At 40.6% G+C, this 144,179-nt stretch overlaps 5 protein-coding genes and 3 long non-coding RNA genes across 14 annotated transcripts; 4 read left to right on the top strand and 4 right to left on the bottom strand.

Annotated features, from left to right (window-relative positions):
* The first annotated feature begins 10,668 nt into the window (after window positions 1-10,668).
* LOC128318937 (uncharacterized) lies at window positions 10,669-12,350 on the top strand. Of its 5 annotated transcripts, XR_008302359.1 has the most exons (4): window positions 10,723-11,398; window positions 11,472-11,580; window positions 11,664-11,730; window positions 11,816-12,350. It is a non-coding gene; the product is annotated as an uncharacterized LOC128318937 (long non-coding RNA). The 5 variants fall into 5 exon arrangements; XR_008302357.1 differs by having other exon boundaries at window positions 10,728-11,398; window positions 11,472-11,730; XR_008302358.1 differs by having other exon boundaries at window positions 10,997-11,398; window positions 11,472-11,730; window positions 12,006-12,350.
* A 3,128-nt stretch (window positions 12,351-15,478) lies between these two features.
* LOC113545475 (uncharacterized) lies at window positions 15,479-17,802 on the bottom strand. Its single transcript, XR_004578770.2, has 3 exons — window positions 17,572-17,802; window positions 16,238-16,288; window positions 15,479-16,093 (listed from the first exon to the last, which is right to left on the bottom strand). It is a non-coding gene; the product is annotated as an uncharacterized LOC113545475 (long non-coding RNA).
* Window positions 17,803-24,694: 6,892 nt separating this feature from the next.
* On the top strand, window positions 24,695-25,546 carry LOC117598016 (uncharacterized). Its single transcript, XR_004578767.1, has 3 exons — window positions 24,695-24,756; window positions 24,873-25,007; window positions 25,216-25,546. It is a non-coding gene; the product is annotated as an uncharacterized LOC117598016 (long non-coding RNA).
* Window positions 25,547-37,079: 11,533 nt separating this feature from the next.
* LOC117598089 (cytolytic toxin-alpha-like) lies at window positions 37,080-77,430 on the bottom strand. The gene is made up of 7 exons (XM_053236958.1): window positions 77,284-77,430; window positions 76,655-76,767; window positions 76,476-76,572; window positions 40,296-40,388; window positions 38,407-40,122; window positions 37,843-37,946; window positions 37,080-37,668 (listed from the first exon to the last, which is right to left on the bottom strand). The coding sequence occupies exons 1-7, from the start codon at window positions 77,303-77,305 to the stop codon at window positions 37,339-37,341; spliced, it is 2,475 nt and encodes an 824-aa protein (XP_053092933.1). The 5' UTR covers window positions 77,306-77,430; the 3' UTR covers window positions 37,080-37,338.
* LOC117598090 (uncharacterized) lies at window positions 58,528-75,718 on the top strand. Of its 3 annotated transcripts, XM_053236959.1 has the most exons (8): window positions 58,528-72,716; window positions 72,816-72,952; window positions 73,058-73,151; window positions 73,279-73,602; window positions 73,922-74,090; window positions 74,190-74,311; window positions 74,624-74,646; window positions 74,919-75,718. In XM_053236959.1, exons 2-8 carry the CDS (start codon window positions 72,936-72,938, stop codon window positions 74,944-74,946), a joined length of 777 nt encoding a protein of 258 aa, XP_053092934.1. In that variant the 5' UTR covers window positions 58,528-72,716; window positions 72,816-72,935; the 3' UTR covers window positions 74,947-75,718. The 3 variants fall into 3 exon arrangements, 1 of the variants encoding a protein (XP_053092934.1); XR_008302305.1 differs by lacking the exons at window positions 73,279-73,602; window positions 73,922-74,090; window positions 74,190-74,311; window positions 74,624-74,646; window positions 74,919-75,718 and having other exon boundaries at window positions 72,826-72,952; window positions 73,058-73,071; XR_008302304.1 differs by lacking the exons at window positions 73,058-73,151; window positions 73,279-73,602; window positions 73,922-74,090; ... (1 more) ...; window positions 74,624-74,646; window positions 74,919-75,718 and having other exon boundaries at window positions 72,826-73,051.
* Window positions 77,431-79,271: 1,841 nt separating the features above from the next.
* On the bottom strand, window positions 79,272-80,985 carry LOC117597908 (uncharacterized). The gene is made up of 4 exons (XM_034307107.2): window positions 80,578-80,985; window positions 80,223-80,378; window positions 80,006-80,098; window positions 79,272-79,547 (listed from the first exon to the last, which is right to left on the bottom strand). Exons 1-4 carry the CDS (start codon window positions 80,902-80,904, stop codon window positions 79,272-79,274), a joined length of 852 nt encoding a protein of 283 aa, XP_034162998.1. The 5' UTR covers window positions 80,905-80,985.
* Window positions 80,986-86,734: 5,749 nt separating this feature from the next.
* On the top strand, window positions 86,735-129,222 carry LOC117598171 (cytolytic toxin-alpha-like). The gene is made up of 7 exons (XM_053236956.1): window positions 86,735-86,881; window positions 87,398-87,510; window positions 87,595-87,691; window positions 125,980-126,072; window positions 126,246-127,961; window positions 128,420-128,523; window positions 128,634-129,222. The coding sequence occupies exons 1-7, from the start codon at window positions 86,860-86,862 to the stop codon at window positions 128,961-128,963; spliced, it is 2,475 nt and encodes an 824-aa protein (XP_053092931.1). The 5' UTR covers window positions 86,735-86,859; the 3' UTR covers window positions 128,964-129,222.
* On the bottom strand, window positions 88,448-91,108 carry LOC117597934 (uncharacterized). The gene is made up of 4 exons (XM_053236957.1): window positions 90,564-91,108; window positions 89,855-90,244; window positions 89,520-89,542; window positions 88,448-89,247 (listed from the first exon to the last, which is right to left on the bottom strand). The coding sequence occupies exons 1-4, from the start codon at window positions 90,792-90,794 to the stop codon at window positions 89,220-89,222; spliced, it is 672 nt and encodes a 223-aa protein (XP_053092932.1). The 5' UTR covers window positions 90,795-91,108; the 3' UTR covers window positions 88,448-89,219.
* Window positions 129,223-144,179: the final 14,957 nt, after the last annotated feature.

The raw sequence follows: 144,179 nt of genomic DNA, 5'->3' as shown, positions 1-144,179 counted from the left end.
CATTAACTTAACATGATGGGGCGAAGCTTGAATAAATACATAAGTTTTAACTTTTGGGGTTAAATATTTTTTTTTGAGTGCATCAGATTTTTCCCCAACCATTAACTAAACGTTCATGCAAGACTTAACAGATTATGTTCTTGTGAATCTCGCCAAGACATATTTTGCAATACTTTATAGGGAGAGTCTCGCGGAAATGCGTGTCTGTGCATGCACTTTGCAAATGTCAGTCAGCGCAATCGTTTTGATTTCATCATGGGCGGATTGCTGCACTTTGCAACAACAGACCTACAACTTGCAGCAGTCGTCCAGTGAGCAGAGAAAAAGGTTCTCCTCTCAGAAAACGTACAAATAAAGATCATTTTAGATGTTTAATTAATATTTGGAGCATTGGGATCGCCAGAAGAGGGCCTAATGAACTCATTTTTGTGAAAACCTCAAATGACATTTTTCACTTCTTTTGCCTGTAGCTCAAAATTAGACCGTGAGCATTCCGACTCATTTTGCCAGCACGAGTCACATATAGCTAAAACTGTAAATTCAACTCCTTGTTACAAGTAGAACCATCACTTCTACCACAAAAGACTGCTTTGTAAGTAGTCTTCCTGATTTATCTCAATAGTTATCTTAACAGCTCAGAAAAACTTGATGATGTAACAGAAACTATGGACTCTCTCTTTTCTAGCACTTTAGATATGGTTGCTCCTTTATGCTTAGGGAAGATTAAGGAAAACAGTGGTATAATGAGAACACTGGCGCCCTAAAGAGAGAAGCCCGGAAAATGGAGAGCAGCTGGAGGAAAACAAAACTAGAGGTATTTGGTATTGCATGGCGGGAAAGTACCCTATCCTACAGAAAAGCATTAAAAACTGCTAGATCTGATTACTTTTCGTCTCTTTTAGAAGAAAATAAACATAATCTCAGGTATTTATTCAATACAGTGGCTAAATTAACGAAAAATACAGCATCAACAGGCGTTGACATTTCCCAACAGCACAGCAGTAATGACTTTATGAACTACTTTACTTCCAAGATCGATACTAGTAGAGATAAAGTTGTAACCATGCAGCCATCAGCTACGGTATCGCATCAGATAGTGCACTGTAGTTCCCCGAGGAACAATTCCACTCATTTTCTTCTATAGGAAAGGAAGAATTGTATAAACTTGTTAAATCATCTAAACCAACAACATGTATGTTAGACCCTATTCCATCTAAGCTACTTAAAGTGGTGCTTCCAGAAGTCATAGATCCTCTTCTGAATATTATTAATTCGTCATTGTCATTAGGATATGTCCCTAAAACCTTCAAACTGGCTCTTATTAAGCCTCGCATTAAAAAACCACAACTTGACCCCAAAGAACTAGTTAATTACAGACCTATCTCGAATCTCCCTTTTCTGTCAAAGATATTAGAAAAGGTAGTATCTGTGAGGATTTCCAGTCAGGATTTAGACAGTATCATAGTACTGAGACTGCTCTCATTAGAGTTACAAATGACCTGCTCTTATCATCTGATCGTGGTTGTATCTCTCTATTAGTGCTACTGGATCTTCGTGCCGCATTTGACACTATTGACCACAACATTCTTTTGAACAGACTAGAAAATTTTGTTGGCATTAGAGGAAGTGCATTGGCATGGTTCAAATCGTAATTATCTGACCGCCATCAATTCGTAGCCGTGAATGAAGAGGTATCATATCGATCACAAGTGCAGTATGGAGTACCTCAAGGCTCAGTACTAGGGCCGTTACTTTTCACGCTCTACATGTTACCCTTGGGAGATATCATCAGGAAACATGGTGTTAGCTTTCACTGTTATGCTGATGATACTCAGCTCTATATTTCTTCGTGGCCTGGCGAAAAATACCAATTTGAAAAACTAACGGAATGCATAGTCGCTTTAAAAAACTGGATGACGAGTAATTTCTTACTGTTAAATTCTGAAAAAACAGAGCTGTTAATTATAGGACCAAAAACCTCTGCATGTAATAACCTAGAACACTGTCTAATACTTGATGGCTCCTCTGTCAATTCTTCATCGTCAGTTAGGAACCTAGGTGTGCTATTTGGTAGCAATCTTTCCTTCCAAAGCCACGTTTCTAGCATTTGCAAAACCACATTTTTCCATCTCAAAAATATATCTAAATTATGACCTATGCTCTCAATGGCAAATGCAGAAATGTTAATTCATGCATTCATGACCTCAAGGTTAGATTACTGTAATGCTTTATTGGGTGGTTCCTCTGCGTGCTTAAAAAACAAACTCCAGCTGGTCCAAAATGCAGCAGCTAGATTTCTTACTAGAACCAGGAAGTATGACCATATTAGCCCGGTTCTGTCAACACTGCACTGGCTCCCTATTAAGCATCGTATACATTTTAAAATCTTGCTAATTACCTGTAAAGCCCTGAATGGTTTAGCACCTCAGTACTTGAGCGAGCTCTTATTGCATTATAGTCCTTCACGTCCGCTACAATCTCAAAACTCTGGCCATTTGATAATACCTAGAATATCAAAATCAACTGTGGGCGGCAGATCCTTTTCCTATTTAGCTCCCAGCTCTGGAATAATCTACCTAACGCTGTTCGGGAGGCAGACACACTCTATCAGTTTAAATCTAGATTAAAGACCCATCTCTTTAACCTGGCTTACACATAACACACTAACACATTTCTAATATTCAAATCTGTTACAGGATTGTTAGGCTGCAGTAATTAGGTCAACTGGAACCGGAAACACTTTCCATAACACCCGATGTACTTGTTACATCGTAAGAAGAATGGCATCCACGCTAATGTTACCCATACAGAACGGTAATATATTCACATATATGTGAAACACTGTTAAATTTTTGAAATATATTTTGAAAATATATTTTAAAAATGCATAGAACATAAAGCTCATGTTGCGTGATTAATTTACATTTACATTTTACATTTAGTGATTTAGCAGATGCTTTTATCCAAAGCGACTTACAAATGAGGACAATGGAAGCAATCAAAATCAACAAAAGAGCAATGACATGCAAGTGCTATGACAAGTCTCAGTTAGCCTAATGCAGTACACGTAGCAAGGGTTTTTTTAATATAAAATAAATAAAAAGAAAACAGATGGAATAGAAAAAGAATAGAGAATGATTGAGTCTCATTTATTTATTATTTGTGTTTCAAAATTATTTATATATATATATATATATATATATATATATATATATATATATATATATATATATATATATATATATATATATATATATATATATATATATATATATCAGTGGTGTGCTGTGGTGTTTTAAAATGAGGAGGCATCGTCATAAAAGCTCCGTAAACACAAACACAGACACGAAGATATATCTTTCATTTCATCAAGCTGAATGCTCACTAAAAACTAACAGTCATCAAGTTTTCAGGCCATTTCAACTTTTCATTTCTGACGTGACACAAAGCAGTGATATCTAAGCGGGTGAGTTGTTTACTTACTTTATAATTAGTCAGTAACGCCATCATTTTGTCCATTCAGCCCAAGAGCTCGCACGAAGACAAGAGGCGGGATTTATCGAATGAGCCTATCACATCCAATCATAACCGATCACATCCAATCATAACCGATCACATCCAATCATAACCGATCACATCCGATCATTACCGATTACATCCAATCATAACCTATCACATCCAATCATAACCTATCACATCCAATCATAACCTATCATATCCAATCATAACCTATTACATCCAATCATAACCTATCATATCCAATCATAACCGATCATATCCAATCATAACCGATCACATCCAATCATAACCGATCACATCCAATCATAACCGATCACATCCAATCATAACCGATCATATCCAATCATAACCTATCACATCCAATCATAACCTATCATATCCAATCATAACCTATTACATCCAATCATAACCGATCATATCCATTCATAACCGATCACATCCAATCATAACCGATCATATCCGATCACATCCGATCATTACCAATTACATCCAATCATACCCTATCACATTCAATCATAACCTATCATATCGAATCACATCCAATCATAACCTATCATATCCAATCACATCCAATCATAACCGATCATATCCAATCACATCCAATCATAACCGATCATATCCAATCATAACCAATCATAACCGATCACATCCAATCATAACCGATCATATCCAATCATAACCGATCACATCCAATCACATCCAATCATAACCGATCATATCCAATCACATCCAATCATAACCGATCACATCCAATTATAACCGATCATATCCAATCATAACCGATCACATCCAATCATAACCGATCATATCCAATCATATCCAATCATAACCGATCACATCCAATCATAACCGTTCACATCCAATCATATCCAATCATAACCGATCACATCCGATCATATCCAATCATAACCGATCACATCCAATCATAACTGATCACATCCAATCACATCCAATTATAGCGCTATGGAGGCATTGCCTCCTCTCACATGACTTTCCCCCATTCATTCTCAATTACCCCCACTCAACCCACGGCACGTTATGGGGTCTCTGTTATAAGTCAGTGGGCTGAGGGGAGGCGTGCCTCCGCTGTAACTGTACCTGCGGGTGTCGCTGTTAGACAGTGTTACTTTATAAAAACGACTTTTTATAAAAGTCTTTTATACTTTTAATGTCATTTTTAGTAATATTTGTGTCGTTTTATTTTTGCAATATCGATTATTTTCTCATCCAATTTTTTGAGGAGACACTGCCTCCCTTGCAAAAAACGCCCCTGAAATTATATATATATATACTGATGCATCGCAATGAAATGAATTGTGACATATGCTTTGTGGTGTGTATTCTAGCGTGGGGTAGTTTGCGATACCCAGCCTTATTTTGTTAAATATGATTTGCGAAAAAAAAAAAAAAACTTATCCACACACCACAAGTCCCTAATGGAGCAGCCTTTTATCAGTGAACGGAGAAAGACAGTACTTTAATTTACATAAACATTAATTAATTTATAAATCAAACTCAGACGGGACGCTTAACAAAAGTCATTTTCATTCTTTGTATGGTGAAATTGCATCACCACTGAAGCTCAACAACTGAAATATCACCCATGAGTGAATTCATAGAAATGTTAATGAGGAGGACTGTATCTTTGCATATGTTAGATTACATCCATAAAGAGTGGGGAAAGTTGTTTTCATTTTGAATTATTGCAAATTTGCATTTCCTTTGTGTTTTAATAAAGTTTGAGAAATACAGAATCAATGATACTGAAATACTGAATACAAATTCATAGGCTAAGATATTTCAGAAATGTTTCAGAAATATAATTTATTGTAACAGGAATTACAACTATAATAATAAAATCTTGATTTTATATGTATGTAATTTAGATTGGAATTTGATGATTGGAATATGCTTATGTTTATTTATAATAATTTATAATATCTATAATAACTTATTAATTTAAAAATAATAATGTGTGATTACTTAAATACTTAAATAAGTAATCCTGCGGATAAAGCTAATAAGCATAATAAGCATAAAAAGGGGTAATTGTGTAAGTGTAAAATAAGAAACACTTTTTTATTGTTATATTATTTAATTTTAATTATTATAATTATCATTTTAAATGTAAAAATTATTTAAACCTTCAAATACCAAAATATATTACAAAATGTACTTCAAGGGCCAGTGCATTTCTAATCTTAAAATATTTTTTGGGTAAATGCAAAATTTATTTTGTAAAATTAGGCCTGTTTAAATACATTTAGGTTGAAAAAAAAAGTTAAAGACTTGAATTAATTGCCGGTTTTATTTTATTTATTTATTTATTTTAACTAAATACAGAGCTGCATAGCTTTCACACACATGCACACAGCACAGAGACAGATGTGACCTTAACTGAGAATATGTGGAGTGACGTATCTATAGTGAGAATGAGCTGCAACCATGGAAACGGAAGAAGAGCAGGGCTCTGAGGACGGAAAAGTCTAGAACATTATAGCGGCTCACTATCTCATATGATGCGTCCGTTAGCGGCACCGTCAACGTTCACCGCTGGAATGAAGACTAGCTGAACCAAATACAACGCCGTCTCTGTCTGGCCGTCCTGAAGGGGGTGGACAGTATTTGGTAATTAGTATCTATCTCAGGAGAAAGGATTGTCTGGGTGCTTGTGAGAAAGTTGGGTTGAGCGCGGGAAGACAGGCGGAGAGTCAGGGGAAATGAGAATCTCAGGGCTGGATTGCCACGGACTTTTCTGTGCCGCTTCAGTCGAATTTCTGTGGAGGCATTGGTTTAAAGGCTTAGGATTCCACCTTTCACTGGAACAGTTCAGGGAAGTGTCAACAAAGACACACACACACACACACACACACACAGCATACACACACAGCATACACACACAGCATACACATGCTGAGGGAAGGAAAAGAGAAAAGGAATGAAAATATTTTCGAGACAAAAAATATCAAGCAGAACTGAATACTTTCTGTCAGAATTCACATTTCCCTGTCCTCACTAGACCTTGACAGTTTACCCAAAAATAAAAATTCTCTCATCGTTTACTCACTCACATGTCGTTCCAAACCCCAAATGGCCTTCTTTCTTATGCTGAACACAAAAGAGATTTTGAAGAACATTTCAACTGCATTGGTCAACTGGACCGACAGTTCCTGATGATTAATGTCCTGTTTCACATTTTTCTCAGTGAAGATTCTGTTTAACTTGGAAATAAGTTACAGAAGAAAAAAAATCAATCCTATACTATTTTATGTGAATGAATGAAGCATTAAAAGCCAAAATGCAACCCAGGTTTATTGGAAAAACGTGCCTTTGGCAACATGCCTGCAAAATGATATTGTGTTGCTTCTTTTGCTTTTCACGACACTTTGAAAGCGAAATTTCCAGCGATTGTTCAGTTTTAACTGAAACAGATGAAAGTGAATCTGGTTTTTTTTTGTTTGTTTTTTTTTAATCTGTTTGTGATTTTTTTTATTACACTGGTTGCTGTACGTAACGCTGCAATTCGGAAATTAAATGTCTGGTGAGTGGTGCAAAAAGGTTAATGCTCTATCGCACTTGAAAATAACATAGCATCTACACTAAACCCTACAGTAAACCGAACATATAGTGTTAAGAAACGCTAAATACAAATTTGCTAAAAAAACAAAATGTATTGTGAAAGGAACTACAAAGTCTTTTAATCAATAATCTGCCCCTGTAATCATAATTTGTGTAAAAAGGAACAACATTTGTTGTCGATTTACTGTCCATAGTGTTCATTTCAGTTGGGAAAGTGTATTGTTTGTATAGGTACGTTTTGCACAAATGTAGGTAGAGGCACGTTTTTCCACTGAGGCTATATTGCTTAAATCAGTTGTTATACAGTAAATGCTAAAAGTTAATTTAGTATCACAACATTATAATGTACAGTACGAAAAATAGATATTCATTTTGAGATTTGATAGAGATTACATTTAACAGCGTTATTAAATATTAAGTGTTTTTGAAGAACTTTAATTGAGCATTAAATGATCGCAAACGTAACCTAAAAATGAAAAAAGGAACTGCACTCCATGCCCCCCAAAAACATGTTTGTAGCTTACAAGGTACATTTTTGCTAGTGACTGTAAATGTGTTTCTTGTTCATTTACACACACTGGGAGATTCATAGATATTCTTGACTGCAGTAATCGTGCCATAGATGACATCTGTAGACATGAGGTTGAAAATAACCCTGAAAATTCATACAAGTTACACTTGTAAGCAGTATATCATTACCCAGCATGCCTTTTACACCTCCTGTCATAGCACACTCTAATAATCACACCCAGTTTACTATGTCCATAATTCTGCTCCTCAGTGTCAAGCTACAGTACTCAAACAATCCTTGAGTTCAGATGAATTTTACATGAAATGACGTGCTCTGATAAAATTCTTAAAGTATAAAGCTCCGTTGACTGGATTTTTTTATTTTTATTTTTAAATAACGCCTTTCTTGCTCAAATATATGCACTCACTTATGTCTTACTTTGCATTAATGCAACAAAAAGCAGCCTGTAAATTATACTGTCACATATGTTGCCAAAGCAGACTCTGAAAAATTGCTTTTATAACAGCTAGCTAACGGTATTCTGACAGATTACTGCACAAAACCCTTGCTCATTACAGGTCCATTATGTATGTTTATATTCACAAATTAGGTAAATTGTTAAGTCTTCAGATAGACTTCAGATAGATATGTATAGATTAAACTGTCATTTTTTTCAAAACATCTGCAGTAATGGTTAAGATAGTACAGCAGAATGAGTTTTTTTTTTTTTATCATAATCATAAATGCTTTTTAATTAGGACAGCTGTGTATAGAGTTACTCATTCTGCACACTCGCTCACTTTTTTTTTCTAAGTTTGGTTGCATACCCTAAACCAGTGGTGCCCAAACTTTTTAATACGAAGGAAATCAAAATTAATATGGAAATAACCCTAACCCTAACCCATATCAAACGTCATCACGGGCCAACTTTGGCCCACAGGTTTGGTTTGGGCTTCTCTGCCCTAAACCTTTTGAACTTTAGAATTGTACTTCTCTCTTGACAATTAGCCTAAAGCCTAGTACAATTTGAAGCTTAATTTAGCTAAAAACAAGAAATTGTCTGACTGAAATGTAAAGCAACCAAGCACAGTTCGTTTTATTTGTATGTGATATTTAGGGACGAGGTTATCTGAAATAGAAGATACCACAATAATAGACTGTATATTGTCTTATTGTTACTGAATTTCATTTAAGTTACATATCACATTATATTACTGAAGCCAAAATAGTCAAATTAAAAAGAGTTTTCAGTTAGCCATTGGTTAGCAAGCTATAGCAGCCCAAAGTATAGTTCAATTTGGTCGCAAACACTTACATATGCATAGTATACTCCTATTGATATGGCTGACAAAATGCTATAGGTCTGTGCTATTTCTCTTCAAAAGTCATCGTGATAAAATTTCTCTGTATTCTTTCAAACGTGAGCGTCCATTGTTGTCTTCAGTGGTTTGTTGTTGTTTGGTCTCTTCTGTTTCCTTTTCAATTGTGAAACAACGAAACCGAAGCACTGTTGCCACCTTGTGGATCAATGAAATAGGTCAAAAATCTTCAAGGCACATATGCAAGTGGAGTATGAAGAGTTTGTGTGGTTCTACTAGCTACTAGCCTACTAGCTTAGCATAGCACTAACTGATTAATATACAGTAGCAGTTTGTGACCAAGCATTGATGAAGGGGAATAGGATCCTGTAGGAGGTTAAGATCTTTCACAACAAAGCAAAAAAAACAAATCTGTGCCAAAAGTAGCGAAAAATGTGTGCAACCTGTTTTTGCTGACAGAAAACAAAGCCGAGTTTCTAGTCACTAAGTGCCTCAGAGAAAACCCTCAATATGTTGTAATGTTGTGAAGCTACAGACTTGGGTTTTCATACCACTGCTATGCAGATGTCACTCAACTCATCCTCTCCTTCCCTCCCTCAGACTCTCATGTTTCTGCTCGGATATCAGCTTGTCTGACTGACATCTCATCATGGATGATAGCTCATCAGCTGAAACTTAATCCCAGCAAAACTGAACTGTTGTTCATCCCAGGTGCTTCTTCCCCATCTCAGGATCTTGCAATCTCGCCTTCAGTTACCGCACGCAACCTTGGGGTAACCATGGACAATCAACTGTCCTTCTCCTCTCACATTGCTAATCTGACACGCTCATGTCGATTTCTCCTTTATAACATCAGAAGAATTCGTCCATTTCTTTCCTCACAGGCCACACAGGTGCTTGTTCAGTCCCTTGTCATTTCAAGACTGGACTACTGCAACTCACTCCTGGCAGCTCTGCCTCTGAGCGCCATTCGTCCTCTGCAACTGATCCAGAATGCAGCTGCACGATTGGTTTTCAACCTTCCTAAGTTCTCCCACACCACCCCATTGCTGTGCTCCCTCCACTGGCTTCCTGTAGCTGCCCGCATCAGATTTAAAACACTGATGCTTGCCTACAAAGCCAGAAACAGACCAGCACCCACTTATCTCAAAGCACTTATCACACCCCGCACTGCACCACGCTCCCTCCGGTCCTCTAGCACTGCTCGACTGATCCCTCCATCTCTCAGGGTACAAGGAAGACCTGCATCAAGACTCTTCTCTGTTCTGGCACCAAGGTGGTGGAATGAACTTCCCCTAGATGTCCGAACAGCTGAGTCACTGGCAGTCTTCAAATGATGTCTAAAGACTTACCTCTTCATAAAATACTTAAATTAGCACTTTCACAAAAAAAAAAAAATCACCTCCCCAACAGAGTTTTGGACTGATGGTATTCCTAGTTTGTGACCTAGTGAGTCAGTATCAGAATGTATTTTTGATAGACTTCAAAGCACTATTGTAAGTCGCTCTGGATAAGGGCGTCTGCCAAATGCCATAAATATAAATGTAAATGTACAGACCTGGGCAAACCAGTGATTATTTCATCCCCAAAAGTGCTCACAATATCATCCTGATACCTTATAAACACAATTTAGTTTCCCGTAGGACTGATAAAACCCTGAGCACCCTGACTTCCTGCAAGCTGCAGTCTGATTTTATCAAACTTTAATGGGTTTCCAACATATTCAGCCTTCCTTGTTTTAGCCCACAGGTTTTTGACCTATTGTGACTAACTGTTGTGATAGGCATAGTTTTGGTGAATGTCTTTTTTTTCTACCTTACTTTTAGCCTCAAAGCAACAGTGTCTTGTTTGGAATGTACACATGTGAGTAATTCTGGAGATGATCTCTTGTGATATTTTGATGTAATTTTAATCTCCTCAGAGCAGATGTGCACAAACAAAACTCTGTTGTATAAGACAGGCCTCGAGGAGCGGGGAAAGAGAGGGCTTGGAGAATTTGCCACAGAGAAAACCTTCCTCTTCTACCTCCCCTCCTCTCTCTCTCTCTCTCTCTCTCTCTCTCTCTCTCTCTTCAAGACAGGATAGCAGCAACAAAAAGATGTGCCAGGCTGCAGAGCTCCCATAATCTGCATGGATGGCTTTGCTGCATTTCCGCAGAGTCTGAGCAAGCTCTTGGCCAAGCCTCACATCGCCGCCCAGGTCTGAATGCCTGAGGTTCCCTCTGTAGAGCCCATAATCTTCTGTGTTCTCTCTTTCTTTTTGTTGCTGTGGGGATCTGTGTTTTCTTGTTGGTGGTTACCTGCACTGATAATCAGTGTGGGGATCATGTGATCTGCATTGTGTGGCTGCTTGTCTTGGGTCACATGAGGCATGTCACATGACACATTAGGAGATTATAAAGTTTGGCTTGTGGCGTTCACACTCTCTTGCTGCTGCCATTTGCCACTGCAACTAGACTCCCGTCATACAGGTAATGGAGTGACTAGACTGTGTTTTAATTGATATATGAACTGAATTCTCATGTTCTGTTTTAACTTTATCAGGGTGACTGCTAGAACAATGTGTTCCACTCTTCATGAAGGACACAGGTGACTGCGTGGCATTTGAAGGACTTGTGGCCTCCTATTGAGTTGCTGGGCTGCAGACACTCTGGTAGTTTGTCTTATGTGATTTCGTTTTTTAAATTGTTTTATATTGGTATTTAAAATGTGTTGATTATGTACTTGTATTTGTAGCACTGGAGTGCCCCATTTTATCTTCCTGGGTTATTGTGCTGCGGGGAGTATTGAACACTCTTGCAAAGTAGGCCAATACTTCTTGTATATGTTGGTTTTATGTGTGCTGGTGAATGAAATGGGGGATTAATGTGCATTATTTCTTTTTAAAGGGACCAGGCCAGCCACTGTTTTATTGTCAGTGTACAAGTCTTTTTTTAGTTTGTTTGTTGGTTGTTTTGTTTGCCTTTGGCTTTGTCCTTTTTTTTTGTCCTTGGTCTAGTGTAACCCTGCCTTGACCAAGCCAGCGCGGTGGTCATTGTGTTGGGAGCTGGCTGTTCTCCTCTTTTTGTCTCTGTATAGGTTCTCTGTACAAGGCTGGATCTGCACCTCACTACTGCTCCATTCAGTTGGGGGCTGCACTGAGGGGACACTATTTTGGTGTGTACTGGTAACATGCAACACGGTGTGGTATTTTGTAGTGGTAATTACTGACCTTGTGTGTGCAGTGTTTGCTATGTTGCATGCTTGTATGGTGTTGGGTTTGTTGTGTCTGTCTCTCTCACCAGGGCCTCCTAGGAGAGGAGCTGTGGGTGCCGTGCCGACCCGACCTTATTAGTTTGAGAAGCTCCAGCCAGTTTCCCTTCGTCTCTTTTTCACATTAGCAATTGTACCTATTCAAAATTGTAATAAATTCGAGCTTGTGTACATGCCTTGTGTAAACTGTTTCTTTGCGGGCAGGGTCTAGAATCAGCCACACTACAGAGAGAAAAGGGGTTTCCCCCGCCCATTTTAGGGGGTGGCGTAGTCAGACAGTAAAGTACATGTAGGTATTCTGCGCGTCAGGTACCACATTGCTTTTGTTATTTCTTATCTAGGAAGGTAAGAGAATAGCTCAGCCGTTCAGAGAGTTATTTGCTCACTCACACGTTGTTCCAAACCTGTATGACTTACTTTAAAAAGGTATTTTTGGTAAGAAAATCTTGGCTGCTCTTTTCAATATAATGAAAGTCAATGGGGACTGGGACTGTCAAGCCTAAAAATGACAATAAGTATTATAAAAGTGGTCCATATTATGTATACACTATATTCAAAGACTTCTGAAGGCTTTGTGAGAGAAACAGATTGAAACTTCCCTTCCAGTCTGCTGTTAACTGCTGCAACCGAATCATTGAGACAGTGAGTTGAACTCAACAATTGTATCAGTCTGATTTGTAAACGAATCACTCAGTCTGAACAACAGAAAAGATTCAACTGAAAGCCACCAATGAGAATTAGTATAGACATTAGGATTTTGTGAATTATGACTTAAATTTCAGTCTGTTTGTCACACAATGCTATCAGATGGACTTGAAATAGAATGCATGAATCATATGGACAGATTGTGATAGGATGGATTCTGATTGGCTCTCAAAGTTTTGATCATTCATCAGCTGTAATGAGTCATTCTGAAAGTGATTCCAATGATATTGTTCCTCTGTATCGTTTTTCTACTAGTTTTGATGTGGACTCTGCTATTCTTTTAAATTTAGAAGGATTTTTAGAACTCTATTGTTACCGTTATAGTTATTTAGCTCTATATAGTTAGTTCTATTTTTGTTCTAATCTTTGTTGTATTTACAACTTTGCAAAATCATTTTTACATTGTAGCTTTGTGTGAGAAACAGACTGAAATTTCCCTTCCAGTCTGCTGCAAGCGAATCATTGACTCAGTAAGCTGAACTCAAGAACTGAATCAGTCTGCTTTGTAAATGAATCACTCTGTCTGAACTGGATCAACAGAAAAGATTCATCCAATAACAACTGATGTAAACGTCAAGATTTTGTGAATTATGACATAAATTTCAGTCTGTTTCTCACACGAAGCTATTGTGTGAACTTGAAATATAGCGCTTGAATCATATGGACAAATTTTATGATACTTTTATGATGCTTATTTGTCATTTTGAGGCTTGACAGCTCCTGTTCACTTTCATTACTTTTGTGTCCACAGAAGAACGAAATCAAACGGGTTTGGAACGACATGAGGCTGACTAAATAATTTTTTGGGTGATCTCTCTCTCTGTAATAAACTAACAAACGTCAGTTGATTTCACATTCATTTAAAGTGTTAGATCATTTCAGATGATTTTCAGCAGTGCATTGTCCTACAGTGAGCAACCTACTGCAGCGTCACTCTTAAGAGACATTAAAGCGCTTCCATATATCTCATGGTTATAAACTTGCACATAAATAATAATGACTTTAGGCAAAGATGATTAAAAAGATTTTTGAGAGTGTGCTAGGGTGTAATCCGCATCCCTCTGGGAGTCATTATGCGCTTTTTATTACCTTTCCTTCTTAAGCTGTTGGAAAAGAATTAGACCATGTATTGGTTTCGACACTGATTAGTTAGATGTTCTCCATGCAGAATAAAGTCATCAAGCCATTAATGAAGGGAGAATTAAAAGCTTCTCTTGGCCACTTGTTTTTCATTCCCCATTGCTCAGGGCAAAATGGTTCTTATGGAGTGCTTTAGTGAGGAGCCTGTAAGCAAGCTCATGATGGCAATGCCAGCGGAGAACAGATGGAAGGAGGACTCCTAAAGAGAAACCCCCCTAAAGCATCTGTTAACCGCCTTTGATCAGCCATACATTTTTAATGGCTAAGGGGAAAGATCTCCATTTGATGGATCAATCGCTCGATTGTTTCTAATCAATGGTCAGTGGGTGGTTTTGTGTAGTCTTGTGTGACCTTTTTAAGATGAGCAATTGTGTAAAAAAGTCAATGACATTTAATGATTTATTTAATGACTCGTTAAATTTATTCTGAATCATTATTTTTGAAACATTTTTATCAAGTTTTTATTTATTTATTTATTTTTTTTTTTTTTTGTTTACAAATATGGTTACGAAAAGTTTTGAGATGTTTTTGGAAATGTTGCACCACATGTTAGTTTCATATGTTTTTAAAAACCCTCAATACCATTTCAAGAATAGTTGAATAATTAATGTGGTTTAAGTGGAAAGCAGTAAACAGGTATACACAGTACCACAGTATAACTGGTTTAGATTTAGGCATTTCCGTAACATCCTAATAGCTGTGAAATCTTCTTTGGAATGCGTTCCTGTGTTCAGGAGGCATGTATCATCGGATTTGCATGCAAACTGCTACAGGACTGTTTCGTTACGCCACATCTGCCGCTATAATTCCATAGACAGTTTGGAAGGCAAAGGTTTCTACACTGAATAAAAGTTCTCTTTTGTGTGAGCTTTTTACATGTTAACCTGTTGGCTTATGCATAGCACAGAGTACAGGCAGCAACATGCTCAATGTTTTCCTTATGATAGGTGGAGACCTCAATGCTTATTTATTCTTAAGAAGCCGAAAGCACAGAGATTTGTTTGAAATATATAGGCGAGAATGCATTGAAAGTCCAATACAGCCAGTGTATTAGCTACAGTGCATCACCTTCACACTGAATAGAAGCTTATAGACAGCAGGCACACTGCACTCTGCATCACCAGGAAGAATGAAATGTCAAACTCAATATTTATCAATGTAAAGCCAAGACCTCAGTGCTAAATGAGAAGCGGTGCTTAAACATTCATACAAGTAAAACCAATGTCGGATTCCTTGAAGACACTTGTATTCAATCTGTTCCCAAAGGAATTGGATATGCAGATATCTGTTTCTCAGAGCAAAACAACTTATGACTCCTGCATTTATTCATAAATCTCAGGTTGGTCAGAGCTGATAATACCTGCAGAAAAAGGAAAAGGAATATTTTTCATAAATAATTTTTTATTTTTTTTTGCCATGCGCCAGTTAAGAACATTATATGAAGCGTGTATGAAGCGTGCGTGCAAACTATGTGGGACTTTCACAGGAAATAAATTGTCAGAAGTCAGGATTTATCCGAGTTAACTTTCTGTGAGGCTTAACATTTAAAAAGTTCGGGGTCAGTAACATTTTTTAAAACAAATTAATACTTCTATTCAGCAGAAGGATGCATTAAATTTATCAAAAGTGACAGTAAAGACATTTATAATGTTAAAAAAGACTTTGGATTCAAATAAATGCTGTTCATTTGAGCTTTCTATTCATCAAACAATCTAGAAAAATATGTTCCATGGTTTCTACAAAAATATTAAGTAGCACAATTGTTTTCAATATTGATAATAAAAAGAAGTGAGCAGCAAATCAGCGTATTAGACTGATTTCTGAAGGATCATGTGACTGAAAACTGGCTACTGAATCTTTTGTTGTTGACATCAAATAAAATGTTGACATTGTTGCCATCTAATCAGACTCTAATACAATTAATGCTAAAATATTATTTAGCCGACTGTTTTCTGTTGAGGTTTCTGTTAAACCAGGTCCTAACACCGAGTAGCGCTACGTTTTGTCTGTTGCTTGTTTTCTGTTCCTGCAGCATTATGTTGAGTATCCCCGCCCACACAGAAATTTCACTGGAACGAAAGTATCTCATGTATATTAACCATCAAACATGGATGAGAAGACAATGTTTAGGACACCAGACTAAACATAGACTAGACATCAAGATGTAGATGAGAAGAGATTTGGAGAAATTTAGCATTACATCACTTGCTCACCAGTGGATCCTCTGCAGTGAATGGGTGCCATCAGAATGAGAGTCCAAACAGCTGATAAAAACATCACAATAATCCATAAGTAATCCACATGACTCCAGTCCATCAGTTAATGTCTTGTGAAGTGAAAAGCTGCATGTTTGCAAGAAGGAAATGCAATATAGAGGCATTTTAACTTTAACCCTAAAAATGGCAAAGCCATAAGGAGACATCAGAAAATTAATTTATTGCTATTTTCCATCTTATTGGGACTCCAATAATACAATTTCATGATTTTTTTCAAAACCTGACTATTATTTTTGATTTTAATGTTTGTATCCCCCAGGATACATCACCCCTTTGGGGGTATAAATTCACTGAAAACAGAACACTTGTTTGTCAATGCTTGTAACAATATGGTTGTATCTCCCGAATGCTTTGGAATACAAACCTAAGGTTGGTCTCTTTTTAAAGAAGACACATAGCCGATTATTGCTGAAGTGAAAGCATTTCAAAAAAAGAAAAGTTATAACACTTTAAGTTTACAGTAAAGATAATGTAGTATACAAATTGTTTTTTATTTTATATAAAACAAATATTTTATAAAATATGTTGCACTCTAAAATTGCTATAAAATCAAAGCCATATGTCTAATCAAGTTACGATCCAAATTTGAAGTTGATATCACCAAAATTGTGGTTTCTGTCAGATTTTGTTTGGGCATTATACCAAAAATAACCACTGGGTTACATCCAAATTCTATTGAATTTTTTTAATGCAGTTTTCTGTCACAAATCAATCATTTTCTGTCACAGTATCACTTCTATTACAAAACAGTTACCAAATATGGAACCCTGACTGCCAGACCTTTCCAAAGATATGTGTTTTGTCAAGATTACAAAAAGATTTGATTTTCTAAAAAACAAGCCACAAAATCACAGTCTATATATATGTTTTTATATCTTGATTTATACCCCTAAAAGGGCGACGTATCCCCTGACATACAAACATTTAGAAAAAGATTACAAAAAATGTAAGCATTTAATTCATAAAATTTCAATGTAAACCTAATAAGCTAATGCTGAAAACACAACTTAATACAAATCTTTGATACTCAGAGATGATGATCAGACTGTGGCTCGATATACACATGGCCATATATTCCCCACTGCCATTATTCATATCACTTTTTCATACATAGAAAAGTAATGCATATATGTTAGCCATCCATAGCAGTGGGTGTGTAGACTGAAGTGTTAAAGGGGGAAACTCTTTTTGAATAAACATTTAAATCAGACGGCCAACCGGACAGCTCTTATAGCTGGCATTGATGGTTATGAAGAATTTAGGCCTCATACCTTCAGCAGAACAGCTTCAGAGGATCCGAACAGCAGTTGTGTTTCAATAGCTTGATTTCTGATCAGACGCTCCAGCTTTGGGAATCCTCCCAGACTCAGGAAAGTCAGGCGATAAAGGAGAGCCGTTCGCTCCGCAGATGGAAGAAGCTGCTGAATGAAATCGGCTCTCACTATAGAGTTGTCGTCGACAATCTCTGAAATATTTCAAACATTAGTGATGGACTACTGACCAAGATGGCGGCGCAGACAGACACAGCGGCTACTCCGGGTCCTAAAGACAGTGCTTTTATGTCTTTTAATCTAGTCTCTTCGTCTCCAAATAATCTCACTTTACCCCAAATTCATAAGGAAAAAACTTCAAAACACATCTATGATCGCCAAAGCCTTTTGGAAATCGGCAGTGCATACAAACACCAACTCTCGCCGGCAGCTACTGAGAAGCTATGAGGCCTTTGTCTACTGCTGAAGCCTGACCTCGAAACCAGGGCCTCGTCCACTGTCGCCACCTGCACAAGGCGGCGTCGCAAGTGGTGCGAGAGAGGACGGAAACGCGGTAAGCGCGAAGGTATACGAGCTAGGCTAAGGGCTAACCCCACAAGACTGGCTCTTCCAACACTTATGCTCTCAAATGTTCGCTCGCTGGAAAATAAACTGGACTTAATTCAACTCAGTCGGTCTACACAGCAAGAGACAAGGGATTGCTGTGTTTTTATCTTCACTGAAACATGGCTAAACGACAACATCCCGGACTCTGCCATTCAGCTGCATGGGCTAACCTGCTACAGAGCAGACAGAGATTCATCACTGTCCGGTAAGGCTCGCGGAGGAGGCTTGTGTGTGTATATCAACAAAGAATGGTGTAACAATGCTGCGGTAGTATCAAATCACTGTTTGTCGCTGGTGGACTTTATGTTTGTGAAGTGTCGACCGTTCTATCTGCCGAGGGAGTTCATGGCTATCGTCATTGTTGCTGTGTACATTCCCCTGTGTGCAAACGCTAAGGACGCGCTTCGCGAACTGTACAGCGCTATCAGCGAGCAACAAACAAACAACCCTGACGGCTTTTTCATTATAGCTGGTGACTTCAACCACGCTAAGACAGTTTTGCCGAAGTTCTACCAACATGTGAACTTTGCAACAAGGGGAAACAACACACTGGACTTTGTCTATACAACAGTCAAAAACGCATACAAGGCTGCACCCCGCTCCCACCTCGGATACTCAGACCACATCTCTGTTATGCTAATTCCAGCATACAGACCACGTCTCAAACTTGTCGAACCGGTTAAAAAGCAGATCACAGTATGGCCAGACAATGCTACCTCAGTACTGCAGGACTGCTTCGAGGACACGGCCTGGAACATGTTCAGAGAGGCAGCCACCTACAACAATCACACAGACTTACAAGAGTACACCGAAACAGTGACTGCTTACAGCAAAAACTGCATAGATGATGTGACGGTCACCAAGACCATCACCACATGGGCCAACCAGAAGCCATGGATGACAGCTGAGGTTCGTGGGCTGCTAAAATTCTGAGATGAGGCATTCAGATTAGGAGATAAGCCAGCTCTCAAAACAGCAAGAGCCAATCTGTCTCAAGGCATCAAGAAGGCAAAACATCAATATGCTCAAAAAATCAACAATAACTTCAGTGACAGTAAAGACACCCGGACGCTGTGGCAAGCCGTTCAGACCATCACTGGCTACAAGCCCCTGCCACAGGCCAGTGACGATGACACATCCCTACCGGATGCACTCGACCACTTCTACTCACGATTTGAGATACAGAACGACAAACCTGCACAAAAACTACAGACATCTCCAAATGACCAGGTGCTCTGTCTCTCTCCAGCTGACGTACGAAAGACCTTGTCCAGGATCAACCCACGTAAGGCTGCGTGCCCTGACGACATACCTGGCCGTGTACTAAGAGATTGTGCTGCACAGCTGACGGATGTCCTAACAGATATCTTCAACACCTCGCTGAGCCAGGCAGTCGTCCCCACATGTCTCAAATCCACCACCATAATTCCGGTACCAAAGGAGTCACCTGTGTCCTGCCTGAATGACTATCGTCCCATAGCACTGACCCCAGTCATGATGAAGTGTTTTGAGAGGTTAGTCATGTACCACATCAAGTCCAGTCTCCCAAACACGCTGGACCCATTTCAGCTTGCATACCATCCAAACAATTCCACGGATGATACAATATCCTCCACTCTCCACCTAGCTCTTACTTACCTGGAACAGAAAGACTCTTATGTTAGAATGCTGTTCATCGATTTCAGCTCAGCATTCAACACAATAATCCCTCAGCAGCTTATCAACAAACTAAACTTGCTGGGCCTCAACTTACCCCTCTGTAACTGGATCCTGGACATTTTAACTGAAAGACCTCAGTCAGTCCGTGTCGGCCGCAACACCTGCAGCACTACCACACTGAGCACAGGTGCCCCACAGGGCTGTGTACTCAGCCCGCTGCTCTTCACGCTGCTGACTCACGACTGCACTGCCAAGTTCAGCTCCAACCACATCATCAAGTTTGCTGATGACACAACTGTGGTAGGCCTCATCAGAAACAAAGATGAAACACACTACAGAGAGGAAGTGGCACAGCTGGCTGAATGGTGCGGTGTTAACAACCTGTTCCTCAATGTGAGTAAGACAAAGGAGGTTGTGATGGACTTCAGGAGAAACTCTGTTGACCACCCCCCACTGACCATCGACGGCTCAGCCGTGGAGAGAGTCAGCAGCACTAAATTCCTGGGAGTGCACATTACAGAGGATCTCACCTGGACCACCAAGATCACATCACTCAACAAGAAGGCCCAACAGTGCCTCCACTTTCTCCGCCGGCTGAAAAGAGCGAGTCTCCCTCCACCCATCCTCACCACTTTCTACAGGGGCACCACTGAGAGTGTGCTGACCAGCTGCATCACTATCTGGTATGGAAGTTGCAGTGCTGCTGACCGCAAGACCCTACAGCGGACACTGAACACAGCTGCAAAGATTACCGGTGCCCCTCTCCCCTTCATCCTGGACATTATCCTTGCACGATGCTCCAGCAAGGCTACCAGCATCGTGAAGGACCCTATCTATCCCTCCCACAATCTCTTCCAGCTCCTGCCATCAGGTAGAAGGTACCAGAGTATCAAAGCTCGCGCTATCAGATTGCTCAACAGCTTTTTCCCCCAGGCTGTGAGAGCCCTCAACTCCAATCTCCCTGTCCCCCTCTGAAACCTCATCCACAACCCTACCTCCTGAAACCATGTACACCTCACCCCCTCCCCCCAACTCATGAAAAACTGACAATCTGTTTAAGTGCAATTCTGAGTGTGCTACACACAGGTGAGTGGGCTATACAAACCACATGTAGTAACACACTCTTTTCTCTGAATGTACACTGAACACTTTTTATAGACACTCTCTCACACAAAGACTCAATTTGATAATATATGTTTACTTGTGCATTGCACTACAAATCATCTTGCACTATGCACTTCTTCCCCCAAAATACCTCTTTTGCACAATTCCATTTACAAAATACCTCTTATGCACAATTTCATGTACAAAATACCTCTTTTGCACAATTTCATTTCCAGTATCTATGTAAAGTACCTATGTAAAGTCTTTGTATAGTTTTTGTAAAGTTTTTGTAAAGTATGTATAGTCAACTTAATTGTTTTTCTTATACTTCTATGTTCATATTTATGTTTAACTTGTATGTAGCACCGTGGTCCTGCGAGACACGACATTTCGTTTCACTAATATGTCCACACATGTAGCAGAATGACAGTAAAGCTCGACTTGACTTGACTTGAACTCTGCATTAAAAGAATGCATGATCAACTTAATGTACATGATTTGTTTTAAATGGAAATCCTATAAACTTTTACATATACTCACATAACTAAAAGTCAAAAAAGAGAGAAAAGATCAACACTTTTACAAAGAAATGAAACGATTAAAGTTTAGTTATATTAAAAAAAAAAACTATACACACTGTAAGTGAGTGATTGACGTTAATCAGATTCAGTGTGGAATGATGTCACAACGATGTCTCTGGAATATTAAAGACGACATAGAATTAGATTTTTGTAATGAAATTACAACTCAGCATGAAAAGAATGCCTGTTCCACTTCATGGACATGATTTGTTTTAACAGGACATCCTACAAACTTTTACATGCAACTATACTGTCGAACGTGTTTGTACAACGCTTCAGCATAGTTGCAAAGCATATTTATACAAAAGCAAAATGTACATCGAGATGGCTAATCTATTATTTTAAAAAAGTCATACACACGTATTCTGCCTAAAAAAGTTAAAAAAAAATTAAAATGATCCAAGTTGCATTTGATAACAGATTTGTTTTTACGTGAAATCCTAACGTCTAACGTTACATGTTCTAGCATATTTGCAAAGTGAAATGTACGTCGAGATGACAAAAAAAAATCATACATGGGTAATCTGCCTAAATGCAAAAATGATGCACAAACTCAAACGATAGTAAATTTTAAAATGATCAAGATAACGTTAGCAAGGAAGGCGGAAAATATCTAACGTTAGTTCATTCGCCAAAAAGTGCAGTTACGGCAAAACTAAGATATTTATTAAATCAAGATCGATCAAATCATAAAAATAGTTTGTGTTCAGTCTACATCAATTATAAATGAAGAAAATATCTTACCTTGTATAATCTCCTCCTCTGTTCATTAATCTTCCTTGCTACCGTTGGGTCACCGTCGCGCCCTCGTCGACTTGCCGCCTTCAGTGGTTTTCAATATGCGCATGCGCAACATCTACATTCGCGCTTTACTGCAACAAATGAGGTATGAGGTATAGTTTGTGTACATTGATCAGGTGGGTGTTCATGCTGAGAAAGCCTAATTCGGAATAATAATAGTTATTTTATACTTTTTAAATATACTTTATTTAAATTGTTTGCTCCAAGAGTCATTTTTTGAGTGTCGGTGTCCCCAACTTAGCAAGCCAGAGGCGACAGTGGCAAGGAACCCAAACTCCATCGGTGACAGAACGGAGAAAAACACCTTGGAGAAACCAGGCTCAGTCGGGGGGCAAGTTCTCCTCTGGCCAACAGCGAACGCAGTCCAAATATTTAATTTTGGGATCGCAATAGCCGTGAAGGAATGTAATGTGTTAAGAGCTTGTTCAAGTATTGGGGAGCTAAACTATTTAGCGCTTTATAAGTAATTAGCAAGATTTTAAAACGTAAACAATGCTTAATAGGGAGCCAGTGCAGTGCTGACAGAACCGGGCTAATATGTTTGTTCTTCCTGGTTCTAGTAAGAACTCTAGCTGCTGCATTTTGGACCAGCTGGAGTTTGTTTATTAATCCTGACCTTTTATTGTACAGTACAGTGTGATTATTGCAACAGTAGCAGTTTTTTATGGATTTGTTTAATCGTTATAATGAAAAATTAAATTAAAATAATGTTTTGTTATTATTTTTAAGTACTCACATTTTATTTTACAGTACAATTGTATTATTTCAATGGTGATATTTATTTATTGATTTGTTATAATTTACATATTAATAAAACAGATTTTTACTATTTATTACTATTATTATTATTACATTACATACTGATTTTTATTTTACAGTACAGTAGGATTATTGCAATCGTAATACATTTATTTCTTAATTTCTGATAATTATAAAATAAAATTCTTATTTTTGTTATTATTATTATGAAATGCTCTTTTTTATTTTACAATACAATGATTGCAATAATCACTTTTTATGGATTTGGTGAATTTTTCAGATTTAAATATAAAAATAAAATTGATATTTTTATTATTATTATTGTTGTTGTTATTATTATTATTATTATTATTATTATTATTATTACTATTATTATTAAATACTCGTTTTTTATTTCACAATAAAATATAATTATTGCAAATGTAACATTTATTTGTTATAATTTAAATAATATAAAATTCATATTTACGTTATTATTTTTATTATTATTATTATTATTATTATTATTATTAAAACATGCAGATTTTTATTGATTAGTTCTCTTTTATATAATAATAAAATAAAAATAATTTTGTTATTATTATTAATAAATACTGACTTTTTATTTTCCAGTGCAATAGGATTATTGCAGTAGTACTAGTTTTTTTTTTCATGGTTTTGTTTAATTGTTATAATTTTTAAAAATTAAATAAAAATAAAATATTCGTTATTGTTATTTTTAAATACTTTTTATTTTATAATAAAATAGAATTATTGCAAATGTAACATTTCTTTTTATTTTTATTTTTTTTTATCTATTTATTTGTGATCGTTTAAAAAATAAAATTCATATTTAGGTTATTATTATTATTATTATTATTATTATTATTATTAAATACTTAAATAAAATAGGATTATTGCAATTGTAAGCTATTTCTTTATTGATTTGTTAATAATTAAATAAAATTAAAAAGGAGCCCAGTATTGATACAAATATTTCAGCTAAAGTAATATTTGTATTATATCTAAATGTTAAATGTTGTGATGTTCTTTCCATCAAGAGGTGCATCAGTTTTTGGTCAGGATCTTGTACTGACAGTGAAAGAGGTGAGCACTGTTTAAAGTCTCCTCCAGCACATCCCAGAGACTTTCCCTGAGGTTAAGATCAGGACTCAGAGGTGCCAATTCATGTGTGAAATGATTCTTCATGCTCTCTGAACCATTCTTTCACAGTTTTAACCCTGATGAATCTTGGCAGTGTCATTGTCAGTACAAGATCTTGACCAAAAATTGATGCACCTCTTGATGGAAATAACATCACAACATTTAAAACATACATACATATATATATTTTCTTATATATCTTATATGTATTTAATATTTAATATTTTAATCTCACTACACACCGGCTAAATGGGGAGGATTGATCTGGTCTCCTAGCAACAGTGACACAGCAGCTGTTGCCGAGCAACAGTAACGACTGTACTGCACTGTTTAAAACTGATGTTCAGCAGTGTGAATCCAGTCTGAAGCTATAGAAATAGAAATATAAACTATCTGTAAAATCACATTATAGAACGACATGTCAACATTTAAACCGCTTTAAAGTTTAAAACTGTTGTGCGCGGTGAATCATGGGATAGTGTGATCTGCAGAGGTGCAACCAGAAGACATCGATGTGATGAACTTTTAAAAGGTAAGACGTTTATAGAATAAATAAATAAATAAATAAATATATACCGCTACTGTATTATGAAAGTAATCACTGTAAATCTGTACTTTATTACTGTATTTTATATTTAAACTTCTTAGCTACTGAAGCACTGTGTGGTGGAGGAGCAGTGATAAATAATGTATCATAATCCATATGGTCTAATCAGAAGTGTCGTGAGAGTGACGGACATCTCCTGTTTGGACCGGAAGTGAGCTCTGCGCCTGGAAGAGAAGGTGAGTTATCCTGCTGTTGAATCTCTTCTCCGAGAGTTTGTGGCTCAGTTTGTCTTGTTTGTGTGTGTGTGATAAGCTTTTCACAGCTCGTTTTACAGACAGAGAGCAGCTAGCGTGTGATGCTAACAGCACTAGTGGACTTACTGACTGTCAATCTGTTCACAGAAGATCAAAAAAATTCTTTAAAAAAATTGTTCTGTGATTTCAGGAGGGCAGAAAATCTCCACAGCAGATGGCAAGCTCCAAGATTTCAACATTTCTGAAAGGAGCTGCTGACTGTCACACCCTTGGACTGTTTTGTGTTTCATTCCCCATGTGCTCAGTGTGACCCAGTTTTTCCCCATGTTTGATTGTTAGTCAGTTCACCTGTGTTCTCATGAGTTGATCCTCCTCACCTGTCTGTCACTCATTAGCACCCTATTTAAGCTGTAGTGTGTCCTCTGCTCCCTCTCCGGTCTACTATGTCTCTACGTGTGCTCCTGTCTGCCTGTTATGTGATTTACCCTTGTGTGGATTTATTAAAAGACTATTTGCGTTGATCTTCAATGTATTTTATTATTTGGCTGCAAATAATATGATCCCTGTGTGAGCCTATATGCAATTTAAGTAAAATAACTGAGCACAGTGAAGAAATGTCAGCTTTAATACTTGTATTTATTAATTCAAATTAACACATTTAATTGCTGACAAGAAATGTTGTATTTCTTGTGAAAAGTATGTTTATATACATTAAACTATATTTGATACATTGAATTAATCATAAAAGACAGTAAGACTGTTAGATTGTTACATTAAAATTCTTTTAAAATAGAATTTTCAATTTCTATTCAAAAAATCATGGAAGTCAAATGTATCATGGTTTCCACAAAAATACTGAGCAGCACAGCTGTTTTCAACATTGATAATCAGAAATGTTTCTTGAGCAGCAAATCAGCATATTAGAATGATTTCTGAAGGATCATGTGACACAGAAGATGAGTAATGATGCTGAGCATTCAGCTTTGATCACAACGTGTTACATTAGAAATACATTAAAATATAAAATATTCTTTTGTATTGTAATGATATTTAGCAATATTTAATATTTGTAAATATCTGTTCATCAAATCAAGGCAGCTTTGGCGACCATAAGAGACTTCTCCCTTTGAAGCTTAAGTCACAATCTTCTTGTCAAACACACTTCACAGACAGAAATGTCTCCTGTATCTGGCAGTATAATTCTGGCAGGTGAATTAATACTGCTGAAATAATACTGCCCCACTGGAAATCTCTGGTCTTTGTATCCTCTCAGCAAACACTCTCCATAGCAAGAAATCACCAGCATGAATGTAATGTTCTTGTGAAGCTGTACAGTGGAGCTGTGCAGAATTTCTCTCTATCCAAAATTACATGCACACACGCGTGCGCACACATTAATACACACATACAGACCACTCTCTGACAGCCATGCCAACACACCCATACCATGTTCTACGTGCAGTCCACATAACAGCCTACAGTGGAGGGCTACAGCTTATAAAGACCATACACTGCAGAAGCCTCTGATCAGCTTGCTTAACGCTCATTTCAACGTTCTACGTGTAACTTGGGTGGAAAATATCGCGTACAAAAAGCTTGGGATTTTTAAATTTTCCGATTACTCGATTAATCATCACAATAATCGACTGATTCCTCAATTACGAAAATAATTGTTAGCATTATACAGAAATTTAATAAAGTTATCAAGCACTAAATTCTAAATTAAATATAGATGAATCCTTAAAGCTACAGAAGTTGTTGATTTGTTGTTGTTGTTGTTGTTGTTGTTGTTTTGTTCTTTGATTAACAGACATCACAGCAGCTGGTTAAGTTATTTCGGCTGCTGTTACTTTAAGAGCTGCGCTGCTGGACGTGACGCTCGTAGTTTCTTTTGCGCTTTAATATGAAATGATATACAGCGCGCGCCGCCGTATTTTTGCATGCAATTGAAAAGCACACACTACGAGCACAGTATAACGGCTGACAGACAGGAAGATTCGTTTTTACTGACATATGGCCTGACATCATCTCATCGGACCGCAGTTCACTGTTGTTCCGCTGAAGCTCCTCGTCACCGGTACGTGAAGACAAGTCGAGATATAGTGCTGATGCATGAACACTGTAACAAGACATCAGTGTTCAGTAATTCATTTTAATAACTAGAATAAGCAGTTCTTCTGTTAAGTAATGTAACTTAGTGTATCAGCAGCTGTTTAGGGTTGACAGACATACAATTACGGCATGAAAATTAGAATTTGTAGAATCTGAAGTGATCTATTTTGTAAAATGATAATGCAATATATGACACCAACACAGCATCGTTTTTTATGCTATACTCTAGAAACGGGATCTTTGTGTAGCACTCGGCAGCAAAAGTTCTGGACTTGCTGTTTTTTGTTGTGTGTGGAAACTCGCGGAAAAGGGGCTGAGCAGGTGGTTCATTAAGTGCGGATACATCAGCCGGTGTGTTGCTTCTCTGGAGGATGGACCCCGGGTGAGAGGAGGTGCTGGTGGACGGGACACATGACGTTGCTGGCTGCATGTCATCAGTTGACGACGTGTCTGTATTTTCAGCATCATCGAGTGCAGTTTCAGACTCCATTCTTGTTTTTTTTATATTTAATCAAAGATATCTGTTTCGACATGCTCGCCTCGTGCGTGTAGATATTAGTTTCTATTTCTCTAGCATAAGTAAACTCACCTTCCCATCCCCCAACATTCCGTGATTGGCTGAAGCAGTAATAACAGTTTATCGATTGGCTGTTGTTAGGCTATTTATTAAAAAAAAAACGTTTTCACACTAAAGTAATTATTTATTTCTGAGACTTGATATGCATATTTGAGCGTGTGTTTGAGCGATTATTATTGTACTGTATGTGTGATTTTTTTTCTCCTTTCCCACAAAAAATATTTTCCTCATTTGATTGGGTGGACCATCCGTCAATCTGAGTGGGCCAGTGCCACCCTGGCCCTTATGGAACCTCGTCACTGGAACAGGTTTAAACACCTCACACAAATAATGTTTGAAATGATTCACTGAATAGTAATTGAATTAAATATGAACATTTAAATATGGAAAAAATTGTTTCTGCAAAACAGAAATATTGTTATGCTGACTATAATTTGTAAGGGGGAAAAAAATCAAACTATAGGGGGAAAAAGGTTAAATTTTCTTCCCGAAGTAAGAGATGCTCTTTGAAAAATATTTTCAAATCATGTTGGAGACCATGCTAATCAGGTTTTGTACAAATTCTAGTTTCAGTTTCTTCTTTCAATGATTAAATTATTTTTAAAAAATGCACAATAGAGTTTTAGCCCCACTGTATGTTTTTCAAATCCTGCATACATTGCTAATAAAGTTAAAGTTAATAATGAAGTTAACATTATCGTTGCCCCTTTAGTCCATTCCAAACATATTGAATGCTTATCTGTAATCGTCCTCTCCTGCAGCATGTCTGGAAGTTAGTGTAAAATGAATGGGTTTTGCTCAAGTCTCCTGATACTGTAGAGAGATGCCTCTCTTCATTAGTCTGAGTGTTTTCCACACCTACAGCTTTACTAAACATGCCATTATACACCCCCAACGTCATATCCGTTTTGTATCAACCTGCTGACGACTGACCCATAATGAGCTATTTAATGCTGTGATCATGTAGACAAACTCAATAAGATCAGACGTGAGGGATGTGAAGAAAGTGATTATTAACCATTAACAGCTCAATTCAGCCTCAACACAAACCTCAAACTTCACAACTTTAGCCTCACTGTGCTGCAATAACAAGCGCACAAAAAGGGTTTCTCACAAACACTGAGTTTAGTTCAATTCTAAAAACTGCAGTAAAACAGAAATTAAATAAGTTAATACAACGTGGCCAATTAGTTTGATTTGAAATTATAAGGGCTCAAATCTAGTGATTATAAGTTTTCTAAAAAGGTTGATAGGTCTTGTCCCAAATGGTCCACAGCACATGACTGTCCACAATGCTGTCCCATTTGTCATTTTATGACAACCAAACATATTTATTCAGCGAATCCTCTTTCACATTTACAGTGTCTGTATTAGTGTCAGAAGAGCTGTAATAGTGCAATGTCTTGGTTTCTCCTGGCCAATTAAAGCTGAATGACTGTCTTGGTCTACTGTCAAATGAACACAAGAGGGCGGCAGCAGCCCATCACCAGAAAAAGATAAAGGCTGTGTTCATACTGAATTTAACTAAAGGAGACTGAGGAATTGACTTACAATGGCACACACTGTATAAAGGTTCTACATCATGTAATTTTCACAAATCACAACTTTAAAAACTGTTTTATGGAGTTTTGTTTGTACAGACAGTTTTTTTTTTTCAGAAAGACCTTTTGTTTGCTGAACAATTGGAACAGTACAATCCATTGAACACACTGTACTTCAGTCCCTCACAGCCCCGACAACTGAGATCCCCATATAACACAAACAGATATGATGTCAGCTGTATTTCGGCACGTCTGAATTTGACATTATTACATTGCGAATGTAGCACAAATACATAATTTTATATATCTTATTTATAGATTTTAATTATATAAATTAGTTAAAATAAACGTATGGATGGTCAAGAGATATGAGTCTCTCGGAATATTATTATAAAACCCAGAGTTTAGTTTTAATTTCATTTACAAACATTTCAAACTACTTGTGATTTTATTGACTGGATTAACTTGAACTTGACCATTTCCCTCACTATGTTTGGCTTCTACCAAGGAAACTACTCATGTAGGGTGCGTAAAGCACAGTGGCGTACAATAGGTAGTTTTCAAACTGGTGTCCGGGGACCCCAAAGGGGCCACAAGGGAGTGCTAGGGGATCCACAGAGTAGTTTAGAAAAAACAGGGTAAAAATAAATGATACAAATAAATATTAAAATAGTGTGAAATTAAAGTAAGATTAAACTGAATAAATACATTTAAGTAGTAGGCCTATAATAAAAAAAATTAATAAAACATAAAAATGTATTAAAAAAATACATAAATACATCTTACAGTACAATACTATAGTGAGTAGGAAAAAATTAAATAATGTGATGTAATAGAAATGAAATGTTTTTCAAATAATATTTTGCACATATTTATAATATACATTTTTCACAGTATAAATTAGGACTTTATACATGAAAATATAAAATGGCCTTTTAGGGTGAGGGTCCCTCGCACGAGGTTGGTCCATCATCTATTTTATTTATTTTATTTATTTTATTTATTTATTCACTTTTTAACGCCGTGCCAGCATCAAGGCTATTTTCATGGCTATCTCTGAATAAATTACACAAGGTATACAATTAACAAAATGTTATAAAAGACATTTCAGATCTACACTAGACAAAAATTCTAAAATACATTCAGGTGATACATTTCTAAATAAATCAGTTAAACACACCTCTGAATAAAACCGTTGTCTATTTACATTAAAAACAGTACAATCCAATAAAATATGCTTCACAGTCAGTTTAGTTTGGCAAGTAAGGCATGATGGTAGCTGGTCCATCATCTAAAAGACTGAAAACCCCTGCAGCAGGCCACGCTCACACTGCAGCAGAATACGGTTGTCAGTTCTTTATTTGAGTTGTTATAAATAGGGTTTCGGTTAATATTTGCACTGAAAAACTAGCTGTCTGTCACGTCATATGCGTGTGTGTTTGTGTGTGTGCTGGGTGTTTTCATGTATGGTTCGGTTTCGTTAACTCAGAGACAAAGAGTTGTGTCATCTGAAAGTAGATCCGATCCAGTCACTGTCTCCAACACTGAAGTTGCTCCCCTCAGTTTTGTGGTCTGCTCGTGACTCAAACGCTCCAGTTTTTCACTCAGGTGTAAACGCTTTTGTTGGTTGAGATTTAAGGATGAATTTGTGAATCAACTGGACTTGTGCGTCGTGACAGCTGTGACAACTGTTCATGAAACGCTCCAGCATTACAACCGCCACTATATTTAACTGACATTTACTTTAGTTACCATTACTATGGTTAAGCCTACAGGTGATATTCACAGCTCTCGTGAGAACAGAAAAGGGGAATTGGTTGGTTATTCATTCATAAAGTAGCGACTCGAATACTGTTCAGTATTCTGAGCTGTTGTGCGAACAGGACAGATGGAAAATGAGACCTATATTGTCCCTAGCAATAATTGTGATCAAACAATTAAACATATGTGTATGTAACCATTGTTGCTGTAATTTCAGCTGCATCTGAAATAGGTCACACCACTGCTATTACCTGAGAAGTTAAAATAATATGCTAGAAAACCGCTCACTATCAAAGCCGCACATTTAATACTTGGGCAGGCGGAGTACAAACCGATAAGGTAGCCGCAGTGTTTAAAACATATGTGCGCAGTTCAGCTGAATGATGAAGTTTAGGCCTATCCTCTTTAGCTTTAAATTATTATCCTGTTTTGTGTTCATCTGCTTCTCCCATTTGCACTTTTTACATTGACTATCACTCTATATAGACTAATCCCAGATAGCACACGTACGTCTGCAAGATGTCTGTTAAAGATCGCTTGATGTAGAAAGCATCTGCTGTGTTCAGACATCTGACAGACATCTGTAAGATGTCAGTTTTACATACATTCTAAATCATAAACATCTTAAAGACATCTAATAAACGTCTATTTGACATCTGATAGGAAACATAGACGTATTGCAGATGAGCAAACACTCCAATGTAAATGCAGACGTCATATAGATGTCTCCGTGATGTACATGTGCTATCAGGGATACAATCAGATACAACAATAATTTCTCAAATATTTATTACAAAATATACTGATAAATTTAACAGTCACTTCAATGGTATGAGATGACTGGATGCTTTCAACTGATTTCCTATTGAACTGTCACCAAATGAATTGCAGTGGTCAAACTATTTAAAATATAGTGAATTAAGCTACAAACTCGATCATAATGCACAATCGTTCCATCCAGCATGCATTCTGAGGTGCAGCTCGTCACTGTGACGGAGTATTCACAAGAGTTAGCAGTAAAACCGGTTCTCTCACCTGAACATGTTTCCTAGATTTGTATTAGATGACTTCGACGTGGAAAGCAGTCTTCGGAATGGAAATGTAGATATTTCATTTCTAAACATACTTTTCTTTTCGCTTATTTCACTTAATGTCGTAAAACTAGCGAGCTAAGCCAGTGGTAGAGGGCTGCATTGGGAGCGGGCGGTTTTCCCTTTACTGCAGATGGTCAAAAAGATTTAGCGCGAGTCCCGCAGTCCCGCGATCTGGCGCGTAACAAGAATGATGGAGTTACATAGGCTCGCTTATAGTCGGTGTTACATGGTGCTCGAACGTACACCGATTACATTACTTGCCCACAGCGGCACCTCCCCCACTGTTATTTTGCTTTTTATAGAAATAAAAATCATTTAGTTCAGCTGGAAAACGTATGCTCTATTCTAAATATTCTGATGTTCATATTCTAAACTGAAAGCGTCTGCTCTGCTCCGTACAGACAGGGATGCCAGGCCTGCGTGACAAAATTAGCCCATGCCTGTTAAAAACAGCCCAAAGCAGCGCAATGACCATATCCCAAATATCAAAAAAAAAAAATAAAAAATTGACAGCCCCATAAGCTTAACCAATGCAGCCTGAGCCGGAAAGAGAATTGATTAGTTCATCTCTCGAGTCTTTCGAGTCGTTCGTTCTTTTGTCACGTGACGTGACAGCATTGGATAGAGAAATTAGTTAATTTACAACCTTCCTTACAAACGGGTGCATAGTAATTATTATTATTATTATTATTATTATTATTATTATTATTATTATTATTATTATTATTTACTCTTACAGTTACGTGATGCGTTTCTGGTCTCAAATTGTTGCTTTTAATTTCTGTCATGATGGTTCTTTCCCATAACACTGAACGTGGTAAAGGTAATAAAGAGTTGGTTACGCTTTAAACATTTTGTCCATATGATGGCGAAATCACTTTGATAAAGAAGAGATACTTGTTTTTTTGTTTGTTTGTTTTTTTTTTTTTTTACAGTGGATTCTAATTTTCATAAAATACAATACCTTGTTGTATGATTTATGTCTTTTGAGTTAACCCTTCAGATTAGACTATAGAACTGTAGTGTTACTTATTTAGGATTCATTTTGAGTCACTCACTATATGTTTAGTCCATAATAAATTACCTTCAATGTTTACAAGTTGTTTTTTATCTGAAAAGTCACATGTACTTACCAATGAAACTTAATAACTTGTAACTAAATAACCTTTATACTTGATAACCTAATTGTGCAGTTATTTAATAAATCAGACTGTCTCTGCCCCTCACCTAGTGCAAAACAAAGGGGGATGGGTGTGGAATGGTCACCGTTCCCTTGGTGACAGTCTTGAGTGACAGTTGTCCTTCAGCTGAACCATTGGTTAAACCTTTGTGTGACCCAAGCACATTATATTTCTAAGTAATTCACTTTAACTCTCCAGTTTTATTTCAATTTGGGTTACAACTGTTGAGGCTGATGTTATCATAACCTTAATATTTTAAACTAACATTAATCATTCAAATTCAGAATGTTATTTGCTTTTACTTTATGTCATTATGTCCTTTTTGACCAATCTTCTAATAGAAATATTATACCAATATGTCAATTCTGCCTAAGAGAAACAATTATTATACCAGCAAACTCAAAATTGGAGTAAAAATGAACAAACTATAAGTACTTTGTAATTGTAGGCTTGGATTATTTTATTATACAGCCTAGTGTTTGTTTACTGAAAGACAGACAGTGAAAGGACAAATTAATCAATATTTTATTTATAACAGGGTTTTATTTATCTATAAAATAACACCACAGATCCTCAAGAAACAGTAACAAAAACATAGTGACAGAAATGGACAGACCTATTTTTATTTCTAGGAAAATGCTTATTACACATCTTTTGATAATTTTATGATAATTCCTAAATATGATCCAACATACAAAAAAATACAGTTTTACGTTATAGTATTACTGACTGAGGTACTGATCCGGGAAGTGGTCACGTGACAAAAGAACGAACGACTCGAGAGATGAACTAATCAATTCTCTTTCCGGCTCAGGCTGCACTGGGTAAGTTCATGGCGCTGTCACTGTCACGTGATCGAACGAACGAACGAATGAACGAACGACTCAGACCCGAAGACTCGTCAGGTAAGAGGTGAGGTGAGCTAATCATAGACTAAAGATCCAGGTAAACAATGAATTAATGTTTTCTGTTTCTTAGATGTGTTAGGGAAGTAACACGTAACATTTTAATTATATTTTGCTAAAATGAACGAAATGAACGAAATGACTCGAAAAAAGATTCGTTCATTTTGCTGAACGAGACTCAAAGGTCCGAGTCGGTAAAATGATCCGAACTTCCCATCACTAATTGACAAATGCTTGATCTTGTAAGATGTGCTTCCTTTACACAGAGTGCGCGAGATCGCGAAATCGAAAGTGAAAGTGAGCGCTCATTCAAAAGCGATTTCAAAACCCCGCGTATTGACAGCGGCTCCCTGATGCGCGAAAATTATATACAATATCGAATGTTTGCGGAAGCTTGATATTTAAATGTAATTTAAATTTAAATTACATACATATGAAATTCCAAAACTCTGAGATCAAGTGAAAATATTTCTTTTTTAATACAATTTAAATAAATTTAATTTTTACTAATACATTTTAGCACTGTTTATAAGTTACTAAAATTTTTATTAGCATAAATGAAAAAGTTTATATATATATATATATATATATATATATATATATATATATATATATATATATATATATATATATATATATATATATAATTGTGCATTTTATTTCATAGTTGTATATTTACTGTAATATACAAGATCATTTTCTAATGTACTTTATGTACTTTTAGCCCAGTATTTAATTAAATATTCCCAAAATGTGAAAAATGTTCCCAAGTAAATTAGCACAGACATAAATTGGTCAGTCGTGGACTGAAGATGTTTATTTGGTGGACATTGAAAATCAAAAATTAGCAAACAAAACCCGAGAACAAAGTTTAATATGACTCCAGACAATCTGGCTGCTCTAATTTCAGTTTTCTAAAAAAAAGGGAAATCTTCTAACAAATCTAACAAATGAAGACCTGAAACATCATTCTGCATCAGTATGCTATTGTAATTCATACAATTTGGATCCTTCCAAATGCAGGTTTCGAACAACTTGAGGGTGAGAAAATGACAGAATTTCCATTTTTGGGTGAACTATCCCTTTAAGAAGCACAACAAATCATCTATTACTTTGGCCTGATATTAATACACCTCAAATAAATCCTATTATAAGGATTTGAAGGCCTAAGTGACCTTGATAATTTGAAAGATTCAATGATAATTGTTGATGCATCAATGTATAGATCAGATTTTTGACACCACATATATATATATATATATATATATATATAGTATGGCATAATCGATTAGCACTGCATTATACATTTGAAGTTTTATTTCTTTAAATGTAACCAATTCTGTTTTATTTGTCTGTCTCATTTTTTAAACATTAAACCGATACAGACAGATAGCCTATTAAATGGTTCGCTCCTGAGTCCTAAAAATAGGCTAAATTATGATGTGAACACTTGCATGTGATGGTTTGTCTATGAAACCGAAATAAGTAAATAAATAAATAAAACTAAAACACATTTAAGGAACCAGCACTATAATAAAACTGCTCAAGTTTATAATTTCCCCCCCATCACATTTTCAAGACATTACGTCTCAGAACAGTTTTAGGCTATTTATTTATTTATTAGAGGTTTTCCTAAAGAGTTTAGTGTTTGTATTCCCAGTGCTATTTGACAATGAGGAATACAGAATTTATTCTTATTTTTGCTAATTTTTTTACATTTGCATTGTGAAAGAAGTAGCTTAATAAAAAAGTACAAAGCAACATAGGCTAATTTAGGATGTTTTTCTCTCTCTCGCTTCTTCACTCTAAATAATAATAATTTTTTTTCCATACACATGCGGTTTTTTTATGTTTTGGTAGTTTTTACTGGGTTCCTGGCTCAGACTTAACCCAGCTATTACTGTGTTTATCGTGTCCTCTTCAGGAGAAAACAGTTGTCAGCAGCACCATCGAATTGGTGCATTTCTTTGAATAAAATACAGGTTTGTCTAGGCCCACTATTATATCTACAAAATCGTTACTGTGCTGGAAATCATTTTATTTAATGCAAAGCAACATACAGAGATGCTAATCAGTCTTCTGGCATGATAGAAATGATTTTATTCAAAAAGATACAGAATATAAATACTTTGGATGCTGAATGTTAAAATATGTCCTCAGAGCCCTTCACTATTTGTTTATGGGCAGGTTATGGAGTCAGTCACAGAATAGTTCCTCTATGAATGAATCATATGGCGGTGATGTGAAGCTGGGAGTTCCACCGTCGCTTGTGAGCTCATCTCGGGCAGAAGAATCAGCGACCATACGGTGGAAACGGGATAACAGAGACCAGTTGATTACATGTGAATTAGGCTACTTCTAAATATTTAATGTAATGATTGATAAACAAGTTTAAATGTAGGCAATATTGTTTAGCCATGTTAAAAACGGTACACTCTAAAAATGCTGGGTTGTTTCAACCCAAATATATACAGAATGAATATCAAATATCTTCCTTTGTGTTCAGCAGAACAAAGACTTTTATACAGGTTTAGAACAACCTGAGGGTGAGTAAATGATGACAGAATTTTCATTTTTGGGTGAACTATCCCTTTAAGTTTTTTAACTTGTTCATTTCAAAATTTCGTTCTTGAAAATCATAGTGATCAGCCGACTTCAGATAGCCGTAACTTTTGTTCTGTTGAATTTACAGATATGGAAAGGGCTTGAACTCAGATTTCATATGATATCAAAACCTATAATAGGTAGAATTTCACCATGTGGTGGGTTTTCGTAGATCACGTCACATTTTTTTCATCAGATTACAGAGGATTAGTTTCATTCAGTTATCATAAAGTGCTACCCAATACGGAATATGAGATAAAGTAAATAAACATAAAGACATAAATTGCAATCACTATTTATTGATTGACTCATAAATTTGATGGTTTTTATTTGTCCTTTACATTACATTTACATTTGAGATATTACTGTTCCATTTACCTGAACGTCAAACATATTAGTCTGATTGATACTAAAAACATAATATCTTTATACATGCATTAACTTTAGTATATATTTAAAATATTTGATTATTGTTCAGATGTCTGCAGAAGTATTTTGATACTGCCAGTAACAGTTATGTCTGTACAGCTGGAGGCATCTAAATGAAGTAGAAGCCCAGAAATTCAATTTCAAGTCTGATTCTCACCGCAATGCCGTAACACTTTCTAGACATCACATCAACACTCACAGGACTTCCCAGATTATATTCATTCTTGACTGATAATGATGTTCTTGCACCGTTGCCTTTTACAACCTCAAATCCTATACCACCGAGTTTGGTCTCATCCTTACTTGGCCACAATGTTACCTTAACAATTTTATCTTCGTCGTCAAATAGAAATTCTTCGGATTTCGCTCCGTGATAGTCACCATCCATAAATCTGTAGCCAGTGTTGGAAACCACCTCGATTGCTTTAAACCTGAACCACTGCAATGACACAGAAAAAAAAAAAAAAAAAAAAAATATATATATATATATATATATATATATATATATATATATATATATATATATATATATATATATATATATGTGTGTGTGTGTGTGTGATAAAGCAGAAATCAAAGACAATAAAATAAAATGAAAACAATCTTCACATACCATAAAGCTCCGCTGGTAATAAATTACGATCTTCCTAATGGTGCTGGTGGAAGGAATCGTAAAAGTGGTTGAATGCATACTCCCAACCCTAATCAGAGGTAGTTCTGAAAAAGGGATAAAGAGCGAAGAAGAAAAAAAATGTCTATGTGAATATAACAGCAGAATACAGTTGTTCATAGTCACTTCAGTTATTAAAAGAGTGGATTCCAAATTTTTATAGATCCTGAAAGTTTTTAATCCAGTCACATGCTGGGCCATCACTGTCTCATGTTTTTGCTTTTCAACTCCTTTTGGTGATAAATCATTCCAATGTTAAGGAAATCTCCATTTATGATATTTACTTTATCCCCTGTCACTACGGTTACAGGTGACATTCACACTATTTGAGGACAGGAAAAGAGGACTTGACATGGTTATATGCTCATATGGTATATGCTGTATGAACCGGATGGAAAGTCACACCTGTTATTAGGAAATATGGTTGCCAGTACAAACATTGACTGTGTGAATGATATTTTTTAAAAATAAAGTTTAATGCCTACAATATATGCAGATGACCCTTACCTGAAGACGGTATGTGGCTGATAGTGTCACTGGCTTCACTCACTCCCACTTTACCCACTATCCTGTAGCGGATCAAGTACTTCTGTCCAAACTCCAATCCAGTCTGAATAAAGTCTTTATCTACTGTGTTTTGGACGAACCACTGTTTGTCAGGGCCAGAATCTGCTTTTACCTGCTGGTATTCCACTCTGTACTGCACTGTTTCTCCAGTTGGAGATTTCTGCAGTTTCAGGGACATTATTCGGTTCTGAGTGTCCTTTACTATTGGTGGGGGTGGTTTGGACACGGGCTGGAACTGTGTGTCTGTCAGCTTCCCTTTCTCATACAGATAGATGGAGGACCCTGGACTGGAGGGATCGGATATGGCAGAAATAATGAAGCGGATTCTCTTTTCATCTTTATTAGCCTCTGAGAAACTTTTGAAAAGAGATAAGTTCTCTCTCATCTTTATTATGACATCAGGATCTCTGAACCATTTTCTGACAGGTGCTACAGAAACCATCTTTTTTTCCCCATCTAGCCCTTTAAACTCGTCAGATTTAACAAACTCTGTCAGGGTTGAAAGATATGGGTCTTCATAATTCAGAGATGTGAAGGTCAAGCACACCACAACTTCAATATTAGGATTAAGGTGGATGGTGTTGAGAGTGTCTGAATTTTCCATTTTGATCCCATTCAACATCTCTATGTTAGAATTCAAGAGGTGAAGTTCAGACTTTGCATCACCTAACCACTGCTTTAGCACATCAGCATTAAAAGGGGATCTGTAGTGGATCTTCAGGATGTCTTCTATTGATTTCTCCTCCATCCCTCCTCCTCGAATAGCAGGCAAGACCCTGCCGACTGCTTTCAGGAGCATTGCCTTGTAAATGTTAAATGAGCTCTGAAATAAGCGCAACCTCTGTGTGATGTCACTGAAAATATTGACCAGCGTTTTTCTGGAAAGGTCATTGCATGTCCTCTCTACTTCCTCCAGCTCCTCCATTATAACTTCAATGGAAACTGCACTTGCGCTGATTTCTCTCTCCAACTGAGCTGCTTTATCATTCAAAAGATGAAGAGGATAAAGCCAGACTTTGATTGGAACCACCTTTTCTGGATTCTCCTTCAGTATAGTGGGGAGCTTCTTGTACACCTCGAGGGCCTCCGTGAAAGTGGTGGGGTTCTGCTCAAGGCGGATGTCACCATAAAATGTGCAGGTGATCTTCTCAGCCACTTCCTTATCACCATCTGTCATTTTTATAGCTCCTTTCCCCTCAATAGAAAATAGAGGAATCTTCTTGACCATGATATTCAGTTCTCCCTCAATCTCCTGCTTGTCTTCCTCTTCTGAAAATGTCCGATCAAACACCATGAAGGCCTGAACTCCGTACAGTACAGCCGTGACCACATGAGTTGCAGTTTTCTGGTCAAACACCTGAGGGTGGGTGATCTGGCCCAGATGGGTCATAGTGAGTTGTTCAAATCTTGTGGTTTCACTGTAATACATTGTGACTCTGGACTGTTGGTTTGAGGATTTGGTGTCACGCAGGAACTTGGCAGATCCTCCCACCTCCACCAGCCCTCCCAAGAAGCTGGCCTTCAGGGAAGCACTTACATCCAGGAGACTGGTCTTACTAGAGAAAGAGTCGGAGCTACTGAACTTCACATCTGTCTTGGGCTGTGGACGACTGTCCAAATTTTCACTCAATGATTTCTTATCCCAAAGAGTAATACCTGAAATAAGAAATAGCTTTAACAGATATGTAAAAGAAGGTGATGTATGCCAAAGTAAACACACAGGTTTTATAGTGTTGCTACACAAGGACTGGTAATTAGTGATGCGACATTTGGTCAAGAGGTGAAAACAAACTTCTATTTCATTTATTAATTTTAGTCTGGTACCCCACCTGGAATGAAGGAATCTTTGCGGCAGTCATATAGCATACCAGGAAACAGAGGTCTTCCTAGAGCTGCCACTTCAATGGTCTCTGATGCCATGGCTGCAGTAAATGACAAAGAAAAAAAAGATAATATTCATAATTAGAAAAAAACTCTAGTACAACATTTTGGTCTGGCGGCTGGCAGAAAGTCTGGAGCAGTGCAACTGGCTCAAAGTCACAGCAGCTCCCTTCTGATGAGCGGAAGAGCGGTTTTTATAAAGACTGCCCACTGAACGATCAATTACCGCAGGCAGGGGGCACTGCACTTGACAAATCAGTGGTGATCTGAAACTCAGAAAAAAACAACGGAAAAACACAGAAATAGTAAATTCAATACACAATAAAGTAACTCAATATCGTAACACCCCCACTGTTGATTAAGCATGTTACTCCGCACGAGACAAATTATCTGCCAAAACATTGTCTTTTCCTTTTTTGTAGGCTATCGAATTTCTAGATTAAACTCTTGGATAATTACTGCCCACCGCATAATATGCTGGCTAGAATTAAACAAAAGTGGGACAGAGAGACCAGCAGATTATGATCTGTATAGATCACGACAGGTAATGAACTTGACCCAACATACACCTCAAAATACTGCAACGTGAGCGGTAAGGCAAGAGCTTCCTTCTCAATTGTGCTATAATTCAACTGATGTTTCAGAAATGTTCTCAAAAAAAGCACACAGGATGATTGACTCCATGTGCATCCTCCTGCAGGAGAACAGCACCAGCTCCACTAGCGCTAGCATCCACGTCCAGTTTGAAAGGCAACAGGAAATTCGGGGCAGACAAGATTGGCGTGCTGCATAGTAATGTTTTTACAGATTGAAAGGCAGTTTGACATTCATCAGTCAACACATATTCTTTGTTTTGACAAAGGAAATTGGTCAAAGGTAACACCACATCAGAGAAATTTTTACAAAATCCTCGATAGCATCCTGACATACCAGGGAAATGTCTCAGCGGTTGCTTAGTAGTAGGCACAGGAAAGTGTACAATAGCCTGAACTTTAGCGGTGGCAGGTCGAACTTCACCCTGAACGAATTGCTTGCCCAAGTAAGTCGCTGTAGCTCTTCCAAACTCACATTTCGGGGAGAAAATTCATTTAGACGGAGTGTTTTAATATGCTCATTCCCAGGGGCGGACTGGCCATTGGGAGCACCGACGTGACTTGCCTGACGTTCATTCTGGCCTGCCGGCTGCCGCTGTGAAGTCGATCAGCCTGATGTGCGATAGGCTGGTATGCAACTGCGAATTAATTGACGGACCTCTCAATCTACGAATCAGGCAATCGCGGAGTGAAAATGACACCACCACATGACCCAACATCAGCGACGAACTGCCTAATTGGCTATATCCAGAGGCAGGCTATATCTTAGAAAATTGTGCAAAAAATCGAGCGTAAACGCAAAGGAGGAGCAGAGAGGGAACGTATAAAAAGGAGAAAAGCCCTGGCCACAGATGCAGCAAGTTGCTGCAAAATCCCAGCCATGTTTTAAAAGAACATGTTGCAACATCTTAATGACAAACTAGCACACTGTTTTACAGATGGGGATACAGTATTTTTTAGTGCCAAATTTGACCAGAAATTTTGATTTTCCATTTCTAGCCTACAATATGTAGTCTACAATGTTTATTTATTTATTTTGAAAAGGTGACGAAGGAAGCAACAGTAGCACTAGTGCTGCAAGTGCTCCTGCTGTTGAACTAGAGGGGGTGGACAGTTCAGCTTTTGAGTCACAGCAGGAACCTTCAGGTAAAGTTTAAGCTAAGCAAAACTAAACATGCAGGCTATACTAATATGTGCTTTTATGATTTATAAGATCATCAGTAGTAGGACTGTGATCATGGGGACATACATTTGATGGCTGCACAATTAATATAAGTATAGATTATTGAACGTGCTTATTTCATATTGCAGAGCAACTAGATGTGCAGAGTGAGAGAGAGAGAGAGGGATTCAGCGAACGATGATAGAGACCGTGAAAGCCTTGATACTCCATTTGATTATTTTGCCCATCCACAGTCTAAGGATTTTGATTTATTTTTTAAGTATCACCCAATTCAAACAACCGAAAGAGCCATTCCTGATGTATTCCACTCAAAAGATGGCACAAACAGGAAATGGCTGACATACAATGAAAGTAATCACTCCCTATTCTGCTCAGTATGTCTTCATTTGCAAAACCTTTAAGCAGTGGTATGCAGGCCTGGAAACATGCCCATCAGAGAGTACAGGAACATGAGAGAAGCAATATCCATAGAGAAAGTGCAGAAGCTTTTTTTCTTAGAGTCAACAAAGCGGACATCCATACCCTTCTGACTGATAAGCAAATGACCATTCATCGAGACCAGGTTAGAAAGAGGAGGCAGGTCTTAGAACGTGTGATTGATGTAGTGAAAGTTATTGGTAAATGTGGGCTAAGCTACAGAGGGCACAGCCATGAAGCTACATATGACCTTGAAAACATGGCTATCAATCATGGTAACTTTCTTGAGCTCATACTCTTGCTGAGCAAGTATGATGTCTGCCTACAAGAACATGTTAGTGATTGTATTTACAAGAGAAAGAAGCAGATCTAAACTAAAGGAAGAGGGTCCATGGTAACTTTGATGTCCAAAACAACAGTAAATAAAGTAATTGAATTAATAAGAAATATGATTCAACAGAAAATTGCAGTTGAAGTGAGAAAGGCAGGGATGTTCTCAATACAAATCGACACAACACAGGATTTAACATCCAAAGACCAGTGTGCAGTAGTTCTGCGATATGTTACTGATGTTGTCCATGAGAAACGTATTGCAGTCATTGACTGTGAGTCATCAACTGGACAGTACTTTGTTGAGCTTGTAAAACAAACCCTAGAGAAGATGGACATAGACATCAAAAAGTGCATTGGTAATGCAACAGACGGAGCTGCAAACATGCAGGGACAACACAAAGGTTTCTCTGCATTGCTCACAGGAGCATCACCGAACCAAGTGCACACGTGGTGTTACTCACATGTCCTCAACCTTGTTCTAGCTGACACTACAGGGGTTGTTGTGGCAAGTGAGTCCCTTTTCTCACTACTGAATGATATTACAGTGTTCATTCGTGATTCCTACAAGCGCATGAAGCTATGGGAGGAAAACAGTGAGGACAAAAGACACAAACGGCTTGGTGTAATTGGTGAAACATGCTGGTGGGCCAAAGAGGCCTTGAGGAAAGTATTTGGAAGGTTTGCAAAGCCTGACCATGCACTTTACACAGATCTGGTCATCACTATGGAAAAAATTGAAAAGGATGTGACCATGAAACCTGTCATCCGAAATAAGGCCCAAGGGTACAAGGCTGCTCTCCTAAAGTATGAAACCATACTGACAGCTGAGATTTTCCTCAGGATTTTTGAGCAGACAACGCCTCTCTGTAAATATTTACAAACAACTGGCATGGATATTGTTTCAGCACAGCACTTGGTGACAGGAGCAGAAGACAGCTTGAGAAAGTGTGCCCGGGACTTTGAGGGTGTGAAGAGGGCGGCAGATGACTTTGTTGAATGGGCCAATGGCATTCTGGAGAAGCTTCAGGACAGTGATGCTGAAGTTCAGACTGCTCTCCCAGAAAAGAGAATTAGAAAACACAAGAGGCAACCAGGTGAGCTAGCACAAGATGAGCCCATTGCTAATGCAGACATTGATTACAAAATCAACATCCACAATGTGATCTTGGACACTGTTATTGAAAGCTTTCATAGCCGTTATGCAGAAAATGCAGTGCTGTGTACAGATGTCTCCTGCATGGATCCTAGGAACTTCCCTGAAATCAGAGAAAAAGGCATTCCAGCCATGAAGGAGCTCAGCAAGTGCCTACTGCAATTTGATGAACGTGCCAGTGTTGAGACGTTGCAGGCTGAACTGATCAGCCTTGCACAGCACTGGGAAAAACTGAAGCAATCACTAATGGAGAACTACAACATTAGGGGTGCTGCCTCTAGTGATGAAGCAGGGGAAGGCTCTGAGGTTCCTGATGCAAGTGTGGAGTTTGTGAGCAGAAGTTGTTCCACATGCAGAAACTGTTCAATATGCTGCTATCTCCTCTTGTCTCAGTACAATCTGCTTACTGATGCTTATCACATCATTGGTTTGGGCTACAAGTTCCTCCTCACAATATCTATTACTCAGGTTGCCTGTGAGAGGACCTTCTCCACCCTGAAGTTAGTGAAGAACCGTCTGAGAACCTCCCTCAGTCAAGAGAACCTTGAATCATTCCTTTTGATGGCAACAGAGAAGGAGATTCTTATAAAACTTGATAAAGACGACATAATTGACAAGATGGCAGAGAGCAGTACTGCGCCGCCTACTGGTGTACTAGTAGTGCTAATTACTTACTGTTTACTCTTACTGGTTTGTTATGCCATTATTGAGTAAACATTGTTATCTGTTACTTACATTGTCGTAGCTTTTGTTAAGTTTATTTGTGTTTGTGTTTCTGATACTTTTGATATACTTGAGTTGAGCATTGGAAATACATAAAATATAAATTTTTCAAAATGTGAATGTGTATCTTTTTTTATCCCTGGATGTGTAAGCCAATTTTATATTTGTATTTGGTGTGGTAGTACAGATGATGTATTCCTAGTGAGTTTTTGAAGGTTCATTTATTTATTCAATTATATTACATCTGGTAGTCTACCTGTTACATCAACTAACAGGGTTAGCCTGCAAGTTTAGCAGTTTGGTGGACACATGAATAGGGTGGTGGTGACTGCAGCAACAGAGGTGGCCTGGGGTGGAGTCAAATTCCCGGCCTGATTTACTGTCCCAGTCCGCCACTGCTCATTCCAGTCAGAAGAATACACAATAATACCATGTAAATATGCATCACAATTAGGGATGCCGGCCAAGACCTTGTTCATCAGACGCTGAAACGTGGCAGGAGCGTTTCGCAGTCCGAATGCCATCACGGTGTACTGTAGGAGGTTGTCAGGCGTTACAAAAGAAAGTCAAGGGCACCTGACTTTTTCCCTTAAGTAAATCCAGCTTCAACACAAAAGTAGCTGACCCCACCCTGTCTACACAATCCTCCATACGAGGCAAAGGAAAAGAATCTGGTTTTGTAATGGCATTGACTTTTCTATAATCAGTGCAAAAATGGGCAGTGCTCCAGGCACTGCAGCTTGGGACAGCCAACCCATTTTCAAGCAGGTACTTCACTTTATCCTGCATTACCTGACGCTTAATCGGGTTCACTCTATAAGCGTGCTGCTTAATTGGTGGATGGTCTCCCACATCAATGTCATCAGCAGTTTTGGATGGCACATCAGAGAACAAATTTAAATATGACTAGATTAGCTTACAAACATCTGCTCGAGGGCCTTCAGCCAGATATGACAAATGAGACGTTAAATCTTTAAGAATCTCAGAGTTTTGCAAGCGAGCACCAGTAACAGAGACACTTCGTATGGTTAACCATTTACCTCAGAACACTCAGGAGCAGTCACAACAGATACAGGTGCAGCAGAAGTGACAGAATATTTCATTTCTCCGTCTCGGACTTCAACATATTTATGTGACAGACATGAGTTTTCCTCTTGCGGTCAGGTGTATGGACAATATAATCCGTTTCGCTAAGTTTGGCATCAATCACATATGGGCCAGAAAATTTCACCTGTAAGGCTGATCCAGAGACAGGGAGCAAAACCAAGACCATGTCGCCCTGTTTAAAGGAATGTAAAACAGCTTTTTTGTCAAATCGTGTTTTCATTTTCTTTTAAACAGATGCCATGGAGGCACGACCTAATTCACATACTCGATGCAAACTTCCACGGAAACTCGATCCAAACTTCCATGCAAACTGACATAATCCAAGATATTAACAGGGTCACTTGATTTACAGTCATCATTTCATACTCTTTCAACAGAAGAGTGAAAGTCATGACGTGTTGTCAAGTATGGTAACCCATACTCAAAATTGGTTCTCTGCATTTAACCCATCCAAGTGTGCGCGCACACACACCCGGAGGGACGGGCAGCCATTGCCTGGGGAGCAATCAGGGGTTCGGTGCCTTGCTCAAGGGCATGGTATCGAAGGTGGACGAGTGCGCTGTTCATTCACAATCCCCTTCAATTCCTGCCAGTGCGAGAATCGAGAAGCGAGATTGTGATTCTGGATGATATGCACTAGAGACTTCATGTTTTATATTAAGCTGTGATAATGCTAGTCTGAAAAACCGAGACATAAACTTAGTGCACTCATCAGTCTGCACCACCTTTGGTAAACCGAAAGTAGAAAAGAATTTCATTAGAGCTCGCAGAATTCCTTTAGTTTTTATGGTATGTAAAGGCACAGTCTTAGGGAAACGAGTGCCAGAGCACATAGTTAATATGAATTTATTGATATAAAATCTGGCAGGAATGGCATGACCGAAAGTATTTCACAATGTCTGATCTTAAACCGGGCCAAAAGAAGTGACGTAAAATATGGTGGTATGTTTTTGTAATGCCCAAATGACCTGACAAACTGTGATCGTGAGTTAATGTCAACACATAAGAACGAAATTGAGTGGGCACAATTTACATTCAAAAGTTACTGCCGATCTTTTATGCATCAGCAACTCATCATCCCAAAAATAGGCGACGGGGCTTTTAAACATATCTTCTTTCTTCACAACAGCAACTCTGCAGCGAGCTAGGGAATCATCCTGTTTTTGCGCGTTCACTTGAGTAACCCTAGCTATGGTTGAAGACCAGGTAAGCACCAGGTACGGTGGACAGTTCAACCACATCACTAAACTTACATGACTGCACTCGCATAATCACACATGCAGGAAATATGGAAGTTAAATTCGGAACAGAATCCACAACATCTTGTGGTTCAGAAAGCGGGTCCTCAATTACTTCAGGAAAGAGCAATACCTTTCCCCCTGCAAGGTCATTACCAAGAATCATATCAACCCCTTTAATAGGCAGTGGCGGACGAACAGCAATTTTAAGGAGTCCTAAAACAAGGTCAGATTGAATATTTACATGATGTAAAGGAACACTGACTATTCCTAGTTCAATTCCTTGAACCAGCACATCGGAACTGCAACACAAGGCATTAGTGTACGGTGAAACACTGCTAAGCACAAACGATTGGACAGACCCAGTATCTTGGAGGATGTGAATGGGAACTTTATTACTCTCTTGTCTAGTAAGAAAAACTACACCACTAGAAACAAACGGGTCATATCCGGGATCAGTTCCTTGCCCGTCAACAACCGAGGGACACGTAATGCAAGAAAATCCAACACTCTTCGGGGCATGATGATTAGGAGACTGGTTTTTCTTCCTCAGATCTGGACAAACAGCAATAAGGTGACCAGTGTCATGACAATAGAAATACTCACGCGATTCACCCTGATTCGGTGCCGTAACTTTGGCAGTTTTCATACACTTTTCAAATCCATATTGGAAAGATTCATGGCACACAGACGAAACGAGAAAATTTTTTTGAGTCAATACAAATTTGTTGGTCAAAACAGCTGCTTGCGCGAGCATGTTAACTTTTTGTTCATTCAGTTGTACGACAATTTTGTCCGGCAACGTGTTTTTAAAATCTTCCAATAACACAGGCTCGCGAAGTTGTTCGAAATTATTTACCTTGCTGGATTGACACCATTTATCAAAAAGAGTTCCCCTTTCACAGGTGAACTCAACGAATGTCTGCTTGGCGACTTTTGAATGCTTATGGAATCTTTGGCGATAAGCTTTGGGAACAAGCTCATATGCCCTAAGAACTGAGGCCTTTAGAAAATCTTCTCAATAGATAAAGCAGCACAGACTTCCTGAGCTTTACCAGTCAGTTTGCATTGCAACAAGAGTGACCAAATCTCTCTTGGCCAATGCAAAGCGACAGCTATTCGTTCAAACGCATTGAAGTAAGAATCAATCTCTGCATCTGTAAACGCAGGGACTGAATAAATCTGCCTCCTAAATTTCAAATTCACCAGCACCTAAAGTTTGGGGAACAGGAGAAGCAGCTGGAAGAACACTAGGTATAGGTGTTTGTGATACACTCGCCGGCATAGCCGCACTACCCTTGGCCTCACACTACCTGACGTGCAGAAGCTGTGTATCATGTTCTTGTCCCTTGACTTGTAAATCAAGCTCTTTAAGTCGAATAGCCAATTTACGTTCCTCTGTATTCAGACCAACCAGTGGATGTGGCTTAACACTTCCACCTGCCATCGGAACTTGATCGGAATCCTCTGCTCCTGAACTGCTATCCGTCTCAGAAGTAGCAGCACCGTTTAATTGACATTGAATTTTGGTCACCCGACATCATAATTGTAATTTAACCAAATATCAATGTCTTATGACGTTGTGTGCCTGCTGGGATGTATCATAATGATCTGCAACAAGAATTAAATCAGCTTTATAGCACATTTGTAAAGCCTTTACAGTCTGAGACTGTTTAAAAGCCTCAATACTAAACTCCATAATTGCCCCTTTTACAAGCAAAACCACCAAATCAGACAATAAAACAAAATTACTCACCAGCAAGGCAAATCATAATTACAAAAGCCCCCATTTTATTAGGTCGGCTAGGGGAAAGACGCAATAATTAATAAAGAAATATTCCAAAAGGCTTCCAGCAAGGCGTCTCAGACCAAAAGGACCAAGGAATCACATTAAATGATAAAATAACACAATTGTTTTTACAGAAATGTTTAACAATGAAATGAAATTTGTTAAAGGGACCCACAACCTGTTCAAGATTAAGCATACAAGAGGCTGATAATTCAATTAACAGAAGAATAAATCGGTTAAGTGGTATTTCTCTCATTTGAAACTCAGAAGAACTCAAAATAACAACAACGGAAAAACACAGAAATAGTAAATTCAATACACAAAGAAACTCAATATCATAACAGATGTCAATACAGGACTATTTTAAATTAAAAATGGCGAAATTAGACAAGTTTATTATTTTGCATTTCTGATTATTTTTGTTAGTCGTTTAACATTTCATAAAACAGCTGTCAAATATGAAATGTTTGGCTACTTACACCTTATCTCGCTCTTTAACCTATTGTACAAGAAATAGTCCTGTTTTTCCTAACATCTGCACGATTGCAAATGTCCACTAAACAGTAAGTTACTGAATAGGCTTTCAGAAACAAAATTCTGTTTTTTCTCCGCCAAAGAAAATAGAACAAACAGCAGAACCGCTACTGGTACAAATCTACCACAGGATCAGCACACTCCTACTTTCTCTCACTCTTACAAGTCTACATCCCCTCCAGAAGCCTGAGTTTGGTAAGTGAGCGACGTCTCATGGTACCATCACAGAGAAGCACAAAATCACTTTCCAGAACCTTCTCATTCACCATTCCTCGCTGGTGGAATGATCTTCCCGCCCTCACCCGGAACTCTGAAACTCTTATTCAAGAGACAGCTGAAAACTCATCTATTCCATGAGCACTTAACTGTATCCTACTTAAAAGAAGAAAAAAAGCATTCACTTTTCCTTGATACCTCCCTGTTCTAGCTTCTATAACTCTAAATCAGGGATGGCAACTGGACCATATTATACTAGGATTATCAGTGTTAAAGCATTTGAAATGTTGGTCATGAAAGACCACTTTCAGATAATGATGTTAATACTAACTCCAACCAGGAGAGGTCACTAGTTCCCAGCCAATCCCCGTATTACAGTGTAGTATGTGCACATAAATGTCAAAGTTTACTAAATTAACATTCAGGGCTTGACATTAACACCCGCCTACCTGCCAAATGCAGGTAGATTTTAGCTGTGGCTATCCACTATCCACTTTGGCGGGTTGAATATAATTTCAGCCATATTAATAGCCAAACTCGTCGTAGAACAAAATTACAATCCAATCACAATTCGTTATCGATTAGCTTGCAGTTAGTGAAGGCAGGATTATAGGCGGAATCGCGCTAAATGACACCTAACAGAAGTGCTCTCTCGCGTGCGCGCTCTCTCTCTGTCGCGCGCTCCATCAGTCCTTGCGCCTGAACTGGAGTATCTCGCATGAATACAGTCGGTTATGGCTTAAGTGGATGTAAACAGGCGGGTAAAAACTGGATATGTGTCAGTATTCAGCAGCCCAATTAAATACCTGTGTGTTATTAATGTTAATCAAACAACAAAAGATGTTAAATAAATGTATACATTTTAAATAAACCTGCTGTACCAGAAAAAAACAGATTATTTAATTTGTATTGCTATTGTATTTGTAATTTGATAATTTGCTTCATTGTTCTTTTTATATGGCCTAACAAAAATAACTTATAAAATGATGAAATTTCTCATATTATGGTCATATTGCCCAACCCTTCTCCACCCATATATACCAGCTGATATACCATGTAGTCTGGATTTGGGTGGTCAATCTGCATTTGAATGTTTGAAAGGGTTTAAATCGAGCTAAATCAAGTAAAACTACTGAAAATCAAGTAATTTTTGGCGTTCGTTTGTGCTTGATTTGTGCTGTTTTGTGCCGTAGAAAGAAACAACATAACTTGTTCCCATCTTTAAACATTAGCTATGTTTAGACTTCACGCGGCGCTGCACAGACCGATGGGCTTCTACACCAAAGTACCGCGAGAGCGTAGTTCTGTGATCAGTACCGCAGTAAATCTCGAATCGTTCTCGCGGTACTTTGATGTCATACGCCCATCGGTCTGCGCTGTCTTGCATAGTCTATAAAGTCTGACAGACCTCAAAATCTCTGGAGGACACAGATGGAACGCAAGGTGCTGTCCGTTCATCTGGTACAAACATATCTAGTTCGTTTGTGCTCAGGTGGTGCTGCTATTAACGTTTATTCTTGTTTTTAAGGTATGGAAAGCTTTTATTGCCAGTGCCGTAATATATATTTTATGAACTGACCTGCAATAACCTACTCACTAATATGTATGGGCCTGACCATTGATTTTAAAATAAAACTGAAATTAAAATAATATAACTGTGTGGTGTCTTATCTTTGAATGAATGTATAGTCTTTCTGTCCCCTTAAAAAAGTTTATTTACACCAAGCAAATTTAAAACAAATTACACTTTAATCTTCTCGAGCAATGTTTGTTACAACGCAGTCACTCAACTTCCTTAGTAGTGCACCATTTGTTTTGAATCAAATTAAAAACACTGGGATAAGAAATGATAAATATTTGCTTCAATGACAAACAAAAATGCAAACAATTGATTTAATATGAAGTCACAGTATGGTTCAACATGCTAACAAAATTCTCAATAGTGCACACATGTAGTACATACACTTTCACACAAGTGAAACACGTCATCACATACAGAGCTTTTATGTTATGGATTTGAGCTTGATTACGGCACTGGCAATAAAAGCTTTCCATACCTTAAAAACAAGAATAAACGTTAATAGCAGCACCACGCGAGCACAAACGAACTAGATATGTTTGTACCAGATGAACGGACAGCACCTTGCGTTGCCATCTGTGTCCTCCAGAGATTTTGAGGTCTGTCAGACTTTATAGACTATGCAGGATAGCGCAGACCGATGGGCATATGACATCAAAGTACCGCGAGAACGATTCGAGATTTACTGCGGTACTGATCGCAGAACTACGCTCTCGCGGTACTTTGGTGTAGAAGCCGATCGGTCTGTGCAGCGCCGCGTGAAGTCTAAACATAGCTAATGTTTAAAGATGGGAACAAGTTATGTTGTTTCTTTCTACGGCACAAAACAGCACAAATCGAGCACAACGAACGCCACCTGTTTTGGGTGATTTAAAGGACATGGGGTGGAGAGTGACGTCACTGCTCCCAAAATTCTTCTTGTTATATTTCAGGAAGGAAAGTAATTACAGGGTTTGTTTTAATGGCACAAACCGGCACAAATCGAGCACAAACGAACGGCACCAATTTGATACGATTTGGACTACATGGGGTGGAGAGTGACGTCACACAGCCATTACCATTTCTACCATTTCTACCATTTCTAGTACATTTAGAAGGGTGACTTTGGGCCTGTGATCCTGTGATCCTGTGATCCTGTGATCCTGCAAGTGGCCTAAGGGGGGCAGTCGTGGCCTAATGGATAGAGAGTCGGCCTTGCAACCCGAAGGTGAACCTGAAGGTTGTGGGTTTGAGTCTTGGGTCCGGCAGGGATTGTAGGGGGGGGGTGAATGGCCAGAGCTCTCTTCCACCCTCAATACCAAGAGTGAGGTGAGACCCTTGAGCAAGGCACCAAACCCCCAACTGCTCCCCGGGCGCCACAGCAAAAAAGGCTGCCCACTGCTGTGTGTGTGTGTGCGCGCACTCGAATGGGTTAAATGCAGAGCACAAATTCCAAGTATGGGTCACCATACTTGGCCACAAGTCACTTCACTTCAAGATGTTCTGTGAGAACGGAGTGGTGTGACCTCATAGGTGGTGTTTTTAAGGTGAAGGCTAATGCTGTTTTTGAAAACATAAACTGACTGAACTCTCGCCACGGTTAAAACTGAGATAAGGGGAAAGTAAAATAATTGGGGCGAGAGGCAGGTGTGTGATTAAGAGAAAGAAGAGAAAACTCCATCCAATGAGATCATTGTTTTAGAATTGTATAAAAGCATGAGCCACGATTATGTAAATCAGAAGCTCTGCAGACCATCTCGGCTTTGTTGTCTGATTCAATAAAGTCTATAGATTTTTGCCATCCAGAACCCCTTGTCTTTGTAACTCATTTTTCTTATTCTGATTTGTAGAAGTATTTGCCATGACATATTTACTGGCGTTGTCGGCAGGATTGGACAGGAGCCAGGAGCGCCACCGCGGCTGGGCCCGCTGAGGCAGATCGCACAAAACCCCGGCCAGGAATGAAGGTGAGCATTTTTGCTTTTAGTTTAAATTGTTTGTGTGGTCTGCTGCAGATCGGCCTGGGGCGGTAAGGGCACTCTGTTACAAAGTCTGGTCTGCTTCACCAAATTAAAGAACTAAATCAAGCAAGGGGTTTTTGATTTCAAAAAGGTGTAAACTGTATGCAGAATATATTGCTGTTAAGTGGGCCTTGATGGATAACAGTAATGTATAAGTAGTGTAAAGAGTAAAAGAGACAAAGAGGTAAGAGAATAAGAGAAGAAGAGCGCAAAATCCTGCGGATACCGCTTCTCACCTTGTGGTTTGATGCGTAACATAGTGAGCCCGCATGCTGCTGTGCTAGTGGAAGAGGACTAGGCAGAGATTTAGTGAAGGCATTGCACAGGGAGGATGTCTTTATGGGCAGGTCACGCAAGAGGCGTGTACACTCAAAAGGAGTGTGAATTATAGAGAAAAAGACAAAAAAGGGGCGTATGTTTTGTATGTTATATGTTACTTGTTCTGTGCATTATTTGTTGAAGTTTTGTTATTTCTTAAGTGTTGTCCCTGATTGGGGGCTCTGGAGTGTTTGTCTTTTTCCTTGGTGAGTTCCTGCTGAACTTGGCCAATCTGACCCCATATCATTCGCAGCGCCGGCTGTGAGTGCTCTGCAAGCCCTCTGTCACTGATCACGCATATCATAAGTGGCACACAGATCCTACAGTGAATGATCCAATTTATCAACTCAGTGTAACATTTAGTTGGGCACTGGTTGCTCTGTTTTGAGTGTCGTTCTCTGTGCTAGGGATCTCCGTCTTGTGGCACTTGGTATTGCTAAAGTGTGGTGTACAGTGGTTAGAGTCACTGCAGTTCTGTGACTGGGAGTGTGTGGGAGAGGTGTCCTTGTTTGACGGGTTCCACTGGGTGGGGGCAATTCACCTGGAGTCCTAATATAGGGAGTTCCCCTTCAGGAACTCGAGCTGCGTCACGAAACGCTATGGGAACGCCCCCGCGTGACCGCGCTCTGAATCACGTGTCTAATCCGTTCAATGGATGGGCGAGACGTCACGGGCAGGGTGACGTAGCGTCCCGGAAGCATAAAAGCCCAAGCGGCGAGCCCCACGTTAGCTTCCTGTTTTCAGCAAGCGCTCTATGTATATTGTCTGTCGTTATTCTGTCTATTTTGTGTTTTATCGGCGGCATGCCAAAGGCCAGAGATAAGACTAAGGGCGAGAGCGGGCAGCGCTTCAGGCTGTGTGTTCCTCCCTGTCCGCGATATATTACGGGCGGGGATACACACAGTCTGTGCGTTGCCTGTTTGGGAGCGGAGCATGCTCAGTTGGCTCTCGAGGGAGCCGGCTGCGCACATTGCGAGCGTTTACCACTGCGCACTCTCCGCTCCCGCTGGGCTCTCTTTGAGGAGGGAGCCCTCACTAGCGTGCCTCGCGGTGCCGGCCCCGCTTCTGCCGAGGCAGAGCGGCGGTTGCGCTCGTGGGGCTCGCAGATGGACCTGGCGGAGGGAATGGAGACGGGCCCGTCCCTGTCTCCTTCCTCACCCTCCAGGTCCACTGTCCCCTCCCTGGGCTCGGAAGCACGCTCTGCGGTTTCTTCCCCCCGGGGAGCGGACTCGGCGCTCCACCTATCGTCCTCCGAGGAGGTCGATGTGGAGAGCGTCGACCCTGAGCCGCAGTCTCCTCAATACGGGGAGCTGCTCGAGGTGGTTATGTGGGCAGTCGCCAAGCTGAACATTGACTGGCCCGCTGAGTCACGGCCTGAGCCTCAGTGCTCTAGGTTGGATGAGCGTTTTTTACGCAGTAGGCCGCCACCTCCGCCCCGGAGCCTGCCCTTTTTTCCGGACCTCCACACTGAGGTGTCAAGGTCCTGGAATAGGCCGTTTTCAGCCCGGTTGTTCAGTCCCACGTCTTCCCATTACGCTAATGTGGCGGGGCTGGACTACTCCGGCTACAGGGCGATGCCCAGGGTTGAACAGACGCTAGCCAGCTATCTGTCCCCTGCTGCTGCATCGTCCCTGAAGGCTCCGGCGTTGCCTACCAAGCCGCTGCGGACCACCTCAGCGCTGGTAGGCAAGGCGTACACGGCAGCAGGTCAGGCCGGTGCGTGTCTGCACACCATGGCGGTGTTACAGGCGTACCAGGCCGACCTGCTTAAAGAGCTTGATGAGCAAGGGGAGGGGACGTCTGAGCAGGTAGCTGAGCTCAGGCGGGCCGCTGATCTGTCCCTCCGTGCCACCAAGGAGAACGCCCGTGCTATCGGTCGGTCTATGGCAGTCCTGGTGGCGGCGGAGAGGCATCTCTGGCTGACCCTGTCCGATATGAAAGAGAAGGACAGGGTTGTGCTCATGGACGCCCCGCTTACTCCCTCGGGTCTGTTTGGCGACGCGGTAGACTCCGTCGTCAAGAGATACCAGCAGGCCCGTGCTCAGGCAGTGGCGTTCCAGCGGTTCCTCCCCCGTCGCTCTCTAGCTCATGGGGCTGCTGGGCGGGGGCAGCCCCCTCCGTGTACGGCCCCCTCCTACAGGGAGGCCCAAAAACAGAGCGTCGCCTCCTGTGCTCCCCCGAGGCGGGAGCAGGAGTCGCGACGACGCTCTGGGCCCGGTCCTTCGGACGCCAAGACAGATCTAAGGACCGTTCTCATGTCCAGAAGGGCCGCGGCTAAGAAGCCCTGACGGTTTTGGCCCAGGGCTTACGAGGGCGGGCCCCTCTGGGGCGACGCGGCGTACACCTCATCTCACGGTGCCCGGGTCCCCCCAGTGCCCTCAGGAGGTCGATCTGCCAACCCTGCCACCTATGGTGCTTCAGGGCGCAGTGGTCTCCGGCGAGCGCCTCTCCCAGTTCTCGCCCGGCAGCGTAGCGGGTCTGGGAGGCTCGCGGCCTCTTCTGAGGCCTTCGCAGCAGTTAGCTCATTTCCCCCATGTCGGTTCGCCGCCTCAGGGCACCCAGCTGACCGTTTCTATTACACCAGAGGTCAGTCTCGAGAGACTGATTCCCTTAGTGAGCTTATGGCAGCGTGGAAACTTCTGCCGAATGTGTCTCATTGGGTCCTGCGTACTGTAGAAAGAGGCTACCGAATTCAGTTCGGCTCGCCTCCGCCTCGTTTTTCTGGGGTTCTTCCCACTGTGGTGGGTCCCGAGCAGGCTCTGGTATTGGAGCAGGAAGTACACACTCTCCTGAGGAAGGAGGCCATCGAGGTGGTCCCTCCTCACGACAGAGAGTCCGGGTTCTACAGCCGGTACTTCATTGTTCCCAAGAAGGGGGGAGGGCTGCGTCCCATTTTGGACTTGCGGCAATTGAACCTCTCAGTCGCACGGCTGAAGTTCAGGATGCTTACGGTCACTCAGGTCGTGTCTCAGATCAGGTCCGAGGACTGGTTTGTCACGATCGACCTAAAAGATGCGTATTTCCACATCTCCATCCTTCCCCCACACAGGAAGTTCCTGAGGTTCGCTTTCGGGGGCGAAGCTTACCAGTATCGGGTTCTTCCCTTCGGCCTAGCACTCTCACCCCGCACCTTCACGAAGTGCGTGGATGCTGCCCTGGCTCCTATGCAACTACAGGGCATCCGCATACTGAACTATATCGACGACTGGTTGATTTTAGCTCATTCAGAGCAGATGGTGGCTCGGCATCGAGATGCCGTTCTCGCCCATATGAAGGAACTGGGGTTAAGACTAAACGCCGAGAAAAGCGTGCTTTCTCCAGCTCAGAGAACCGCTTATCTAGGTGTCGTGTGGGATTCGACCACGATGCAGGCACGTTTGTCTCCTGCTCGGATCGAGTCGGTCCTCACAGCGGTCGCGAGAGTGAAAGTAGGCCGGTCACTCACTGTAAAGCAGTTTCCGAGACTGCTGGGCCTATTGGCAGCTGCGTCCAACGTGATACCTTTTGGCCTGCTGCACATGAGACCCCTACAGTGGTGGCTCAAGACCAGGGGGTTTTTCCGAAACAGAGGAAACCCGCTCCGCATGATCAAGGTCACGCGGCGATGCCGCCGTGCCTTAGCTGTGTGGAGAGAACCTGGGTTCTTGTCTCAGGGCTCGGTCCTGGGAGCTCCTGGTCGCCGCGTAGTGCTAGCCACGGATGCGTCCCTCACCGGATGGGGAGCGGTCATGAGTGGCCGTCCTGCCCATGGTCTGTGGAGCGGCCGCCATCTCACTTGGCACATCAACCGCCTGGAGATGCTGGCCTTGTTTCTGGCTCTGAAACACTTTCTCCCAGACCTAAGAGGCCGCCACGTGTTGGTGCGCACCGACAACACGACGGTGGTCTCTTACATCAACCGCCAGGGAGGTCTGCGTTCGCGCCCCCTTTACAGGCTGGCGCGCCAGATCCTTGTGTGGTCCCAAGGGAAGCTCCTCTCATTGAGAGCAGCCTACATCCCTGGTTATCTCAATGTGGGAGCGGACGCCCTGTCGAGGCAGGGGCTGGTGCCCGGGGAATGGAGGCTCCACCCCGAGGTGGTGGAGCTCATATGGCGTATGTTCGGCAGAGCCCAGGTTGATCTGTTTGCGACGCAGGAGACGTCGCACTGTCCCCTTTGGTTCTCTCTGACTCATCCAGCTCTTCTTGGACTGGATGCCATGGTACAGCCGTGGCCGAGGCTGCGTCTGTACGCCTTTCCTCCGGTCGCTCTGCTCCCGGGAGTTCTGGAGAGAGTGCGCCGGGACGGAATTCGTCTACTGTTGGTAGCCCCGTTCTGGCCGGGCCGAGTATGGTTCTCGGACCTGATTTCCCTCCTAGACGGCTCTCCATGGGAGATTCCGATCAGGGGGGATCTCCTCTCACAGGCGGGGGGCCATCTTCACCCCCGCCCGGAGCTGTGGAAGCTGTGGGTGTGGCCTCTGAGGGGGCACAACTCCACGCTTCCGGTCTCTCAACCGAGGTTGTGGAGACCATCCTCCAGTCCAGAGCTCCCTCTACGAGGAAACTGTACGCCCTGAAGTGGAACCTTTTCACTTCCTGGTGCGGAGACCGCCGGCTTGACCCTGTTCACTGCCCAGTTGGTACAGTGCTGGAGTTCTTGCAGGCCCGCCTCTCCACGGGGCTGACCCACTCCACCCTGAAGGTGTACGTGGCGGCTATTGCGGCCTGCCACGCCCCTCTCGATGGCCAGTCAGTGGGCAGACACCCCTGGGTGACACGTTTCCTCCACGGTGCGCTGAGGATCAGACCTCCAGCTCGATCTCGGGTCCCCTCGTGGGACCTGGCCGTGGTTTTAGAGGCTCTCTGCAAACCCCCCTTCGAGCCCATAGAGGAGATTTCGGACCGTCTTCTGACGTTGAAAACTGCCTTTCTCTTGGCAATTTCCTCTCTTAGGAGAGTGGGGGATCTTCAGGCCCTCTCTGTGGCCCCTTCCTATTTAGACTTTGCACCTGGGTTGGCCAAAGCGTTCCTGTACCCCCGAGCGGGCTACGTACCGAAAGTCCCCTCCTCGGCACCACGGCCGGTCGTGCTGCAGGCTTTCTGTCCTCCTCCCTTCAGGGAGCCCGACCATCGGAAGCTCAATTGTACGTGTCCAGTGCGAGCACTGGACGCGTACGTCCACAGAACTGCCCTGTGGAGAAAGGCGGACCAGTTGTTTGTGTGCTTTGGTCCCCCTAAGAGGGGTTTTCCTGCTTCTAAGCAGACCCTCAGCCGGTGGATTGTAGAACCCATTTCTCTGGCTTTCGAGTCCTCTGGTCTCCCCAGTCCTCTGGGGGTCAAGGCTCACTCTACCCGAGCGGTGGCGGCCTCTAAGGCCTTTCTGGCAGGTGTGTCCTTACAGGACATCTGCAACGCGGCGGGATGGTCCATGCCCCTGACCTTTGCCAGGTTTTATGACCTAGATACGCGAGCCACTCCTGGCTCCTCTGTCCTTGTGCCTTAGGCTTGCCTCCTCCTGGAGGCAGGGACTTGTAAGTCTGGCGGTGTGGGTATACTCGTTCCCATAGCGTTTCGTGACGCAGCTCGAGTTCCTGAAGGGGAACGTCTCCAGGTTACGTATGTAACCATGGTTCCCCGAGGGAACGAGACGCTGCGTCTCGGTGCCACACTTCCGGGCGTCCCTGCGGCGCTTGCTTCATTTTCCAGTAAGCTAACGCGGGGCTCGCCGCTCCGGGTCGCTACGTCACCCGGCCTGTGACGTCTCGCCCATCCATTGGAAGGATTAGACACGTGAAGTTGATAGAAAGTGAAGGTGTGAATTGTGTGTGTGTGAACATCATGTGGAAGATGTTCGTTTGAGAGAGAATAGCTGCTGTGTTTGTGTGTGTGTGAGTGTGAGCAGCAGAGGTGAGAGTTGGGCTACATTCCTGGAATCCAATGTATAAAAAAAATAATAAATAAAAAAAAACACATTCCCTTGTTTCTCTGCATGATACCCAGTGTGTGAATGCAAGTTTAAGTGTGCATGAAAAACAATAGCCTCTGGGTTTGGCTGGATATCGGACACGTGCCTCTTCTGGACCATCACTTAAGTGTGGCTTGGTGGAGACGGACGTGACTATATCACACTGACTAGAGGGAGTGAATGATGAGCTCCGTAGATAAGGAGACAAGTGATGAATGATGAGCTCCGTAGATAAGGAGACAAGTGATGAATGATGAGCTCCGTAGATAAGGAGACAAATAATGAATGATGAGCTCCAAAGTTAATTTGGAGACTGTGTGAATGTGGGAGCCAATCAGTAAAAGGAGGGTATGCCAGTGTGTGTGTGTGTGTGTGTGTGTGTGTGTGTGTGTGTGTGAGAAAAAGTAACGAGCAGCTTGCGAATATCTTGGACATTTGCCCAATCGTTATCGCTGTACTCTAGAGCACAGGCCTGTGCATAAACGTTCATCACAAAGTTGATTTTACAGCCTAATTGTAGTTGTTGCAGTTTGGATTAGAATGTTTACTAGCACTTATGCCTAAAAAACATCATCGTAGAAAGAAGAAGAAAAGTGAATTAGTTAAACAAGAGCAGTTACAATCAGTTATAAACATTTTCTGGAAACGAGAAGGTTCTAGTTCAGATTGTAGAATACATGTTCATTTGATCTCATGTAGAAAATTTGTGCATCCTTGTGGTATAATAATAGTAAAGGCTAAAACTCATGCAAGACTAGAAGATAAGGGGAATTGGTTTGCAACCACTTTTAATATAATAGAGTTTCATTTGGGTGATAGGATTATCTGGACAACTAATAGTGCTATAAGCCCAGTCCAACCATATAAAATCATAGTTCCAAAGACACAGCACCATTATGATTGTTTAGATGGTGCATGCTGTTCTAGGTGTGTATTTGGTTAAATAAGGCAAGTAAGTTTTATATAGTGGAGAGAGAGAGAGAGAGGCTGCAGTTACACACAATTGAGTCTGTGGTTCTGTGACCTTGGGTATGTGCAAGTTTGTGCATGTGTGTGTGAGGTACATTAGGGAGAGCAATACTTCAAAGGGTGAGATTAGGAGCAAAAATCTTCCAAGATACTGGTTTTGTAAATTGCTTGGACATTCCCCTAACTGGAGCCGTTGTGATCCTGATAAAGAAACTCAAGTTTTGTTGAATGGATTATGAGCTTGCTGAGAGCCGCACTAGATTGACATCTAAGTCTCACATAATCTATTTCTCAGTGCCACATTACTGGGAACAGAATACTTTTGAGGTCACAAGGGTTAGTATTTTTTAGATTAGTATACACTTCAACAAGGCCAACAGTGGAGGAGTTTTTTCCGTTTACATACAGAATACTGAGAAGAGCAATTACAAGTGGTAAAAGAACTAATATTTGTTGCCTACAACTTCAGTTTGCTGGGCATCACCATAGTCGTCACCAGGGTTTTCTGAGTATATATCAGTACAGACGTAGTGAGCTGTTTGAGCAGTGCTATTCTTTACGTTTTGACAGCACACTGAACTAAGACTCAGGCAAAGGAGTAACTGGGAGACAGTTAAATAACCCTGAACTTGAGGTGTCAGTAGTCTTAAGAAGTTACTTGGCTTTCTGCAAAAAGAATTATTGAGCCACGTGAATCTAAGACTGTAGACGGGCTGACTCTAAGACAAATCTTAGTGACTTTTATTCCAGACTGTAATAGTGAACCGTCTCCAAAGAGGATGGCAACAAGCAGAAGCAGAATACAGGGACCAATCATGGCATCCTCACCCATAGAGTTATTAAAACCAGATATCCCTTATGTAAAGAAATTATAGAGAAGTGCTCAAAGAAGTGGAGAACGAGAACTAAAAATAAGAAAACACAGTGGCCAGAGGAGGGAATGTTTGATGTATCTCTGTGTGAGGAGATGGAAACACTGATAAAGAACTACAAAGCCAAGGACAAAAGTAAAGGGAGAGAGGACAAGAGAGAGAAAGAGCTGAAAGTAATTGCATATTTTAAAGCAGAAGGAGAAAATACATGGAAAAGCATGAAACAAGCCAGAAAAATGTTGAAAAAAGACAATGAGGAGACAGAAGAAAAGATGAGAAAAATTTTCACCACCTCCTTATGCACCTCCAAAAAATCAGCTTCCCATAATTAAAGGAACAGTACAAGTTGAAGGGACAATAGACATGGAGGAGGATGAAGATGGGGAACCTCCCACCATTTGTTCTTCTAAAGTGGTCCACAAGACTCCTAAAGGCAAAAAACAGTGCAGACAGACAACAAGGGAACAGGAAGTAGACAGTTATGCCCAATATCCTGATTTAAGTGGTTATTGTGAAGAGGAGAGGCAAAGCTCCCCTGTAGATATCCCAGAGAAGCAGGAGAAGTTGTTAACACAGATGGACAAATTGGATAGAAGCATACGTACAAGAATAAAAAGGGCAGAAAAATATTTGGATGAAGCAGAACAATTCAGTAAGAGAAGATATTCCGCAGGTTCAAGAAGGTATGATGTGGGTGAGAGAAAGCGGGTTACAGGAACATTATACGTGGATGATGAGGATGATGATGATGATGTAGAAACATGGTCACGAGATGAGGGAGGAAGACGGCTCAGACCACGTGAACACTTACAAGAACCACAAAGATATGACAGTCACCTTCAGTTGCCTATTCTGGTTAAGGGTGCTAGAGGGCACTATGTACCCTGGGCTACACAATATCCAGGTGGACTGATTACCCGTCTCCCTGACATCCACGAGGGAACTGGGAAGTGGATTAAGGTGTTTGAAGAAGAGACAATGGGCAAGTTGTTGGCAATTGGAGACATCAAAGCACTCCTTGTCAAAATTTTAGGAGGATTAAGAATGAAAGAGATCCTCACAGCTGCTAACCTACAAAGAGCAGTGAACTCTCCAGTAATGGATGGGACACAGTTTGATCAATATCATCCACGCCTATGGCAAACACTGAGGGCAGAGTATCCATCACGCATAGACCCAGGGTCGCTGAAAGGAGAACAGCTGGGAGAAACAGAAAATCCCACCACTTATGTGCAGAGACAACTAAAAAGATGGAGACAGGAACTGGAAAGGGATCCAGAAGCAGATCCTGTGATGTCATCATTGTTCAGAACAGCAATAATGAATGCTATGCCACCATTTGTAAAAGATAAGCTAGAAGATGTGGTTGGCCTACATTCTAAATCGCACAAGGAATTCTGTGACCATGTGACTCATGCAGTTGAACAATACAGAGGAATGAGCAAAAGCTTAAGAATCAAGAAAGAGAACTACAAAGAAAACTGGCACAACTGCAGCTTGAAGAGCTGACAAACAAAAATAAGAAAAAGGTCCAAGCGCCTGTGAAAGACAAAGATAAAGACAAAGACCAAGTGGAGGAAGTGTCATCAGCAGTGATGGCTCCTTTGAATGCACCACCACCACCTCCACCTCCTACTGTCCAGCAAAGTGCACCAGCTGCGCCAGCTGCTCCCATAGTTCCACAAAAGCCTGCAATGCTGATTATTAATGTCTATCAGCAGCCAAATAACATGAATTGGCAAAGAAGGCCACCACCAAGACGAAGAGGAAGAGGAGGACCCACTTGAATATGTTGGGGATTTGGACAACCTGGACATAACAGGCGTGATTGCCCCACCAATCCATGGCAACAGCAACCTGGTGGTGAAGGGGATGGTTGGGTCCAGTCCTATCAACAATCTCCACAAGGCCCAGTGAACCCATGGGGTGGGCCTAATCAGGGGTACTAGGGGTGCCCAGAGAATCCTACTGGGGAGGGTCAGCTTCTAATTCTAACAACTGATGCTGATCAAGAACCTATGCTGCAGGTTAAACTAGAGGGCAAATTAACACCCATGAGGGTAGACACTGGAGCCTCTTACACTTGTGTAAGTCCAAATTATGCCTCTCACCTCCCCATGTCTGGAAAATTTGCAAAGACAGTAGGATTCTTGGGACAAATGCAGCTAATTCCAATGACGGCTCCAGTTAGTCTGCAGACTAAAGATAAAAAGGTGACCTTGCCTATTTTAGTATCAGAACAAACTCCTGTTAATTTGTTGGGAAGAGATGCATTGTGTAAACTTGGACTCCAAATTTGGTGTTCTCCAGAAGGAGTTTATGTAGATGTAACAGGGGTAAAAACTCAAATTGTGCTTTCTGAGCTGAAAGCTAATGTGTATTGGTTAGGACAGGTAAGTAGTGTAGTAAAGCTAGTAATTGGTAAGTGGAGAAAATTTATTGAAGCGCAGATCCCAGGTGCAACAATTCCTAAGTCTGAGTATCATTGTACAATGTTATATGATTCATCACGTGACCCAGAGCTTGAAAAAAGGTGGTTAAAAGAAACAGAGGGTCAAAAAGTTCCCTTGGTGTCTAGATGCATAATTATAGGGAAACAGGGAGCTGCTATGCAAATAGTTCCTTGTGATGATTGTATTAATGATGATTTTATTGACAAGTGGTTTCAGGTCCCTAATTCTGTTCCCCATGTCACTCTTTATGTGGGAAAAGGCTGGGAATCAAAAGATTTAGGTCCCATGATGGCAAAAGCAGAAAGAAGTAAATGGGATGCTACAGAACATCCCTTAGTTTTTCTTTCAAAAGATAAGTCATATATTAAGATTTTGTGTACTACTCTCACTCTCATGACAGGAATTCCACAGTAAAGGCACTGAGAGACTAGTTAACCCTGTGTATCAAGAAGTTACACATGAGATGTTAAATGACACTGCAAAAGAGATGACGTATGATGCATTGTTACAGGTAGCGCAAGATAGTAAGTGGTATAAGTGGGCTGAATACACTGCTGGTAGTTTGAATAAGGGTAATTGTTTGGTATGTTCACCTTCTCCATTGAGCAGAGTTGTAGTGGTACTGACCCCATTTGATTACAGACATCGTGCAGAATACAATAGGCAATATTGTGTGAAGAATTGGGATAATAGAACAGACTACTCGCATTGCCCAGCTGAGTGTTTAACATATTTAGGCAACATGCTTTATAATTTAATGCATAACACAGAGGCATGGAAAGGGTGATGCCCACAACTGGATGTTAGAATAAAGGAAAAACATAGAGAGACACCACCGCAGTATAACATAGATTACACTTTGGAGTATGAATGCTTTAACAAGTCATATGGGAAACATAATTTGGGTAAAATCCAAGGTAACTGTGCAGTAATGTGGCACTTGGATTCCCGTCTCTTTGGACGCATAGAATATATCCAGTGGTCTGAAGGTCAGGCACTAGCAACAGTAATCACCAGTATGACAGTAGTACTATCCAACTCTCACTTAGATGACACTTGCATGACTCAAACTCTAACTCCACCATTGCGGTTTGCTTTGACTGACCAATCTCAGGCAGTAGCAGATCATTTTTGGCTCTGTGCAGGGACACGGTTAAGAATGAATTTACCTAAAAATTGGAAGGGAATCTGCACTAGAGTACGGTTGATTCAAAGAACTGTGATAGTTGACTGGGGGTATGATTAGTTCCTTGAAAAAACTAGAAAGTCTCACAGAGTAAAGAGAGCTTATGAGACAGATCCTAAGGTGTACATAGACTCAAAAGCCAGTCTAGAGGAATACCTGAACAATTTAAAGCAAGAAATGAGATAATGTCAGGATTTGAGTCTATTTTGATATGGATAAATCCTTACAAATCCTTACAGAGTGGATTAATTACATTTACTACAACCAACAGCGGTTCATTAATTATACAGATGTGGCACTCTCAGCATTAGGTGAACAGTTTGGTGCTACTAATATAATGACATGGCAGAAGAGGCAAGCATTGGACTGGTTGTTGGCAGAAAAAGGAGGAGTGTGTGTTATGTTTGGAGAACAATGTTATACTTTTATCCCTAACAACACTGCCCCTGAAGGAGCATTTACTGAAGCTATGAATAAGTTGAAAAAATTAATAAAGTAGCTGGAAATGTAGGGAGAGATCTGCATTCTTGGGATTGGTTTTCACCGTTTGGACATTGGGGAGCTATACTGACAAAAGTGGGAGTTATGATAGCAATTGTAGTGGTTGTTGCAGGACTACTGTTTTGCTGTGTTATGCCCATATTAAGATCTTTTCTTGTTCAAGCAACTGTTAAACAGATGGCTCTTATGAACAAACCTATGCTTGATGATGGACTGGGAAGTGAGTCTGCTGGCACTAGTTCAGACTGGACTCCGGACTGGCCCCCTAAGCCAGATTGGATTCCGGAGCAAGGGAAGGAAGAAGAGGATTCCAGTTCCTCCAGTGAGGACGAAGAAGAAGTAGTTATGTGATGAGCCATGCCCTGGGTGTAAGTGCTAGCCTAACCTCTCCCCAAGGGTGACCCTCTACGATACACAAAGTATCTGGGTTGAAGAAGTGATCTGAAGAAATACTTGTACTTTGCCTTTATTCTGATTATGTTGATTGTTGTTGATTGATTTTTATTAGCAATTATATGATTAAGCAATATTATAATCAATTTTAAGAAATTATGTGACAATCAGAATTGTACTCTACATAACTGTGACAACCACGGGCAAGTGCTGAACCAAATGCATGCTCATGCTTAAAACACAATGTTGATTTGTTAATTGACAGTTAGGTTAGGGAGACAGGATCTTTTACTCCTTCCTATTCGAGTGTGAGGGGAGACGTTTGGTCCTGTTCTCCACAAGAGAGCGATTTCAGGATTTGGTTATTGGTAAGAAGAAGGAGTGATCAGGCATTGATCACTAGTTAACATATATGAAAGAACCAGATTGTGAGATTGCTCTCTTGAGGTAGGTGGGGCTTGATAAGCCCCAGAGGAGGGATGTATGGAGGAATTTCCTGTCATCTATATCAATATCATTTGTTAATCAGTATTATATCAATCAGTATCTATGCAACAGTATTGAAAAGTGACCTTAAATCACCTCATGTATTAACTTTTACAGCTTCATTTATATACTACACTGTACCATTTCTAGTACATTTAGAAGGGTGACTTTGGGCCTGTGATCCTGCAAAGATGTTCTGTGAGAACGGAGTGGTGTGACCTCGTAGATGGTGCTTTTTAAGGTGAAGGCTAATGTTGTTTTTGAAACATAAACTGACTGAACTCTCGCCACGGTTAAAACTGAGATAAGGGGAAAGTAAAATAATTGGGGCGAGAGGCAGGTGTGTGATTAAGAGAAAACTCCATCCAATGAGATCATTGTTTTAGAACTGTATAAAAGCATGGGCCACGATTATGTAAATCAGAAGCTCTGCAGACCATCTCGGCTTTGTTGTCTGATTCAATAAAGTCTATAGATTTTTGGCATCCAGAACCCCTTGTCTTTGTAACTCATTTTTCTTATTCTGATTTGTAGAAGTATTTGCCACGACAGTGCCAACTTCACAGAGCTGAGTTGACGTGATTGACACTAGTGAGGAGTTGATCCAATTTCCGGTCCTTGCCCGATTTCCTCTTTGTGTAATGGCGGATGACCACGAGGAGAGGACAGCGTTCAAACAGGTGTGATATTTTTAATAACTTATACCAATTTTATATGTATACGTTTTAAACATTTAGACTATAAGTTTCTCAACATTGCCCTTGTGCTTTAGACAACGCGGCAGACCATCGGAGCCACAACAAGGACAGCTAATGTTAGCAAACTGAGGTAACGTCCAATAACTCAATAAGTTATTTGCGCCGACATATTATGACAATTAAATGCATTTTCTGTCGAGTATTTCAGTACAGCTGACACCGTGCGTTAACGTTAAATAGCCTGCCTGTTCATGCATGTTAACACGGGAGTTTATTCAAACTTCGCCCGTGAGCGCACGCCGTGTCGAATGGTCTGAGGAAGTTTCTCGAAGTTTATCATATATTACGCTCGCCTCCAACCGAAGGCCGCACAGATAAATGATCAGATTATCAAGCAAGAATTGGTTTGCTGAACTTCTGTGTTCTGGCCAGGTGCATATTGAAGTTCATCCTAGCTCATGGCATGGTGTCTCAACGCGCGTTTCTTCTGCAATCATCTACGTAAAAGTAAATAGGAATTATTTTGCTGCTTTAATATTCGTGGGATGACTGATGGCTCTGATGGCAGCGGCTCGCTGGGTTTTATTTCATATTAACCATGTTATTGTTTTCATTTTGTTCTGCACCGACAGCTTGAGTCATGCTGGTGAAGGTACAATATCAAGGTGTGAAGAAATTTGTGAAGTTGAATAACGATTGCACATTCCAAGATTTTCTCGATGAAGGTAAATTAAGAAGCTTGTGATAGCGTTTAGATAATGTGCTTATGAAAGCTAGTAATAGCAATAAGCTGATAGAAGTTCACAAGGCTTGTTTCTAGGTTAGAGCTTTTCTATTCTGACTTGTTGACAGTGTCCATGTCCTCGTAGAAGTCATAGCTGTTCATAAATATAACTTTTGATTTTAGTAATGTTAAAAATTAAGGTGCTTATAGTTAAATGCTATTGAATTAAACTAATATTTGACTCTTCTTACGTAAATCATAATGAAATCTAATTGTAGTCTAAAGTTTTTGGACAGTAAGTTTTATATTTTTAAAGAAGTCTCTTCTGCTCATTATGCCTGCATTTATTTGATCCAAAGTAAAGCAAAAACAGTAAAACTTTGAAATATTTTAAAATAACTGTTTTCTATTTAAAAAACATTAAAAATCTTACTGTTCAAAAACTTTTGACTGGTGATAGATAGATAGATAGATAGATAGATAGACAGATAGATAGATAGATAGATAGTAACACTATAGTAAGACTTTAGTTATTATAAATTGTATTATTTATACAATTATATTTGTTATTGTTGAAATTATTTTTCAGTTAAAAGCAAATTTGGGCTTGCAAGAACTGCAACTCTTCAAGTCTTAGACACAGACACCACGGAGGAGGAGGAGAAGGAGGAGGACATCTTCCATGAACTGATTGAAGGCAGTCCACAATTATGCCTTACTGTAAGATGTTCGGGAGAAAATATTTTTGCTGGCTTGTCTGACGGTAAGTATATAATAACACTGAAGACATTCTTTCAAGGGCGCTATTGTATCTATAGGTACAAAAGAATGCATTTCGGCTGGAAACACATTTACATTTAACTGACACTTTATTATGAGGGAATATTACTAGTGCTAGTAATGCAAACATTGTCTAACCAAAAACAGGTTAGAAAAGGAAGGAATACAAGTAGTAGTAAAATTAGTGTTTTTAGAACAACCCTTCGATGTACATGAACACCAAAGACAACTGTGTTCATGTATACGACCGCCAGACACTAGCACAGTACAGAAATCATGCAGCAACCAGTCTGAATGATGATGTATTTAACAAACTTCGCGACCTCGGCTTACTGCGACCCCGGCTACATAGACCAGGCCCCCAGTCCTCGGCGTTGCCTGTTGCCGGTGACCGGGAGAGAGGACATCGGAAGCAGTGCTCGAGGAAGCGGAAGCGCGGTAAGCGGGCAGGTGTCCGCGCTAGGCTAAATGCTAACCCTAGCCGGCCGGCTCTCCCGTCCATTTTTCTATCAAATGTCTGCTCCCTGGACAATAAACTGGACTACATCCGAATCCTCGCTAGTCAGACGCTAATCCCAGCATACAGACCGCTAGTCAGACGCTAATTCCAGCATACAGACCACTCGTCAGACGCTAATCCCAGCATACAGACCACTCGTCAGACGCTAATCCCAACATACAGACCGCTCGTCAGACGCTAATCCCAGCATACAGACCGCTCGTCAGACGCTAATCCCAGCACACAGACCGCTCGTCAGACGCTAATCCCAGCATACAGACCGCTCGTCAGACGCTAATCCCAGCATACAGACCGCTCGTCAGACGCTAATCCCAGCACACAGATCGCTCGTCAGACGCTAATCCCAGCACACAGACCGCTCGTCAGACGCTAATCCCAGCATACAGACCGCTCATCAGATGCTAATCCCAGCATACAGACCACTCGTCAGACGCTAATCCCAGCACACAGACCGCTCATCAGACGCTAATCCCAGCATACAGACCGCTAGTCAGATGCTAATTCCAGCATACAGACCACTCGTCAGACGCTAATGCCAGCATACAGACCGCTCATCAGACGCTAATCCCAGCATACAGACCGCTAGTCAGACGCTAATCCCAGCATACAGACCGCTAGTCAGACGCTAATCCCAGCATACAGACCGCTCGTCAGTCGCTAATCCCAGCATACAGACCGCTCGTCAGACGCTAATCCCAGCATACAGACCGCTAGTCAGACGCTAATCCCAGCATACAGACCGCTAGTCAGACGCTAATCCCAGCATACAGACCGCTAGTCAGACGCTAATCCCAGCATACAGACCGCTCGTCAGACGCTAATTCCAGCATACAGACCGCTCGTCAGACGCTAATGCCAGCATACAGACCGCTCGTCAGACGCTAATCCCAGCATACAGACCACTCGTCAGACGCTAATGCCAGCATACAGACCGCTAGTCAGACGCTAATCCCAGCATACAGACCGCTCGTCAGACGCTAATGCCAGCATACAGACCGCTAGTCAGACGCTAATCCCAGCATACAGTCCACTCGTCAGACGCTAATGCCAGCATACAGACCGCTCGTCAGACGCTAATCCCAACATACAGACCACTCGTCAGACGCTAATCCCAGCATACAGACCGCTAGTCAGATGCTAATCCCAGCATACAGACCGCTCGTCAGACGCTAATTCCAGCATACAGACCGCTAGTCAGATGCTAATCCCAGCATACAGACCGCTCATCAGACGCTAATCCCAGCATACAGACCACTCGTCAGACGCTCGAAACCGGTTCTGAAACAGGTTAAAACCTGGCCAGAAGGAGCCATCTCTGCTCTTCAGGACTGTTTTGAGTGCACTGACTGGGATATGTTCAGGGAGGCTGCAACCAACAGTGATTCTATTAACTTGGAGGAGTACACATCATCAGTGATCAGCTACATTGGAAAGTGAATTGATGACGTGACCATCTCCAAGTCCATCACTACACACTCCAACCAGAAACCGTGGATGACTGCAAAGGTGCGTGCGCTGTTAAATTCCAGAGACTCCGCCTTCAGAGCAAGGGACAAGGCGGCCTTAAGAACAGCAAGGGCCGAACTGTCCCGAGCCATCAGAGAGGCAAAACGCGCACATGCCAAGAAAATCCACGGTCACTTTCAGGACAGCGGAGACACTCGACGCATATGGCAGGGCATCCAGGCGATCACAAACTACAAGACAACATCACCTGCTTGTGACAGTGATCCCTCCCTCCCATATGTGCTGAATGACTTCTACGCCCGGATTGAAGCACAGAACAACGTGACGGCAAGGAAGACCACACCTCCTACCAACGACCAGGTGATCTGTCTAACCACAGATGAAGTGAGGAACACTCTACGCAGAGTCAACCCACGGAAGTCTGCTGGACCAGACAACATCCCTGGCCGGGTGCTCAGGGAATGTGCAGAACAGCTAGCAGATGTCTTTACTGACATCTTCAACATCTCCCTGAGCAGCACCGTTGTTCACACATGCTTCAAGACAACGACCATCATCCCAGTGCCTAAGAAGTCTTCAGTCTCCTGCCTCAATGACTCAACGGACATTTACACCACACACTGCATCCGAAAGGCCAACAGCATTGTGGACGACCCCACACACCCCTCACACACACTCTTCACACTACTGCCATCAGGGAAGAGGTTCCAAATTCGGGCCCTCACAACCAGACTGTGCAATAGTTTTTTCCCTCAAGCCATCAAGCTTCTCAACACACACAACTGAACTGGAACTAAACTCACACACACACACACACTCACACTCACTCAACTTCATACATTCATTAAGTTATTACAAACAAGTTGGCTTGTTCTACTGTTTACATTGTACATTCGACCACTGCTACTGCTGCTCTGCTCGGTTCTTTTTGCACTTCACTGGCACTGTCACTTTACTACTTGTAAATTTGCACATTGCACTGTATACAGATATATATACAGTAGGTTACGGGTTGCTGCTATTTTGTGTTCGTGTATTTGTCCTGTACAGTACTTGTCCTGCACTGTCTCGTGTTGTCTGTTCTGCACTGTTTTGTTTTGCACCGTTTGCACTAGGCTGCACACGATGCACTTTATGTGGCTAGGACAACTTAGTCTAGTCCTCAGCTCTGTGTTTTGTAACTCCATGTTGTGTGAGGTGACGATGTTGTTTTATGTAGCACCAAGGTTCTGGAGAAACGTTGTCTCATTTCACTGTGTACTGCGTCAGCTATATATAGTTGAAATGACAATAAAAGCCTCTTGACTCTTGACTCTTAAACTGTACAACTTATTATTTTTTTTTTCAACATTATGTGCAGGTAAGTGCTCAAGAAAAAAAAAATTTATTTGGCTGTTTCCTGAATATTTGTTTGGGTTAGTATTTAGATTTGTTTGGATTAGGGTTTAAACCAGGGATTTGAAGTTCCTGAAATATTTAGTGACAAACCGGTGAACAAAAGGATCTGGTGGTTATCGCTGTCAAAACTTCAGCTAGATCTAGCAGAAAGACAGCTGACAATCTAGCACAGGGTTTCGTCGAGATAATGACAAATTTCAGTGGTTCTCAAACTTTTAAGCCAACGACCCCTAAAGTAGCACTGAAGAACTTGCAGCCCCCACTACGACAGAATAAACAAACAATAAACAAAAGAAACCGTCCTGTTCAACATTTTAACTATAATGTAACTAACATTTTTAGACCTACGAATTACAAATTTATCCATTTCTGCTATTGTGGTTTTCATCTGCAGTTGCGCACTGTATTGCTAACTAGTGAGCCAGTTGCCGTGGGATGCAAGTAAATACTTGCATTTTTCAAACCGTCTTGTGATCCATTGAAATTATTCAGAGACCCCGGGAGGGATCTTGTCCCCAAGTTTGAGAACCACTGCACTAGTACAAAAAGTTTTGTAGTAGTTTAATAGTAGTTTTACTATTAAATTTTGAATTAATGCTTTTACAGGGAACATGAAAATGTTCTGCTTTTCTCTTTCAAGAGTTTTCACCTGCAAGATCTTCAACTCCCAGCACAAGCATTGATACTCTTTCACTCCCTTCTACTGACTGTGAAGAGACTGAGAGAGCAGTCCAGAATCAAGCAGCAACGGCCAGCAACAGTTTTGGCATAGATGCTGAAAAGGCAAGACGAGTATGCATGCATGTTATTTGATATGGTTAATTTATCCATATAATAATTTTACCATTTTACTAGACTGTTTCCACCTGTATTGTGTTCATGTATCATTAGATTGTCCAAGATGCCCTGGAAAAACAATCTGGCGGTGAAGATGCGCTTGAAGAATACCAGACAACTAAAACTTTAAAGCACAGCACCAGACGTCAGCTTGTTAATATTGTTGTCAGTCACATGACAGAGATTCATGGGTAAGACTTCAGTGCACAGATTCAGGAAATACACAGCTGTGTATCAACTTGTGTAGAAAACAAGGTTTTTAACTTTAGCATAAACCATATCTTCTTACTCTGTAGGAGGATCCCTACACGCAAACAGCGGGAGACTTATGCCTTGGGCATCGTTTCTCTCTTTCCTAGCCTGAGAGACCCTTTTTCCACAAAAGGCTATGTAAGAATCATTTGTCTTGATGTACTCGTATAACACAATCTTGTTAGACATGATATATTTATCTATAAAATGTGACTTACTGACTGTTCAGATTTAACCTAAATCTATTTTCTTGTCTTTTTGACAGGAACATTTCTACGATCCAGAAAAGGGAACAGGGTACGTCTCCTGGCGCATAAAAACTTTGTCGAGAAAGAACCCAAAACGTGCTCGCTTAGAGATGTCTGAAAGTGGAGGACCAAGTCGGCGAAGAATGACGGACGTTGGGCAGCAGCTTGAAGGAGATGCATGCAGGGAGGCAATTTCCTTCCTTGTCCACGCAGCTGATGAAGCTGAAGTTATGCAGAAGATGAAGCAAACTTTTAAGCATAGACAAGAACTGGTACACAATCCTGAAAGATCAGCTGATGTCCTCAATATATTTCGAAGATTTCTGGATGTGGAAGGATTGGTAAATATAACATTTATGATTCTTTTCAAAAAATGACTTAAGTCTGTGTTTTAGACATGTCTTTTGACGTTTGCTACTTGATATAAGGCCACACTTGACCTGCTTGCTACCTAGTCTTATTCCATTCATAAATTTATCTCTCGCTCACACATACCTTTCTTAGGGATAGTAATTGGATTTAGTTGACAGTGGTTGACTCATTTGCATATAATTTATTAGTCTATCCAACAACATGCACACACTATCCATTTTGGAGGTAAAGATTGGTATATAGTCCTAAGTAACATCTTATTCATTTTGTAATGTGCTTTGTCATTAGATAAATCAGGACTTTGCTCTGCTGTTCAATTCCGAAACATCCAACAAGTTGCTTGAGAGGGGGGAGACTGCATTTAAGCAGAAGATAATCAATGAAGGCCAATCTCTTACTTCAACAGCAGAAATTCAGAGTCTTATCAGTGCAGCAGAGGGACAAGGACCTGAAAATGGTTGGCCTGATTTGAGAGGATATCTTTCAAATTTTCTCTGGTTTCTTGCTATTTTAAATGCTAAATGTTTGTTTTCTTTTTTTTATTCCAAATTCCTAGATTGGGACAGTGACATGTCATCTGTCCTTCTCCTGTTGCATCTCCTGCCTCCTCCCCCAGGGAAGAAGAAGACTAAGATCAGCTCGACAGAGGCTGTTGAGAGACTTGTGAATTTCCATAAGGTAACACCCACAATACTGATGTAAAGTCATATTTAAGTTATGATTTTTGTTATGAATACTATAATATGGTGGTTTTCATTCCTGGTCTACTGCTCTGCACATTTGATTTGTCTCTTAACTGACATATTTCAGTTCATGGTGCTCTCGCCTAATGAGGTGAAGATTATAATTAGTTTTGCTAAGTAATGGAGGATCCCTAAGACTAGGATTGAAAAACACTGCCATAATCTGATCCTGTCTAAATTTTACCTTTTGGACTCTCAATTGATTGCACATGCATTATATTGACCTTGGTGCTCTTTCCTTGTGCAGTTCTTCATTTGTGTTCTAATAAAGTAAGTTTCTCACATATCCTGGATTGGCTGAGGGTGTATCAGTTTTTTTTTTTTTTTTTAATTATTTTTTAATTATCTTTGTTTTTTTTTATGTGCACTGTAATACACAAAGCATGTTACCAACTGGGTTAAGGTGCATTTATATAGGTGTTTAAGCACTTTTTTTCATGCAAATGTGAGCAGTTCAACAGTACCATGTTTAATGTGTTCATGTTTTGTAACTGTAATTAGTTTTTCATCTGTTTAATCTAAGTTTTGTGCTTGCTCACCAGTATTGAAGGTGAGCGAGTTGGAATCTGACCCTCAACTCAAGTCAAGACACGGCCTCAAAAGAAACTCAACACTCAATAGTCTGCAATATTTTCATGTGTGCCACAACTACTCTCTAGATGTGATGCACGACCTCCTGGAAGGAGTTGTGATGCACAACCTCCTGGAAGGAGTTGTTCAATTTGAAATTAAACTATTGTTCGAGTATCTTTCAGAAAATTTGAAAAACATGAGGTTTGAGGCGAAGCATAAGGTTTTTAAGAATACACTAAAAAATTTCAAAAACATTACCAAATCTTTAGCAAAAAGTCATCAGATGTCATTAGGCTATCTTTGGAAAACAACACCATTGAGTCAAGTGGAGTGTGGACCAATGAAAACATTCTGTTGGGATGATGTGAATGATGGTGAAAAGTTGTCAGGAATGCTGCACAATCCCATACAGTCAAGCATGCATTCCATCAACTGGGTGAAAATAGATGGGACAGAATACAGACAAGACCTGATTTTATGCAGTGAAATTGAGGATGAAATTCCTGTTTTCAGTCAGATTCGGAAAATACTTTTAATTGACAGCACTGTGTATTTTATTCTTAACAAACTTTTGACAGAACAATTTTCAGAGCATCACCATGCATTTAAAGTACAGAGATACTGTGAATTGAGTGAACTTGTTACAGCAACCAGTTTGAGGTTCTACAGGCCTTTTGATCTGCGGAGGTCATATGGGTCAGATGATGGCGAATATATTGTACCCTCGTTTGTGATGGTTTCATTTTTGTTAAATAAAAGTTAAAACTGATACGTGTATGTTGACTGTTATTTAATTAAATGCACATGTTTTAATAAATCAGCATGCAGATTTTCACATAAAAATGGTCTATATGAACACACATTAGGGTTAAAAATAACTCCATTTGGTGTTAAGCTATTGACACACCTAGTGTCAATTTAACACCGACTTGGTGTAAATGGAGCCTGTGGGGGGGTGGAGAGAAACACTTATAGTGTTAATGGTAAACACTTACAGTGCTTTTTTAACTCTATGCAAGGGTAAAAAAAAGTAACACTACGTAAAGTGTGCTTTTAACTCTATTTAGTGTGGACCTATATAAACACTGAAAAAGTGTTGAATTTCACACTATGAGTGTGAATTTAACACTTTAAAATTTGCTGTGGCTAGTGAGCAGAAAAGTTAATGTCAAGCCCTGTTAACATTAATGAAAAATTAACAATGAAAATAGTGTTTTCCAGTCAAGACGGTAAGCAGATTGTATAACGGGATGCAAGGGACGTTCACATAGAATGTGGCTTTTAATTAGCTTAGTGATAATAACCATTTGTAATTTTTTTTTAATTTGTCCTTTTTTCTTCAAATACTTTTTTGCTTCAAAACTGTGTTTGTAATAGTGTGCTTTGTGCAAAAAATCAGTTGTTTTTGTTTAAGACTTTGAGTGCTTTGATTTTTTTTTTTTACTTCTCTTTATGATGATTTCGAATCTGTCCCTGTGATATTTTTGATGGCACATTCACATTTTGTAACACCATTTGAATCTTACCTGGAACTTTTGGGTTTTCTTGGTCTGCTAAAAAAAGATGTCTTCCTCTGTCTTCATTTGAAATCCAGACCTCATCTGGTTTGGGTTGTAACATTTCCTACACATATATATATATATTCCTAATCTCATGAAACACATCTGGTTACACTTCTGCATTTTGTCTGAAGGGGTGTACATACCTGTGCATTCACCACAGCTAGGGCTACAAACCATAGATATGCACAGTACATAAAGTTCAGCTGCTTCAGGGACACCAAAAGTGCCATCATCTTGGAATGGTCAACAAGGACACCTGTTTGAATAGAAGCCAAAGGAGAAGATACCTCAGTGTGCTTTAGTGTGGATACAGTCTGTCATATAATCAATTAACCGCCTAGGTGCAATGCTTGCCATAACAAATTCATTTTTTTTTTTAATTCAATGAATTTGAAAAATTAAATGTAAAAAAAAAATAAATTTAAACATTCAATTTACAATGAAAATAAGAGGAGTGAAGTCACAGAAATTGTGTCAGGTAGGACTGAACCACTTCTTAAAAGTGGTAATACAGTTTGCAACATTGAAATGAACATTTTTTTTCTTGCCCTTGTATGTACAGTATTGAATGCAAAGGTGTAAATTTACATTTTCTAGTCTCTCCTGTTTCACATTTTTTTATGTTTATCCTACATAAAGTTTATATTAAATGTTCCTTTCAGTGAACATGTAGATTGATTTGCTGCTCATTGTATTAACATCTGCTCAACCTTTTCTTCAACACATTCACACTGATATTACCTGTTCACATGGTTTTAAAATCACATCTTACCTGGTGTCTCTGCTCTTGGCATGGTAAGAGATGAAGTCTGAAGCCAACATCAGAAAACACTTTTGTGTCATTTTTTTTTTCTCATTTTCTGCTCGATATTGAACTTTGAGATGTTAAGAAACATGTTTGCAGTGCTAAGTCCAAAGTGCTTCACTCCTCAGTATGTTGACCTCAAGGATATATTCTTTCACCTATATCATTTGTTCTATACGCTGACAGGTACAGAAGTCAGTATTCAGGCAGGCAGATGATATAGTGGTGCTAAGTCTGTTAAAAAATGATGAAACAGAGCATGGATGGACCCAGTTTGAACTATTTTCTGGACTAGTGTTGTCACAATGACGATCTCAGTTCACTATGCCTGGCAGAACATTTCCTATGATCCTCTGTTTAGCACCTGCACACACTCCCCAATCAACACACCTGTCAGCTATCACACTCATCGGCACTGCTCCATAAAAACCAACACCAAACGCAAGGACTTTGTGTGGTCTCGTCTTGGAATAGGACTGCTTTATTCAGTGTGTTTTAAGACTACAACATCCTGCATTCATTTTTACTACTTGCCTGACTACCTCACCTGCAAGAGATTTACCTTCCTCAATTCAAGCTGCAATCCTCTTCTGCATCTTTATATTATATTTTGGAGATTGAGTTCAAAAAATGAGTTCATTACCCAGTCAACACGTGAGATCATGCGACGATCACAGTGACTTCACATGATGCTCATACTGTGATACTCACAGTGCGAGTAATACGTGAGCTCATTATGAGTTCCAAATGTTGAGAGGAGTCACTGTGATCGTCCCATGATCTGGGTAATGACTGGGTAATGAACTAATTTTTTGTGAAACCCTCAAATTGACATTTTCACTTTTTCGCTTGTAGCTTGTAATCAGTCTGCACTGTAAAAAATAATGCGCTAAATTTACTTAAAAATATAGTGCATCATTTTTGCAAGCCACTTTTTAAGCATATTCCACATGGAAGTTTAAGCAATATTATCTAAAAAACCTTAGCTGGCAATGCCCAAATTTATGAGTTTCCCCACCAAAGATTTTACTTAAAATACTGTATCATGTCAACAAATAAATTTAAGCTTTTTAAACCTAAGAATTTAGGTTTACCTCATTATGCATTTTAAGCTCATTTAGATAAATTATTTTAAGTACAATCATCTTCAAAATAGGTAATATTCCTTTACTTCTAATTAACTTTAAATTAAAATGACTTGAAAATTAAGAAAACTGGTGAAATTAAAAGTTTTTATTGTTATCCTTTCATCATAAGCTGTTACACAAACAATGTTATTGGTGATGAGAAATACCTCACAGCATAAGTTTAATAACAGTTTGGTATCCATGGATAAAGTGCACTGAGTTTGTTATATGTATGCTGTATGGGTTGTGTGTGTATTTTGGTATGTGTTTGTATGTTGGAACATGTGTGTTTGTGTGCATGTTGTCTTTATATGTGTTAGATGGTTGTGGACTGTACAACGTTGTGCACTATATTCTAATGTTCAACAGGCATTTGACAAAAACTGTGGCTGGAAATAAACATCACAGCAGCCCAGCCAATGTCTGAACAGGCAAATGTATGTGAGAGAGAGATGTTCAATTAACTGTGGAACAATTAACAACAATAAGTATCAGCATGGGTGAAATGTGTGTGTGCGTGTGTGTGTGTGACTGGGGCGTGTACGTTTCTATGTGTGTGCATCACTATGTTTGATACCTGTGGGTATAGTGTTGAGTATGTTTTTTATGCAATCTATGTGCTGCTGTACGCGTGTATGCTTGCATATGTGTGTTTTGTGGGCCTTGTATTGGTCAGTGCTATGGCATTTAGTATGCTTTTGCAATATCAATATCAGGAAATATGCATCAAAGCAATAACAAATAACAATAACCAGCTACCACAAGCATCAACTTGACTATTCAATGAGAATTATTTTAACTGAACAACTCGTTCTTCAAAGACAGAATCTATGGTGAAAGTTTTTCACTGTCTAGCTCAAGCAGAATTTTCTGGAAAAATTCAAATGTATATCTAAGTGTTTTAGGGTAACTCAGGTTCACAGCATACATCAGGCCAAATAGGGCAACACAGGCCTTTGCAACACCTGACAATCCTGACAGGACCTGAACACCTTCCAAGACTATTCCTGCCTCTAAAGGACTGTCACAAAAGGGGGCTCGGCGGATGGCAATCTTCAGTGTGTGCTGTGCGAGGTCATCTTGGCTTATTTCACCACGGATGTCCTGAAACAAAACAATTGAATAATAAATGTATGCGGTCCTATTTGTACACCTGTATGTACTAATACTAAATACATACACAACTGAACTTACTGATCAATGGAGCTATGCTGACAGACTGTTAGGCTAAAGTTAAAATGCCACTGATCATGGAGCAACGTCTTGTAACTTCACAGATAAAATTAAGAGAAAATGTATTCCTTTATCGTATTTGTTGCTTGGGGGCAAGGAGGAGTATGCAAAAATTCCTCCATATTGGTGTGAATCACATAAATACATACAGGAAGCATTAGGTTGCATTTGGGTGTAACCAGTTATTGACAGTAAGGGGGCAATAAGTTTTTTACACACTGGGTGTTATATAAGATGAAGCGTCACTTTTATGCATGCATAAGTTTTGGTTAAATATTTTCACAGGACTGTAGCACTGCAAAAACAGAAAAGTAACCATGTTCACTAACCGTGTAATGTGCAATGAGATGCTGAGCATTTTCAGAGAGGTACACAATCAAGCAGCATATCACTACCTCTCTACGCTTGTCCACGCCATCATCCTGAGGGCCAGCAGACAAACAAAAGCTTGTCAGTGACAAAATGACAGTATGCACTACACATCACACTGAACACCCACAGCTTAATAGCTCAAAAGAGGTATGTTGGATTTCCAGCAAATGATACCTGGTCCAGCAATTTCATAAAATTACGGATTTTGCACCCAGCACTTCCTCCCTTTGTGCGAAACAAACAGAGGAGCTTCTCCGTGTAATTGTCCAAGTTTCCTATAAATGTTGACTCCAGATCAACAGCAGTCAGTCTTTTGAATTCTTCTTCGATCTTCAAAGAAAGAGAGAATTAACAATGTCAACTCCAATTTCTGATGCATTATGAATTTTACAATGATGCTGTCAGATACACCAATATCACATACCATAGTCAATTTCCATTACTAACTCAATCCGCCAACAGCAAAAGGACATTCAATTGCATGAATGAAATACAAAATCCCCACAATATAAAACCTTCAACAACATACCTGAGTGCTATGAAATAATGCAGGCCATCTTTTCACCAGCTGCTCTATGGCTGGGCTGTCCTCAACTATTTCCTTCCTCCGACTTGAAAAAGTTCTAGCCATCATCTCATTAACGATCTTCCAATTATTCCTAATGTTGACCTCCCTAAGAAGTTCTACACGGATTTTCTCAAGATTCTGGGTTGTTTCTCCAGGTGGGTGTGGGGGGAGGTAGTTTAGTTCAGCTCTGCGTGGTTTTTTGACAGCAGCGGGCCTCTTGTGTTGTGATGAGTTGACAGCCAACTCTGGGCATCCAAGATATTTTAATTTTTTCCGGTAGCTGGCCATTTTGTTTTTAAGTCTTGACAGCCATCCATCGTACCCTGAAACAGATCCTGGCTCCTTGAGTCAAGGATGCTTTTCAATTAATGCCTGTGCAACAGAGCATATCTGTTTGCTGGTGGGATATGCACAATGCTGGAACATTTTCTTAACTAGTGTGTCAGCAACCTGAGATTTCACATTGTGATCACTGAGAAGAACTCCATTTTTGTGGAGATTTTTATTCCCAGACTTCAGAGTCAGCTCTGTATCATAAGGAAATTGAGGAATTTCAAAACAGGATGGCCAATGTTGTGATCGCAGACCAGGACTTTTTGGAGGGGAAAGCAACACGGTGTCATCTGATGATCTAAACGAAACTGACGAGACAGCTGATGAGGCATCTGACAAGGCAACTGACGATACAACTGACGAGGCATCTGACGAGGCAACTGACGAGGCATCTGATCGTGGTGAAATGCTCTCAACTGTAGTTAGAGTCACAAACGCAGGTTCGACATAAACCACTTTAATGGTGTCTTTGTCATTAAGATCTGTTGGTGTAGTCAAAGAGAAGAAATCCTCAAACTCTTCATCTTTATAATGCAGAGCAAAATTTCCAGTTAACTGAAATGTCTCTCTGACCACCATCTCCAGTTCTTTAATTGTATGCGGAATCCCAGAAGGAAGGTTGAGTTTGCGAATATCATGCTCATCGATAATCACACGTAACTTTGCAGGTCCAGACATTGTCGGAGTCTCTAAAAAAAAGGTAAAAAAAAAAGTGCAAAACATGATTTAGCATACATAACATGTTCTTACATAACCATTAGGAAATGTCAAATATGCCACTGATTTTTTTTGTAAGGACGCACAATTCATAAAAATTAACTCAGCCTAGAAGAAAATGTTAAGATGAATTACAGACATGGCAATTACTTAATGTTATCTGATTAAACAATAAGGTATAAGTGTGGCTAAGTATTAGGCTAACCCACATCTGAACATTGCTTACCTAAAATAGAACATTGATGTGGCGCTTCAGGGTAACCATACACTTCCCCCCCACAGTGTATGCAGCTAATGGCACAACATCATTTAGGTCATTCTGAACAAGGAATTCAGAATGTCCCAGTGCTTCCAGCTGAAATGATCTCATATGCTCATCATATCAGGCCCTATGGGTCTTCACTACAAAACCAACAGTGTTCTCAACAATAACAATTTGGTGTATTTGCACAAAATCAGTGAGCCCTGCAGTAGAGCCATGGGCCAAAATCATACCGGTGCAATATTTTGTTCCATGACAGAATACTGTTTTAGCCAAGTGCACTGATGTCTGGTTGGGGAATCTGCTGTGTATTGCTTCCTGTATATCAACCTTTAACAAATCCAAAGGTACAACAGAAACATGTGACACAGAGAGGGCTGGTTTCATAGAACTACAATTCTGTGACTGATAAGCCATTAACAGCTGATGTTTCACTGCAAGAGACAGCAAAATGTTCCTAAATGAATTTGTATGCCGTACCACACGTTTAAAAAAACTGTGTTTTCCCTCGAAACGCATCGTCCACATACCTACAAGGGGACCAAAGGCCTTTATCAAATCTGGATAATGCTCAAGAAAATGATGCTTTGTTGTCAATTTCTCCATTGGAAAAACATCCAAAAATCTATGTTTGTGCTCAGAAATTTTGATGCCTAAGTAGCATATTGTTTCTTGTGTATGGACTGGAGCAACTACTAGCTCAACAATTTCTTTCAGGTCCATTAGAATCAACCATGCTGGTTCATCAGTTGGAACTTTCAGCCCAATGAGAAATGGAAGAAATCTTAATAGAGCCCAGTTCTCATGAGCATTTCCCCCAATAGTTTTCCGAGTAGAAAAAGTCAAAGGTACAGATTTGGGACAGTTAGTTCTGTCTGACCATTTAAATGGATAATGCTGGATTGTGTCATTGATTTCTGACAAAGTCAAAAATTTCTTCTGTATGAGGACATTCAAGCATAAGGCTATTTCGATAGGAACAATTCCTTCAAAAATGTCATGCAAGATGTCTGGTGGATAGCCCTTTAAGACATGAAAATGACTCAATTTTTCTGTCAGGGCACATTGTCTTTTGACACCAAAGGAATGGGTACAACTTTGACCTTGCACTGTTTGAACATGCACCAAGTGCTCCTGTTCTGTCCTTACTTCAAATGCACCAGTGCGTACCTCCTTAGACTGATAATCTGATCGCTGTCCGAGACAAAATCTGCATGGGTACTGTCCTGAAAAGCTTTCCACAAATCCACCAATTGAATGGGCACCTAAATTGTCTGCGACCACACACTGCACTGTACCTTTGATATATCTGGCAAGACTTGAAACGAAAATTCCTTCCCTCTCCAAGGTTACAAGATCTTTCAAAAGTGGTTCTAGAACCAATGAATAACCATGCGTTTTGACATCATCTGCCTTGCTAAGCACTGCCAAATAAATGGAAGTCAAATCAGACCGTAGATGTGACGGTATGTTTCCTAACACCCAATAAACAGCAGTTATCTTGTGTTTTTTTCTCGATGTTCCAAGTGGATTACAGACCTCAAAGTCATCTACATATAAAATCAGGGAAACCCTAAATTTGTCTCCAGCCAGAAATGTGTTGTCTTTAAGGTATGTGCCATCATAGAAAGATTTGTACTGCATGTCTGATCTGGACACCTCATTTTTTGAGTTTTCAAAGCTTTCAATAGCTTTTTTCAAGATATTCTCATTGTTTAGGAGTTCAGACAAAGACTTAAGAAGTGGAACATACTGAAAACTCCTTTTTCCCTTTGCATCAATGATGTACTCCACAGGCTCAACAACACTGAAGTTTTCTTTAAAATACCTTTTCCTTTTATACCTAGTGCAGAAGGGACCATCTACCCCAAGTGCTGTGCTTAATGGGCCTGATTCGCAAAGTTCTTTTACCAAGTCTGTGATTAGTGATGGATCAACAACACAATTGTGCTTCTTTACAGTTTGTTCAACAATAGTTCTAAATGCTTGAGCTGATGCCTCTCCTGAAATAAAATGGAGCTCTTCTACTAATTGATCAATGCAGTTGCTTGGCACATGGAAGAGGCATTCCAATTTAAGCAGCAAAGAACCAACTTTTTTTACGCCAGCATTTTGTAAAGATTCACCCTGCTCATCCAATGCCAAATAAAAACTGTCATCCTCACTTTCCTTTGTGTTAGTTACACCATCAACAGCATTACCAGGATCTGATGTTCTCTGCAGCACTGTCAAAATCAGTTACTGAATGAGTTGAATGCTTTCTACTTTTATGAGAAGCAAATGTTCCATACACATTTGTCCGAAAATCGCAACCACTGAAAACACACTCAACAGTTTCTTGACAGCTCAGATGACGTCTAAGGTGTGCAATAAATTCCTTCTCTAATGTAAATTTGTTGGAACCACAATTTTGACACGAGAAGGACAAGAGCTCACAGCTTCTCAGGGTGTCAGTGCAATGGTGCCTTGCCAAATGTGACCGAAGCGCACTCAAAGTATTAAATGAACAGGGGCAATCAGAATGCAGACACGGCTGTGACTGGTTCCGTCCTAAACAGTCGTGATTTAATCTGTAATGTTTCAGGAGGGCTCCTTTCTTTGGAACTACTATGCCACAAAATTTGCATAGCCACTTCATTTGACACTAGGAAAAAAAGAGAACAAAAAAAAAACTACTACAAGCTTAATAACTTGTGATCTGGTGAACCATTTAATTAAGATTATATTTATATTTTGGCACAATGTCCTCTTCAAAAGACTTGACAGTAGTTTTGGATTTGGTTGCTAAGAACTGGCATAATGATCACTGAATTTATGCAATACATGGACACACACAAGTTTTGCTACATCATCTTAAAAAAAAAATCACTGCAAATGTTCTTACCTCTGTCCAAGTCAGATGTCACAAACAAAATCTCAAAGCTGAGCATTTTTGTAAGGCAAAGTACCAGACTTTCTCAAACGTTCTCCATCGATTATCTGTACCCAGTGGTCTGCAACACGATGCCCACCGTGAGTGAGCATCCCATGAAGCATATTGTATAAATAATCTTAATTTACTGTCATTTATTTTTAAAATATCATTTGCATAAAATCATTAACATTAGCATAAAATCATTGCCTTTAAATGAGCTAAAACAGTTTTACCTGAAAGCAATGTTTAAAAAAAAAAAATAAAACTAAATTAAAAAAAAGCCTTCTCACGCACAAACCAACAGTTCTTGCTGTGCCTGTGCAGACAGACAGCTCGCAGCAGAAGGGGGAGGTAGTGCTGAAGTGAAGCACAGGGAGCTGCTCTGGAAAAACTAACGGTCGGTCAAGTGCGTGGCCCCAGACAACACTGCTGCTCTGCATCGCCTATGCCTCGATCCACCACTTGTTCCCGCCGATTTTACGAGAAATGTTATGACTGCTGATAAGGATTGTTGTATTATAGCTAGTTTATTAATGATCAATAAACAATAGAGGCAAAGGTACTTTACTTTGTTTATTCTTATGCATCTAATAGATCCGGTGCTACAGCTCCTTCAGCCCGCTCAGACTCCTGAGCTAATTAGCCTCACGGTAGCCTCACGCAGGCACGGGTCCAATATACTGTAGTTTACTAGCTATAGTATACTGCAAGTGTAGCTTCTTTAAGTGAACAAAAACTTGAATATACAAAATGTTTAAAAGCGAATACCTCTACTGATTTAACACAATGTTAAATGTTACTTACCATTGAAATAGCTTTTTACAAAAATCTTGACTTTGTCCACGAGTTTCACTCATCCAAAATGGCAGACCCTAATTTACTTGCTTCAAATTCAATTACGTATTATATCACGTGGTGTCCCAGAGGCTCTTAAAAAATTAGGTAGAGTTTACTAAATTCCAAATTAATGTCGAATTCACTCAAAATTATTTGTTGACTTTCTTTATTATTATGAAAACAGTAAAAACTCAATATCTTTTGTCGCAAATATAGCTTCAAATTAAGTAAATTTAAATACACAACTTTTTAAGTAAAATATGTTTATTTTAATGAGCAATATTTGCTGAAGGCAGGAATCATTTTTTGCAGTGTGTGCGCATTCCGACTCATTTTGCCAGCATGGGTCACAAATCTCCAAAACATAATATAAAGATGCATAACTATACATCATCAGCACACAGAAGAGAACAAAACAGGTAACTTCAAGTACCAGTGTTGATTGGGAGATTGAGCAGGAAGCAAGACTGAGTTCAGTCATCTGAAACAAACACTTAGCTTTGAGTAACACAGTCTCTTATTTGCAGATACTGACTTGTGCAGGCTGAATGAAGAAAGTATGAGGATGAGGGATGACTGAAGAGGATTGCAGCTTGAATTGAGGAAGGTAAATCTCTTGCAGGTGAGGTAGTCAGGCAAGTAGTAAAAATGAATGCAGGATGTTGTAGTCTTAAAACACACTGAATAAAGCAGTCCTATTCCAAGACGAGACCACACAAAGTCCTTGCGTTTGGTGTTGGTTTTTATGGAGCAGTGCCGATGAGTGTGATAGCTGACAGGTGTGTTGATTGGGGAGTGTGTGCAGGTGCTAAACAGAGGATCATAGGAAATGTTCTGCCAGGCATAGTGAACTGAGATCGTCATTGTGACAACACTAGTCCAGAAAATAGTTCAAACTGGGTCCATCCATGCTCTGTTTCATCATTTTTTAACAGACTTAGCACCACTATATCATCTGCCTGCCTGAATACTGACTTCTGTACCTGTCAGCGTATAGAACAAATGATATAGGTGAAAGAATATATCCTTGAGGTCAACATACTGAGGAGTGAAGCACTTTGGACTTAGCACTGCAAACATGTTTCTTAACATCTCAAAGTTCAATATCGAGCAGAAAATGAGAAAAAAAAAATGACACAAAAGTGTTTTCTGATGTTGGCTTCAGACTTCATCTCTTACCATGCCAAGAGCAGAGACACCAGGTAAGATGTGATTTTAAAACCATGTGAACAGGTAATATCAGTGTGAATGTGTTGAAGAAAAGGTTGAGCAGATGTTAATACAATGAGCAGCAAATCAATCTACATGTTCACTGAAAGGAACATTTAATATAAACTTTATGTAGGATAAACATAAAAAAATGTGAAACAGGAGAGACTAGAAAATGTAAATTTACACCTTTGCATTCAATACTGTACATACAAGGGCAAGAAAAAAAATGTTCATTTCAATGTTGCAAACTGTATTACCACTTTTAAGAAGTGGTTCAGTCCTACCTGCCACAATTTCTGTGACTTCACTCCTCTTATTTTCATTGTAAATTGAATGTTTAAATTTATTTTTTTTTTACATTTAATTTTTCAAATTCATTGAATTAAAAAAAAAAATGAATTTGTTATGGCAAGCATTGCACCTAGGCGGTTAATTGATTATATGACAGACTGTATCCACACTAAAGCACACTGAGGTATCTTCTCCTTTGGCTTCTATTCAAACAGGTGTCCTTGTTGACCATTCCAAGATGATGGCACTTTTGGTGTCCCTGAAGCAGCTGAACTTTATGTACTGTGCATATCTATGGTTTGTAGCCCTAGCTGTGGTGAATGCACAGGTATGTACACCCCTTCAGACAAAATGCAGAAGTGTAACCAGATGTGTTTCATGAGATTAGGAATATATATATATATATGTGTAGGAAATGTTACAACCCAAACCAGATGAGGTCTGGATTTCAAATGAAGACAGAGGAAGACATCTTTTTTTAGCAGACCAAGAAAACCCAAAAGTTCCAGGTAAGATTCAAATGGTGTTACAAAATGTGAATGTGCCATCAAAAATATCACAGGGACAGATTCGAAATCATCATAAAGAGAAGTAAAAAAAAAAAATCAAAGCACTCAAAGTCTTAAACAAAAACAACTGATTTTTTGCACAAAGCACACTATTACAAACACAGTTTTGAAGCAAAAAAGTATTTGAAGAAAAAAGGACAAATTAAAAAAAAATTACAAATGGTTATTATCACTAAGCTAATTAAAAGCCACATTCTATGTGAACGTCCCTTGCATCCCGTTATACAATCTGCTTACCGTCTTGACTGGAAAACACTATTTTCATTGTTAATTTTTCATTAATGTTAACAGGGCTTGACATTAACTTTTCTGCTCACTAGCCACAGCAAATTTTAAAGTGTTAAATTCACACTCATAGTGTGAAATTCAACACTTTTTCAGTGTTTATATAGGTCCACACTAAATAGAGTTAAAAGCACACTTTACGTAGTGTTACTTTTTTTTACCCTTGCATAGAGTTAAAAAAGCACTGTAAGTGTTTACCATTAACACTATAAGTGTTTCTCTCCACCCCCCACAGGCTCCATTTACACCAAGTCGGTGTTAAATTGACACTAGGTGTGTCAATAGCTTAACACCAAATGGAGTTATTTTTAACCCTAATGTGTGTTCATATAGACCATTTTTATGTGAAAATCTGCATGCTGATTTATTAAAACATGTGCATTTAATTAAATAACAGTCAACATACACGTATCAGTTTTAACTTTTATTTAACAAAAATGAAACCATCACAAACGAGGGTACAATATATTCGCCATCATCTGACCCATATGACCTCCGCAGATCAAAAGGCCTGTAGAACCTCAAACTGGTTGCTGTAACAAGTTCACTCAATTCACAGTATCTCTGTACTTTAAATGCATGGTGATGCTCTGAAAATTGTTCTGTCAAAAGTTTGTTAAGAATAAAATACACAGTGCTGTCAATTAAAAGTATTTTCCGAATCTGACTGAAAACAGGAATTTCATCCTCAATTTCACTGCATAAAATCAGGTCTTGTCTGTATTCTGTCCCATCTATTTTCACCCAGTTGATGGAATGCATGCTTGACTGTATGGGATTGTGCAGCATTCCTGACAACTTTTCACCATCATTCACATCATCCCAACAGAATGTTTTCATTGGTCCACACTCCACTTGACTCAATGGTGTTGTTTTCCAAAGATAGCCTAATGACATCTGATGACTTTTTGCTAAAGATTTGGTAATGTTTTTGAAATTTTTTAGTGTATTCTTAAAAACCTTATGCTTCGCCTCAAACCTCATGTTTTTCAAATTTTCTGAAAGATACTCGAACAATAGTTTAATTTCAAATTGAACAACTCCTTCCAGGAGGTTGTGCATCACAACTCCTTCCAGGAGGTCGTGCATCACATCTAGAGAGTAGTTGTGGCACACATGAAAATATTGCAGACTATTGAGTGTTGAGTTTCTTTTGAGGCCGTGTCTTGACTTGAGTTGAGGGTCAGATTCCAACTCGCTCACCTTCAATACTGGTGAGCAAGCACAAAACTTAGATTAAACAGATGAAAAACTAATTACAGTTACAAAACATGAACACATTAAACATGGTACTGTTGAACTGCTCACATTTGCATGAAAAAAAGTGCTTAAACACCTATATAAATGCACCTTAACCCAGTTGGTAACATGCTTTGTGTATTACAGTGCACATAAAAAAAAACAAAGATAATTAAAAAATAATTAAAAAAAAAAAAAAAAACTGATACACCCTCAGCCAATCCAGGATATGTGAGAAACTTACTTTATTAGAACACAAATGAAGAACTGCACAAGGAAAGAGCACCAAGGTCAATATAATGCATGTGCAATCAATTGAGAGTCCAAAAGGTAAAATTTAGACAGGATCAGATTATGGCAGTGTTTTTCAATCCTAGTCTTAGGGATCCTCCATTACTTAGCAAAACTAATTATAATCTTCACCTCATTAGGCGAGAGCACCATGAACTGAAATATGTCAGTTAAGAGACAAATCAAATGTGCAGAGCAGTAGACCAGGAATGAAAACCACCATATTATAGTATTCATAACAAAAATCATAACTTAAATATGACTTTACATCAGTATTGTGGGTGTTACCTTATGGAAATTCACAAGTCTCTCAACAGCCTCTGTCGAGCTGATCTTAGTCTTCTTCTTCCCTGGGGGAGGAGGCAGGAGATGCAACAGGAGAAGGACAGATGACATGTCACTGTCCCAATCTAGGAATTTGGAATAAAAAAAAGAAAACAAACATTTAGCATTTAAAATAGCAAGAAACCAGAGAAAATTTGAAAGATATCCTCTCAAATCAGGCCAACCATTTTCAGGTCCTTGTCCCTCTGCTGCACTGATAAGACTCTGAATTTCTGCTGTTGAAGTAAGAGATTGGCCTTCATTGATTATCTTCTGCTTAAATGCAGTCTCCCCCCTCTCAAGCAACTTGTTGGATGTTTCGGAATTGAACAGCAGAGCAAAGTCCTGATTTATCTAATGACAAAGCACATTACAAAATGAATAAGATGTTACTTAGGACTATATACCAATCTTTACCTCCAAAATGGATAGTGTGTGCATGTTGTTGGATAGACTAATAAATTATATGCAAATGAGTCAACCACTGTCAACTAAATCCAATTACTATCCCTAAGAAAGGTATGTGTGAGCGAGAGATAAATTTATGAATGGAATAAGACTAGGTAGCAAGCAGGTCAAGTGTGGCCTTATATCAAGTAGCAAACGTCAAAAGACATGTCTAAAACACAGACTTAAGTCATTTTTTGAAAAGAATCATAAATGTTATATTTACCAATCCTTCCACATCCAGAAATCTTCGAAATATATTGAGGACATCAGCTGATCTTTCAGGATTGTGTACCAGTTCTTGTCTATGCTTAAAAGTTTGCTTCATCTTCTGCATAACTTCAGCTTCATCAGCTGCGTGGACAAGGAAGGAAATTGCCTCCCTGCATGCATCTCCTTCAAGCTGCTGCCCAACGTCCGTCATTCTTCGCCGACTTGGTCCTCCACTTTCAGACATCTCTAAGCGAGCACGTTTTGGGTTCTTTCTCGACAAAGTTTTTATGCGCCAGGAGACGTACCCTGTTCCCTTTTCTGGATCGTAGAAATGTTCCTGTCAAAAAGACAAGAAAATAGATTTAGGTTAAATCTGAACAGTCAGTAAGTCACATTTTATAGATAAATATATCATGTCTAACAAGATTGTGTTATACGAGTACATCAAGACAAATGATTCTTACATAGCCTTTTGTGGAAAAAGGGTCTCTCAGGCTAGGAAAGAGAGAAACGATGCCCAAGGCATAAGTCTCCCGCTGTTTGCGTGTAGGGATCCTCCTACAGAGTAAGAAGATATGGTTTATGCTAAAGTTAAAAACCTTGTTTTCTACACAAGTTGATACACAGCTGTGTATTTCCTGAATCTGTGCACTGAAGTCTTACCCATGAATCTCTGTCATGTGACTGACAACAATATTAACAAGCTGACGTCTGGTGCTGTGCTTTAAAGTTTTAGTTGTCTGGTATTCTTCAAGCGCATCTTCACCGCCAGATTGTTTTTCCAGGGCATCTTGGACAATCTAATGATACATGAACACAATACAGGTGGAAACAGTCTAGTAAAATGGTAAAATTATTATATGGATAAATTAACCATATCAAGTAACATGCATACATACTCGTCTTGCCTTTTCAGCATCTATGCCAAAACTGTTGCTGGCCGTTGCTGCTTGATTCTGGACTGCTCTCTCAGTCTCTTCACAGTCAGTAGAAGGGAGTGAAAGAGTATCAATGCTTGTGCTGGGAGTTGAAGATCTTGCAGGTGAAAACTCTTGAAAGAGAAAAGCAGAACATTTTCATGTTCCCTGTAAAAGCATTAATTCAAAATTTAATAGTAAAACTACTATTAAACTACTACAAAACTTTTTGTACTAGTGCAGTGGTTCTCAAACTTGGGGACAAGATCCCTCCCGGGGTCTCGGAATAATTTCAATGGATCACAAGATGGTTTGAAAAATGTAATATTTACTTGCATCCCGCGGCAACTGGCTCACTAGTTAGCAATACAGTGCGCAACTGCAGATGAAAACCACAATAGCAGAAATAGATAAATTTGTAAATCGTAGGTCTAAAAATGTTAGTTACATTATAGTTAAAATGTTGAACAGGACGGTTTCTTTTGTTTATTGTTTGTTTATTCTGTCGTAGTGGGGGCTGCAAGTTCTTCAGTGCTACTTTAGGGGTCGTTGGCTTAAAAGTTTGAGAACCACTGAAATTTGTCATTATCTCGACGAAACCCTGTGCTAGATTGTCAGCTGTCTTTCTGCTAGATCTAGCTGAAGTTTTGACAGCGATAACCACCAGATTCTTTTGTTCACCGGTTTGTCACTAAATATTTCAGGAACTTCAAATCCCTGGTTTAAACCCTAATCCAAACAAATCTAAATACTAACCCAAACAAATATTCAGGAAACAGCCAAATAATTTTTTTTTTCTTGAGCACTTACCTGCACATAATGTTGAAAAAAAAATAATAAGTTGTACAGTTTAAGAGTCAAGAGTCAAGAGGCTTTTATTGTCATTTCAACTATATATAGCTGACGCAGTACACAGTGAAATGAGACAACGTTTCTCCAGAACCTTGGTGCTACATAAAACAACATCGTCGCCTCACACAACATGGAGTTACAAACACAGAGCTGAGGACTAGACTAAGTTGTCCTAGCCACATAAAGTGCATCGTGTGCAGCCTAGTGCAAACGGTGCAAAACAAAACAGTGCAGAACAGACAACACGAGACAGTGCAGGACAAGTACTGTACAGGACAAATACACGAACACAAAATAGCAGCAACCCGTAACCTACTGTATATATATCTGTATACAGTGCAATGTGCAAATTTACAAGTAGTAAAGTGACAGTGCCAGTGAAGTGCAAAAAGAACCGAGCAGAGCAGCAGTAGCAGTGGTGGAATGTACAATGTAAACAGTAGAACAAGCCAACTTGTTTGTAATAACTTAATGAATGTATGAAGTTGAGTGAGTGTGAGTGTGGGTGTGTGTGTGTGTGAGTTTAGTTCCAGTTTAGTTGTGTGTGTTGAGAAGCTTGATGGCTTGAGGGAAAAAACTATTGCACAGTCTGGTTGTGAGGGCCCGAATGCTTCGGAACCTCTTCCCTGATGGCAGTAGTGTGAAGAGTGTGTGTGAGGGGTGTGTGGGGTCGTCCACAATGCTGTTGGCCTTTCGGATGCAGTGTGTGGTGTAAATGTCCGTGACAGAGGGGAGAGAGAATCCGATGATCTTCTCAGCTGTCCTCACTATCCGCTGTAGGGTCTTGCGATCCGAGACGGTGCAATTCCCAGACCAGGCAGTGATGCAGCTGCTCAGGATGCTCTCGATGGTCCCTCTGTAGAACATGGTCAGGATGGGGGGTGGCAGATGGGCTTTCCTCAGCCTTCTTAGGAAGTAGAGACACTGCTGGGCTTTCTTGCTGATGGAGCTGGTGTTGAGTGACCAGTTGAGGTTCTCCGTCAGATGAACACCAAGGAATTTGATGTTTTTCATGATCTCCACGGAGGATCCATCGATGTTCAGTGGAGAATGGTCGCTCTGTGCTCTCCTAAAGTCAACAACCATCTCTTTAGTTTTGTCCACGTTCAGAGATAGGTTGTTGGCTTTACACCAGGCTGATAGATGTTTCACCTCCTCTCTATATGCTGACTCGTCGTTCTTGCTGATGAGACCCACCACGGTCGTGTCATTGGCGAACTTGATGATGTGGTTTGTGCTGTGCATTGCTACACAGTCGTGAGTCAGCAGAGTGAACAGCAGCGGGCTGAGTACGCAGCCCTGAGGGGCTCCAGTGCTCAGTGTGGTGGTGCTGGAGATGCTGTTCCTGATCCGGACTGACTGAGGTCTCCCAGTCAGGAAATCCAGGATCCAGTTACAGAGGGAGGTGTTCAGACCCAGTAGGCTCAGCTTCTTGATCAGGTGCTGAGGAATGATTGTGTTGAATGCTGAACTGAAGTCAATGAACAGCATTCGAACGTATGTGTCTTTGTTGTCCAAGTGGGTGAGAGCCAGATGGAGAGTAGTGGTGATGGCATCGTCTGTTGAACGGTTAGGACGATACACAAACTGCAGTGGGTCCAGTGAGTGTGGAAGGTGGGATTTGATGTGCCTCATGACAAGCCTCTCGAAGCACTTCATAGCGATGGGTGTGAGTGCAACGGGACGGTAGTCATTGAGGCAGGAGACTGAAGACTTCTTAGGCACTGGGATGATGGTCGTTGTCTTGAAGCATGTGTGAACAACGGTGCTGCTCAGGGAGATGTTGAAGATGTCAGTAAAGACATCTGCTAGCTGTTCTGCACATTCCCTGAGCACCCGGCCAGGGATGTTGTCTGGTCCAGCAGACTTCCGTGGGTTGACTCTGCGTAGAGTGTTCCTCACTTCATCTGTGGTTAGACAGATCACCTGGTCGTTGGTAGGAGGTGTGGTCTTCCTTGCCGTCACGTTGTTCTGTGCTTCAATCCGGGCGTAGAAGTCATTCAGCACATATGGGAGGGAGGCGTCACTGTCACAAGCAGGTGATGTTGTCTTGTAGTTTGTGATCGCCTGGATGCCCTGCCATATGCGTCGAGTGTCTCCGCTGTCCTGAAAGTGACCGTGGATTTTCTTGGCATGTGCGCGTTTTGCCTCTCTGATGGCTCGGGACAGTTCGGCCCTTGCTGTTCTTAAGGCCGCCTTGTCCCTTGCTCTGAAGGCGGAGTCTCTGGAATTTAACAGCGCACGCACCTTTGCAGTCATCCACGGTTTCTGGTTGGAGTGTGTAGTGATGGACTTGGAGATGGTCACGTCATCAATGCACTTTCCAATGTAGCTGATCACTGATGATGTGTACTCCTCCAAGTTAATAGAATCACTGTTGGTTGCAGCCTCCCTGAACATATCCCAGTCAGTGCACTCAAAACAGTCCTGAAGAGCAGAGATGGCTCCTTCTGGCCAGGTTTTAACCTGTTTCAGAACCGGTTTCGAGCGTCTGACGAGTGGTCTGTATGCTGGGAGTAGCGTCTGATGAGCGGTCTGTATGCTGGGATTAGCATCTGACTAGCGGTCTGTATGCTGGAATTAGCGTCTGACGAGAGGTCTGTATGCTGGGATTAGCATCTGACTAGCGGTCTGTATGCTGGGATTAGCGTCTGACGAGTGGTCTGTATGTTGGGATTAGCGTCTGACGAGCGGTCTGTATGCTGGCATTAGCGTCTGACGAGTGGTCTGTATGCTGGAATTAGCGTATGACGAGCGGTCTGTATGCTGGGATTAGCGTCTGACTAGCGGTCTGTATGCTGGGATTAGCGTCTGACTAGCGGTCTGTATGCTGGGATTAGCGTCTGACAAGCGGTCTGTATGCTGGAATTAGCGTCTGACGAGCGGTCTGTATGCTGGGATTAGCGTCTGACGAGTGGTCTGTATGCTGGAATTAGCATCTGACTAGCGGTCTGTATGCTGGCATTAGCGTCTGACGAGTGGTCTGTATGCTGGAATTAGCGTATGACGAGCGGTCTGTATGCTGGGATTAGCGTCTGACTAGCGGTCTGTATGCTGGGATTAGCGTCTGACTAGCGGTCTGTATGCTGGGATTAGCGTCTGACTAGCGGTCTGTATGCTGGGATTAGCGTCTGACGAGTGGTCTGTATGCTGGGATTAGCGACTGACGAGCGGTCTGTATGCTGGGATTAGCGTCTGACTAGCGGTCTGTATGCTGGGATTAGCGTCTGACTAGTGGTCTGTATGCTGGGATTAGCGTCTGATGAGCGGTCTGTGTGCTGGGATTAGCGTCTGACGAGTGGTCTGTATGCTGGAATTAGCATCTGACTAGCAGTCTGTATGCTGGGATTAGCGTCTGACTAGCGGTCTGTATGCTGGGATTAGTGTCTGATGAGCGGTCTGTATGCTGGCATTAGCGTCTGACGAGTGGTCTGTATGCTGGAATTAGCATCTGACTAGCGGTCTGTATGCTGGGATAAGCGTCTGATGAGCGGTCTGTGTGCTGGGATTAGCGTCTGACGAGTGGTCTGTATGCTGGAATTAGCGTATGACGAGCGGTCTGTATGCTGGGATTAGTGTCTGACTAGCGGTCTGTATGCTGGCATTAGCGTCTGACGAGTGGTCTGTATGTTGGGATTAGCGTCTGACGAGTGGTCTGTGTGCTGGGATTAGCGTCTGACGAGCGGTCTGTATGCTGGGATTAGCGTCTGACGAGCGGTCTGTATGCTGGGATTAGCGTCTGACGAGCGGTCTGTATGCTGGGATTAGCGTCTGATGAGCGGTCTGTATGCTGGGATTAGCGTCTGACGAGCGGTCTGTATGCTGGAATTAGCATCTGACTAGCGGTCTGTATGCTGGGATTAGCGTCTGATGAGCGGTCTGTGTGCTGGGATTAGCGTCTGACGAGTGGTCTGTATGCTGGAATTAGCGTATGACGAGCGGTCTGTATGCTGGGATTAGTGTCTGACTAGCGGTCTGTATGCTGGCATTAGCGTCTGACGAGTGGTCTGTATGCTGGGATTAGCGTCTGACGAGTGGTCTGTGTGCTGGGATTAGCATCTGACGAGCGGTCTGTATGCTGGGATTAGCGTCTGACGAGCGGTCTGTATGCTGGGATTAGCGTCTGATGAGCGGTCTGTATGCTGGGATTAGCGTCTGATGAGCGGTCTGTGTGCTGGGATTAGCGTCTGACGAGCGGTCTGTATGCTGGGATTAGCGTCTGACGAGCGGTCTGTATGCTGGAATTAGCGTCTGACTAGCGGTCTGTATGCTGGGATTAGCGACTGACGAGCGGTCTGTATGCTGGGATTAGCGTCTGACGAGTGGTCTGTATGCTGGAATTAGCATCTGACTAGCAGTCTGTATGCTGGGATTAGCGTCTGACTAGCGGTCTGTATGCTGGGATTAGCGTCTGATGAGCGGTCTGTATGCTGGGATTAGCATCTGACTAGCGGTCTGTATGCTGGGATTAGCGTCTGATGAGCGGTCTGTGTGCTGGAATTAGCATCTGACTAGCGGTCTGTATGCTGGGATTAGCGTCTGATGAGCGGTCTGTGTGCTGGGATTAGCGTCTGACGAGTGGTCTGTATGCTGGGATTAGCGTCTGATGAGCGGTCTGTATGCTGGGATTAGCGTCTGACTAGCGGTCTGTGTGCTGGGATTAGCGTCTGACGAGTGGTCTGTATGCTGGAATTAGCGTCTGACTAGCGGTCTGTATGCTGGCATTAGCGTCTGATGAGCGGTCTGTATGCTGGAATTAGCGTCTGACGAGTGGTCTGTATGCTGGGATTAGCGTCTGACTAGCGGTCTGTGTGCTGGGATTAGCGTCTGACGAGTGGTCTGTATGCTGGGATTAGCGTCTGACGAGCGGTCTGTATGCTGGCATTAGCGTCTGATGAGCGGTCTGTATGCTGGAATTAGCGTCTGACGAGTGGTCTGTATGCTGGCATTAGCGTCTGACGAGCGGTCTGTATGATGGGATTAGCATCTGACTAGCGGTCTGTATGCTGGGATTAGCGTCTGACGAGTGGTCTGTATGCTGGAATTAGCGTATGACGAGCGGTCTGTATGCTGGAATTAGCGTCTGACTAGAGGTCTGTATGCTGGGATTAGCGTCTGACTAGCGGTCTGTATGTTGGGATTAGCGTCTGACGAGCGGTCTGTATGCTGGCATTAGCGTCTGACGAGTGGTCTGTATGCTGGAATTAGCGTATGACAAGCGGTCTGTATGCTGGGATTAGCGTCTGACAAGCGGTCTGGATGCTGGGATTAGCGTCTGATGAGCGGTCTGTATGCTGGGATTAGCATTTGACGAGCGGTCTGTGTGCTGGGATTATCGTCTGACGAGCGGTCTGTATGCTGGGATTAGCGTCTGACTAGCGGTCTGTATGCTGGAATTAGCGTCTGACTAGCGGTCTGTATGCTGGGATTAGCGTCTGACTAGCGCGGATTCGGATGTAGTCCAGTTTATTGTCCAGGGAGCAGACATTTGATAGAAAAATGGACGGGAGAGCCGGCCGGCTAGGGTTAGCATTTAGCCTAGCGCGGACACCCGCCCGATTACCGCGCTTCCGCTTCCTCGAGCACCGCTTCCGATGTCCTCTCTCCCGGTCACCGGCAACAGGCAACGCCGAGGACTGGGGGCCTGGTCTATGTAGCCGGGGTCGCAGTAAGCCGAGGTCGCGAAGTTTGTTAAATACATCATCATTCAGACTGGTTGCTGCATGATTTCTGTACTGTGCTAGTGTCTGGCGGTCGTATACATGAACACAGTTGTCTTTGGTGTTCATGTACATCGAAGGGTTGATCTAAAAACACTAATTTTACTACTACTTGTATTCCTTCCTTTTCTAACCTGTTTTTGGTTAGACAATGTTTGCATTACTAGCACTAGTAATATTCCCTCATAATAAAGTGTCAGTTAAATGTAAATGTGTTTCCAGCCGAAATGCATTCTTTTGTACCTATAGATACAATAGCGCCCTTGAAAGAATGTCTTCAGTGTTATTATATACTTACCGTCAGACAAGCCAGCAAAAACATTTTCTTCTGAACATCTTACAGTTAGGCATAATTGTGGACTGCCTTCAATCAGTTCATGGAAGATGTCCTCTTCCTTCTCCTCCTCCTCCGTGGTGTCTGTGTCTAAGACTTGAAGAGCTGCAGTTCTTGCAAGCCCAAATTTGCTTTTAACTGAAAAATAATTTCAACAATAACAAATATAATTGTATAAATAATACAATTTATAATAACTAAAGTCTTACTATAGTGTTACTATCTATCTATCTATCTATCTGTCTATCTATCTATCTATCTATCTATCTATCACCAGTCAAAAGTTTTTGAACAGTAAGATTTTTAATGTTTTTTAAATAGAAAACAGTTATTTTAAAATATTTCAAAGTTTTACTGTTTTTGCTTTACTTTGGATCAAATAAATGCAGGCATAATGAGCAGAAGAGACTTCTTTAAAAATATAAAACTTACTGTCCAAAAACTTTAGACTACAATTAGATTTCATTATGATTTACGTAAGAAGAGTCAAATATTAGTTTAATTCAATAGCATTTAACTATAAGCACCTTAATTTTTAACATTACTAAAATCAAAAGTTATATTTATGAACAGCTATGACTTCTACGAGGACATGGACACTGTCAACAAGTCAGAATAGAAAAGCTCTAACCTAGAAACAAGCCTTGTGAACTTCTATCAGCTTATTGCTATTACTAGCTTTCATAAGCACATTATCTAAACGCTATCACAAGCTTCTTAATTTACCTTCATCGAGAAAATCTTGGAATGTGCAATCGTTATTCAACTTCACAAATTTCTTCACACCTTGATATCGTACCTTCACCAGAATGACTCAAGCTGTCAGTCCAGAAAAAAAAATAAAAACAACAACATCGTTAATATTAAATAAAATCCAGCGAGCCGCTGCCATCAGAGCCATCAGTCATCCCACGAATATTAAAGCAGCAAAATAATTCCTATTTACTTTTACGTAGATGATTGCAGAAGAAACGCGCGTTGAGACACCATGCCATGAGCTAGGATGAACTTCAATATGCACCTGGCCAGAACACAGAAGTTCAGCAAACCAATTCTTGCTTGATAATCTGATCATTTATCTGTGCGGCCTTCGGTTGGAGGCGAGCGTAATATATGATAAACTTCGAGAAACTTCCTCAGACCATTCGACACGGCGTGCGCTCACGGGCGAAGTTTGAATAAACTCCCGTGTTAACATGCATGAACAGGCAGGCTATTTAACGTTAATGCACGGTGTCAGCTGTACTGAAATACTCGACAGAAAATGCATTTAATTGTCATAATATGTCGGCGCAAATAACTTATTGAGTTATTGGACGTTACCTCAGTTTGCTAACATTAGCTGTCCTTGTTGTGGCTCCGATGGTCTGCCGCGTTGTCTAAAGCACAAGGGCAATGTTGAGAAACTTATAGTCTAAATGTTTAAAACGTATACATATAAAATTGGTATAAGCTATTAAAAATATCACACCTGTTTGAACGCTGTCCTCTCCTCGTGGTCATCCGCCATTACACAAAGAGGAAATCGGGCAAGGACCGGAAATTGGATCAACTCCTCACTAGTGTCAATCACGTCAACTCAGCTCTGTGAAGTTGGCACTGTCGTGGCAAATACTTCTACAAATCAGAATAAGAAAAATGAGTTACAAAGACAAGGAGTTCTGGATGCCAAAAATCTATAGACTTTATTGAATCAGACAACAAAGCCGAGATGGTCTGCAGAGCTTCTGATTTACATAATCGTGGCCCATGCTTTTATACAGTTCTAAAACAATGATCTCGTTGGATGGAGTTTTCTCTTAATCACACACCTGCCTCTCGCCCCAATTATTTTACTTTCCCCTTATCTCAGTTTTAACCGTGGCGAGAGTTCAGTCAGTTTATGTTTCAAAAACAACATTAGCCTTCACCTTAAAAAGCACCATCTACGAGGTCACACCACTCCGTTCTCACAGAACATCTTTGCAGGATCACAGGCCCAAAGTCACCCTTCTAAATGTACTAGAAATGGCACAGTGTAGTATATAAATGAAGCTCTGAAAGTTAATACATGAGGTGATTTAAGGTCACTTTTCAATACTGTTGCATAGATACTGATTGATATAATACTGATTAACAAATGATATTGATATAGATGACAGGAAATTCCTCCATACATCCCTCCTCTGGGGCTTATCAAGCCCCACCTACCTCAAGAGAGCAATCTCACAATCTGGTTCTTTCATATATGTTAACTAATGATCAATGCCTGATCACTCCTTCTTCTTACCAATAACCAAATCCTGAAATCGCTCTCTTGTGGAGAACAGGACCAAACGTCTCCCCTCACACTCGAATAGGAAGGAGTAAAAGATCCTGTCTCCCTAACCTAACTGTCAATAAACTAATCAACATTGTGTTTTAAGCATGAGCATGCATTTGGTTCAGCACTTGCCCGTGGTTGTCACAGTTATGTAGAGTACAATTCTGATTGTCACATAATTTCTTAAAATTGATTATAATATTGCTTAATCATATAATTGCTAATAAAAATCAATCAACAACAATCAACATAATCAGAATAAAGGCAAAGTACAAGTATTTCTTCAGATCACTTCTTCAACCCAGATACTTTGTGTATCGTAATGGGTCACCCTTGGGGAGAGGTTAGGCTAGCACTTACACCCAGGGCATGGCTCATCACATAACTACTTCTTCTTCGTCCTCACTGGAGGAACTGGAATCCTCTTCTTCCTTCCCTTGCTCCGGAATCCAATCTGGCTTAGGGGGCCAGTCCGGAGTCCAGTCTGAACTAGTGCCAGCAGACTCACTTCCCAGTCCATCATCAAGCATAGGTTTGTTCATAAGAGCCATCTGTTTAACAGTTGCTTGAACAAGAAAAGATCTTAATATGGGCACAACACAGCAAAACAGTAGTCCTGCAACAACCACTACAATTGCTATCATAACTCCCACTTTTGTCAGTATAGCTCCCCAATGTCCAAATGGTGAAAAACAATCCCAAGAATGCAGATCTCTCCCTACAATTCCAGCTACTTTATTAATTTTTTCAACTTATTCATAGCTTCAGTAAATGCTCCTTCAGGGGCAGTGTTGTTAGGGATAAAAGTATAACATTGTTCTCCAAACATAACACACACTCCTCCTTTTTCTGCCAACAACCAGTCCAATGCTTGCCTCTTCTGCCATGTCATTATATTAGTAGCACCAAACTGTTCACCTAATGCTGAGAGTGCCACATCTGTATAATTAATGAACCGCTGTTGGTTGTAGTAAATGTAATTAATCCACTCTGTAAGGATTTGTAAGGATTTATCCATATCAAAATAGACTCAAATCCTGACATTATCTCATTTCTTGCTTTAAATTGTTCAGGTATTCCTCTAGACTGGCTTTTGAGTCTATGTACACCTTAGGATCTGTCTCATAAGCTCTCTTTACTCTGTGAGACTTTCTAGTTTTTTCAAGGAACTAATCATACCCCCAGTCAACTATCACAGTTCTTTGAATCAACCGTACTCTAGTGCAGATTCCCTTCCAATTTTTAGGTAAATTCATTCTTAACCGTGTCCCTGCACAGAGCCAAAAATGATCTGCTACTGCCTGAGATTGGTCAGTCAAAGCAAACCGCAATGGTGGAGTTAGAGTTTGAGTCATGCAAGTGTCATCTAAGTGAGAGTTGGATAGTACTACTGTCATACTGGTGATTACTGTTGCTAGTGCCTGACCTTCAGACCACTGGATATATTCTATGCGTCCAAAGAGACGGGAATCCAAGTGCCACATTACTGCACAGTTACCTTGGATTTTACCCAAATTATGTTTCCCATATGACTTGTTAAAGCAATCATACTCCAAAGTGTAATCTATGTTATACTGCGGTGGTGTCTCTCTATGTTTTTCCTTTATTCTAACATCCAGTTGTGGGCATCACCCTTTCCATGCCTCTGTGTTATGCATTAAATTATAAAGCATGTTGCCTAAATATGTTAAACACTCAGCTGGGCAATGCGAGTAGTCTGTTCTATTATCCCAATTCTTCGCACAATATTGCCTATTGTATTCTGCACGATGTCTGTAATCAAATGGGGTCAGTACCACTACAACTCTGCTCAATGGAGAAGGTGAACATACCAAACAATTACCCTTATTCAAACTACCAGCAGTGTATTCAGCCCACTTATACCACTTACTATCTTGCGCTACCTGTAACAATGCATCATACGTCATCTCTTTTGCAGTGTCATTTAACATCTCATGTGTAACTTCTTGATACACAGGGTTAACTAGTCTCTCAGTGCCTTTACTGTGGAATTCCTGTCATGAGAGTGAGAGTAGTACACAAAATCTTAATATATGACTTATCTTTTGAAAGAAAAACTAAGGGATGTTCTGTAGCATCCCATTTACTTCTTTCTGCTTTTGCCATCGTGGGACCTAAATCTTTTGATTCCCAGCCTTTTCCCACATAAAGAGTGACATGGGGAACAGAATTAGGGACCTGAAACCACTTGTCAATAAAATCATCATTAATACAATCATCACAAGGATCTATTTGCATAGCAGCTCCCTGTTTCCCTATAATTATGCATCTAGACACAAGGGAACTTTTTGACCCTCTGTTTCTTTTAACCACCTTTTTTCAAGCTCTGGGTCACGTGATGAATCATATAACATTGTACAATGATACTCAGACTTAGGAATTGTTGCACCTGGGATCTGCGCTTCAATAAATTTTCTCCACTTACCAATTACTAGCTTTACTACACTACTTACCTGTCCTAACCAATACACATTAGCTTTCAGCTCAGAAAGCACAATTTGAGTTTTTACCCCTGTTACATCTACATAAACTCCTTCTGGAGAACACCAAATTTGGAGTCCAAGTTTACACAATGCATCTCTTCCCAACAAATTAACAGGAGTTTGTTCTGATACTAAAATAGGCAAGGTCACCTTTTTATCTTTAGTCTGCAGACTAACTGGAGCCGTCATTGGAATTAGCTGCATTTGTCCCAAGAATCCTACTGTCTTTGCAAATTTTCCAGACATGGGGAGGTGAGAGGCATAATTTGGACTTACACAAGTGTAAGAGGCTCCAGTGTCTACCCTCATGGGTGTTAATTTGCCCTCTAGTTTAACCTGCAGCATAGGTTCTTGATCAGCATCAGTTGTTAGAATTAGAAGCTGACCCTCCCCAGTAGGATTCTCTGGGCACCCCTAGTACCCCTGATTAGGCCCACCCCATGGGTTCACTGGGCCTTGTGGAGATTGTTGATAGGACTGGACCCAACCATCCCCTTCACCACCAGGTTGCTGTTGCCATGGATTGGTGGGGCAATCACGCCTGTTATGTCCAGGTTGTCCACATCCCCAACATATTCAAGTGGGTCCTCCTCTTCCTCTTCGTCTTGGTGGTGGCCTTCTTTGCCAATTCATGTTATTTGGCTGCTGATAGACATTAATAATCAGCATTGCAGGCTTTTGTGGAACTATGGGAGCAGCTGGCGCAGCTGGTGCACTTTGCTGGACAGTAGGAGGTGGAGGTGGTGGTGGTGCATTCAAAGGAGCCATCACTGCTGATGACACTTCCTCCACTTGGTCTTTGTCTTTATCTTTGTCTTTCACAGGCGCTTGGACCTTTTTCTTATTTTTGTTTGTCAGCTCTTCAAGCTGCAGTTGTGCCAGTTTTCTTTGTAGTTCTCTTTCTTGATTCTTAAGCTTTTGCTCATTCCTCTGTATTGTTCAACTGCATGAGTCACATGGTCACAGAATTCCTTGTGCGATTTAGAATGTAGGCCAACCACATCTTCTAGCTTATCTTTTACAAATGGTGGCATAGCATTCATTATTGCTGTTCTGAACAATGATGACATCACAGGATCTGCTTCTGGATCCCTTTCCAGTTCCTGTCTCCATCTTTTTAGTTGTCTCTGCACATAAGTGGTGGGATTTTCTGTTTCTCCCAGCTGTTCTCCTTTCAGCGACCCTGGGTCTATGCGTGATGGATACTCTGCCCTCAGTGTTTGCCATAGGCGTGGATGATATTGATCAAACTGTGTCCCATCCATTACTGGAGAGTTCACTGCTCTTTGTAGGTTAGCAGCTGTGAGGATCTCTTTCATTCTTAATCCTCCTAAAATTTTGACAAGGAGTGCTTTGATGTCTCCAATTGCCAACAACTTGCCCATTGTCTCTTCTTCAAACACCTTAATCCACTTCCCAGTTCCCTCGTGGATGTCAGGGAGACGGGTAATCAGTCCATCTGGATATTGTGTAGCCCAGGGTACATAGTGCCCTCTAGCACCCTTAACCAGAATAGGCAACTGAAGGTGACTGTCATATCTTTGTGGTTCTTGTAAGTGTTCACGTGGTCTGAGCCGTCTTCCTCCCTCATCTCGTGACCATGTTTCTACATCATCATCATCATCCTCATCATCCACGTATAATGTTCCTGTAACCCGCTTTCTCTCACCCACATCATACCTTCTTGAACCTGCGGAATATCTTCTCTTACTGAATTGTTCTGCTTCATCCAAATATTTTTCTGCCCTTTTTATTCTTGTACGTATGCTTCTATCCAATTTGTCCATCTGTGTTAACAACTTCTCCTGCTTCTCTGGGATATCTACAGGGGAGCTTTGCCTCTCCTCTTCACAATAACCACTTAAATCAGGATATTGGGCATAACTGTCTACTTCCTGTTCCCTTGTTGTCTGTCTGCACTGTTTTTTGCCTTTAGGAGTCTTGTGGACCACTTTAGAAGAACAAATGGTGGGAGGTTCCCCATCTTCATCCTCCTCCATGTCTATTGTCCCTTCAACTTGTACTGTTCCTTTAATTATGGGAAGCTGATTTTTTGGAGGTGCATAAGGAGGTGGTGAAAATTTTTCTCATCTTTTCTTCTGTCTCCTCATTGTCTTTTTTCAACATTTTTCTGGCTTGTTTCATGCTTTTCCATGTATTTTCTCCTTCTGCTTTAAAATATGCAATTACTTTCAGCTCTTTCTCTCTCTTGTCCTCTCTCCCTTTACTTTTGTCCTTGGCTTTGTAGTTCTTTATCAGTGTTTCCATCTCCTCACACAGAGATACATCAAACATTCCCTCCTCTGGCCACTGTGTTTTCTTATTTTTAGTTCTCGTTCTCCACTTCTTTGAGCACTTCTCTATAATTTCTTTACATAAGGGATATCTGGTTTTAATAACTCTATGGGTGAGGATGCCATGATTGGTCCCTGTATTCTGCTTCTGCTTGTTGCCATCCTCTTTGGAGACGGTTCACTATTACAGTCTGGAATAAAAGTCACTAAGATTTGTCTTAGAGTCAGCCCGTCTACAGTCTTAGATTCACGTGGCTCAATAATTCTTTTTGCAGAAAGCCAAGTAACTTCTTAAGACTACTGACACCTCAAGTTCAGGGTTATTTAACTGTCTCCCAGTTACTCCTTTGCCTGAGTCTTAGTTCAGTGTGCTGTCAAAACGTAAAGAATAGCACTGCTCAAACAGCTCACTACGTCTGTACTGATATATACTCAGAAAACCCTGGTGACGACTATGGTGATGCCCAGCAAACTGAAGTTGTAGGCAACAAATATTAGTTCTTTTACCACTTGTAATTGCTCTTCTCAGTATTCTGTATGTAAACGGAAAAAACTCCTCCACTGTTGGCCTTGTTGAAGTGTATACTAATCTAAAAAATACTAACCCTTGTGACCTCAAAAGTATTCTGTTCCCAGTAATGTGGCACTGAGAAATAGATTATGTGAGACTTAGATGTCAATCTAGTGCGGCTCTCAGCAAGCTCATAATCCATTCAACAAAACTTGAGTTTCTTTATCAGGATCACAACGGCTCCAGTTAGGGGAATGTCCAAGCAATTTACAAAACCAGTATCTTGGAAGATTTTTGCTCCTAATCTCACCCTTTGAAGTATTGCTCTCCCTAATGTACCTCACACACACATGCACAAACTTGCACATACCCAAGGTCACAGAACCACAGACTCAATTGTGTGTAACTGCAGCCTCTCTCTCTCTCTCTCCACTATATAAAACTTACTTGCCTTATTTAACCAAATACACACCTAGAACAGCATGCACCATCTAAACAATCATAATGGTGCTGTGTCTTTGGAACTATGATTTTATATGGTTGGACTGGGCTTATAGCACTATTAGTTGTCCAGATAATCCTATCACCCAAATGAAACTCTATTATATTAAAAGTGGTTGCAAACCAATTCCCCTTATCTTCTAGTCTTGCATGAGTTTTAGCCTTTACTATTATTATACCACAAGGATGCACAAATTTTCTACATGAGATCAAATGAACATGTATTCTACAATCTGAACTAGAACCTTCTCGTTTCCAGAAAATGTTTATAACTGATTGTAACTGCTCTTGTTTAACTAATTCACTTTTCTTCTTCTTTCTACGATGATGTTTTTTAGGCATAAGTGCTAGTAAACATTCTAATCCAAACTGCAACAACTACAATTAGGCTGTAAAATCAACTTTGTGATGAACGTTTATGCACAGGCCTGTGCTCTAGAGTACAGCGATAACGATTGGGCAAATGTCCAAGATATTCGCAAGCTGCTCGTTACTTTTTCTCACACACACACACACACACACACACACACACACACACACACTGGCATACCCTCCTTTTACTGATTGGCTCCCACATTCACACAGTCTCCAAATTAACTTTGGAGCTCATCATTCATTATTTGTCTCCTTATCTACGGAGCTCATCATTCATCACTTGTCTCCTTATCTACGGAGCTCATCATTCATCACTTGTCTCCTTATCTACGGAGCTCATCATTCACTCCCTCTAGTCAGTGTGATATAGTCACGTCCGTCTCCACCAAGCCACACTTAAGTGATGGTCCAGAAGAGGCATGTGTCCGATATCCAGCCAAACCCAGAGGCTATTGTTTTTCATGCACACTTAAACTTGCATTCACACACTGGGTATCATGCAGAGAAACAAGGGAATGTGTTTTTTTTTTATTTATTATTTTTTTTATACATTGGATTCCAGGAATGTAGCCCAACTCTCACCTCTGCTGCTCACACTCACACACACACAAACACAGCAGCTATTCTCTCTCAAACGAACATCTTCCACATGATGTTCACACACACACAATTCACACCTTCACTTTCTATCAACTTCACGTGTCTAATCCTTCCAATGGATGGGCGAGACGTCACGGGCCGGGTGACGTAGCGACCCGGAGCGGCGAGCCCCGCGTTAGCTTACTGGAATATGAAGCAAGCGCCGCAGGGACGCCCGGAAGTGTGGCACCGAGACGCAGCGTCTCGTTCCCTCGGGGAACCATGGTTACATACGTAACCTGGAGACGTTCCCCTTCAGGAACTCGAGCTGCGTCACGAAACGCTATGGGAACGAGTATACCCACGCCGCCAGACTTACAAGTCCCTGCCTCCAGGAGGAGGCAAGCCTAAGGCACAAGGACAGAGGAGCCAGGAGTGGCTCGCGTATCTAGGTCATAAAACCTGGCAAAGGTCAGGGGCGTGGACCATCCCGCCGCGTTGCAGATGTCCTGTAAGGACACACCTGCCAGAAAGGCCTTAGAGGCCGCCACCGCTCGGGTAGAGTGAGCCTTGACCCCCAGGGGACTGGGGAGACCAGAGGACTCGAAAGCCAGAGAAATGGGTTCTACAATCCACCGGCTGAGGGTCTGCTTAGCAGCAGGAAAACCCTCTTAGGGGGACCAAAGCACACAAACAACTGGTCCGCCTTTCTCCACAGGGCAGTTCTGTGGACGTACGCGTCCAGTGCTCGCACTGGACACGTACAATTGAGCTTCCGATGGTCGGGCTCCCTGAAGGGAGGAGGACAGAAAGCCTGCAGCACGACCGGCCGTGGTGCCGAGGAGGGGACTTTCGGTACGTAGCCCGCTCGGGGGTACAGGAACGCTTTGGCCAACCCAGGTGCAAAGTCTAAATAGGAAGGGGCCACAGAGAGGGCCTGAAGATCCCCCACTCTCCTAAGAGAGGAAATTGCCAAGAGAAAGGCAGTTTTCAACGTCAGAAGATGGTCCGAAATCTCCTCTATGGGCTCGAAGGGGGGTTTGCAGAGAGCCTCTAAAACCACGGCCAGGTCCCACGAGGGGACCCGAGATCGAGCTGGAGGTCTGATCCTCAGCGCACCGTGGAGGAAACGTGTCACCCAGGGGTGTCTGCCCACTGACTGGCCATCGAGAGGGGCGTGGCAGGCCGCAATAGCCGCCACGTACACCTTCAGGGTGGAGTGGGTCAGCCCCGCGGAGAGGCGGGCCTGCAAGAACTCCAGCACTGTACCAACTGGGCAGTGAACAGGGTCAAGCCGGCGGTCTCCGCACCAGGAAGTGAAAAGGTTCCACTTCAGGGCGTACAGTTTCCTCGTAGAGGGAGCCCTGGACTGGAGGATGGTCTCCACAACCTCGGTTGAGAGACCGGAAGCGCGGAGTTGTGCCCCCTCAGAGGCCACACCCACAGCTTCCACAGCTCCGGGCGGGGGTGAAGATGGCCCCCCGCCTGTGAGAGGAGATCCCCCCTGATCGGAATCTCCCATGGAGAGCCGTCTAGGAGGGAAATCAGGTCTTAGGTCTGGGAGAAAGTGTTTCAGAGCCAGAAACAAGGCCAGCATCTCCAGGCAGTTGATGTGCCAAGTGAGATGGCGGCCGCTCCACAGACCATGGGCAGGACGGCCACTCATGACCGCTCCCCATCCGGTGAGGGACGCATCCGTCGCTAGCACTACGCGGCGACCAGGAGCTCCCAGGACCGGGCCCTAAGACAAGAACCCAGGTTCTCTCCACACAGCTAAGGCACGGCGGCATCGCCGCGTGACCTTGATCATGCGGAGCGGGTTTCCTCTGTTTCGGAAAAACCCCCTGGTCTTGAGCCACCACTGTAGGGGTCTCATGTGCAGCAGGCCAAAAGGTATCACGTTGGACGCAGCTGCCAATAGGCCCAGCAGTCTCGGAAACTGCTTTACAGTGAGTGACCGGCCTACTTTCACTCTCGCGACCGCTGTGAGGACCGACTCGATCCAAGCAGGAGACAAACGTGCCTGCATCGTGGTCGAATCCCACACGACGCCTAGATAAGCGGTTCTCTGAGCTGGAGAAAGCACGCTTTTCTCGGCGTTTAGTCTTAACCCCAGTTCCTTCATATGGGCGAGAACGGCATCTCGATGCCGAGCCGCCATCTGCTCTGAATGAGCTAAAATCAACCAGTCGTCGATATAGTTCAGTATGCGGATGCCCTGTAGTTGCATAGGAGCCAGGGCAGCATCCACGCACTTCGTGAAGGTGCGGGGTGAGAGTGCTAGGCCAAAAGGAAGAACCCGATACTGGTAAGCTTCGCCCCCAAAAGCGAACCTCAGGAACTTCCTGTGTGGGGGAAGGATGGAGATGTGGAAATACGCATCTTTTAGGTCGATCGTGACAAACCAGTCCTCGGACCTGATCTGAGACACGACCTGAGTGACCGTAAGCATCCTGAACTTCAGCCGTGCGACTGAGAGGTTCAATTGCCGCAAGTCCAAAATGGGACGCAGCCCTCCCCCCTTCTTGGGAACAATGAAGTACCGGCTGTAGAACCCGGACTCTCTGTCGTGAGGAGGGACCACCTCGATGGCCTCCTTCCTCAGGAGAGTGTGTACTTCCTGCTCCAATACCAGAGCCTGCTCGGGACCCACCACAGTGGGAAGAACCCCAGAAAAACGAGGCGGAGGCGAGCCGAACTGAATTCGGTTGCCTCTTTCTACAGTACGCAGGACCCAATGAGACACATTCGGCAGAAGTTTCCACGCTGCCAGAAAGCTCACTAAGGGAATCAGTCTCTCGAGATTGACCTCTGGTGTAATAGAAACGGTCAGCTGGGTGCCCTGAGGCGGCGAACCGACATGGGGGAAATGAGCTAACCGCTGCGAAGGCCTCAGAAGAGGCCGCGAGCCTCCCAGACCCGCTACGCTGCCGGGCGAGAACTGGGAGAGGCGCTCGCCGGAGACCACTGCGCCCTGAAGCACCATAGGTGGCAGGGTTGGCAGATCGACCTCCTGAGGGCACTGGGGGGACCCGGGCACCGTGAGATGAGGTGTACGCCGCGTCGCCCCAGAGGGGCCCGCCCTCGTAAGCCCTGGGCCAAAACCGTCAGGGCTTCTTAGCCGCGTCCCTTCTGGACATGAGGACGGTCCTTAGATCTGTCTTGGCGTCCGAAGGACCGGGCCCAGAGCGTCGTCGCGACTCCTGCTCCCGCCTCGGGGGAGCACAGGAGGCGACGCTCTGTTTTTGGGAATCCCTGTAGGAGGGGGCCGTACACGGAGGGGGCTGCCCCCGCCCAGCAGCCCCACGAGCTAGAGAGCGACGGGGGAGGAACCGCTGGAACGCCACTGCCTGAGCACGGGCCTGCTGGTATCTCTTGACGACGGAGTCTACCGCGTCGCCAAACAGGCCCGAGGGAGTAAGCGGGGCGTCCATGAGCACAACCCTGTCCTTCTCTTTCATATCGGACAGGGTCAGCCAGAGATGCCTCTCCGCCGCCACCAGGACTGCCATAGACCGACCGATAGCACGGGCGTTCTCCTTGGTGGCACGGAGGGACAGATCAGCGGCCCGCCTGAGCTCAGCTACCTGCTCAGACGTCCCCTCCCCTTGCTCATCAAGCTCTGTAAGCAGGTCAGCCTGGTACGCCTGTAACACCGCCATGGTGTGCAGACACGCACCGGCCTGACCTGCTGCCGTGTACGCCTTGCCTACCAGCGCTGAGGTGGTCCGCAGCGGCTTGGTAGGCAACGCCGGAGCCTTCAGGGACGATGCAGCAGCAGGGGACAGATAGCTGGCTAGCGTCTGTTCAACCCTGGGCATCACCCTGTAACCGGAGTAGTCCAGCCCTGCCACATTAGCGTAATGGGAAGAAGTGGGGCTGAACAACCGGGCTGAAAACGGCCTATTCCAGGACCTCGACACCTCAGTGTGGAGGTCCGGAAAAAAGGGCAGGCTCCGGGGCGGAGGTGGTGGCCTACTGCGTAAAAAACGCTCATCCAACCTAGAGCACTGAGGCTCAGGCCGTGACTCAGCGGGCCAGTCAATGTTCAGCTTGGCGACTGCCCACATAACCACCTCGAGCAGCTCCCCATATTGAGGAGACTGCGGCTCAGGGTCGACGCTCTCCACATCGACCTCCTCGGAGGACGATAGGTGGAGCGCCGAGTCCGGGGGAAGAAACCGCAGAGCGTGCTTCCGAGCCCAGGGAGGGGACAGTGGACCTGGAGGGTGAGGAAGGAGACAGGGACGGGCCCGTCTCCATTCCCTCCGCCAGGTCCATCTGCGAGCCCCACGAGCGCAACCGCCGCTCTGCCTCGGCAGAAGCGGGGCCGGCACCGCGAGGCACGCTAGTGAGGGCTCCCTCCTCAAAGAGAGCCCAGCGGGAGCAGAGAGTGCGCAGCGGTAAACGCTCGCAATGTGCGCAGCCGGCTCCCTCGAGAGCCAACTGAGCGTGCTCCGCTCCCAAACAGGCAACGCACAGACTGTGTGTATCCCCGCCCGTAATATATCGCGGACAGGGAGGAACACACAGCCTGAAGCGCTGCCCGCTCTCGCCCTTAGTCTTATCTCTGGCCTTTGGCATGCCGCCGATAAAACACAAAATAGACAGAATAACGACAGACAATATACATAGAGCGCTTGCTGAAAACAGGAAGCTAACGTGGGGCTCGCCGCTTGGGCTTTTATGCTTCCGGGACGCTACGTCACCCTGCCCGTGACGTCTCGCCCATCCATTGAACGGATTAGACACGTGATTCAGAGCGCGGTCACGCGGGGGCGTTCCCATAGCGTTTCGTGACGCAGCTCGAGTTCCTGAAGGGGAACTCCCTATATTAGGACTCCAGGAGAATTGCCCCCACCCAGTGGAACCCGTCAAACAAGGACACCTCTCCCACACACTCCCAGTCACAGAACTGCAGTGACTCTAACCACTGTACACCACACTTTAGCAATACCAAGTGCCACAAGACGGAGATCCCTAGCACAGAGAACGACACTCAAAACAGAGCAACCAGTGCCCAACTAAATGTAACACTGAGTTGATAAATTGGATCATTCACTGTAGGATCTGTGTGCCACTTATGATATGCGTGATCAGTGACAGAGGGCTTGCAGAGCACTCACAGCCGGCGCTGCGAATGATATGGGGTCAGATTGGCCAAGTTCAGCAGGAACTCACCAAGGAAAAAGACAAACACTCCAGAGCCCCCAATCAGGGACAACACTTAAGAAATAACAAAACTTCAACAAATAATGCACAGAACAAGTAACATATAACATACAAAACATACGCCCCTTTTTTGTCTTTTTCTCTATAATTCACACTCCTTTTGAGTGTACACGCCTCTTGCGTGACCTGCCCATAAAGACATCCTCCCTGTGCAATGCCTTCACTAAATCTCTGCCTAGTCCTCTTCCACTAGCACAGCAGCATGCGGGCTCACTATGTTACGCATCAAACCACAAGGTGAGAAGCGGTATCCGCAGGATTTTGCGCTCTTCTTCTCTTATTCTCTTACCTCTTTGTCTCTTTTACTCTTTACACTACTTATACATTACTGTTATCCATCAAGGCCCACTTAACAGCAATATATTCTGCATACAGTTTACACCTTTTTGAAATCAAAAACCCCTTGCTTGATTTAGTTCTTTAATTTGGTGAAGCAGACCAGACTTTGTAACAGCGTGCCCTTACCGCCCCAGGCCGATCTGCAGCAGACCACACAAACAATTTAAACTAAAAGCAAAAATGCTCACCTTCATTCCTGGCCGGGGTTTTGTGCGATCTGCCTCAGCGGGCCCAGCCGCGGTGGCGCTCCTGGCTCCTGTCCAATCCTGCCGACAACGCCAGTAAATATGTCGTGGCAAATACTTCTACAAATCAGAATAAGAAAAATGAGTTACAAAGACAAGGGGTTCTGGATGGCAAAAATCTATAGACTTTATTGAATCAGACAACAAAGCCGAGATGGTCTGCAGAGCTTCTGATTTACATAATCGTGGCTCATGCTTTTATACAATTCTAAAACAATGATCTCATTGGATGGAGTTTTCTCTTCTTTCTCTTAATCACACACCTGCCTCTCGCCCCAATTATTTTACTTTCCCCTTATCTCAGTTTTAACCGTGGCGAGAGTTCAGTCAGTTTATGTTTTCAAAAACAGCATTAGCCTTCACCTTAAAAACACCACCTATGAGGTCACACCACTCCGTTCTCACAGAACATCTTGAAGTGAAGTGACTTGTGGCCAAGTATGGTGACCCATACTCGGAATTTGTGCTCTGCATTTAACCCATTCGAGTGCGCGCACACACACACACAGCAGTGGGCAGCCTCTTTTGCTGTGGCGCCCGTGGAGCAGTTGGGGGTTTGGTGCCTTGCTCAAGGGTCTCACCTCACTCTTGGTATTGAGGGTGGAAGAGAGCTCTGGCCATTCACCCCCCCCCTACAATCCCTGCCGGACCCAAGACTCAAACCCACAACCTTCAGGTTCACCTTCGGGTTGCAAGGCCGACTCTCTATCCATTAGGCCACGACTGCCCCCCTTAGGCCACTTGCAGGATCACAGGATCACAGGATCACAGGCCCAAAGTCACCATTCTAAATGTACTAGAAATGGTAGAAATGGTAGAAATGGTAATGGCTGTGTGACGTCACTCTCCACCCCATGTAGTCCAAATCGTATCAAATTGGTGCCGTTCGTTTGTGCTCGATTTGTGCCGGTTTGTGCCATTAAAACAAACCCTGTAATTACTTTCCTTCCTGAAATATAACAAGAAGAATTTTGGGAGCAGTGACGTCACTCTCCACCCCATGTCCTTTAAATCACCCAAAACAGGTGGCGTTCGTTGTGCTCGATTTGTGCTGTTTTGTGCCGTAGAAAGAAACAACATAACTTGTTCCCATCTTTAAACATTAGCTATGTTTAGACTTCACGCGGCGCTGCACAGACCGATCGGCTTCTTCACCAAAGTACCGCGAGAGCGTAGTTCTGCGATCAGTACCGCAGTAAATCTCGAATCGTTCTCGCGGTACTTTGATGTCATATGCCCATCGGTCTGCGCTATCCTGCATAGTCTATAAAGTCTGACAGACCTCAAAATCTCTGGAGGACACAGATGGCAACGCAAGGTGCTGTCCGTTCATCTGGTACAAACATATCTAGTTCGTTTGTGCTCGCGTGGTGCTGCTATTAACGTTTATTCTTGTTTTTAAGGTATGGAAAGCTTTTATTGCCAGTGCCGTAATCAAGCTCAAATCCATAACATAAAAGCTCTGTATGTGATGACGTGTTTCACTTGTGTGAAAGTGTATGTACTACATGTGTGCACTATTGAGAATTTTGTTAGCATGTTGAACCATACTGTGACTTCATATTAAATCAATTGTTTGCATTTTTGTTTGTCATTGAAGCAAATATTTATCATTTCTTATCCCAGTGTTTTTAATTTGATTCAAAACAAATGGTGCACTACTAAGGAAGTTGAGTGACTGCGTTGTAACAAACATTGCTCGAGAAGATTAAAGTGTAATTTGTTTTAAATTTGCTTGGTGTAAATAAACTTTTTTAAGGGGACAGAAAGACTATACATTCATTCAAAGATAAGACACCACACAGTTATATTATTTTAATTTCAGTTTTATTTTAAAATCAATGGTCAGGCCCATACATATTAGTGAGTAGGTTATTGCAGGTCAGTTCATAAAATATATATTACGGCACTGGCAATAAAAGCTTTCCATACCTTAAAAACAAGAATAAACGTTAATAGCAGCACCACCTGAGCACAAACGAACTAGATATGTTTGTACCAGATGAACGGACAGCACCTTGCGTTCCATCTGTGTCCTCCAGAGATTTTGAGGTCTGTCAGACTTTATAGACTATGCAAGACAGCGCAGACCGATGGGCGTATGACATCAAAGTACCGCGAGAACGATTCGAGATTTACTGCGGTACTGATCACAGAACTACGCTCTCGCGGTACTTTGGTGTAGAAGCCCATCGGTCTGTGCAGCGCCGCGTGAAGTCTAAACATAGCTAATGTTTAAAGATGGGAACAAGTTATGTTGTTTCTTTCTACGGCACAAAACAGCACAAATCAAGCACAAACGAACGCCAAAAATTACTTGATTTTCAGTAGTTTTACTTGATTTAGCTCGATTTAAACCCTTTCAAACATTCAAATGCAGATTGACCACCCAAATCCAGACTACATGGTATATCAGCTGGTATATATGGGTGGAGAAGGGTTGGGCAATATGACCATAATATGAGAAATTTCATCATTTTATAAGTTATTTTTGTTAGGCCATATAAAAAGAACAATGAAGCAAATTATCAAATTACAAATACAATAGCAATACAAATTAAATAATCTGTTTTTTTCTGGTACAGCAGGTTTATTTAAAATGTATACATTTATTTAACATCTTTTGTTGTTTGATTAACATTAATAACACACAGGTATTTAATTGGGCTGCTGAATACTGACACATATCCAGTTTTTACCCGCCTGTTTACATCCACTTAAGCCATAACCGACTGTATTCATGCGAGATACTCCAGTTCAGGCGCAAGGACTGATGGAGCGCGCGACAGAGAGAGAGCGCGCACGCGAGAGAGCACTTCTGTTAGGTGTCATTTAGCGCGATTCCGCCTATAATCCTGCCTTCACTAACTGCAAGCTAATCGATAACGAATTGTGATTGGATTGTAATTTTGTTCTACGACGAGTTTGGCTATTAATATGGCTGAAATTATATTCAACCCGCCAAAGTGGATAGTGGATAGCCACAGCTAAAATCTACCTGCATTTGGCAGGTAGGCGGGTGTTAATGTCAAGCCCTGAATGTTAATTTAGTAAACTTTGACATTTATGTGCACATACTACACTGTAATACGGGGATTGGCTGGGAACTAGTGACCTCTCCTGGTTGGAGTTAGTATTAACATCATTATCTGAAAGTGGTCTTTCATGACCAACATTTCAAATGCTTTAACACTGATAATCCTAGTATAATATGGTCCAGTTGCCATCCCTGATTTAGAGTTATAGAAGCTAGAACAGGGAGGTATCAAGGAAAAGTGAATGCTTTTTTTCTTCTTTTAAGTAGGATACAGTTAAGTGCTCATGGAATAGATGAGTTTTCAGCTGTCTCTTGAATAAGAGTTTCAGAGTTCCGGGTGAGGGCGGGAAGATCATTCCACCAGCGAGGAATGGTGAATGAGAAGGTTCTGGAAAGTGATTTTGTGCTTCTCTGTGATGGTACCATGAGACGTCGCTCACTTACCAAACTCAGGCTTCTGGAGGGGATGTAGACTTGTAAGAGTGAGAGAAAGTAGGAGTGTGCTGATCCTGTGGTAGATTTGTACCAGTAGCGGTTCTGCTGTTTGTTCTATTTTCTTTGGCGGAGAAAAAACAGAATTTTGTTTCTGAAAGCCTATTCAGTAACTTACTGTTTAGTGGACATTTGCAATCGTGCAGATGTTAGGAAAAACAGGACTCTTTCTTGTACAATAGGTTAAAGAGCGAGATAAGGTGTAAGTAGCCAAACATTTCATATTTGACAGCTGTTTTATGAAATGTTAAACGACTAACAAAAATAATCAGAAATGCAAAATAATAAACTTGTCTAATTTCGCCATTTTTAATTTAAAATAGTCCTGTATTGACATCTGTTATGATATTGAGTTTCTTTGTGTATTGAATTTACTATTTCTGTGTTTTTCCGTTGTTGTTATTTTGAGTTCTTCTGAGTTTCAAATGAGAGAAATACCACTTAACCGATTTATTCTTCTGTTAATTGAATTATCAGCCTCTTGTATGCTTAATCTTGAACAGGTTGTGGGTCCCTTTAACAAATTTCATTTCATTGTTAAACATTTCTGTAAAAACAATTGTGTTATTTTATCATTTAATGTGATTCCTTGGTCCTTTTGGTCTGAGACGCCTTGCTGGAAGCCTTTTGGAATATTTCTTTATTAATTATTGCGTCTTTCCCCTAGCCGACCTAATAAAATGGGGGCTTTTGTAATTATGATTTGCCTTGCTGGTGAGTAATTTTGTTTTATTGTCTGATTTGGTGGTTTTGCTTGTAAAAGGGGCAATTATGGAGTTTAGTATTGAGGCTTTTAAACAGTCTCAGACTGTAAAGGCTTTACAAATGTGCTATAAAGCTGATTTAATTCTTGTTGCAGATCATTATGATACATCCCAGCAGGCACACAACGTCATAAGACATTGATATTTGGTTAAATTACAATTATGATGTCGGGTGACCAAAATTCAATGTCAATTAAACGGTGCTGCTACTTCTGAGACGGATAGCAGTTCAGGAGCAGAGGATTCCGATCAAGTTCCGATGGCAGGTGGAAGTGTTAAGCCACATCCACTGGTTGGTCTGAATACAGAGGAACGTAAATTGGCTATTCGACTTAAAGAGCTTGATTTACAAGTCAAGGGACAAGAACATGATACACAGCTTCTGCACGTCAGGTAGTGTGAGGCCAAGGGTAGTGCGGCTATGCCGGCGAGTGTATCACAAACACCTATACCTAGTGTTCTTCCAGCTGCTTCTCCTGTTCCCCAAACTTTAGGTGCTGGTGAATTTGAAATTTAGGAGGCAGATTTATTCAGTCCCTGCGTTTACAGATGCAGAGATTGATTCTTACTTCAATGCGTTTGAACGAATAGCTGTCGCTTTGCATTGGCCAAGAGAGATTTGGTCACTCTTGTTGCAATGCAAACTGACTGGTAAAGCTCAGGAAGTCTGTGCTGCTTTATCTATTGAGAAGATTTTCTAAAGGCCTCAGTTCTTAGGGCATATGAGCTTGTTCCCAAAGCTTATCGCCAAAGATTCCATAAGCATTCAAAAGTCGCCAAGCAGACATTCGTTGAGTTCACCTGTGAAAGGGGAACTCTTTTTGATAAATGGTGTCAATCCAGCAAGGTAAATAATTTCGAACAACTTCGCGAGCCTGTGTTATTGGAAGATTTTAAAAACACGTTGCCGGACAAAATTGTCGTACAACTGAATGAACAAAAAGTTAACATGCTCGCGCAAGCAGCTGTTTTGACCAACAAATTTGTATTGACTCAAAAAAATTTTCTCGTTTCGTCTGTGTGCCATGAATCTTTCCAATATGGATTTGAAAAGTGTATGAAAACTGCCAAAGTTACGGCACCGAATCAGGGTGAATCGCGTGAGTATTTCTATTGTCATGACACTGGTCACCTTATTGCTGTTTGTCCAGATCTGAGGAAGAAAAACCAGTCTCCTAATCATCATGCCCCGAAGAGTGTTGGATTTTCTTGCATTACGTGTCCCTCGGTTGTTGACGGGCAAGGAACTGATCCCGGATATGACCCGTTTGTTTCTAGTGGTGTAGTTTTTCTTACTAGACAAGAGAGTAATAAAGTTCCCATTCACATCCTCCAAGATACTGGGTCTGTCCAATCGTTTGTGCTTAGCAGTGTTTCACCGTACACTAATGCCTTGTGTTGCAGTTCCGATGTGCTGGTTCAAGGAATTGAACTAGGAATAGTCAGTGTTCCTTTACATCATGTAAATATTCAATCTGACCTTGTTTTAGGACTCCTTAAAATTGCTGTTCGTCCACTACTGCCTATTAAAGGGGTTGATATGATTCTTGGTAATGACCTTGCAGGGGGAAAGGTATTGCTCTTTCCTGAAGTAATTGAGGACCCGCTTTCTGAACCACAAGATGTTGTGGATTCTGTTCCGAATTTAACTTCCATATTTCCTGCATGTGTGATTATGCGAGTGCAGTCATGTAAGTTTAGTGATGTGGTTGAACTGTCCACCGTACCTGGTGCTTACCTGGTCTTCAACCATAGCTAGGGTTACTCAAGTGAACGCGCAAAAACAGGATGATTCCCTAGCTCGCTGCAGAGTTGCTGTTGTGAAGAAAGAAGATATGTTTAAAAGCCCCGTCGCCTATTTTTGGGATGATGAGTTGCTGATGCATAAAAGATCGGCAGTAACTTTTGAATGTAAATTGTGCCCACTCAATTTCGTTCTTATGTGTTGACATTAACTCACGATCACAGTTTGTCAGGTCATTTGGGCATTACAAAAACATACCACCATATTTTACGTCACTTCTTTTGGCCCGGTTTAAGATCAGACATTGTGAAATACTTTCGGTCATGCCATTCCTGCCAGATTTTATATCAATAAATTCATATTAACTATGTGCTCTGGCACTCGTTTCCCTAAGACTGTGCCTTTACATACCATAAAAACTAAAGGAATTCTGCGAGCTCTAATGAAATTCTTTTCTACTTTCGGTTTACCAAAGGTGGTGCAGACTGATGAGTGCACTAAGTTTATGTCTCGGTTTTTCAGACTAGCATTATCACAGCTTAATATAAAACATGAAGTCTCTAGTGCATATCATCCAGAATCACAATCTCGCTTCTCGATTCTCGCACTGGCAGGAATTGAAGGGGATTGTGAATGAACAGCGCACTCGTCCACCTTCGATACCATGCCCTTGAGCAAGGCACCGAACCCCTGATTGCTCCCCAGGCAATGGCTGCCCGTCCCTCCGGGTGTGTGTGCGCGCACACTTGGATGGGTTAAATGCAGAGAACCAATTTTGAGTATGGGTTACCATACTTGACAACACGTCATGACTTTCACTCTTCTGTTGAAAGAGTATGAAATGATGACTGTAAATCAAGTGACCCTGTTAATATCTTGGATTATGTCAGTTCATTCCGTGGAAGTTTGCATCGAGTATGTGAATTAGGTCGTGCCTCCATGGCATCTGTTTAAAAGAAAATGAAAACACGATTTGACAAAAAAGCTGTTTTACATTCCTTTAAACAGGGCGACATGGTCTTGGTTTTGCTCCCTGTCTCTGGATCAGCCTTACAGGTGAAATTTTCTGGCCCATATGTGATTGATGCCAAACTTCAAGCGAAACAGCTTATATTGTCGATACACCTGACCACAAGAGGAAAACTCGCGTCTGTCACGTAAATATGTTGAAGTCCGAGACGGAGAAATGAAATGTTCTGTCACATCTGCTGCACCTGTATCTGTTGTGACTGCTCCTGAGTGTTCTGAGGTAAATGGTTAACCATACGAAGTGTCTCTGTTACTGGTGCTCGCTTGCAAAACTCTGAGATTCTTAAAGATTTAACGTCTCATTTGTCATATCTGGCTGAAGGCCCTGGAGCAAATGTTTGTAAGCTAATCTAGTCATATTTAAATTTGTTCTCTGATGTGCCATCCAAAACTGCTGATGACATTGATGTGGGAGACCATCCACCAATTAAGCAGCACGCTTATAGAGTGAACCCGATTAAGCGTCAGGTAATGCAGGATAAAGTGGAGTACCTGCTTGAAAATGGGTTGGCTGTCCCAAGCTGAAGTGCCTGGAGCACTGCCCATTTTTGCACTGATTATAGAAAAGTCAATGCCATTACAAAACCAGATTCTTTTCCTTTGCCTCGTATGGAGGATTGTGTAGACAGGGTGGGGTCAGCTACTTTTGTGTTGAAGCTGGATTTACTTAAGGGCTATGGGCAGGTGCCCTTGACTTTCTTTTGCAACGCCTGACAATCTCCTACAGTACACCGTGATGGCATTCTGACTGCGAAACGCTCCTGCCACGTTTCAGCGTCTGATGAAAAAGGTCTTGGCCGGCATCCCTAATTGTGATGCGTATTTAGATGGTATTATTGTGTATTCTTCTGACTGGAATGAGCAGTGGCGGACTGGGACAGTAAATCAGGCCGGGAATTTGACTCCACCCCAGGCCACCTCTGTTGCTGCAGTCACCACCACCCTATTCATGTGTCCACCAAACTGCTAAACTTGCAGGCTAACCCTGTTAGTTGATGTAACAGGTAGACTACCAGATGTAATATAATTGAATAAATAAATGAACCTTCAAAAACTCACTAGGAATACATCATCTGTACTACCACACCAAATACAAATATAAAATTGGCTTACACATCCAGGGATAATAAAAGATACACATTCACATTTTGAAAAATTTATATTTTATGCATTTCCAATGCTCAACTCAAGTATATCAAAAGTATCAGAAACACAAACACAAATAAACTTAACAAAAGCTATGACAATGTAAGTAACAGATAACAATGTTTACTCAATAATGGCATAACAAACCAGTAAGAGTAAACAGTAAGTAATTAGCACTACTAGTACACCAGTAGGCGGCGCAGTAGCTCACTGCTCTCTGCCATTTTGTCAATTATGTCGTCTTTATCAAGTTTTATAAGAATCTCCTTCTCTGTTGCCATCAAAAGGAATGATTCAAGGTTCTCTTGACTGAGGGAGGTTCTCAGACGGTTCTTCACTAACTTCAGGGTGGAGAAGGTCCTCTCACAGGCAACCTGAGTAATAGATATTGTGAGGAGGAACTTGTAGCCCAAACCAATGATGTGATAAGCATCAGTAAGCAGATTGTACTGAGACAAGAGGAGATAGCAGCATATTGAACAGTTTCTGCATGTGGAACAACTTCTGCTCACAAACTCCACACTTGCATCAGGAACCTCAGAGCCTTCCCCTGCTTCATCACTAGAGGCAGCACCCCTAATGTTGTAGTTCTCCATTAGTGATTGCTTCAGTTTTTCCCAGTGCTGTGCAAGGATGATCAGTTCAGCCTGCAATGTCTCAACACTGGCACGTTCATCAAATTGCAGTAGGCACTTGCTGAGCTCCTTCATGGCTGGAATGCCTTTTTCTCTGATTTCAGGGAAGTTCCTAGGATCCATGCAGGAGACATCTGTACACAGCACTGCATTTTCTGCATAACGGCTATGAAAGCTTTCAATAACAGTGTCCAAGATCACATTGTGGATGTTGATTTTGTAATCAATGTCTGCATTAGCAATGGGCTCATCTTGTGCCAGCTCACCGGGTTGCCTCTTGTGTTTTCTAATTCTTTTCTCTGGGAGAGCAGTCTGAACGTCAGCATCACTGTACTGAAGCTTCTCCAGAATGCCATTGGCCCATTCAACAAAGTCATCTGCCGCCCTCTTCACACCCTCAAAGTCCTGGGCACACTTTCTCAAGCTATCTTCTGCTCCTGTCACCAAGTGCTGTGCTGAAACAATATCCATGCCAGTTGTTTGTAAATATTTACAGAGAGGCGTTGTCTGCTCAAAAATCCTGAGGAAAATCTCAGCTGTCAGTATGGTTTCATACTTTAGGAGAGCAGCCTTGTACCCTTGGGCCTTATTTTGGATGACAGGTTTCATGGTCACATCCTTTTCAATTTTTTCCATAGTGATGACCAGAGCTGTGTAAAGTGCATGGTCAGGCTTTGCAAACCTTCCAAATACTTTCCTCAAGGCCTCATCTTTGGCCCACCAGCATGTTTCACCAATTACACCAAGCCGTTTGTGTCTTTTGTCCTCACTGTTTTCCTCCCATAGCTTCATGCGCTTGTAGGAATCACGAATGAACACTGTAATATCATTCAGTAGTGAGAAAAGGGACTCACTTGCCACAACAACCCCTGTAGTGTCAGCTAGAACAAGGTTGAGGACATGTGAGTAACACCACGTGTGCACTTGGTTCGGTGATGCTCCTGTGAGCAATGCAGAGAAACCTTTGTGTTGTCCCTGCATGTTTGCAGCTCCATCTGTTGCATTACCAATGCACTTTTTGATGTCTATGTCCATCTTCTCTAGGGTTTGTTTTACAAGCTCAACAAAGTACTGTCCAGTTGATGACTCACAGTCAATGACTGCAATACGTTTCTCATGGACAACATCAGTAACATATCGCAGAACTACTGCACACTGGTCTTTGGATGTTAAATCCTGTGTTGTGTCGATTTGTATTGAGAACATCCCTGCCTTTCTCACTTCAACTGCAATTTTCTGTTGAATCATATTTCTTATTAATTCAATTACTTTATTTACTGTTGTTTTGGACATCAAAGTTACCATGGACCCTCTTCCTTTAGTTTTCATCTGCTTCTTTCTCTTGTAAATACAATCACTAACATGTTCTTGTAGGCAGACATCATACTTGCTCAGCAAGAGTATGAGCTCAAAGAAATTACCATGATTGATAGCCATGTTTTCAAGGTCATATGTAGCTTCATGGCTGTGCCCTCTGTAGCTTAGCCCACATTTACCAATAACTTTCACTACATCAATCACACGTTCTAAGACCTGCCTCCTCTTTCTAACCTGGTCTCGATGAATGGTCATTTGCTTATCAGTCAGAAGGGTATGGATGTCCGCTTTGTTGACTCTAAGAAAAAAAGCTTCTGCACTTTCTCTATGGATATTGCTTGTTCCTGTACTCTCTGATGGGCATGTTTCCAGGCCTGTGTACCTCCTTTGATAAATGCACTGTCACTGACTAAAAGTTTTGCAAATGCAAGACATACTGAGCAGAATAAGGAGTGATTACTTTCATTGTATGTCAGCCATTTCCTGTTTGTGCCATCTTTTGAGTGGAATACATCAGGAATGGCTCTTTTGGTTGTTTGAATTGGGTGATACTTAAAAAATAAATCAAAATCCTTAGACTGTGGATGGGCAAAATAATCAAATGGAGTATCAAGGCTTTCACTGTCTCTATCATCTTTCCCTGAATCCCTCTCTCTCTCTCTCACTCTGCACATCTAGTTGCTCTGCAATATGAAATAAGCATGTTCAATAATCTATACTTATATTAATTGTGCAGCCATCAAATGTATGTCCCCATGATCACAGTCCTACTACTGATGATCTAATAAATCATAAAAGCACATATTAGCACAGCCTGCATGTTTAGTTTTGCTTAGCTTAAACTTTACCTGAAGGTTCCTGCTCTGACTCAAAAGCTGAAGTGTCCACCCCCTCTAGTTCAACAGCAGGAGCACTTGCAGCACTAGTGCTACTGTTGCTTCCTTCGTCACCTTTTCAAAATAAATAAATAAACATTGTAGACTACATATTGTAGGCTAGAAATGGAAAATCAAAATTTCTGGTCAAATTTGGCACTAAAAAATACTGTATCCCCATCTGTAAAACAGTGTGCTAGTTTGTCATTAAGATGTTGCAACATGTTCTTTTAAAACATGGCTGGGATTTTGCAGCAACTTGCTGCATCTGTGGCCAGGGCTTTTCTCCTTTTTATACGTTCCCTCTCTGCTCCTCCTTTGCGTTTACGCTCGATTTTTTGCACAATTTTCTAAGATATAGCCTGACTCTGGATATAGTCAATTAGGCAGTTCGTCGCTGATGTTGGGTCATGTGGTGGTGTCATTTTCACTCCGCGATTGCCTGATTAGTAGATTGAGAGGTCCGTCAATTAATTCGCAGTTGCATACCAGCCTATCGCACGTCAGGCTGATCGACTTCACAGCGGCAGCCGGCAGGCCAGAATGAACGTCAGGCAAGTCACGTCGGTGCTCCCAATGGCCAGTCCGCCCCTGGGAATGAGCATATTAAAACACTCCGTCTAAATGAATTTTCTCTTACTTTAAATCTCCCCGAAATGTGAGTTTGGAAGAGCTACAGCGACTTACTTGGGCAAGCAAGTCAGTCAGGGTGAAGTTCGACCTGCCACCGCTAAAGGTCAGGCTATTGTACACTTTCCTGTGCCTACTAGTAAGCAACCGCTGAGACATTTCCCTGGTATGTCAGGATACTATCGAGGATTTTGTAAAAATTTCCCTGATGTGGTGTTACCTTTGACCAATTTGCTTTGTCAAAACAAAGAATATGTGTTGACTGATGAATGTCAAACTGCCTTTCAATCTGTAAAAACATTACTATGCAGCACGCCAATCTTGTCTGCCCCGATTTTCCTGCTGCCTTTCAAACTGGACGTGGATGCTAGCGCTACTGGAGCTGGTGCTGTTCTCCTGCAGGAGGATGCACATTGAGTCAATCATCCTGTGTGCTATTTTTTGAGAACATTTCTGAAACATCAGTTGAATTATAGCACAACTGAGAAGGAAGCTCTTGCCTTACCGCTCACGTTGCAGTATTTTGAGGTGTATGTTGGGTCAAGTTCATTACCTGTCGTGATCTATACAGATCATAATCTGCTGGTCTCTCTATCCCACTTTTGTGTAATTCTAGCCAGCATATTATGCAGTGGGCAGAAATCATCCAAGAGTTTAATCTAGAAATTCGATAGCCTACAAAAAAGGAAAAGACAATGTTTTGGCAAATACTTTGTCTCGTGCGGAGTAACATGCTTAATCAACAGTGGGGGTGTTACGATATTAAGTTACTTTATTGTGTATTGAATTTACTATTTCTGTGTTTTTTCGTTGTTTTTTCTGAGTTTCAGATCACCACTGATTTGTCAAGTGCAGTGCCCCCTGCCTGCGGTAATTGATTGTTCAGTGGGCAGTCTTTATAAAAACGGCTCTTCCGCTCATCAGTAGGGAGCTCCTGTGACTTTGAGTCGGTTGCACTGCTCCAGACTTACTGTCAGCCGCCAGACCAAAATGTTGTACTAGAGTTTTTTTCTAATTATGAATATTATCTTTTTTTTCTTTGTCATTTACTGCAGCCATGGCATCAGAGACCATTGAAGTGGCAGCTCTAGGAAGACCTCTGTTTCCTGGTATGCTGTATGACTGCCGCAAAGATTCCTTCATTCCAGGTGGGGTACCAGACTAAAATTAATAAATGAAATGGAAGTTTGTTTTCACCTCTTGACCAAATGTCGCATCACTAATTACCAGTCCTTGTGTAGCAACACTATAAAACCTGCGTGTTTACTTCGGCACACATCACCTTCTTTTACATATCTGTTAAAGCTAAGTCTTGTTTCAGGTGTTACTCTTTGGGATAAGAAATCATTGAGTGAAAATTTGGACAGTCGTCCACAGCCCAAGACAGATGTGAAGTTCAGTAGCTCCGACTCTTTCTCTAGTAAGACCAGTCTCCTGGATGTAAGTGCTTCCCTGAAGGCCAGCTTCTTGGGAGGGCTGGTGGAGGTGGGAGGATCTGCCAAGTTCCTGCGTGACACCAAATCCTCAAACCAACAGTCCAGAGTCACAATGTATTACAGTGAAACCACAAGATTTGAACAACTCACTATGACCCATCTGGGCCAGATCACCCACCCTCAGGTGTTTGACCAGAAAACTGCAACTCATGTGGTCACGGCTGTACTGTACGGAGTTCAGGCCTTCATGGTGTTTGATCGGACATTTTCAGAAGAGGAAGACAAGCAGGAGATTGAGGGAGAACTGAATATCATGGTCAAGAAGATTCCTCTATTTTCTATTGAGGGGAAAGGAGCTATAAAAATGACAGATGGTGATAAGGAAGTGGCTGAGAAGATCACCTGCACATTTTATGGTGACATCCGCCTTGAGCAGAACCCCACCACTTTCACGGAGGCCCTCGAGGTGTACAAGAAGCTCCCCACTATACTGAAGGAGAATCCAGAAAAGGTGGTTCCAATCAAAGTCTGGCTTTATCCTCTTCATCTTTTGAATGATAAAGCAGCTCAGTTGGAGAGAGAAATCAGCGCAAGTGCAGTTTCCATTGAAGTTATAATGGAGGAGCTGGAGGAAGTAGAGAGGACATGCAATGACCTTTCCAGAAAAACGCTGGTCAATATTTTCAGTGACATCACACAGAGGCTGCGCTTATTTCAGAGCTCATTTAACATTTACAAGGCAATGCTCCTGAAAGCAGTCGGCAGGGTCTTGCCTGCTATTCGAGGAGGAGGGATGGAGGAGAAATCAATAGAAGACATCCTGAAGATCCACTACAGATCCCCTTTTAATGCTGATGTGCTAAAGCAGTGGTTAGGTGATGCAAAGTCTGAACTTCACCTCTTGAATTCTAACATAGAGATGTTGAATGGGATCAAAATGGAAAATTCAGACACTCTCAACACCATCCACCTTAATCCTAATATTGAAGTTGTGGTGTGCTTGACCTTCACATCTCTGAATTATGAAGACCCATATCTTTCAACCCTGACAGAGTTTGTTAAATCTGACGAGTTTAAAGGGCTAGATGGGGGAAAAAAGATGGTTTCTGTAGCACCTGTCAGAAAATGGTTCAGAGATCCTGATGTCATAATAAAGATGAGAGAGAACTTATCTCTTTTCAAAAGTTTCTCAGAGGCTAATAAAGATGAAAAGAGAATCCGCTTCAGTATTTCTGCCATATCCGATCCCTCCAGTCCAGGGTCCTCCATCTATCTGTATGAGAAAGGGAAGCTGACAGACACACAGTTCCAGCCCGTGTCCAAACCACCCCCACCAATAGTAAAGGACACTCAGAACCGAATAATGTCCCTGAAACTGCAGAAATCTCCAACTGGAGAAACAGTGCAGTACAGAGTGGAATACCAGCAGGTAAAAGCAGATTCTGGCCCTGACAAACAGTGGTTCGTCCAAAACACAGCAGATAAAGACTTTATTCAGACTGGATTGGAGTTTGGACAGAAGTACTTGATCCGCTACAGGATAGTGGGTAAAGTGGGAGTGAGTGAAGCCAGTGACACTATCAGCCACATACCGTCTTCAGGTAAGGGTCATCTGCATATATTGTAGGCATTAAACTTTATTTTTAAAAAATATCATTCACACAGTCAATGTTTGTACTGGCAACCATATTTCCTAATAACAGGTGACTTTCCATCCGGTTCATACAGCATATACCATATGAGCATATAACCATGTCAAGTCCTCTTTTCCTGTCCTCAAATAGTGTGAATGTCACCTCTAACCGTAGTGACAGGGGATAAAGTAAATATCATAAATGGAGATTTCCTTAACATTGGAATGATTTATCACCAAAAGGAGTTGAAAAGCAAAAACATGAGACAGTGATGGCCCAGCATGTGACTGGATTAAAAACTTTCAGGATCTATAAAAATTTGGAATCCACTCTTTTAATAACTGAAGTGACTATGAACAACTGTATTCTGCTGTTATATTCACATAGACATTTTTTTTCTTCTTCGCTCTTTATCCCTTTTTCAGAACTACCTCTGATTAGGGTTGGGAGTATGCATTCAACCACTTTTACGATTCCTTCCACCAGCACCATTAGGAAGATCGTAATTTATTACCAGCGGAGCTTTATGGTATGTGAAGATTGTTTTCATTTTATTTTATTGTCTTTGATTTCTGCTTTATCACACACACACATATATATATATATATATATATTTTTTTTTTTTCTGTGTCATTGCAGTGGTTCAGGTTTAAAGCAATCGAGGTGGTTTCCAACACTGGCTACAGATTTATGGATGGTGACTATCACGGAGCGAAATCCGAAGAATTTCTATTTGACGACGAAGATAAAATTGTTAAGGTAACATTGTGGCCAAGTAAGGATGAGACCAAACTCGGTGGTATAGGATTTGAGGTTGTAAAAAGCAACGGTGCAAGAACATCATTATCAGTCAAGAATGAATATAATCTGGGAAGTCCTGTGAGTGTTGATGTGATGTCTAGAAAGTGTTACGGCATTGCGGTGAGAATCAGACTTGAAATTGAATTTCTGGGCTTCTACTTCATTTAGATGCCTCCAGCTGTACAGACATAACTGTTACTGGCAGTATCAAAATACTTCTGCAGACATCTGAACAATAATCAAATATTTTAAATATATACTAAAGTTAATGCATGTATAAAGATATTATGTTTTTAGTATCAATCAGACTAATATGTTTGACGTTCAGGTAAATGGAACAGTAATATCTCAAATGTAAATGTAATGTAAAGGACAAATAAAAACCATCAAATTTATGAGTCAATCAATAAATAGTGATTGCAATTTATGTCTTTATGTTTATTTACTTTATCTCATATTCCGTATTGGGTAGCACTTTATGATAACTGAATGAAACTAATCCTCTGTAATCTGATGAAAAAAATGTGACGTGATCTACGAAAACCCACCACATGGTGAAATTCTACCTATTATAGGTTTTGATATCATATGAAATCTGAGTTCAAGCCCTTTCCATATCTGTAAATTCAACAGAACAAAAGTTACGGCTATCTGAAGTCGGCTGATCACTATGATTTTCAAGAACGAAATTTTGAAATGAACAAGTTAAAAAACTTAAAGGGATAGTTCACCCAAAAATGAAAATTCTGTCATCATTTACTCACCCTCAGGTTGTTCCAAACCTGTATAAAAGTCTTTGTTCTGCTGAACACAAAGGAAGATATTTGATATTCATTCTGTATATATTTGGGTTGAAACAACCCAGCATTTTTAGAGTGTACCGTTTTTAACATGGCTAAACAATATTGCCTACATTTAAACTCGTTTATCAATCATTACATTAAATATTTAGAAGTAGCCTAATTCACGTGTAATCAACTGGTCTCTGTTATCCCGTTTCCACCGTATGGTCGCTGATTCTTCTGCCCGAGATGAGCTCACAAGCGACGGTGGAACTCCCAGCTTCACATCACCGCCATATGATTCATTCATAGAGGAACTATTCTGTGACTGACTCCATAACCTGCCCATAAACAAATAGTGAAGGGCTCTGAGGACATATTTTAACATTCAGCATCCAAAGTATTTATATTCTGTATCTTTTTGAATAAAATCATTTCTATCATGCCAGAAGACTGATTAGCATCTCTGTATGTTGCTTTGCATTAAATAAAATGATTTCCAGCACAGTAACGATTTTGTAGATATAATAGTGGGCCTAGACAAACCTGTATTTTATTCAAAGAAATGCACCAATTCGATGGTGCTGCTGACAACTGTTTTCTCCTGAAGAGGACACGATAAACACAGTAATAGCTGGGTTAAGTCTGAGCCAGGAACTCAGTAAAAACTACCAAAACATAAAAAACCGCATGTGTGTGGAAAAAAAATTATTATTATTTAGAGTGAAGAAGTGAGAGAGAGAAAAACATCCTAAATTAGCCTATGTTGCTTTGTACTTTTTTATTAAGCTACTTCTTTCACAATGCAAATGTAAAAAAATTAGCAAAAATAAGAATAAATTCTGTATTCCTCATTGTCAAATAGCACTGGGAATACAAACACTAAACTCTTTAGGAAAACCTCTAATAAATAAATAAATAGCCTAAAACTGTTCTGAGACGTAATGTCTTGAAAATGTGATGGGGGGGAAATTATAAACTTGAGCAGTTTTATTATAGTGCTGGTTCCTTAAATGTGTTTTAGTTTTATTTATTTATTTACTTATTTCGGTTTCATAGACAAACCATCACATGCAAGTGTTCACATCATAATTTAGCCTATTTTTAGGACTCAGGAGCGAACCATTTAATAGGCTATCTGTCTGTATCGGTTTAATGTTTAAAAAATGAGACAGACAAATAAAACAGAATTGGTTACATTTAAAGAAATAAAACTTCAAATGTATAATGCAGTGCTAATCGATTATGCCATACTATATATATATATATATATATATATATATATATATGTGGTGTCAAAAATCTGATCTATACATTGATGCATCAACAATTATCATTGAATCTTTCAAATTATCAAGGTCACTTAGGCACGAAACAAACATTTTGACCCTGGAGGCAATAATAGGATTTATTTGAGGTGTATTAATATCAGGCCAAAGTAATAGATGATTTGTTGTGCTTCTTAAAGGGATAGTTCACCCAAAAATGGAAATTCTGTCATTTTCTCACCCTCAAATTGTTCGAAACCTGCATTTGGAAGGATCCAAATTGTATGAATTACAATAGCATACTGATGCAGAATGATGTTTCAGGTCTTCATTTGTTAGATTTGTTAGAAGATTTCCCTTTTTTTTAGAAAACTGAAATTAGAGCAGCCAGATTGTCTGGAGTCATATTAAACTTTGTTCTCGGGTTTTGTTTGCTAATTTTTGATTTTCAGTGTCCACCAAATAAACATCTTCAGTCCACGACTGACCAATTTATGTCTGTGCTAATTTACTTGGGAACATTTTTCACATTTTGGGAATATTTAATTAAATACTGGGCTAAAAGTACATAAAGTACATTAGAAAATGATCTTGTATATTACAGTAAATATACAACTATTTAAAATGCACAATTATTATAATAATTCATATGTATGTAATTTAAATTTAAATTACATTTAAATATCAAGCTTTTTCGCATAAATTGATGTAATTGATGTAAACATGATGGCCACCCTGGTGTAGAGAAAAAAAAAACTTTCTATGCCACTAATACAACTTAAGTCTTCATCCCATGTCAGTGTATTTTTCAACATGTATTTCTTAAAGTATTATTTAATTCCTTTTACTAAGTGTGAAAAATTAGTTGTGGCCCTTTTAATTTTATTTGTGATGCAGAAACGTCCTTTTTGCGACAGATGGCAGGTTTCATTCTTCCTTCTCAGAGGGCTGCAGAGAAATCCTCTCTATGTTCTCCTGATGGACTGCTGCTGCCCTCTTGTGTCTCAGAAACATGCAACCACAAACAACTAAACAAACTCCTTGAACTTGAACTTGAACTCATGCTTTATCATGTTTATACATTAGGTGAAGAGTGCAATTTTTAGCCACCTAGCAACAACTTAAAAAGCATACAGCAATGACACAGTGACAGAAATTACACAGAAATTCATCTTTAATTATCTTATTACCAGATAAACGGGAATCATATTCAATTAGTGATGGGAAGTTCGGATCATTTTACCGACTCGGACCTTTGAGTCTCGTTCAGCAAAATAAACGAATCTTTTTTCGAGTCATTTTGTTCATTTTGTTCATTTTAGCAAAATATAATTAAAATGTTACGTGTTACTTCCCTAACACATCTAAGAAACAGAAAACGTTAATTCATTTTTTACCTGGATCTTTAGTCTATGATTAGCTCACCTCACCTCTTACCTGACAAGTCTTCGGGTTTCGAGTCTTTCGAGTCGTTCGTTCTTTTGTCACGTGACCACTTCCCGGATCAGTACCCCAGTCAGTAATACTATAACGTAAAACTGTATTTTTTTGTATGTTGGATCATATTTACGAATTATCATAAAATTAAGATGTGTAATAAGCATTTTCCTAGAAATAAAAAAGGTCTGTCCATTTCTGTCACTATGTTTTTGTTACTGTTTCTTGAGGATCTGTGGTGTTATTTTATAGATAAATAAAACCCTGTTATAAATAAAATATTGATTAATATGTCCTTTCACTGTCTGTCTTTCAGTAAACAAACACTAGGCTATTTATTAAAATAATCCAAGCCTACAATTACAAAGTACTTATAGTTTGTTCATTTTTACTCCAATTTTGAGTTTGCTGGTATAATAATTGTTTCTCTTAGGCAGAATTGACATATTGGTCTAATATTTCTATTAGAAGATTGGTCAAAAAGGACATAATGACATAAAGTAAAAGCAAATAACATTCTGAATTTGAATGATTAATGTTAGTTTAAAATATTAAGGTTATGATAACATCAGCCTCAACAGTTGTAACCCAAATTGAAATAAAACTGGAGAGTTAAAGTGAATTACTTAGAAATATAATGTGCTTGGGTCACACAAAGGTTTAACCAATGGTTCAGCTGAAGGACAACTGTCACTCAAGACTGTCACCAAGGGAACGGTGACCATTCCACACCCATCCCCCTTTGTTTTGCACTAGGTGAGGGGCAGAGACAGTCTGATTTATTAAATAACTGCACAATTAGGTTATCAAGTATAAAAGTTATTTAGTTACAAGTTATTAAGTTTCATTGGTAAGTACATGTGACTTTTCAGATAAAAAACAACTTGTAAACATTGAAGGTAATTTATTATGGACTAAACATATAGTGAGTGACTCAAAATGAATCCTAAATAAGTAACACTACAGTTCTATAGTCTAATCTGAAGGGTTAACTCAAAAGACATAAATCATACAACAAGGTATTGTATTTTATGAAAATTAGAATCCACTGTAAAAAAAAAAAAACAAACAAACAAAAAAACAAGTATCTCTTCTTTATCAAAGTGATTTCGCCATCATATGGACAAAATGTTTAAAGCGTAACCAACTCTTTATTACCTTAGAGATAGAGAGAAATTCTGCACAGCTCCACTGTACAGCTTCACAAGAACATTACATTCATGCTGGTGATTTCTTGCTATGGAGAGTGTTTGCTGAGAAGATACAAAGACCAGAGATTTCCAGTGGGGCAGTATTATTTCAGCAGTATTAATTCACCTGCCAGAATTATACTGCCAGATACAGGAGACATTTCTGTCTGTGAAGTGTGTTTGACAAGAAGATTGTGACTTAAGCTTCAAAGGGAGAAGTCTCTTATGGTCGCCAAAGCTGCCTTGATTTGATGAACAGATATTTACAAATATTAAATATTGCTAAATATCATTACAATACAAAAGAATATTTTATATTTTAATGTATTTCTAATGTAACACGTTGTGATCAAAGCTGAATGCTCAGCATCATTACTCATCTTCTGTGTCACATGATCCTTCAGAAATCATTCTAATATGCTGATTTGCTGCTCAAGAAACATTTCTGATTATCAATGTTGAAAACAGCTGTGCTGCTCAGTATTGAAACCATGATACATTTGACTTCCATGATTTTTTGAATAGAAATTGAAAATTCTATTTTAAAAGAATTTTAATGTAACAATCTAACAGTCTTACTGTCTTTTATGATTAATTCAATGTATCAAATATAGTTTAATGTATATAAACATACTTTTCACAAGAAATACAACATTTCTTGTCAGCAATTAAATGTGTTAATTTGAATTAATAAATACAAGTATTAAAGCTGACATTTCTTCACTGTGCTCAGTTATTTTACTTAAATTGCATATAGGCTCACACAGGGATCATATTATTTGCAGCCAAATAATAAAATACATTGAAGATCAACGCAAATAGTCTTTTAATAAATCCACACGAGGGTAAATCACATAACAGGCAGACAGGAGCACACGTAGAGACATAGTAGACCGGAGAGGGAGCACAGGACACACTACAGCTTAAATAGGGTGCTAATGAGTGACAGACAGGTGAGGAGGATCAACTCATGAGAACACAGGTGAACTGACTAACAATCAAACATGGGGAAAAACTGGGTCACACTGAGCACATGGGGAATGAAACACAAAACAGTCCAAGGGTGTGACAGTCAGCAGCTCCTTTCAGAAATGTTGAAATCTTGGAGCTTGCCATCTGCTGTGGAGATTTTCTGCCCTCCTGAAATCACAGAACAATTTTTTTAAAGAATTTTTTTGATCTTCTGTGAACAGATTGACAGTCAGTAAGTCCACTAGTGCTGTTAGCATCACACGCTAGCTGCTCTCTGTCTGTAAAACGAGCTGTGAAAAGCTTATCACACACACACAAACAAGACAAACTGAGCCACAAACTCTCGGAGAAGAGATTCAACAGCAGGATAACTCACCTTCTCTTCCAGGCGCAGAGCTCACTTCCGGTCCAAACAGGAAATGTCCGTCACTCTCACGACACTTCTGTTTTGCAATAATCCTATTTTATTTAAGTATTTAATAATAATAATAATAATAACCTAAATATGAATTTTATTTTTTAAATGATCACAAATAAATAAAGAAATGTTACATTTGCAATAATTCTATTTTATTATAAAATAAAAAGTATTTAAAAATATTAATAATTAGTATTTATTAATAATAATAACAAAATTATTTTTATTTTATTATTATAAAAAAGAGAACTAATCAATTAAAAAATCTGCATGTTTTAATAATAATAATAATAATAATAATAATAATAATAATAATAATAACGTAAATATGAATTTTATATTATTTAAATTATAACAAATAAATAAATGTTACATTTGCAATAATTATATTTTATTGTAAAATAAAAAAACGAGTATTTAATAATAATAATAATAATAATAATAACAAAAATATGAATTTTATTTTATAATTATCAGAAATTAAGAAATAAATGTATTACGATTGCAATAATCCTACTGTACTGTAAAATAAAAATCAGTATGTAATGTAATAATAATAATAGTAATAAATAGTAAAAATCTGTTTTATTAATATGTAAATTATAACAAATCAATAAATAAATATCACCATTGAAATAATACAATTGTACTGTAAAATAAAATGTGAGTACTTAAAAATAATAACAAAACATTATTTTAATTTAATTTTTCATTATAACGATTAAACAAATCCATAAAAAACTGCTACTGTTGCAATAATCACACTGTACTGTACAATAAAAGGTCAGGATTAATAAACAAACTCCAGCTGGTCCAAAATGCAGCAGCTAGAGTTCTTACTAGAACCAGGAAGAACAAACATATTAGCCCGGTTCTGTCAGCACTGCACTGGCTCCCTATTAAGCATTGTTTACGTTTTAAAATCTTGCTAATTACTTATAAAGCGCTAAATAGTTTAGCTCCCCAATACTTGAACAAGCTCTTAACACATTACATTCCTTCACGGCTATTGCGATCCCAAAATTAAATATTTGGACTGCGTTCGCTGTTGGCCAGAGGAGAACTTGCCCCCCGACTGAGCCTGGTTTCTCCAAGGTGTTTTTCTCCGTTCTGTCACCGATGGAGTTTGGGTTCCTTGCCACTGTCGCCTCTGGCTTGCTAAGTTGGGGACACCGACACTCAAAAAATGACTCTTGGAGCAAACAATTTAAATAAAGTATATTTAAAAAGTATAAAATAACTATTATTATTCCGAATTAGGCTTTCTCAGCATGAACACCCACCTGATCAATGTACACAAACTATACCTCATACCTCATTTGTTGCAGTAAAGCGCGAATGTAGATGTTGCGCATGCGCATATTGAAAACCACTGAAGGCGGCAAGTCGACGAGGGCGCGACGGTGACCCAACGGTAGCAAGGAAGATTAATGAACAGAGGAGGAGATTATACAAGGTAAGATATTTTCTTCATTTATAATTGATGTAGACTGAACACAAACTATTTTTATGATTTGATCGATCTTGATTTAATAAATATCTTAGTTTTGCCGTAACTGCACTTTTTGGCGAATGAACTAACGTTAGATATTTTCCGCCTTTCCCTACACCGTTCACCTGATTTGGATGTAAATACCCTCAAATTAAAGCTGAGAGTCTGCAGTTAAAGCACATCTGGTTCGTTTCATTTGAAATCCATTGTGGTGGTGTATAGAGCCAAAAATGTTAGAAATGTGTCGATGTCCCAATATTTATGGACCTGACTGTAAATGGTCCCTTCTCTTCCTAAATATTTGTTAAAACAATTAAACCAGCAGGACCCTTGGAGAAAAATGAAATAAAATAAAATAAAATAACATAAAATAAAATAAAATAAATAAATAAAAAAAGGGAAAAAAGAAAAGCAATTATTTGACTTCACATATATCAAGTTTTCAACACTTTTTTAATACATATAACAGGTTTTCACATTTCAACATTTAGGCCAGCAAAACATGTCCTACTCACTGCAGTGGGGTATGCTGCATACCTAAAGATCTCCTCAGCCATGCCTTCAAAAATGTCAGACCTTTGAAGAACGAGGAACTACAAAAACCTGAGGCCAAGAACTGGTTCTTGTCTCCGGAGACATAACTATGACAGTAGTGATCAGACAAGTTGACTTCCTGGACTGAGCCAATAGCACGAGGGCTAACATCTCTTGTGTCAAGAGTGTCAGAGCTACAGGTTGAACTGGGTGAAAGAACAAGAATGCTGGAGCAGGAAGGTGCATCAGGTGCAGTCTCATGCATGCAGGAGTTACAGTCATCAGTTGAAAGAAAAATCACTTTCAGGGTATCCCTGTCTTCAATTTGACTGGTTGACATGAGATTCATGTATTCTTTTCCAAAGTCCTTATCTTTGTACTGGAGCCTGAACCTTTGCTTCACCCCAAAAACAGTCATTATTTCAAGGACAAGGTCATCCACAGACTTTGGGATTCCTGTCTTAAGTGTAAGCTTTCTTGCATCGTCATCCCCGCCAAAAACAATCCTCAGAATGACTGGACTTGACATTTTTCTCTTCTTTTCTAAAAGAGGGAATGAAGCAGAAAATGACATAAATCAGTAACACAATTTTTGCTCTGTAACTTATTTTAAATAAAACACTTGATAAATACATTACCTTAAATGAGGATGTGCTTCTTCATGGTCACCATTCGTCTTCCTCCTACCATATAATCATACAGTGGATAAGCATCAGTTAGCTGATCTAGATCAACCAGGGCAACCTCTCTATCAGGAGAGACAATCAACTGAAAAGCTCTAAAATGTTCTTAATACCATGCACACAGTACCTTCACAACAAAATTCAAACTGCTTTTGACAATACAGATTTGAAGAATTTCAGCAAACTCTGGGAGCCCTGAGTGATGAAAATCTATCTACTGGATTTGTTGAAGTGAAGGGACATTTAGGAGTGTCTATAAGATGACTGACACGAGGCCCAACCAAAAACCTCTAGTCTGGAAGGCAGATTTCCAAACAGTTTTTTTTTTTCACACTTGTACTGAGGCCATGATGTAACCCAGGCTACCAACACTCAACTGAGCTGGGAGTAGTTATTTTCATGAGTTCTGAAGCTGCCAGTAAGAGCATTTTGTATATTGAAGAATTGACCAATCACAAGTGAGAATGTTGTATAGCGCTTTTTTTTTCCTTTCTGGAATTCGCACGCGGTTAGTGCGTGCTCTCTCTCTTGCTTCGGTGGAACAGAAGTGAGCGGCGGTGTTTCAGGTCTCTACGATTAAAATGTAAGAATTTGATTAATCAGGTAGAAATATTTGATTAAACACCTAGTGATATTCGCCCAGAGACGTTGTACTGAGACTAGAAGCAAAGTTTGATGTAAAAAGAGACTTAAATCGGTTTGGTAGCACGCGACTGCCAAGAGGACGCCTCCTTTAACACATATGGCGTGTTATCCAATAACTAAAAGTGTTTCACAGAGAAGCAAAAGACATTTTCAATTGGAAATTAATTTCATGAGTTATGAGTGAAAGACCGAGTGGAAACTGAGTTCTTTGGAGCTACAAGGGATTAAAACGGTTAAATTCATCTGTGTTGTTTTATGTGTTAATCTGTGTGAAAGGTTCATATAAGTGAAATGTGAAAAAAGATGCTGTATTTGAGTTCATTTATGAATCGTGAATGTATGTTGCAAGACCACATGTGATAAATTTATGCTTATTTGTTTATTTGTAAGATGAAATCGTCATTTTGTTGCTTTCTTAAACGTTGTGATATGTGTGTATTCTGAAAATGATATTAATGACAGTTTTGTGACCTTGTTATTCAAGGTCAGTTTTTTTTTTTTTTTTTTTTCCTTTTTTCTACTTCTGATTCGGTTTTATCGTGGCCCTGTCGAGTGTGTGCTGCAAGCTCTAAGTTGACGCTGTATGGAGATCGATGCTTCACGAAATGGAGTTTCTGGATTCCCAGATTTCGTCCAAACTCCTGTGTTCACGGAGGGAGTGAGGACTGGCGAGCCGCACTGAGTTCTCAACAAGTGCTACTGAATGACATTTACCTTGCTGTTGCCGAACTGGACGGTAGGAAAAGTGAACTAGCAGCACAAACAGAGCGTTTCACTGTTCTCTTTAGGGACGATCTAATAGGAGAGACTGAGTGACGAACAATTTCACTGTCGTTAACTGAATTCAGCCACATTCACAAGGTTGTGAATGAACATCAAGTACTGAATTACAAGACTCTTGAAAATTGAGCTTTGAATTCATACTTGAATTTATTCAGATTTATTTGGGTTTCTTCCTAATTGTGTTTTTCTTCTAATTTGATCAAGTGTATTTGTTTTCCCCATTTTTATTTTTTATTTTTTTTAAAGTGTGAACAAAGGATACAACTCTCATTACATTTTATTTTATTTTTCTCCAGAGTGAACAAAGAAATAAGTTAGCGATACCTCAAAAGGAGCAAACAAAAGGTTGACTTCATTAACTGATGTGAAGTTTGTGGTGGAAGGTGTGAGTTTGAGTTTGAGTTCTTCTGAGTTTTCATTTGAAGTCCTTGAAAACTATAAAGAAAGGGGGAAAAAAAAGGAATAGAGTTAAAAAAAAAGGAAAGCGTTATTGTCAAAACAACTTGCACTGAAATAGTTTTCTCCTTTTCTTTGTTTGAGAATGTTACCCATTGTATTTTGTTTATTTTTCCTCATTCCTCTGATTTGGTGCATTTCAATTGCTAAGCCAAACATTTACTTTTGACAAATAACACTGAGTTGAACGTCTTACCGTGTCTGAGTGATTCATTGTTGTTATTGAGCTCCTTAATCTCCGTAGGCGAACCTGAACTTCTGAAAAGCTGGTCCATATTCAGAACCCATCGTGTCTGCAGTACTTGGTGCAGCGGGTTACACCTAACATGTTTAACACCGTGATCAAACTTAGTCTTACTCTCCAATTCAGCTGAAAACATGGTTGCATCTTCAACATCCACTTGATATAGACCTGCATCTTCTGGGCCAACATTACTAATGGTAAATGTGTATTTATCACCAACTTTCTTCAGATTGTGTTTGAAGGAATCATTGGTGCCATCACCATAGTCAACTATTTCACCATTCTGCAAAGAATAAATGTTGAATTAGATACTGCCCACCTAAGCAGAGTGATTTTATATAGCGCTTACATAAGCCTCTACAGAAAACATCACTGCAGTTAAGAAACTTGTGGCTCTCACCTTGTAGAGAGAAATTTTGCTCATGGGATTCTTGAGCTTCATCTCAAGTTCAAATTCAGCTTTTCCATTTGGTTTGACCTCTACTGGTTTCATATTTTCAACCTTTTCAACATACTGTTAAAAATAAAGGACAATGGAAAAATAAGAAATATCTGTGTACAGTACAGTACAGTGATCAGTGTAAACACTTCAAATCCATCTTTGACTACAATAGTCTGAAGGTGTTGATACCTTCGCCTGTTCTTCCTCTCTTTCCTTCTTCAACTGGTTGCTGAAAAGTCTTTTCAGATTTCAGAAAAGATTTTTCAGATTTCAGAAAAGATTCCACAAAGATATTTCGAAAGAGTTTTGCTATCTAGATATATTAACTGTAAAAATAGATAACATGAAACAAACAACAAAAAATGTAGCTCCCCAAATTATTTGGTTGTGATATTTTACACAGTTTTCTTCAGCATTTTTCTGAAGTCTTCATATTCATTTCGTTCTGAAATAAATAAATAAATAAATAAGCAAGCACATATTTAAATTACTTTTTGACTTATCGGACTAGCCATCTACTGTCTAGTCTGAACACTATTACCATTATCTTTTAATTCAACTTAAGCTGTTTAGCAATTTACTAAGTACTACATACAAACAGATTGTGTTTTGAATGACTACATGTATATGTATATGTGTATTTGGCAGGCTAAACATGATGTCTTGTTGTAACTTTCTGTCATCTTTAGATTACTTTTTGAAGGTTTGAGATAATTGACTTAAGTGTATAAGATAATTTAATATATGTGCACGGTTTTGCTATGCCATGTTTGTTTTTCTGATCGACATCAACATTTGAATTCTATCGAATCATTTGAATGTTGCCTTATGGTAATTTCATTACACTCTTGAAAAAAATAACTCTAGAACCCTTAAGTATTATTGAGAACCCACCACCCCATTGCTTCCTTCTCTCCAATGGCTTCCTGCAGCTGCCCACATCAGGTTTAAAACACTAATGATTGCCTACAAAGCCAAAACCAGACAAGTAACCACATACTTTAAGGCACTTATCACACCCTGCTATGCACCACGCTCCTTTCAAGGCTCTAACATGGCTTGACTGGACCCATCATCCCTCAAGACTCTTTTCTGTCCTGGCACTCAGGTAGTGGAATGAACTTCCACTGGCTGTCCGAACACTGGCTGTCTTCAAACAAAGACTAAAGATCTACCTCTTGAATTGACACTTCTATTGAAAGAATCCCTTGTCTTGTGTGTTTTCTTTTCATGCTGTACTAACCTCCTTCAACAGGATTTTAGCTTGACGGCCTAACCTAATGAACTATCACGAGACTACAAAACACTCTGGATAATCTGCTAACTGCTGTAACTGTAAAAGCTATAAACAATCATTATACCACAGGAATCTTGAATTTGAATGTTGAATCTGAATGGTCAGAATGTATTCACTGATTTTTTCTATAACAGCACAGCTCTGACAATGTTGACGGCTGTCACAGGTTTATATAGTACATGTTTATTTTTCAGGAACTTGGATGCTGACACTATTTAATACTAAAAATGGATTTTAAAACAGAAAATTAAGTGTTAATTAACAAAGTAATATGTATAATCATTGCTATGGTAAAGTTTTATGTATGGAGAATATTCATTCATTCATTTATGGAAGGAGAGCGCTTTGTAACAGAGTCACTGTTGTATCTTTATGTTTTACACTGCACTATATTTGTCTTGCTAACTTCAAGAGAGAGAGAGAGAGAAACTTTGAGTTGTGAACTTTTAATGTCTAAATAACATCAGACTTACTCTGGTATTCTTAGACATACCTGGCCTATTTTTCCCAAATCCAGCTGAAAAAGAGAATGATCACAATAAAGCTGGGATGCAAAGAAATGTTTGCGATACAATGTAAGGTAATTATTATTATTATTATTATTAATAATAATAATAATAATATTTTTTTTTAATCTATGAATGTAAATTATGTCTTACCTTCAAAAACCTTAAGCGTAGCTGTACAAAGAGCCATTCCAAATGTGTTTGTAGCAAAACATTTGTATGTATCTGCTTGGTCAGCTGTTATATTTAATATCTGCTATGAAACATAACCAACATATTTGAGTATTTACTGAGTAAGAATGTATTTTGCAGGACTTGTGTTCACTTAAAAGGAATTTACTTACTGTTTCAAACCTCACAGTTGTTTAAAAAAAAAAAACAAAAAAAAAAAAACCCTGCACTGGGTGAGAGAACCTGCGTAGGGCCTATGTGTCGTTGGATTTGTATGGGTTAGCCCTCATCCACAATGCCCACAACTTGTGGCCAAAGATGAGGATAGGGGCACTGATTGACTGGTACTCAGAGCTCTTGTTTCACCACCATAGACCAGTACAGCAACTGTAACACTGCAGGCAAGGTCTCTCCTCCCATCTGAAGGAATCAGCCCCTCTCTTTTCTAAGGGAGAACACAGACATCAAGATTCTGCATATGAATCACCACAGTGGTCACAATCAAAACCAAAAAAGCTTGGGAATCCAGGATGTGGAATTAAGGAAGAATCAAGTTTTGTACTATGAAGCCACCCATCATGCATTGCGCAGCATGAAGCTTTTTCGTTTTGATTGTCACCGTTGTTGTGATTCATATCATTATATTGTATATATCATGTCATTATATTCTACATTCTCAAGGTTCTTCATATTCATCATTATTCACTACCATTTTCACAAGTGTACTTATGTAAATACTGATGTAAATCTGGTTAAATCTACAACTGTTCCATACCTGCACTACTACGTTTAATTTAACTTATCGTATTTTATATTTTATATTTTGTGTGTTTTTTGGGAATGAGCAGACTCGTACGTGTACGTGTACGTGTTGTATCTTGCTACTGACCATGCTGCTGTAACACAAGAATTTCCCTCATGGGATCAATAAAGTATATCTATCTATCTATCTATCTATCTATCATATGCAAAATCTGGATGTCTGTCTTCAGGATGTGTGATCATTTTAATGCTATTAGTGCCGATACTGCAGTTTCACAAGGTTGGTGGCTATAAATGCCAAAAGTAAACAAAATTAAAAACAAAACTTATAACTAAGATAACTAAGAGATTTTAAAGTTATTAGAGGCTCATTTTGTTATGACTTTGTCATCACCAGCAAGATAGGGAGATAGTACCTGATCCCATTCGATCTTGGGTTTCTTTGCCACAACTGTGCTTTACAAACACACAGTTACAGCAGCCGAAGAAAAGCTAACACAAGAAGTACGAGGACCAAGAACTAAAGCAAACAATGCCCACCACAATGGTGACTTCAAATGAAATAAATATCAACATCTAAACCTCTATTGATTCTCAATAAGAGCTTCTCTAGACGTCTGACAGAAATAAAGTCAGTCTGGTTAGTAATGAGTGAAGCTGGTGATGCTGTTTGTGGAGTTGTTTAATCCTCCTCTGCTGAGATCTTCAGAGATTTAATGTCTTTGACTTGCACTTGATTTTACCAAATGCTCAATCATCAGTTATATGATCATTTAATTTGATCCTTCATCTCGTGAACTTCAACACTACTTTAGTGTTTCTTTTAACATTGTGTGCAGTGTTCACTGAGGATTTTCCTGCGTATGTTGTACATTTCAGCATCTGTCCAAACAGAGTTTTGTACCTGTAAATGTTTTTTTTATTATTATTTTATTTTATATACATACAATCATGAAAAAAGTTTTGCAATTTTTTATTTATTATTATTCCACAAGTGTCTGTATTTTATGTCTGAGGCTAAGTGTAGCATAAGCGGCTTGGTGGGAAATGCTGTCTCCTCACAGCAAGAAGATCTCTGGTTTGAGTCCCAGATGAGCCAGAAAGTCTTTCCTTCAGATCTGGTTTCCCTCACAATCTAAAGATGTGTGAATTACAGATGCTTAATTGTCTAAAGGTGTGATTGTGTTTTACTGCCTCTGGATGGATCCGTGGCAGAGTTGTTTTTTTGTTTTTTTTGGCTTTTTTTATAGCTCAGTTTTGGGGTTTCTGGTTAAAGACTGCTCTCTATGTAGTTGACTGAAG

This window comes from Pangasianodon hypophthalmus, chromosome 9 (assembly GCF_027358585.1).
Source record: "Pangasianodon hypophthalmus isolate fPanHyp1 chromosome 9, fPanHyp1.pri, whole genome shotgun sequence".
NCBI classification, from domain to species: Eukaryota; Metazoa; Chordata; class Actinopteri; order Siluriformes; family Pangasiidae; genus Pangasianodon; species Pangasianodon hypophthalmus.
This window is presented reverse-complemented; position numbering and strand designations above follow the sequence as displayed.

What these genes read in the sequence shown, in the direction of transcription:
- LOC117598171 (XM_053236956.1), top strand. Translation starts at nt 86,860, where the DNA reads ATGCCAAGAGCAGAGACACCAG. An exon ending in GCCAAGAGCAGAGACACCAG is followed by an intron (nt 86,882 to 87,397) that starts GTAAGATGTGAT and finishes CTATTCAAACAG; the next exon opens with GTGTCCTTGTTGACCATTCC. An exon ending in CAGCCACATACCGTCTTCAG is followed by an intron (nt 127,962 to 128,419) that starts GTAAGGGTCATC and finishes TCCCTTTTTCAG; the next exon opens with AACTACCTCTGATTAGGGTT.
- LOC117597908 (XM_034307107.2), bottom strand. Translation starts at nt 80,904, where the DNA reads ATGGCCAGCTACCGGAAAAAATTAAAATATCTTGGATGCCCAGAGTTG. An exon ending in CATTATTTCATAGCACTCAG is followed by an intron (nt 80,379 to 80,577) that starts GTATGTTGTTGA and finishes CTTTCTTTGAAG; the next exon opens with ATCGAAGAAGAATTCAAAAG. An exon ending in ATCTCATTGCACATTACACG is followed by an intron (nt 79,548 to 80,005) that starts GTTAGTGAACAT and finishes GTTTTGTTTCAG; the next exon opens with GACATCCGTGGTGAAATAAG.
- LOC117598090 (XM_053236959.1), top strand. An exon ending in GGGACAAGGACCTGAAAATG is followed by an intron (nt 74,091 to 74,189) that starts GTTGGCCTGATT and finishes CCAAATTCCTAG; the next exon opens with ATTGGGACAGTGACATGTCA. An exon ending in GACTTGTGAATTTCCATAAG is followed by an intron (nt 74,312 to 74,623) that starts GTAACACCCACA and finishes TTCCTTGTGCAG; the next exon opens with TTCTTCATTTGTGTTCTAAT.
- LOC117598089 (XM_053236958.1), bottom strand. Translation starts at nt 77,305, where the DNA reads ATGCCAAGAGCAGAGACACCAG. An exon ending in CAAAGATTCCTTCATTCCAG is followed by an intron (nt 40,123 to 40,295) that starts GTGGGGTACCAG and finishes TTCTTATTTCAG; the next exon opens with GTATTACTCTTTGGGATAAG. An exon ending in CAGCCACATACCGTCTTCAG is followed by an intron (nt 37,947 to 38,406) that starts GTAAGGGTCATC and finishes TCCCTTTTTCAG; the next exon opens with AACTACCTCTGATTAGGGTT.
- LOC117597934 (XM_053236957.1), bottom strand. Translation starts at nt 90,794, where the DNA reads ATGTCTGAAAGTGGAGGACCAAGTCGGCGAAGAATGACGGACGTTGGG. An exon ending in GACTTGTGAATTTCCATAAG is followed by an intron (nt 89,543 to 89,854) that starts GTAACACCCACA and finishes TTCCTTGTGCAG; the next exon opens with TTCTTCATTTGTGTTCTAAT. An exon ending in TTCATTTGTGTTCTAATAAA is followed by an intron (nt 89,248 to 89,519) that starts GTAAGTTTCTCA and finishes CTTGCTCACCAG; the next exon opens with TATTGAAGGTGAGCGAGTTG.